At 40.9% G+C, this 144179-nt stretch overlaps 5 protein-coding genes and 4 non-coding genes across 9 annotated transcripts in view; 8 read left to right on the top strand and 1 right to left on the bottom strand.

Moving 5' to 3' along the window:
* The first annotated feature begins 66238 nt into the window (after positions 1-66238).
* LOC133995663 (uncharacterized) lies at positions 66239-80322 on the top strand. The gene is made up of 5 exons (XM_062435140.1): positions 66239-66534; positions 68732-69060; positions 75072-76280; positions 78111-78127; positions 80002-80322. Exons 1-5 carry the CDS (start codon positions 66239-66241, stop codon positions 80320-80322), a joined length of 2172 nt encoding a protein of 723 aa, XP_062291124.1.
* On the top strand, positions 80001-113306 carry mfhas1 (multifunctional ROCO family signaling regulator 1). Its single transcript, XM_062434314.1, has 2 exons — positions 80001-83307; positions 113168-113306. Exons 1-2 carry the CDS (start codon positions 80358-80360, stop codon positions 113296-113298), a joined length of 3081 nt encoding a protein of 1026 aa, XP_062290298.1. The 5' UTR covers positions 80001-80357; the 3' UTR covers positions 113299-113306.
* Positions 113307-117969: 4663 nt separating this feature from the next.
* Positions 117970-122369, top strand: rpl17 (ribosomal protein L17). Its single transcript, XM_062434922.1, has 7 exons — positions 117970-118025; positions 118490-118539; positions 118731-118771; positions 120266-120400; positions 120603-120701; positions 121917-122108; positions 122291-122369. The coding sequence occupies exons 2-7, from the start codon at positions 118500-118502 to the stop codon at positions 122336-122338; spliced, it is 555 nt and encodes a 184-aa protein (XP_062290906.1). The 5' UTR covers positions 117970-118025; positions 118490-118499; the 3' UTR covers positions 122339-122369.
* LOC133995818 (small nucleolar RNA SNORD58) lies at positions 118584-118653 on the top strand. The gene has a single exon (XR_009927173.1). It is a non-coding gene; the product is annotated as a small nucleolar RNA SNORD58 (small nucleolar RNA).
* LOC133995815 (small nucleolar RNA SNORD58) lies at positions 120457-120525 on the top strand. Its single transcript, XR_009927170.1, has one exon. It is a non-coding gene; the product is annotated as a small nucleolar RNA SNORD58 (small nucleolar RNA).
* LOC133995816 (small nucleolar RNA SNORD58) lies at positions 120763-120830 on the top strand. Its single transcript, XR_009927171.1, has one exon. It is a non-coding gene; the product is annotated as a small nucleolar RNA SNORD58 (small nucleolar RNA).
* Positions 122152-122222, top strand: LOC133995817 (small nucleolar RNA SNORD58). The gene has a single exon (XR_009927172.1). It is a non-coding gene; the product is annotated as a small nucleolar RNA SNORD58 (small nucleolar RNA).
* A 6042-nt stretch (positions 122370-128411) lies between the features above and the next one.
* LOC133995410 (uncharacterized) lies at positions 128412-134905 on the bottom strand. Its single transcript, XM_062434799.1, has 9 exons — positions 134515-134905; positions 133016-133205; positions 132670-132835; positions 132046-132127; positions 131883-131945; positions 131582-131709; positions 131173-131314; positions 131012-131082; positions 128412-130285 (listed from the first exon to the last, which is right to left on the bottom strand). The coding sequence occupies exons 1-9, from the start codon at positions 134708-134710 to the stop codon at positions 130064-130066; spliced, it is 1260 nt and encodes a 419-aa protein (XP_062290783.1). The 5' UTR covers positions 134711-134905; the 3' UTR covers positions 128412-130063.
* Positions 134906-142032: 7127 nt separating this feature from the next.
* nkx6.1 (NK6 homeobox 1) overlaps positions 142033-144179 on the top strand; it is a 2600-nt gene continuing 453 nt past the window's right edge. Inside the window, exons 1-2 of the mRNA XM_062435009.1 lie at positions 142033-142597; positions 143540-143712. Of these exons, the coding sequence (XP_062290993.1) occupies positions 142033-142597; positions 143540-143712 (738 nt within the window). The remainder of the gene's footprint in view (positions 142598-143539; positions 143713-144179) is intronic.

Genomic DNA, 144179 nt, shown 5'->3' with positions numbered 1-144179 from the left:
ACCAGTCATGACCGGTGAAACACCACATGCAAACTCAATGTGAGAAGTAGTTACATAAATGCATTTTGTACGTGACATTAACTGTCGTGTTGAGATTCATATTAGTAAAGAGAACTGTGGGAACAGTTTTGAAAAAGTGAAGAGAAAGAAGAGAAAAGAAGAAGTGTAGAGAAATGTGTGATGTTTCTATGGTCTCGTGATTTCAGAGATATGCTGAGACTTTAAAAAATCCTGCAGAAAAGAAACTGAAAACAGTGTGAAGCACATACAGTTGTTTGTTGAGTTCTTGGAATATGTATCTGTGCAGAGAATATTCACACTTTATCATCATTAAACAATATGTCATTCTGTCTGTCACGGAAAGAAAGAAAGAAAAGCCCAAAACATAAATAACATAAAAAGCTGTTCGAAAGAAGCTGAACATGTCATTCCACTGTTCTGAAACAATGTATAAATATAGTTAGATGATGTTATTATTGTTATTTGTACATATATTTTTTATTTAATCTTTATGTATACTAAGATTAATCTTTTCTGTTAAAATCAAATATATGGGGATGTACCTTGAAAAATCTTTCATGTCTGGCCTTGTAGGATGGTGAAAGATGAAATAAGAGTAAGTAATTTTCACAAATCACTTTAGACTTTATTGACCCAAGGAGAAATTCCTTTCCACAGTACTGTACATATCAACAATACAATACAATAACAGCAACATAAAGTAACAGACAGTGCACACTCAGCCCTGTTCAGCGAGCCCTTCTGCGGCTCAATGCTCTGTACTGGTGCCCAGAAGGCATTAGCGAAAGGTAATGCAATGGTCTTATTGTTAAGTTCTGTGAGGTTGGATGTGGGGAGACCAATTATCCTGGTACAATGGCTGTTTTGACCCTTTAAATTTAGCAATAGATGGGTCAGCAAATTGTAAATATTATGATGAGAGTCAGTTTAACTCCTTCTGTGGTGCTCTCCCATTAGGTATAAATGTATTTTCTTCCTTTCATCTCAACATACGCAGCCTTCCTAAGAACTACAATTATTTAAATCATTATTTGTCCAGCTTCGAACATGAATTTTCTGTTATTGGCCTTTCAGAAACTTGGTTGGCTAAAGATGTGGAATCCCTCTATGACTTATCCAATTATAATGCTGTTCATTACCACAGAGAGTTAAGAGCAGGAGGTGGAGTATCCCTCTGTATTGCAATTTGATCCACCAAGTGTTACTGAAGTACAGGAAATAATAGCTGATCTGAATAATTCTGCAGCAGGTCATGATTAAATAAGTGCATCACTGCTTAAGGAGGTTAGTTCTCATATTGTACAACCACTCACATACATCTGTGGAAAGTCTATGGAAAATGGAGTTCAATCAATCAATCAGTCAATCAATCAATCAATCTTTATTTATAAAGCGCCAAATCAAAACAAAGTCATCTCAAGGCTCTTTCCACATAGAGCAGGTCTAAACCGAACTCTTCAGGTTTAATTTAAAGAGACCCAACATTCACACATGAGCAGCACTTAGTGACAGTGGAGAGAAAAAAACTCCCTTTAAACAGGAAGAAACCTCAGAACCAGAACCAGACTCAAAGTGGGAGAACATCTGCCTCGACTGGTTGGAGTAGAGAGGAGAGAGAGGAAGGAGAGGAGAGACAGAGGAAGGAGAGGAGAGAGAGGATGGAGAGGAGAGAGAGGAAGGAGAGGAGAGAGAGATAGAGAGAGAGAGAGGAGAGAGAGAGAGGAAGAGGAGAGACAGAGGAAGGAGAAGAGAGAGGAGAGAGAGGAGAAAGGAAGGATAGGAGAGAGGGAGAAAGAGAGAAGGACATGAAGGCCCAGATTACCTGTGAGACGAGAAAGCACAGACAACTCCGGGGAAGAAGTTTAGCTTATTGATGCATTAATAGTACATGAATGTTATTGGATATAGATGGATAGAGAGAGAGAGAGGAGGAGAGAGGAGCTCAGTGCATCATGGGAGTCCCCCGGCAGTCTAAGCCTATAGCAGCATAAACTAGGAGCTTGCTAACTATAAGCTTTATCACAAAGGAACGTTTGAAGCCTACTCTTAAACATAGAGAGGGTGTCTGCCCCCCCGACCCAATCTGGGAGATGGTTCCACAGGAGAGGAGCCTGATAACTGAAGGCTCTGCCTCCCATTCTACTTTTACAGATACTAGGAACCACAAGTAGGCCTGCATGTTGGGAGCGCAGTGTTCTAGTAGGTTCATAAGGTTCTATGAGCTCTTTAAGATTCACCAGTTGTTCCTAAAAGTATGAAAGTTGCTAAAATTATTCCTCTTTTTAAATCTGGGGATCCTAGTAGCTCCACAAACTACCGTCCAATATCAATTATGCCCTGTTTTTCAAAGGTTTTAGAGAAACTGGTCTATATTAGTACATTTAGATGCACAAAATATCCTCTATGAACACAAATATGGGTTTAGAAAGAAACACTCGGCATACATGGCCCTATTACAACTTGTTGACAAAATATATACAGCTATGAATAATAATGAGTTTGCTCTTGGTATCTTTTTAGATTTGTCTAAGGCCTTTGATACAGTCAATCATGAAATTTTAATCAAAAAACTGAAGCATTATGGTTTTCATGAACACACTTTGAAATGGTTGTACAGCTGTGTATATGATGGAGAACAATATGTATTTGCGAATGGTTCAGTATCAGGTAGGACTAAAATAATATGTGGAGTCCCTCAAGGTTCTATTCTGGGACCGTTGCTGTTCCTCATATATATTAATGATCTTCCTGCTGTATCTTCCATCTTACTTCCCATACTTTTTGCTGATGACACCAATGTTATCTTGACAAATAAAAATCTTAATTTCCTTATCTCCGATGCTAACAATGGCATGGAACAAATTTCAAAATGGTTTCAATCAAATAAATTATCTCTAAATATAAAAAAGTCTTATTATATATATTTTATTATATTTGCTAATAAAAACAAGAAATACTGCAAAGTTGAAACAAAAATTATAATCAATGGAACAGAAATTTCCTAGGTTACTTCCACAAAATTTTTAGGAGTACTGGTAACTCCACTACAAACTCCAAAACACAAACAAAAGTCAAAACAAATACAACTACAAAATCACGCTGCAAATAAAAAACACGCTGCAAGATACAAAAACAAATGCATAAATGTCAAACCCGCTGCAAATTAGGAAACGATGCAAATCAAGAAAACTCCTGCATTAAAAGAAACGCTGCATAAAGAAAAAGCGCTGCATAAACCAGTCACTAAAAATGGAAGTACCCCAAACCTACAGGGGGCGCTCTAGGTTGTCTCAACTAAACGTTATGTTACGTTGCAATGCCGTTACTTTTGACTGAGAGACGCTTTCATTCACAGCAGCATGGGCATTGCGCTTTTTTTTCTTCTTTCAGAACTGCCTCCAGCCTCCATAGTATTTATCTAGTTCAGAAAAGATTTGTTAGAACTGCCACATTTTCAAAACGAACTTTTTTTTAGTATATGTATATTCCAAATTCCATTCCTAAACCTTTCAGTGAATATTTCCAAGTCAACTCACAATTACATAAGTACAATACGAGACAATTGACAAGACTTCACCCTCCTCAGTATCGTTCTTCCCTTGGTAAATTTTAGGTACAATACTCTGGAATGATCAATTTAATAGTTCCATACAGTTGTCCTCTTTTGACACATATAAGAGCAGTTTAGGGGCTGCTCTGATTGCTCAGGTCACTCAGTAGTACACACACTCATACACAGGCGCGTGTGCACACATTTCTACTTCTACATTTCACACTTCTATATTTTACACACTGGAGTGCTCACGTAATACATTCAGATGCGTAGTTGAGGTACAGCAACAGTAACAGAGTACTGAAGGAAGGTTCCAGCTTAATTCACACCCACCAGAACACCCTAAATTCACCCACCCAAAACAGAAAAAAAACCCACAGAAGGACAACACACTCACTCCCAGGCACACGGAGGGACACGCAAACAATAACAGCAAACAAGAGTAAGTAAGCAGGTTAACAATTGAGGTAGGGTAAACACATAAGTACGTACTCAAAAAGGGAGAGGGGAGAATAAAAGAAAAGAAAAAGAATTAAAAATAAAAATAAAAATAAAAATAAAAATAAAAATAAAAATAAAAATAAAAATAGATAAAAAGGAGGGGGAGGGGTGCAGTGCTCAGTTAGACATTTTCAGCATCAATAGTTAGGGAGTCAACGTGGTTTACTAAAGGTTGCCACATCTCATAGAATTTACATGAGGAGCCCTTGAGAGAGAACCTTATCTTCTCCAGTGTGATACATTGTAGCATTTCATGGATCCATTTATTGTGAGTGGGAGGGGAGGCATGAGTCCACTTAAGGAGGATGAGCCTTCGAGCAAGCAAGGAGGAAAATGCAATAATGTGCTGTGAGGATTTAGACAGGCCATGTTTGAGGGAGACGCCGAAGAGAACCACAAGGGGCTCAGGGATTATGGCTCGGCCTATAAATACATATTGCAGACCAGTATTCCGATAGTTGTGGGCAGGTTAGAAACATGTAAACATAATCAGCAGGGGAGCCTTTACATATATTACACTCATCTGTTCTGTCGGGGTAGATTTTGGCCAGCCTAGCATTAGTGAGATGGAACATTTTTATTTTCAATATTATTATAATTTTGCTGTATTTTTATGGTAATTATTAGGGATGTGGCGAGAAGACGATATTTCTCGTCAACGTGAATTTTGTCTTGTGAAGCTATAATTAAGGGGCGCACCAAAAAAAAAAAGAAAAGACGACTATTTGCTATTGATGAACATCAAAGAGGGTATCAAGTGAAGAAATTAAATGCAAACATGACCATGTCCTCCAGATAGCTATAACTGTAACAGCTATTAACGCTTCAGAACCTGAAGTTGAACACAGTGAACACAGCCAAGTGCACCCTGACTTACCTGGCCAAGTCAAGTGAAACAACTGGTTCAGAACCAGGTGCTTTGGAGCATGTACTAAGTATGTTAGAGAGAGTGTTATAGTGTACCAGCCAGCCTGCTCATGCTGCTACCTTCTGGTAGACGCTTCAGGGCCACCAAGTACAAAACTAACAGATACAAGTTCTCTTTTGTACCAAAATCCATTACAATTCTCAACAAAAATAACAGGTTTCCGACCTAAGATTAGTCTCCTCTATTTATATTTTATTAACTTATTTTTAATTGCTTAAATTATTTTAACATCTTTTTATTAAGTTTTCACCTATTTTTAGAGTGTCTGGTGTCTGCAGTTGCAAGTCTCTTTGTTTTTGTTTTTTAAATTTTATCAATGTGAAATTGGGGCAGGTGCACTCTTTTTCATGTTATTGCCTGAGCAATCGATAACAAGGTACAACTACTACTACTTTTGTTACACTATGTGTATGTTGTAGGTATATGTGTGTGAATGTGTTGTGTGTATTCATTGTAATGGTGATATATACAGCTGTAGCAGCACTTGTGCCCAAGACAAAATTTCCTGTCAAGGACAATACAGTTTATCTTATCTTAGACCAGCTCATTTCACCCTGTACCAAATCTGTAGTAACAGCTCAACTAGAAAAAATGAGAGAGAGGAGATGTCTATGCTGCCTAGAGACATAATAGGCAAATTGTTGCCCTTCTGCCTTCCCGAATAAAAGAAGTTAGCACAGAGTTCATGTCAGTCAGAGATTTCCTGGACAGAAGTAAAGATATCAACAGAAATGGGTAAAGCAGATGTGGTAAGATATTCATCTTGATAAAATGAACTCTTCATGATACAAACACCAGCAGACTGACCCTGTGTGTCAGGTCTACTTTAATATGATGGATTAACACGATATAATTCCATCTATACAGGCCAGAGGTGTGATATAAATCCCAAAATAGATGAATCCATTAGAGGCCCAGTGAAAGGGGGAAAAGAAGAGACCAAGACCCCTGAAAGTGAATGGTCATCATTTTGGACTTTCTGTAATTTGTATTTGTGAATGCTTTGAATTTCAGTTCACTTTCCAAACTTTTTCCACATACAGCTCAGCAGTTAATGGCACGTCCAAAATGCACATATGATACCACAACACTTCTCTAATTGTATTACCGTTTGGTGTTTCTCTCTCTTCTCATGTGATTTAATAGATTTGATGAGACTTTAAAACACAACAAAACAGGATTAACCATGTATGGTTGTTTGCATATCAGTGAAGTTTTCACACTGTATCTGTGCAGATTCTTTTCACACCTTATCATCATTCAAAAATACACCAAACTCTCTGTCTGCCACACATAGAAAGAAAAGCCCAAAAAAAACATTATAAAGCAAAAAAGCAACTGAAGTTGTTAACAAATAAACAATGTTTTAAAGAAGCTGAATATGTCATTCCAGTGATGTATAACAATGTAGGAACATAGTTAAGTGGTTAATAAGCAACTTAAATATGACATATTCTTCACATTTCCAGCTCTATATTCATATTCTGGGGCTCTCTTGGAATATCTTTACATGATTTATTGTTAGAAACTCCAGAGACGACAGCAAAATGCTGCTATTGAATCTGGTGTTTTGTCAGCTTTGTGTCTTTTGAAAGTGAGAAATGGTTGTTGAAAGCAAGCCACTGTACTGTTTGCACTGGAACGTGTCCTGTATAAGATTGTGTGAAAGAACACTGGAGGTTTGTGAATAATAGAACAATTAAGAATACCCTACAAAAAATAAAACAGTATGAGAAGGGTTCATGTTTTATTGTGCCTTTTGGAAAATCACAAAAATGTTGAAGCAATAAAAAAGTTGTTGCTGGATGAGTCCAGTTGTCAAACAGGGGAAGTGCATAATAAAACATGCACTGTCCCATAAACTTGAGCAGGGTATGACTGTACATATAATATTTTAATGTCCAGACTCCATCTGTGTCAAGACAGGCAAATTGTTAAGTGCATAACATTAGAAAATAAGGACCACGTTGTACCAGTGATGGTCTTTCTGAGCACACAGACAGTGTCTCTTCATCAATGGCCTCCACCTGACTGGGCTACATAAGATGTGGAAGAAAAGTTTTAATGTATTGTCACTAACCACAGCTGAAATATATGACATCATATGATATTTGATTTTACTGTTATTTTACTGTTTTCTCAGTATTCAACTGTAGAGAAAATGTATGTTAGCCTAGGCTACTGACTCCCACAGTAAATGGTATATTGGATAATTGTGTTTTATAACTGGTCTGATGTCCCCGTCATTTTAATTGGTATTTTAATTGGTAGATTCTTGATGTGTTGATGAAGAAGGAAACCACCGCTGACACGTCTCACCTGTATATTTTAAAGGTTTTATTACAAAAGAGAACAGTGTCAAACTTCCAATCTGAAAGAGTCCCTTGTGCCGATCTGAGTCTCTCTCCCTTCCTCAGCCTTAGTTGCCCCATATATAGTATCTTATCTCTAAAACAAACATCTTCTAAACAACTGATCAGTCAGATAAAGACAGCCCCTGACCTGACTTTTCACCTTTAACCTAAGCACAACATCTGTTTCAAATCTACCAGGACACCAGGAGATGCCCCAGATGTCACATAACAAAGGACAAAGACTGGTTAGATACCACAACTTCGAAGATAAACTCTGCCCTACTCTCTGAGAGAGAAACAGAACTCGCTTTAGAAACAGAACTCGCTTTAGAGTTTGCATGGAGGGTAACAGAGACAGGAATGGCATGATCCACAGACTTCCTGGGGGGAAAAAATCTAAATCTCAAAAGCTGATAACATTTGAAGTTTTGAACTTGTGCATCAGACTAACAACCTGCATCAAAATCCTGCAGGACAGAATCAAGCTTATTGAATTAAAATGGAACAAGATCCAACAGATGACATGAAGTCTTACAGATGATTTATTTTCTCATTTGAATATGTTTGTTATGTGATGTCATGTGATGAAGTATTCAACTGTGTTGGATGTGAATCCAACTTTCTGTTTGTGTTTCTGAGTGGAGTCATGAAACCTCATTTGCTTCTGTTTGATCAGATTTTCTTCACGTGTATTTGAATCATACAGCTTGTAATGATGAGTTTAATATTTCAGATCACACAGGCCATGTGGGAACACTTGTATTCATTCATGTTGTTTATTTTCTAAGCAGTGATATTTGAGTGGTTGCAGTATATTGTGTTATTCTACATGAAATCATTTTTCTGTGAATGATGAATAAAATGTGAGCTTGATGAAATCAGTTTGCTCAGAGTGTCTTCACTGGATCATCAGCTGCTTTCTGAGTCTGTTGAAGCTTCTGCTGAACTTTGTTCATTAAATGTCTGTTTGACTTTATTCTGAGCAGCAAGTCTGACAGAGACTCAAAGAAAACACAGCTCACAGCATCATAATGAACATATCCTGAACAAGGCCGTAGCCAGGATTTTTCAAATACCGAGGTCAAAAGTAAGACCACGACTTGTAGAAGTCTACTGTAATCCATGATGTATTTATACTGCTTTCTTGCTGTGCATTTCTCAGTCATGGTCACTCTTGTGGGCCAGTTCTTTCTCATCACTTCCAATTTTGCAACTTAAATCAACTCCTATTTCAGTATTCTACAACTTCCATGGTTGCATATTTATAAAAATTATAAGTGCAATATTTTCTTTTCTTTGTTTGTTCTTAAAATGTGGAATGGAGCACGGCCTGCTGGGAGAAAAGGGCTCGTCCAATGAATGAACAGTTTGCAAAATCGGGTCAAGTCCAATTCACAAAAGTAGACAACATATTTCTGGTGATTTTCAAGTGGCAGTTCAAAATCTACTGCAGCGAATATTTTTTCTGGAAGTGAGCATTATATAACAGCGACTTAAAAATCTCCAGTAATATGGTGGCTGTATATTTGTGAATTTGTGAAGAATCTGCTGAGGGAAGCGCAACACAGCTGGAGCTGTTCGGTAAGGAAAACAGTTAAATTGGAAACAAGTTGGGACAAAACACCAGTGGATTTCAAGACCTCACTCCACCGCTGGCTATAGCCGACTACTTTCGTTCTGACATGGCAGCGGTATCTGCTAGTACACGTCACGTGACGGTCCGTTGATGCAAGCATAATTGTCTCGTCGGCTATTTTCACTTCACAATGAAACAAAACTTCAAGAAAAAAATACCGAGGACATGACCTCAGTGTCCTCAATGGAAGCTACGGCCATGATCCTGAAGAATATTACATCCACTCTGGATAATGATGTTTTCTGTAGTGACCACTAGATGGAGCCACAGCTGATGTGGACTGAAGGAAACCTGAGCACACTGACCTGATATTACAAGAAGGATTTAAGGATTGGTTAAGATGTGTTTTGTCTAAGAATAGCTGTAAATGACAGCAGGTGCAGACAGTAGTATTTAAATGAGGGTTTTGTGTCTTAATGGAGAGTTTGGATGAGCAAAAAGCCAGGAAGCACAAAATGAAATTTGATCCCATGGAGTTAGACGTTCTAGTGGAAGAGGTTAACAGAGTTACAGCCAAAACAAAATACCAGAAAACACTCTGTATGGGAGAGTCAATGCAGTTAGTCAAACCAAAAATATTACCATGGGTGTCATTGTGCCTGTGTCTCCTCCTCTCCACTGAGACATTAAACTACGTACATTTCAATACAAACTGGAAAAACTGAAGAGTTTGAAAACTTTTCACCTGTAAATCTCAGGTTAATTTTATTGTAAATATACTGTATTTAATTTCTTTGTGTAATTTCTCCTGTTATACTCATTTGTTTGTTTGTTTTTTCTTTCTTCTTTACCCAAATTCTATTTATCTGTTTGTTGTGAGAATCTTCAGAAACACAAATCAATTAAAAAAATATTAATGCACTATGTTTTATTAAATTTTTCTTGTGGAAATAAAGACTCAATTCTGGTTACATTGTGCTCAAACTCAAAATAATATAACAATGAAAAAAAGAAAACAACTTTGTGTACTTTATATACAACCAGGTGAACATTTATGATCTCTCTAATAGTTTCATTTCACTCATTAAAGGGCATTAATAATCATTTACAGGCAAACTGGATGTGACAGCAGTTCTCAGGTTCCAGTTCTGCTTTTTGGTCACTGAAAACAACAAAATGTGATGTGGAGAAAAGTTTCTGTTTGACTCAGTTCAACTTGTGTTACTACTTGTAGTGTACATATGTCCAACTTTTGTATGAGTCGCTTAAAAACAAGTATTTTGAAAATGTCAGAAAGAAATGACCCATTAAGACCTCTGTAAATGCTTGTGTCTGATTGTGTCTACTTGAGACACGTCGACAGGTTTCAGTTCTCAAAAGAGTTCTTCATATGTTCTTCTTTCTCACGATTTTGAACAGTTTTTACAGGAAGAGATAAAACCATTCAGTATTTCACAATGAAAAAGCAAAGTTTACAGAACATTCAGACTGAATAATTTTCTATCTTATTAATGATCTTTTTAGTTTTAGAAAAATCTGATTTGCCCTTTGGCTTGTGATTGACAGGAGGTTGAATTCTTCGAATTATTTATTTTTGACATATTATAAAGAGCCAGAATTAAAGCTCTCCTTCAAACTGGAGCAAGAACAGTTCACTGCAGGTGTTTGGATACACCTCAGCTTAATCTAAACCAAATCACCAAACATTTTCAAGGTATTTTTAAGGAAAGCAGACTTTGAAATACAAAATTTTGTTTTTAAAGCTCAAAATAATATGAAAAATGTAGAAAGATGACTGAAATTGGAGGATATTTAAAAAAAGTTCAACAGGAACAGTTATGATGAGCCACAATTGTTGGAAATTAAAGTTGACATTACAAGCTTTTGTTTGAGAAGACTAGCATTGTGTGTGTATCAAAGCCCTATATATAGTATTCCTTTGCACAGGGTGAAATGTTTCTTCCTGGATCTGGCCCAAACCCGACACTTTCAGCACTTTCATCTGGCTCTAATACTGCTGCACATGATGGTGGTCGGGCAGTCCACTCTTGTTTCCCAGATCTGGGCTACAAGCAATGTCATATGTCAATAAAAAAACCCCAGAAAAAACAGAACTGGCCCTCATCCAGTATACACATACCTGAGAACACTGAATGTTTGCCAAAAGAGACCCACATTTGATGTGGGATATTTGGGCTCTATTTATTGTTTTACATGTGGGACATTTCAGGTTCACATGCAGTTTGTCTGGGTCAGAGAAAGGTAAGCAGTGCTGCCTCATTCTCTGGAGTGTCCCACCTCCGTATGCTGTCTGGGTTATAAGAGCTCTGATAACACTTCCTTATCAGTCACACTTCTGTTTTACACGGCTCCTTCCTGTTCTAACAGCGCTGCAGGACGAGTCTGAACAATAATTCATATTGAAGAATCAGAAGAAATGACTTCACAGTGATCAGGTTGAACAGGTAAGAAGCAGAACAGTGTTGTTGTTGTTTTGTTGGAATAAGATGATCTGACTCTCTCTCTGGTTCACTGTCACTGATGTTAAACAGGTTCACATTATTTCAAGTCTGTCTTTAAACAATATGTCTGGGACAAACAGCTTGCTTATCTAGAGATTCTGGGTCTGGTGTGCAGTTCTTAGCAAAACTCTGTTGATAGTTGTACTCAGGACAGCTGACAGCCTTGTTTGTGTTGAGGATGATCCCTGAAACCTCTCTGTCTGTCCTCCTGTCTGACACTCCTCCTTTTCTCTCCTCCTCCCTAATTAAACTTGCCTGTGGCTTGATCTGTGATGTGAAAGGCCTAACCAATTCTGTGTTGAGGAACATTAAAAATGTTTTAGACCACTATGTCAAAGAAAATTAGGAAGATGAAAAATGAACAAGCTTTTTTACTATTAGTCACTCAATTACTATTCATTTATGAATAGGCCTATTTTAACAAATTATTCCAGCAGGTGATATAACGATTAGAGAGCCCAGTTCTGCTCCCGACATATTTATTCAGTCTGAATGTTCACTAAACTTTTTCATTGTGAAATTCTGAATGATTTTATATCTTCCTTTAAAAACTGTTCAAATGAATCATGAGAAAGAAGAACACGACTTTTGTGAACTGAAACCTGTGAAGATCTGTCTCAAGTAGATGCTGAATCTGCCTGTTCTGAATTGTTAATTAAATAAAAAAATGCATGCTTTGAATTAGAACAACTGTTAAATACATAATAGCAAGCAAAATAAAATCAACTAACATACAACATTTAAAAAGTAGATCAAAACTGAAAATAGACATGAAGACATAGACAAAGCACACTAAGAGCCTGAAAATAGTGCCTCCTTTTTTTATTGTACTGAAACTCGGCTATGAATGGAGATTTAATTCTTGATTGTAATCATGACACTAAAGAAACACTCAAAGATTCACACTTCTTGTAATCTTTGGAGTTAAATATTTCCTCTCATTTTAACAGGTGTCTGAAGGACGATGGCTGTTAAAGGGGAGCTGTTGGAGACACTGGAAGAGCTGGGAGATGAAGAATTCACTAAGTTTAAGTGGTTCCTACAGCAGCCGGACATCCTGGAAGGTTCCTCAGTCATCCCAAAGAGTTATCTGGATAAAGCAGACAGGCCAGACACTGTAGATAAGATAGTACAGAAGTACAACCAACAGTCTGTGGAGGTGGTGAAAAAAAATTTAAAGAAGATGGACAGGAACGATCTAGTGGAGAAATTGTCAAACATCATCACAGGATCACACGGTAAGCTGCAGGACAGAAACATGAAACTGGGACATGAAGTGATCAAACACATCTTGAAAAATGTTTTTTATAGTAAAGCAGTATATACTAAACATTAGGGGTGTGACGATAAACTCAGCTCCTGAGATCGAGACGAGATGAGATTTTAACATTATTTTTTAGGAACCTTCAATGAGGAAATGTATATAACTGTTCTTTTATTTGAATATTCACAAAATGGAAATAATGCAGCTGCATTTTGAAATGTTTTAACTAATCATCTTGTAATGAATCACTTTTTTCTACTTTCTAAATATATAATTATCATATCCAGTATGCAGCACTGTAAAAGGTTTCATATAGATATTTTATAGATGGATCATTTTGGTATTTATGGAAATAACAACCATAAATACAAAAGTTAGATACAATCACAAATACTAAAAAGTAAATTATAAAGTGTAAAAAATAATTCTAGTATATAAATATAAAATAAATCAATAATCAAACTATCACAAATTATAACATATTGCTAATAAAAAAACACAGAAATGAAAGTAAATTACATAAATCCTGTATCACATAAATACACAAGTAGAACAACATATGAATTGTGATATAATTTGGTAGTGTGACTCATTTTACTTTTAAAACTCCAAGGTTTACAAGAAGTGTGAACCTTTGAGTGTCTCTTTAGTGTCATGATGCAATTGCACCAAAAGCCTAGCTTACCCTACTAAAAGTAAACCTCAAATAAATCATTATGTCTATCCTGCCCTCAGTGTATGTCTTTACACAAATTGATAGGTAACAAACAACACTTGAAGAAAACCTACAAACTGGAGTATAGTTTACTATCTTTGCTCTTCAAGTAACTTGTAAAACTGAAATAAACAAGAATATTATGTTACACACATTATGAATACCACTGTATGTTAAAATAACAAAAAAAAAAAATTGACGAATGCCACCTGCTAAATGTACAAATTTGCGCTTTAAATAACATAAATTATCTGTAAAATTCACTTAACCATAATATACATTAGAAATAGCCCCTTAGCTTGATTAAGATTAGCATGACTCAGCAATATGATTAAGCTAACACATGAGTAACAGCAGTGTGCCTACGATTTTTGAAAAAAAACGTTTTTTTTATTGGGTTTTCATACAATTTCAATTATGAGAATTCACCAAAGTAATTATTTATAGATGAGCAGACCTCCCCAACCACCCTGCACATACCCAAGTACAATGTCAATCAGCAAATGAATAACGATAGCACACATTAAAAAAAGTGGAAAAATAAAATAATAATAAAGATAAATTAAAACTGCAAGCAGTGTCGAAGGGCCCTCGCACATCCATGCACGTCGGACTGTGGCGCAGTCGGAGGGCGCGCAGGTAGAGGTCTTCATACGCAGGAACGTCAGTGCTTGTCGCAGTCGCAGGGCATTGACAGCAGCCATGTAAAGGTCTTTGCTCCTGCTGCTTCAATGGAACATTGTGTGATGGGGTTAATGTCTCCACTAGATGGCAAACCAAGACCAGAAATGAAACGGGATAAGTTATTCATATAATGGTTAAACTTTGAAATCTTCCAGGGGGCGCTGTGGAGTCATTTTCTCACTTAAAAATCCCAAACTTTGTCAGTAGGCAATATGTGTGACTGTTGACGTATGTGTACAATTTGGTGATTCTGTGAAGACGGGAAAGTCCTCTAAAGGCAGAGGGAAAAATGGAAAATTGACGCAGGAAATGCACAATAACTCACTTCCTGTAAGAGCGAAAATTTTGAAAAAAATAATTTGGGGGTTTACCCATGAGTGCTATGAGTCCTGTAAATTTCACTAAGATCAGACAAAGTTTGTGGTCACATGACCTGCTGTTAGGGGGCGCTATGGAGACCCCTTGCCACACCCACCCCCAATGATGTTGAAATTGAAACGGCTTCAACAGGTGTGACATTTTACGCAGTGCATGTATTAACATCCGACAATGTATGGAGGAGTTATAAGGAGTTGTTTGTTTATAGAAACAAACGACTGCCACGCCCACCTGGTATAACGTAGGTAAAATCTGTCATCAAGTTTACATAATCAAGGTCTGAGGATGATATAGTTCCAATCTGAAGTCTGTGGAGTCAAAACTGCAGGAGGAGTGCGTTAAAGTACGAGGGCTGAAAAAATGCACCTGTGGCGGCAAAAATGCACCTGTGATCCAAGATGGCCGACTTCCTGTTGGACTTAGGGTATGGGTCCAAGAGGCTTTTTTGTGCGTCTGGTCATGATATATATGAATCCTAAATTTCGTTCATGTACGTGCATGTAGAAGGCGGGGCTTCGACCTTTAATGTTCTAGGGGGCGCTGTAGAGTCATTTTGGCACTTAAAAGGTTGCGGTTATACTAAAAAATAATATTCGTGAGTCTTGATGAGTGTGTCCAATTTGGTGAGTTTTAGAGCTTGTCAGTACATGCTAAGTGGGAAAAGGCATTAGGGGGCGCTACTGAGCTGTTGGGGCAAAATATTGGGCAAATGTGGTATCAGATGAAAGAGCTCATGATTTGAAACCTACGTGGCAGGTTTCATGATTCTGTGAACATCATAAAGTCCTCAAAGCGGTGTTCGAAAAATGAAAATCGGTGCACGCCACGCCGCGTGGGCGACTTCCTGTTTGGTAAAAAAATTCCACAAAATTAATTTCCCAATGATCCGATGAGACCTATGACATATTTGAATTTCATGCCGATCCGAGAGGATTTGTGGTCACATGACCCGACGTGTGGGGGCGCTAGCGAGTCCCCTTACCACGCTTGCGTCCAATCACGTTACATTAAATACATGTTCACCAGCTGTGACGTGTGTGCAGAATTTCATGAGTTTTCATGCATGTTAAGGCCACCAAAAACGCGCGGCATAAGAACGTGAAAAATAATAATAATTAAAACTGCAAGCAGTGTCGAAGGGCCCTCGCGCATCCACGCACGTCGGACTGTGGCGCAGTCGGAGGGCGCGCAGGTAGAGGTCTTCTTACGCAGGAACGTCAGTGCTTGTGGCAGTCGCAGGGCATTGACAGCAGCCATGTAAAGGTCTTTGCTCCTGCTGCTTCAATGGAACATTGTGTGAAGGGGGGTTAATGTCTCCACTAGATGGCAGACCAAGACCAGAAATGAAAGGGGATAAGGTATTCATATAATGGTTAAACTTTGAAATCTTCCAGGGGGCGCTGTGGAGTCATTTTCTCACTTAAAAATCCCAAACTTTGTCAGTAGGCAATATGTGTGACTGTTGACGTATGTGTACAATTTGGTGATTCTGTGAAGACGGGAAAGTCCTCTAAAGGCAGAGGGAAAAATGGAAAATTGACGCAGGAAATGCACAATAACTCACTTCCTGTAAGAGCGAAAATTTTGAAAAAAATAATTTGGGGGTTTACCCATGAGTGCTATGAGTCCTGTAAATTTCACGAAGATCAGACAAAGTTTGTGGTCACATGACCTGCTGTTAGGGGGCGCTATGGAGACCCCTTGCCACACCCACCCCCAATGATGTTGAAATTGAAACGGCGTCACCAAGTGTGACATTTCACGCGCTGCATGTATAAACATCCGACAATGTATGGAGGAGTTATAAGGAGTTGTTTGTTTATACAAACAAACGACTGCCACGCCCACCTGGTATAACGTAGGTAAAATCTGTCATCAAGTTTACATCATCAAGGTCTGAGGATGATACAGTTCGAATCTGAAGTCTCTGGAGTCTAAACTGCAGGAGGAGTGCGTTAAAGTACGAGGGCTGAAAAAATGCACCTGTGGCAGAAAAAATGCACCTGTGATCCAAGATGGCCGACTTCCTGTTGGACTTAGGGTATGGGTCCAAGAGGCTTTTTTGTGCGTCTGGTCATGATATATATGAATCCTAAATTTAGTGCATGTACGTGCATGTAGAAGGCGGGGCTTCAACTTTTAATGTTCTAGGTGGCGCTGTAGAGTCATTTTGGCACTTAAAAAGTTGCGGTCATACCAAAAAATAATATTCGTGAGTCTTGATGAGTGTGTCCAATTTGGTGAGTTTTAGAGCTTGTCAGTACATGCTAAGTGGGAAAAGGCATTAGGGGGCGCTACTGAGCTGTTGGGGCAAAATATTGGGCAAATGTGGTATCAGATGAAAGATCTCATGATTTGAAACCTACGTGGCAGGTTTCATGATTCTGTGAACATCATAAAGTCCTCAAAGCGGTGTTCGAAAAATTAAAATCGGTGCACGCCACGCCGCGTGGTTAACTTCCTGTTTGGTAAAAAAATTCCACAAAATTAATTTCCGCATGATCCGATGAGAGCTGTAACATAATTAAATTTCATGCCGATCCGAGAACATTTGTGGTCACATGACCAGACGTTAGGGGGCGCTAGCGAGTCCCCTTACCAAGCTTGCGTCCAATCACGTTGAATTAAATACATTTACACCAGCTGCGACGTGTGTGCAGAATTTCATGAGTTTTCATTTATGTTCAAGCCGCCAAAAATGCGATTCATTACGCGGCACTTGAATAATAATAATAATAATAATAATTAAAACTGCAAGCAGTGTCGAAGGGCCCTCGCGCATCCACGCACGTCGGACTGTGGCGCAGTCGGAGGGCGCGCAGGTAGAGGTCTTCTTACGCAGGAACGTCAGTGCTTGTCGCAGTCGCAGGGCATTGACAGCAGCCATGTAAAGGTCTTTGCTCCTGCTGCTTCAATGGAACATTGTGTGAAGGGGGGTTAATGTCTCCACTAGATGGCACACCAAGACCAGAAATGAAAGGGGATAAGGTATTCATATAATGGTTAAACTTTGAAATCTTCCAGGGGGCGCTGTGGAGTCATTTTCTCACTTAAAAATCCCAAACTTTGTCAGTAGGCAATATGTGTGACTGTTGACGTATGTGTACAATTTGGTGATTCTGTGAAGACGGGAAAGTTCTCTAAAGGCAGAGGGAAAAATGGAAAATTGACGCAGGAAATGCACAATAACTCACTTCCTGTAAGAGCGAAAATTTTGGAAAAAATAATTTGGGGGTTTACCCAGGAGTGCTATGAGTCCTGTAAATTTCACGAAAATCAGACAAAGTTTGTGGTCACATGACCTGCTGTTAGGGGGCGCTATGGAGACCCCTTGCTACACCCACACCCAATGATGTTGAAATTGAAACGGCGTCACCAAGTGTGACATTTCACGCACTGCATGTATAAACATCCGACAATGTATGGAGGAGTTATAAGGAGTTGTTTGTTTATACAAACAAACGACTGCCACGCCCACCTGGTATAACGTAGGTAAAATCTGTCATCAAGTTTACATCATCAAGGTCTGAGGATGATACAGTTCGAATCTTAAGTCTCTGGAGTCTAAACTGCAGGAGGAGTGCGTTAAAGTACGAGGGCTGAAAAAATGCACCTGTGGCAGAAAAAATGCACCTGTGATCCAAGATGGCCGACTTCCTGTTGGACTTAGGGTATGGGTCCAAGAGGCTTTTTTGTGCGTCTGGTCATGATATATATGAATCCTAAATTTCGTGCATGTACGTGCATGTAGAAGGCGGGGCTTCAACTTTTAATGTTCTAGGGGGCGCTGTAGAGTCATTTTGGCACTTAAAAGGTTGCGGTTATACCAAAAAATAATATTCATGAGTCTTGATGAGTGTGTCTAATTTGGTGAGTTTTAGAGCTTGTCAGTACATGCTAAGTGGGAAAAGGCATTAGGGGGTGCTACTGAGCTGTTGGGGCAAAATATTGGGCAAATGTGGTATCAGATGAAAGAGCTCATGATTTGAAACCTACGTGGCAGGTTTCATGATTCTGTGAACATCATAAAGTCCTCAAAGCGGTGTTCGAAATTGTGAAAATCGGTGCACGCCACGCCGCGTGGTCAACTTCCTGTTTGGTAAAAAAATTCCACAAAATTAATTTCCGCATGATCCGATGAGAGCTGTAACATATTTAAATTTCATGCCGATCAGAGAAGATTTGTGGTCACATGACCCGACGTTAGGGGGCGCTAGCGAGTCCCCTTACCACGCTTGCGTCCAATCACGTTGAATTAAATAAATTTAAACCAGCTGCGACGTATGTGCAGAATTTCATGAGTTTTCATTTATGTTCAAGCCGCCAAAAATGCGATTCATTACGCGGCACTTGAATAATAATAATAATAATAATAATAATTAAAACTGCAAGCAGTGTCGAAGGGCCCTCGCACCCCCCCGTTTACCCCCCCAATTGTAACGCCGTACGTGCACGTCGGTGCGTGCGGCGGTCGCAGGGCTGTCAAAACTGGCATGTAGATGTCTTTGCTCCTGTGCCTTTAATTGAACATTGTGTGCAGCGGTTAATGTCTCCACTAGATGGCAAACTAAGACCACAAATGAGTCTGGGTGACTTCTCAGCATAAAGGAATGTGGGTGAAGGGTAAAAAAAGCATCAAGATTGAGCATTTTGCCTGGATGGCCGACTTCCTGTTGGACTTAGGCTATGGGTCCAAGAGGCTTTTTTGTGCGTCTTTACACGATACATGTGTTTCCCGAATTTGGTTTGTCTACGTCAATCTGAGTGGAGGGGCTTGATTTTTTAAATTTTCTAGGGGGCGCTATTAATCAATTTTTGCGTCGGCCATTTCCCCGCTCCTTAAAATATCAAGGTTTTCTCCGGATCGGACATGATTGCAAGTTTTGGTGAGTTTTGGGGCATGTTTAGGCTGTCAAAAAGGCGTACAACTATAATAATAATAAAACTGATCCAGATTGAAAATTTTAGCCTGGATGGCCGACTTCCTGTTGGACTTAGGGTATGGGTCCAAGAGGCTTTATTGTGCGTCTGGACATAATACATAGGCCTTGTCGATTTCATTTTTCTATGTCAATGTGGAAGGCGGGGCTTAAACTTTGAAATCTTCCAGGGGGCGCTGTGGAGTCATCTTCTCATTTAAAAATCCCAAACTTTGTCAGTAGTCAATCTGTGTGACTGTTGACGTATATGTACAATTTGGTGAGTGTAGGAGTTTGTGAAAATGTACAAAATGGATAAAGGCATTAGGGGGCGCTATTGAGCTGTTGTGCCACGCCCAGAGGCAGTTATGGTCTCAAATTAAAGTGCGCCTGAGTGTGAACCTACGTGGGCAATTTGGTGATTCTGTGAAGACGGGAAAGTCCTCTAAACGCAGAGGGAAAAACGGAAAATTGACGCAGGAAATGCACAATAACTCACTTCCTGTTAGAGCGAAAAATTTGAAAAAAATAATTTGAGGGTTTACCCATGAGTGCTATGAGACCTGTAAATTTCACGAAGATCAGACAAAGTTTGTGGTCACATGACCTGCTGTTAGGGGGCGCTATGGAGACCCCTTGCCACATCCACCCCCAATGATGTTGAAATTGAAACGGCGTCACCAGGTGTGACATTTTACGCAGTGCATGTATAAACATCCGACAATGTATGGAGGAGTTATAAGGAGTTGTTTGTTTATACAAACAAACGACTGCCACGCCCACCTGGTATAACGTAGGAAAAATCTGTCGTCAAGTTTACATCATCAAGGTCTGAGGATGATACAATGCCAATCTGAAGTCTGTGGAGTCAAAACTGCAGGAGGAGTTCGTTAAAGTGCAAGGCCTGGAAATGGGGAAAATGGCGGAAAAAATGCACCTGTGATCCAAGATGGCCGACTTCCTGTTGGACTTAGGGTATGGGTCCAAGAGGCTTTTTTGTGCGTCTGGTCATGATATATATGAATCCTAAATTTCGTTCATGTACGTGCATGTAGAAGGCGGGGCTTCATTTTTTAATGTTCTAGGGGGCGCTGTAGAGTCATTTTGCCACTTAAAAGGTTGCGGTTATACCAAAAAATAATATTCATGAGTCTTGATGAGTGTGTCCAATTTGGTGAGTTTTAGAGCTTGTCAGTACATGCTAAGTGGGAAAAGGCATTAGGGGGCGCTACTGAGCTGTTGGGGCAAAATATTGGGCAAATGTGGTATCAGATGAAAGAGCTCATGATTTGAAACCTACGTGGCAGGTTTCATGATTCTGAGAACATCATAAAGTCCTCAAAGCGGTGTTCGAAAAATGAAAATCGGTGCACGCCACGCCGCGTGGGCGACTTCCTGTTTGGTAAAAAAATTCCACAAAATTAATTTCCCAGTGATCCGATGAGACCTATGACATATATAAATTTCATGTAGATCCGAGAAGATTTGTGGTCACATGACCCGACGTGTGGGGGCGCTAGCGAGTCCCCTTAACACGCTTGCGTCCTATCATGTTAAATTAAATAAATTTTCACCAGCTGCGACGTGTGTGCAGAATTTCATGAGTTTTCATGTATGTTCAGGCCACCAAAAATGCGCTCAAAGTGGCGGACAAAGAGCGTGAAAAATAATAATAAGAATCTTGGCAATAGCAATAGGTCCCTCACTGACTTGTCAGTGCTCGGGCCCTAATAATAATTCCGGCAATTACAATAGGTCCCTCACTGACTTGTCAGTGCTCGGGCCCTAATAATTAAAACTGCAAGCAGTGTCGAAGGGCCCTCGCACCCCCCCGGTTTCCCCCCAACTGTGACGCCGTACATGCACGTCGGTGCGTGCGGCAGTCGCAGGGCTGTCAAAACTGGCATGTAGATGTCTTTGCTCCTGTGCCTTTAAGTGAACATTGTGTGATGGGGTTAATGTCTCCACTAGATGGCAATCTAAGACCACAAATGAGTCTGGGTGACTTCTCAGCACAAAGGAATGTGGGTGAAGGGTCAAAAAAGCATCAAGATTGAGCATTTTGCCTGGATGGCCGACTTCCTGTTGGACTTAGGCTATGGGTCCAAGAGGCTTTTTAGTGCGTCTTTACACGATACATGTGTTTCCCGAATTTGGTTTGTCTACGTCAATCTGAGTGGAGGGGCTTGAATTTTTAAATTTTCTAGGGGGCGCTATTAATCAATTTTTGCGTCGGCCATTTCCCCGCTCCTTAAAATATCAAAGTTTTCTCCGGATCGGACATGATTGCAAGTTTTGATGAGTTTTGGGGCATGTTTAGGCTGTCAAAAAGGCGTACAACTATAATAATAATAAAAATGATCCAGATTGAACATTTTAGCCTGGATGGCCGACTTCCTGTTGGACTTAGGGTATGGGTCCAAGAGGCTTTTTTGTGCGTCTGGACATAATACATAGGCCTTGTCGATTTCATTTTTCTATGTCAATGTGGAAGGCGGGGCTTAAACTTTGAAATCTTCCAGGGGGCGCTGTGGAGTCATCTTCTCACTTAAAAATCCCAAACTTTGTCAGTAGTCAATATGTGTGACTGTTGACGTATGTGTACAATTTGGTGAGTGTAGGAGTTTGGAAAAATGCACAAAATGGATAAAGGCATTAGGGGGCGCTATTGAGCTGTTGTGCCACGCCCAGAGGCAGTTATGGTCTCAAATTAAAGTGCGCCTGAGTGTGAACATATGTGGGCAATTTGGTGATTCTGTGAAGATGGGAAAGTCCTCTAAACGCAGAGGGAAAAACGGAAAATTGACGCAGGAAATGCACAATAACTCACTTCCTGTTAGAGCGAAAAATTTGAAAAAAATAATTTGAGGGTTTACCCATGAGTGCTATGAGACCTGTAAATTTCACGAAGATCAGACAAAGTTTGTGGTCACATGACCTGCTGTTAGGGGGCGCTATGGAGACCCCTTGCCACATCCACCCCCAATGATGTTGAAATTGAAACGGCGTCACCAGGTGTGACATTTTACGCAGTGCATGTATAAACATCCGACAATGTATGGAGGAGTTATAAGGAGTTGTTTGTTTATACAAACAAACGACTGCCACGCCCACCTGGTATAACGTAGGAAAAATCTGTCGTCAAGTTTACATCATCAAGGTCTGAAGATGATATAGTGCCAATCTGAAGTCTGTGGAGTCAAAACTGCAGGAGGAGTTCGTTAAAGTGCAAGGCCTGGAAATGGGGAAAATGGAGGAAAAAATGCACCTGTTATCCAAGATGGCCGACTTCCTGTTGGACTTAGGGTATGGGTCCAAGAGGCTTTTTTGTGCGTCTGGTCATGATATATATGAATCCTAAATTTCGTTCATGTACGTGCATGTAGAAGGCGGGGCTTCAACTTTTAATGTTCTAGGGGGCGCTGTAGAGTCATTTTGCCACTTAAAAGGTTGCGGTTATATCAAAAAATTATATTCGTGAGTCTTGACGAGTGTGTCCAATTTGGTGAGTTTTAGAGCTTGTCAGTACATGCTAAGTGGCAAAAGGCATTAGGGGGCGCTACTGAGCTGTTGGGGCAAAATATTGGGCAAATGTGGTATCAGATGAAAGAGCTCATGATTTGAAACCTACGTGGCAGGTTTCATGATTCTGTGAACATCATAAAGTCCTCAAAGCGTTGTTCGAAAAATGAAAATCGGTGCACGCCACGCCGCGTGGGCGACTTCCTGTTTGGTAAAAAAATTCCACAAAATTAATTTCCCAATGATCCAATGAGAGCTGTAACATATTTAAATTTCATGCCGATCCGAGAGGATTTGTGGTCACATGACCCGACGTTAGGGGGCGCTAGCGAGTCCCCTTACCACGCTTGCGTCCAATCACATTAAATTAAATAAATTTTCACCAGCTGCGACGTTTGTGCAGAATTTCATGAGTTTTCATTTATGTTCAAGCCGCCAAAAATGCGATTCATTACACGGCATAAGAACGTGAATAATAATAATAAGAATCCTGGCAAAAGCAATAGGTCCCTCACTGACTTGTCAGTGCTCGGGCCCTAATTAAAACTGCAAGCAGTGTCGAAGGGCCCTCGCGCATCCACGCACGTCGGACTGTGGCGCAGTCGGAGGGCGCGCAGGTAGAGGTCTTCTTACGCAGGAACGTCAGTGCTTGTCGCAGTCGCAGGGCATTGACAGCAGCCATGTAAAGGTCTTTGCTCCTGCTGCTTCAATGGAACATTGTGTGAAGGGGGGTTAATGTCTCCACTAGATGGCACACCAAGACCAGAAATGAAAGGGGATAAGGTATTCATATAATGGTTAAACTTTGAAATCTTCCAGGGGGCGCTGTGGAGTCATTTTCTCACTTAAAAATCCCAAACTTTGTCAGTAGGCAATATGTGTGACTGTTGACGTATGTGTACAATTTGGTGATTCTGTGAAGACGGGAAAGTCCTCTAAAGGCAGAGGGAAAAATGGAAAATTGACGCAGGAAATGCACAATAACTCACTTCCTGTAAGAGCGAAAATTTTGAAAAAAATAATTTGGGGGTTTACCCATGAGTGCTATGAGTCCTGTAAATTACACAAAGATCAGACAAAGTTTGTGGTCACATGACCTGCTGTTAGGGGGCGCTATGGAGACCCCTTGCCACATCCACCCCCAATGATGTTGAAATTGAAACGGCTTGAACAGGTGTGACATTTTACGCACTGCATGTATAAACATCCGACAAAGTATTGAGGAGTTATAAGGAGTTGTTTGTTTATACAAACAAACGACTGCCACGCCCACCTGGTATAACGTAGGGAAAATCTGTTATCAAGTTTACATCATCAAGGTCTGAGGATGATACAGTTCGAATCTGAAGTCACTGCAGTTAAAACTGCAGGAGGAGTGCGTTATAGTACGAGGGCTGGAAATGGGGAAAATGGCGGCAAAAATGCACCTGTGATCCAAGATGGCCGACTTCCTGTTGGACTTAGGGTATGGGTCCAAGAGGCTTTTTTGTGCGTCTGGTCATGATATATATGAATCCTAAATTTCGTTCATGTACGTGCATGTAGAAGGCGGGGCTTCGACCTTTAATGTTCTAGGGGGCGCTGTAGAGTCATTTTGGCACTTAAAAGGTTGCGGTTATACTAAAAAATAATATTCGTGAGTCTTGATGAGTGTGTCCAATTTGGTGAGTTTTAGAGCTTGTCAGTACATGCTAAGTGGGAAAAGGCATTAGGGGGCGCTACTGAGCTGTTGGGGCAAAATATTGGGCAAATGTGGTATCAGATGAAAGAGCTCATGATTTGAAACCTACGTGGCAGGTTTCATGATTCTGTGAACATCATAAAGTCCTCAAAGCGGTGTTCGAAAAATGAAAATCGGTGCACGCCACGCCGCGTGGGCGACTTCCTGTTTGGTAAAAAAATTCCACAAAATTAATTTCCCAATGATCCGATGAGACCTATGACATATTTGAATTTCATGCCGATCCGAGAGGATTTGTGGTCACATGACCCGACGTGTGGGGGCGCTAGCGAGTCCCCTTACCACGCTTGCGTCCAATCACGTTACATTAAATACATGTTCACCAGCTGTGACGTGTGTGCAGAATTTCATGAGTTTTCATGCATGTTAAGGCCACCAAAAACGCGCGGCATAAGAACGTGAAAAATAATAATAATTAAAACTGCAAGCAGTGTCGAAGGGCCCTCGCGCATCCACGCACGTCGGACTGTGGCGCAGTCGGAGGGCGCGCAGGTAGAGGTCTTCTTACGCAGGAACGTCAGTGCTTGTGGCAGTCGCAGGGCATTGACAGCAGCCATGTAAAGGTCTTTGCTCCTGCTGCTTCAATGGAACATTGTGTGAAGGGGGGTTAATGTCTCCACTAGATGGCAGACCAAGACCAGAAATGAAAGGGGATAAGGTATTCATATAATGGTTAAACTTTGAAATCTTCCAGGGGGCGCTGTGGAGTCATTTTCTCACTTAAAAATCCCAAACTTTGTCAGTAGGCAATATGTGTGACTGTTGACGTATGTGTACAATTTGGTGATTCTGTGAAGACGGGAAAGTCCTCTAAAGGCAGAGGGAAAAATGGAAAATTGACGCAGGAAATGCACAATAACTCACTTCCTGTAAGAGCGAAAATTTTGAAAAAAATAATTTGGGGGTTTACCCATGAGTGCTATGAGTCCTGTAAATTTCACGAAGATCAGACAAAGTTTGTGGTCACATGACCTGCTGTTAGGGGGCGCTATGGAGACCCCTTGCCACACCCACCCCCAATGATGTTGAAATTGAAACGGCGTCACCAAGTGTGACATTTCACGCGCTGCATGTATAAACATCCGACAATGTATGGAGGAGTTATAAGGAGTTGTTTGTTTATACAAACAAACGACTGCCACGCCCACCTGGTATAACGTAGGTAAAATCTGTCATCAAGTTTACATCATCAAGGTCTGAGGATGATACAGTTCGAATCTGAAGTCTCTGGAGTCTAAACTGCAGGAGGAGTGCGTTAAAGTACGAGGGCTGAAAAAATGCACCTGTGGCAGAAAAAATGCACCTGTGATCCAAGATGGCCGACTTCCTGTTGGACTTAGGGTATGGGTCCAAGAGGCTTTTTTGTGCGTCTGGTCATGATATATATGAATCCTAAATTTAGTGCATGTACGTGCATGTAGAAGGCGGGGCTTCAACTTTTAATGTTCTAGGTGGCGCTGTAGAGTCATTTTGGCACTTAAAAAGTTGCGGTCATACCAAAAAATAATATTCGTGAGTCTTGATGAGTGTGTCCAATTTGGTGAGTTTTAGAGCTTGTCAGTACATGCTAAGTGGGAAAAGGCATTAGGGGGCGCTACTGAGCTGTTGGGGCAAAATATTGGGCAAATGTGGTATCAGATGAAAGATCTCATGATTTGAAACCTACGTGGCAGGTTTCATGATTCTGTGAACATCATAAAGTCCTCAAAGCGGTGTTCGAAAAATTAAAATCGGTGCACGCCACGCCGCGTGGTTAACTTCCTGTTTGGTAAAAAAATTCCACAAAATTAATTTCCGCATGATCCGATGAGAGCTGTAACATAATTAAATTTCATGCCGATCCGAGAACATTTGTGGTCACATGACCAGACGTTAGGGGGCGCTAGCGAGTCCCCTTACCAAGCTTGCGTCCAATCACGTTGAATTAAATACATTTACACCAGCTGCGACGTGTGTGCAGAATTTCATGAGTTTTCATTTATGTTCAAGCCGCCAAAAATGCGATTCATTACGCGGCACTTGAATAATAATAATAATAATAATAATTAAAACTGCAAGCAGTGTCGAAGGGCCCTCGCACCCCCCCGTTTTCCCCCCAACTGTAACGCCGTACGTGCACGTCGGTGCGTGCGGCAGTCGCAGGGCTGTCAAAACTGGCATGTAGATGTCTTTGCTCCTGTGCCTTTAATTGAACATTGTGTGCAGCGGTTAATGTCTCCACTAGATGGCAAACTAAGACCAGAAATGAGTCTGGGTGACTTCTCAGCACAAAGGAATGTGGGTGAAGGGCCAAAAAAGCATCAAGATTGAGCATTTTGCCTGGATGGCCGACTTCCTGTTGGACTTAGGCTATGGGTCCAAGAGGCTTTTTAGTGTGTCTGGACATGATACATGTGTTCACCGAATTTCGTTTGTCTACGTCAATCTGAGTGGAGGGGCTTGATTTTTTAAATTTTCTAGGGGGCGCTATTAATCAATTTTTGCGTCGGCCATTTCCCCGCTCCTTAAAATATCAAAGTTTTCTCCGGATCGGACATGATTGCAAGTTTTGGTGAGTTTTGGGGCATGTTTAGGCTGTCAAAAAGGCGTACAACTATAATAATAATAAAAATGATCCAGATTGAACATTTTAGCCTGGATGGCCGACTTCCTGTTGGACTTAGGGTATGGGTCCAAGAGGCTTTTTTGTGCATCTGGACATAATACATAGGCCTTGTCGATTTCATTTTTCTATGTCAATGTGGAAGGCGGGGCTTAAACTTTGAAATCTTCCAGGGGGCGCTGTGGAGTCATCTTCTCACTTAAAAATCCCAAACTTTGTCAGTAGTCAATATGTGTGACTGTTGACGTATGTGTACAATTTGGTGAGTGTAGGAGTTTGTGAAAATGTACAAAATGGATAAAGGCATTAGGGGGCGCTATTGAGCTGTTGTGCCACGCCCAGAGGCAGTTATGGTCTCAAATTAAAGTGCGCCTGAGTGTGAACCTATGTGGGCAATTTGGTGATTCTGTGAAGACGGGAAAGTCCTCTAAACGCAGAGGGAAAAACGGAAAATTGACGCAGGAAATGCACAATAACTCACTTCCTGTTAGAGCGAAAAATTTGAAAAAAATAATTTGAGGGTTTACCCATGAGTGCTATGAGTCCTGTAAATTTCACGAAGATCAGACAAAGTTTGTGGTCACATGACCTGCTGTTAGGGGGCGCTATGGAGACCCCTTGCCACATCCACCCCCAATGATGTTGAAATTGAAACGGCGTCACCAGATGTGACATTTTACGCAGTGCATGTATAAACATCCGACAATGTATGGAGGAGTTATAAGGAGTTGTTTGTTTATACAAACAAACGACTGCCACGCCCACCTGGTATAACGTAGGAAAAATCTGTCGTCAAGTTTACATCATCAAGGTCTGAGGATGATACAATGCCAATCTGAAGTCTGTGGAGTCAAAACTGCAGGAGGAGTGCGTTAAAGTACGAGGGCTGGAAATGGGGAAAATGGCGGCAAAAATGCACCTGTGATCCAAGATGGCCGACTTCCTGTTGGACTTAGGGTATGGGTCCAAGAGGCTTTTTTGTGCGTCTGGTCATGATATATATGATTCCTAAATTTCGTTCATGTACGTGCATGTAGAAGGCGGGGCTTCAACTTTTAATGTTCTAGGGGGCGCTGTAGAGTCATTTTGGCACTTAAAAAGTTGCGGTTATACCAAAAAATAATATTCGTGAGTCTTGACAAGTGTGTCCAATTTGGTGAGTTTTAGAGCTTGTCAGTACATGCTAAGTGGGAAAAGGCATTAGGGGGCGCTACTGAGCTGTTGGGCCAAAATATTGGGCAAATGTGGTATCAGATGAAAGAGCTCATGATTTGAAACCTACGTGGCAGGTTTCATGATTCTGTGAACATCATAAAGTCCTCAAAGCGTTGTTCGAAATTGTGAAAATCGGTGCACGCCACGCCGCGTGGTCAACTTCCTGTTTGGTAAAAAAATTCCACAAAATTAATTTCCCAATAATCCGATGAGAGCTGTAACATATTTAAATTTCATGCCGATCCGAGAGGATTTGTGGTCACATGACCCGACGTTAGGGGGCGCTAGCGAGTCCCCTTACCACGCTTGCGTCCAATCACGTTAAATTAAATAAATTTTCACCAGCTGCGACGTGTGTGCAGAATTTCATGAGTATTCATTTATGTTCAAGCCGTCAAAAATGCGATTCATGACACGGCATAAGAACGTGAATAATAATAATAATAATAATAATAATAATAATTAAAACTGCAAGCAGTGTCGAAGGGCCCTCGCACCCCCCCGTTTACCCCCCCAATTGTAACGCCGTACGTGCACGTCGGTGCGTGCGGCGGTCGCAGGGCTGTCAAAACTGGCATGTAGATGTCTTTGCTCCTGTGCCTTTAATTGAACATTGTGTGCAGCGGTTAATGTCTCCACTAGATGGCAAACTAAGACCACAAATGAGTCTGGGTGACTTCTCAGCACAAAGGAATGTGGGTGAAGGGTAAAAAAAGCATCAAGATTGAGCATTTTGCCTGGATGGCCGACTTCCTGTTGGACTTAGGCTATGGGTCCAAGAGGCTTTTTTGTGCGTCTTTACACGATACATGTGTTTCCCGAATTTGGTTTGTCTACGTCAATCTGAGTGGAGGGGCTTGATTTTTTAAATTTTCTAGGGGGCGCTATTAATCAATTTTTGCGTCGGCCATTTCCCCGCTCCTTAAAATATCAAGGTTTTCTCCGGATCGGACATGATTGCAAGTTTTGGTGAGTTTTGGGGCATGTTTAGGCTGTCAAAAAGGCGTACAACTATAATAATAATAAAACTGATCCAGATTGAAAATTTTAGCCTGGATGGCCGACTTCCTGTTGGACTTAGGGTATGGGTCCAAGAGGCTTTATTGTGCGTCTGGACATAATACATAGGCCTTGTCGATTTCATTTTTCTATGTCAATGTGGAAGGCGGGGCTTAAACTTTGAAATCTTCCAGGGGGCGCTGTGGAGTCATCTTCTCACTTAAAAATCCCAAACTTTGTCAGTAGTCAATCTGTGTGACTGTTGACGTATATGTACAATTTGGTGAGTGTAGGAGTTTGTGAAAATGTACAAAATGGATAAAGGCATTAGGGGGCGCTATTGAGCTGTTGTGCCACGCCCAGAGGCAGTTATGGTCTCAAATTAAAGTGCGCCTGAGTGTGAACCTACGTGGGCAATTTGGTGATTCTGTGAAGACGGGAAAGTCCTCTAAACGCAGAGGGAAAAACGGAAAATTGACGCAGGAAATGCACAATAACTCACTTCCTGTTAGAGCGAAAAATTTGAAAAAAATAATTTGAGGGTTTACCCATGAGTGCTATGAGACCTGTAAATTTCACGAAGATCAGACAAAGTTTGTGGTCACATGACCTGCTGTTAGGGGGCGCTATGGAGACCCCTTGCCACATCCACCCCCAATGATGTTGAAATTGAAACGGCGTCACCAGGTGTGACATTTTACGCAGTGCATGTATAAACATCCGACAATGTATGGAGGAGTTATAAGGAGTTGTTTGTTTATACAAACAAACGACTGCCACGCCCACCTGGTATAACGTAGGAAAAATCTGTCGTCAAGTTTACATCATCAAGGTCTGAGGATGATACAATGCCAATCTGAAGTCTGTGGAGTCAAAACTGCAGGAGGAGTGCGTTAAAGTACGAGGCCTGGAAATGGGGAAAATGGCGGAAAAAATGCACCTGTGATCCAAGATGGCCGACTTCCTGTTGGACTTAGGGTATGGGTCCAAGAGGCTTTTTTGTGCGTCTGGTCATGATATATATGAATCCTAAATTTCGTTCATGTACGTGCATGTAGAAGGCGGGGCTTCATTTTTTAATGTTCTAGGGGGCGCTGTAGAGTCATTTTGCCACTTAAAAGGTTGCGGTTATACCAAAAAATAATATTCATGAGTCTTGATGAGTGTGTCCAATTTGGTGAGTTTTAGAGCTTGTCAGTACATGCTAAGTGGGAAAAGGCATTAGGGGGCGCTACTGAGCTGTTGGGGCAAAATATTGGGCAAATGTGGTATCAGATGAAAGAGCTCATGATTTGAAACCTACGTGGCAGGTTTCATGATTCTGAGAACATCATAAAGTCCTCAAAGTGGTGTTCGAAAAATGAAAATCGGTGCACGCCACGCCGCGTGGGCGACTTCCTGTTTGGTAAAAAAATTCCACAAAATTAATTTCCCAGTGATCCGATGAGACCTATGACATATATAAATTTCATGTAGATCCGAGAAGATTTGTGGTCACATGACCCGACGTGTGGGGGCGCTAGCGAGTCCCCTTAACACGCTTGCGTCCTATCACGTTAAATTAAATAAATTTTCACCAGCTGCGACGTGTGTGCAGAATTTCATGAGTTTTCATGTATGTTCAGGCCACCAAAAATGCGCTCAAAGTGGCGGACAAAGAGCGTGAAAAATAATAATAAGAATCTTGGCAATAGCAATAGGTCCCTCACTGACTTGTCAGTGCTCGGGCCCTAATAAGAATCCTGGCAAAAGCAATAGGTCCCTCACTGACTTGTCAGTGCTCGGGCCCTAATAATTAAAACTGCAAGCAGTGTCGAAGGGCCCTCGCACCCCCCCGGTTTCCCCCCAACTGTGACGCCGTACATGCACGTCGGTGCGTGCGGCAGTCGCAGGGCTGTCAAAACTGGCATGTAGATGTCTTTGCTCCTGTGCCTTTAAGTGAACATTGTGTGATGGGGTTAATGTCTCCACTAGATGGCAATCTAAGACCACAAATGAGTCTGGGTGACTTCTCAGCACAAAGGAATGTGGGTGAAGGGTCAAAAAAGCATCAAGATTGAGCATTTTGCCTGGATGGCCGACTTCCTGTTGGACTTAGGCTATGGGTCCAAGAGGCTTTTTAGTGCGTCTTTACACGATACATGTGTTTCCCGAATTTGGTTTGTCTACGTCAATCTGAGTGGAGGGGCTTGAATTTTTAAATTTTCTAGGGGGCGCTATTAATCAATTTTTGCGTCGGCCATTTCCCCGCTCCTTAAAATATCAAAGTTTTCTCCGGATCGGACATGATTGCAAGTTTTGATGAGTTTTGGGGCATGTTTAGGCTGTCAAAAAGGCGTACAACTATAATAATAATAAAAATGATCCAGATTGAACATTTTAGCCTGGATGGCCGACTTCCTGTTGGACTTAGGGTATGGGTCCAAGAGGCTTTTTTGTGCGTCTGGACATAATACATAGGCCTTGTCGATTTCATTTTTCTATGTCAATGTGGAAGGCGGGGCTTAAACTTTGAAATCTTCCAGGGGGCGCTGTGGAGTCATCTTCTCACTTAAAAATCCCAAACTTTGTCAGTAGTCAATATGTGTGACTGTTGACGTATGTGTACAATTTGGTGAGTGTAGGAGTTTGGAAAAATGCACAAAATGGATAAAGGCATTAGGGGGCGCTATTGAGCTGTTGTGCCACGCCCAGAGGCAGTTATGGTCTCAAATTAAAGTGCGCCTGAGTGTGAACATATGTGGGCAATTTGGTGATTCTGTGAAGATGGGAAAGTCCTCTAAACGCAGAGGGAAAAACGGAAAATTGACGCAGGAAATGCACAATAACTCACTTCCTGTTAGAGCGAAAAATTTGAAAAAAATAATTTGAGGGTTTACCCATGAGTGCTATGAGACCTGTAAATTTCACGAAGATCAGACAAAGTTTGTGGTCACATGACCTGCTGTTAGGGGGCGCTATGGAGACCCCTTGCCACATCCACCCCCAATGATGTTGAAATTGAAACGGCGTCACCAGGTGTGACATTTTACGCAGTGCATGTATAAACATCCGACAATGTATGGAGGAGTTATAAGGAGTTGTTTGTTTATACAAACAAACGACTGCCACGCCCACCTGGTATAACGTAGGAAAAATCTGTCGTCAAGTTTACATCATCAAGGTCTGAAGATGATATAGTGCCAATCTGAAGTCTGTGGAGTCAAAACTGCAGGAGGAGTTCGTTAAAGTGCAAGGCCTGGAAATGGGGAAAATGGAGGAAAAAATGCACCTGTTATCCAAGATGGCCGACTTCCTGTTGGACTTAGGGTATGGGTCCAAGAGGCTTTTTTGTGCGTCTGGTCATGATATATATGAATCCTAAATTTCGTTCATGTACGTGCATGTAGAAGGCGGGGCTTCAACTTTTAATGTTCTAGGGGGCGCTGTAGAGTCATTTTGCCACTTAAAAGGTTGCGGTTATATCAAAAAATTATATTCGTGAGTCTTGACGAGTGTGTCCAATTTGGTGAGTTTTAGAGCTTGTCAGTACATGCTAAGTGGCAAAAGGCATTAGGGGGCGCTACTGAGCTGTTGGGGCAAAATATTGGGCAAATGTGGTATCAGATGAAAGAGCTCATGATTTGAAACCTACGTGGCAGGTTTCATGATTCTGTGAACATCATAAAGTCCTCAAAGCGTTGTTCGAAAAATGAAAATCGGTGCACGCCACGCCGCGTGGGCGACTTCCTGTTTGGTAAAAAAATTCCACAAAATTAATTTCCCAATGATCCAATGAGAGCTGTAACATATTTAAATTTCATGCCGATCCGAGAGGATTTGTGGTCACATGACCCGACGTTAGGGGGCGCTAGCGAGTCCCCTTACCACGCTTGCGTCCAATCACATTAAATTAAATAAATTTTCACCAGCTGCGACGTTTGTGCAGAATTTCATGAGTTTTCATTTATGTTCAAGCCGCCAAAAATGCGATTCATTACACGGCATAAGAACGTGAATAATAATAATAAGAATCCTGGCAAAAGCAATAGGTCCCTCACTGACTTGTCAGTGCTCGGGCCCTAATTAAAACTGCAAGCAGTGTCGAAGGGCCCTCGCGCATCCACGCACGTCGGACTGTGGCGCAGTCGGAGGGCGCGCAGGTAGAGGTCTTCTTACGCAGGAACGTCAGTGCTTGTCGCAGTCGCAGGGCATTGACAGCAGCCATGTAAAGGTCTTTGCTCCTGCTGCTTCAATGGAACATTGTGTGAAGGGGGGTTAATGTCTCCACTAGATGGCACACCAAGACCAGAAATGAAAGGGGATAAGGTATTCATATAATGGTTAAACTTTGAAATCTTCCAGGGGGCGCTGTGGAGTCATTTTCTCACTTAAAAATCCCAAACTTTGTCAGTAGGCAATATGTGTGACTGTTGACGTATGTGTACAATTTGGTGATTCTGTGAAGACGGGAAAGTCCTCTAAAGGCAGAGGGAAAAATGGAAAATTGACGCAGGAAATGCACAATAACTCACTTCCTGTAAGAGCGAAAATTTTGAAAAAAATAATTTGGGGGTTTACCCATGAGTGCTATGAGTCCTGTAAATTACACAAAGATCAGACAAAGTTTGTGGTCACATGACCTGCTGTTAGGGGGCGCTATGGAGACCCCTTGCCACATCCACCCCCAATGATGTTGAAATTGAAACGGCTTGAACAGGTGTGACATTTTACGCACTGCATGTATAAACATCCGACAAAGTATTGAGGAGTTATAAGGAGTTGTTTGTTTATACAAACAAACGACTGCCACGCCCACCTGGTATAACGTAGGGAAAATCTGTTATCAAGTTTACATCATCAAGGTCTGAGGATGATACAGTTCGAATCTGAAGTCACTGCAGTTAAAACTGCAGGAGGAGTGCGTTATAGTACGAGGGCTGGAAATGGGGAAAATGGCGGCAAAAATTCACCTGTGATCCAAGATGGCCGACTTCCTGTTGGACTTAGGGTATGGGTCCAAGAGGCTTTTTTGTGCGTCTGGTCATGATATATATGAATCCTAAATTTCGTGCATGTACGTGCATGTAGAAGGCGGGGCTTCAACTTTTAATGTTCTAGGGGGCGCTGTAGAGTCATTTTGCCACTTAAAAGGTTGCGGTTATATAAAAAAATTATATTCGTGAGTCTTGACAAGTGTGTCCAATTTGGTGAGTTTGAGAGCTTGTCAGTACATCCTAGGTGGGAAAAGGCATTAGGGGGCGCTACTGAGCTGTTGGGGCAAAATATTGGGCAAATGTGGTATCAGATGAAAGAGCTCATGATTTGAAACCTACGTGGTAGGTTTCATGATTCTGTGAACATCATAAAGTCCTCAAAGCGGTATTCGAAAAATGAAAATCGCTGCACGCCACGCCGCGTGCACAACTTCCTGTTTGGTAAAAAACTTCCACAAAATTAATATCTACATGATCCGATGACAGCTGTAACATACTTAAATTTCATGCTGATCCGAGAGTATTTTTGGACACATGACCCGACGTTAGGGGGCGCTAGCGAGTCCCCTTACCACGCTTGCGTCCAATCACGTTGAATTAAATAAATTTACACCAGCTGCGACGTGTGTGCAGAATTTCATGAGTTTTCATGCATGTTCAGGCCACGAAAAATGCAATTCATTATGCGTCTCTTGAATAATAATAATAATTAAAACTGCAAGCAGTGTCGAAGGGCCCTCGCGCATCCACGCACGTCGGACTGTGGCGCAGTCGGAGGGCGCGCAGGTAGAGGTCTTCTTACGCAGGAACGTCAGTGCTTGTCGCAGGCGCAGGGCATTGACAGCAGCCATGTAAAGGTCTTTGCTCCTGCTGCTTCAATGGAACATTGTGTGAAGGGGGGTTAATGTCTCCACTAGATGGCACACCAAGACCAGAAATGAAAGGGGATAAGGTATTCATATAATGGTTAAACTTTGAAATCTTCCGGGGGGCGCTGTGGAGTCATTTTCTCACTTAAAAATCCCAAACTTTGTCAGTAGGCAATATGTGTGACTGTTGACGTATGTGTACAATTTGGTGATTCTGTGAAGACGGGAAAGTCCTCTAAAGGCAGAGGGAAAAATGGAAAATTGACGCAGGAAATGCACAATAACTCACTTCCTGTAAGAGCGAAAATTTTGAAAAAAATAATTTGGGGGTTTACCCATGAGTGCTATGAGTCCTGTAAATTTCACGAAGATCAGACAAAGTTTGTGGTCACATGACCTGCTGTTAGGGGGCGCTATGGAGACCCCTTGCCACACCCACCCCCAATGATGTTGAAATTGAAACGGCGTCACCAAGTGTGACATTTCACGCGCTGCATGTATAAACATCCGACAATGTATGGAGGAGTTATAAGGAGTTGTTTGTTTATACAAACAAACGACTGCCACGCCCACCTGGTATAACGTAGGTAAAATCTGTCATCAAGTTTACATCATCAAGGTCTGAGGATGATACAGTTCGAATCTGAAGTCTCTGGAGTCTAAACTGCAGGAGGAGTGCGTTAAAGTACGAGGGCTGAAAAAATGCACCTGTGGCAGAAAAAATGCACCTGTGATCCAAGATGGCCGACTTCCTGTTGGACTTAGGGTATGGGTCCAAGAGGCTTTTTTGTGCGTCTGGTCATGATATATATGAATCCTAAATTTAGTGCATGTACGTGCATGTAGAAGGCGGGGCTTCAACTTTTAATGTTCTAGGTGGCGCTGTAGAGTCATTTTGGCACTTAAAAAGTTGCGGTCATACCAAAAAATAATATTCGTGAGTCTTGATGAGTGTGTCCAATTTGGTGAGTTTTAGAGCTTGTCAGTACATGCTAAGTGGGAAAAGGCATTAGGGGGCGCTACTGAGCTGTTGGGGCAAAATATTGGGCAAATGTGGTATCAGATGAAAGATCTCATGATTTGAAACCTACGTGGCAGGTTTCATGATTCTGTGAACATCATAAAGTCCTCAAAGCGGTGTTCGAAAAATTAAAATCGGTGCACGCCACGCCGCGTGGTTAACTTCCTGTTTGGTAAAAAAATTCCACAAAATTAATTTCCGCATGATCCGATGAGAGCTGTAACATAATTAAATTTCATGCCGATCCGAGAACATTTGTGGTCACATGACCAGACGTTAGGGGGCGCTAGCGAGTCCCCTTACCAAGCTTGCGTCCAATCACGTTGAATTAAATACATTTACACCAGCTGCGACGTGTGTGCAGAATTTCATGAGTTTTCATTTATGTTCAAGCCGCCAAAAATGCGATTCATTACGCGGCACTTGAATAATAATAATAATAATAATAATTAAAACTGCAAGCAGTGTCGAAGGGCCCTCGCACCCCCCCGTTTTCCCCCCAACTGTAACGCCGTACGTGCACGTCGGTGCGTGCGGCAGTCGCAGGGCTGTCAAAACTGGCATGTAGATGTCTTTGCTCCTGTGCCTTTAATTGAACATTGTGTGCAGCGGTTAATGTCTCCACTAGATGGCAAACTAAGACCAGAAATGAGTCTGGGTGACTTCTCAGCACAAAGGAATGTGGGTGAAGGGCCAAAAAAGCATCAAGATTGAGCATTTTGCCTGGATGGCCGACTTCCTGTTGGACTTAGGCTATGGGTCCAAGAGGCTTTTTAGTGTGTCTGGACATGATACATGTGTTCACCGAATTTCGTTTGTCTACGTCAATCTGAGTGGAGGGGCTTGATTTTTTAAATTTTCTAGGGGGCGCTATTAATCAATTTTTGCGTCGGCCATTTCCCCGCTCCTTAAAATATCAAAGTTTTCTCCGGATCGGACATGATTGCAAGTTTTGGTGAGTTTTGGGGCATGTTTAGGCTGTCAAAAAGGCGTACAACTATAATAATAATAAAAATGATCCAGATTGAACATTTTAGCCTGGATGGCCGACTTCCTGTTGGACTTAGGGTATGGGTCCAAGAGGCTTTTTTGTGCATCTGGACATAATACATAGGCCTTGTCGATTTCATTTTTCTATGTCAATGTGGAAGGCGGGGCTTAAACTTTGAAATCTTCCAGGGGGCGCTGTGGAGTCATCTTCTCACTTAAAAATCCCAAACTTTGTCAGTAGTCAATATGTGTGACTGTTGACGTATGTGTACAATTTGGTGAGTGTAGGAGTTTGTGAAAATGTACAAAATGGATAAAGGCATTAGGGGGCGCTATTGAGCTGTTGTGCCACGCCCAGAGGCAGTTATGGTCTCAAATTAAAGTGCGCCTGAGTGTGAACCTATGTGGGCAATTTGGTGATTCTGTGAAGACGGGAAAGTCCTCTAAACGCAGAGGGAAAAACGGAAAATTGACGCAGGAAATGCACAATAACTCACTTCCTGTTAGAGCGAAAAATTTGAAAAAAATAATTTGAGGGTTTACCCATGAGTGCTATGAGTCCTGTAAATTTCACGAAGATCAGACAAAGTTTGTGGTCACATGACCTGCTGTTAGGGGGCGCTATGGAGACCCCTTGCCACATCCACCCCCAATGATGTTGAAATTGAAACGGCGTCACCAGATGTGACATTTTACGCAGTGCATGTATAAACATCCGACAATGTATGGAGGAGTTATAAGGAGTTGTTTGTTTATACAAACAAACGACTGCCACGCCCACCTGGTATAACGTAGGAAAAATCTGTCGTCAAGTTTACATCATCAAGGTCTGAGGATGATACAATGCCAATCTGAAGTCTGTGGAGTCAAAACTGCAGGAGGAGTGCGTTAAAGTACGAGGGCTGGAAATGGGGAAAATGGCGGCAAAAATGCACCTGTGATCCAAGATGGCCGACTTCCTGTTGGACTTAGGGTATGGGTCCAAGAGGCTTTTTTGTGCGTCTGGTCATGATATATATGATTCCTAAATTTCGTTCATGTACGTGCATGTAGAAGGCGGGGCTTCAACTTTTAATGTTCTAGGGGGCGCTGTAGAGTCATTTTGGCACTTAAAAAGTTGCGGTTATACCAAAAAATAATATTCGTGAGTCTTGACAAGTGTGTCCAATTTGGTGAGTTTTAGAGCTTGTCAGTACATGCTAAGTGGGAAAAGGCATTAGGGGGCGCTACTGAGCTGTTGGGCCAAAATATTGGGCAAATGTGGTATCAGATGAAAGAGCTCATGATTTGAAACCTACGTGGCAGGTTTCATGATTCTGTGAACATCATAAAGTCCTCAAAGCGTTGTTCGAAATTGTGAAAATCGGTGCACGCCACGCCGCGTGGTCAACTTCCTGTTTGGTAAAAAAATTCCACAAAATTAATTTCCCAATAATCCGATGAGAGCTGTAACATATTTAAATTTCATGCCGATCCGAGAGGATTTGTGGTCACATGACCCGACGTTAGGGGGCGCTAGCGAGTCCCCTTACCACGCTTGCGTCCAATCACGTTAAATTAAATAAATTTTCACCAGCTGCGACGTGTGTGCAGAATTTCATGAGTATTCATTTATGTTCAAGCCGTCAAAAATGCGATTCATGACACGGCATAAGAACGTGAATAATAATAATAATAATAATAATAATAATAATTAAAACTGCAAGCAGTGTCGAAGGGCCCTCGCACCCCCCCGTTTACCCCCCCAATTGTAACGCCGTACGTGCACGTCGGTGCGTGCGGCGGTCGCAGGGCTGTCAAAACTGGCATGTAGATGTCTTTGCTCCTGTGCCTTTAATTGAACATTGTGTGCAGCGGTTAATGTCTCCACTAGATGGCAAACTAAGACCACAAATGAGTCTGGGTGACTTCTCAGCACAAAGGAATGTGGGTGAAGGGTAAAAAAAGCATCAAGATTGAGCATTTTGCCTGGATGGCCGACTTCCTGTTGGACTTAGGCTATGGGTCCAAGAGGCTTTTTTGTGCGTCTTTACACGATACATGTGTTTCCCGAATTTGGTTTGTCTACGTCAATCTGAGTGGAGGGGCTTGATTTTTTAAATTTTCTAGGGGGCGCTATTAATCAATTTTTGCGTCGGCCATTTCCCCGCTCCTTAAAATATCAAGGTTTTCTCCGGATCGGACATGATTGCAAGTTTTGGTGAGTTTTGGGGCATGTTTAGGCTGTCAAAAAGGCGTACAACTATAATAATAATAAAACTGATCCAGATTGAAAATTTTAGCCTGGATGGCCGACTTCCTGTTGGACTTAGGGTATGGGTCCAAGAGGCTTTATTGTGCGTCTGGACATAATACATAGGCCTTGTCGATTTCATTTTTCTATGTCAATGTGGAAGGCGGGGCTTAAACTTTGAAATCTTCCAGGGGGCGCTGTGGAGTCATCTTCTCACTTAAAAATCCCAAACTTTGTCAGTAGTCAATCTGTGTGACTGTTGACGTATATGTACAATTTGGTGAGTGTAGGAGTTTGTGAAAATGTACAAAATGGATAAAGGCATTAGGGGGCGCTATTGAGCTGTTGTGCCACGCCCAGAGGCAGTTATGGTCTCAAATTAAAGTGCGCCTGAGTGTGAACCTACGTGGGCAATTTGGTGATTCTGTGAAGACGGGAAAGTCCTCTAAACGCAGAGGGAAAAACGGAAAATTGACGCAGGAAATGCACAATAACTCACTTCCTGTTAGAGCGAAAAATTTGAAAAAAATAATTTGAGGGTTTACCCATGAGTGCTATGAGACCTGTAAATTTCACGAAGATCAGACAAAGTTTGTGGTCACATGACCTGCTGTTAGGGGGCGCTATGGAGACCCCTTGCCACATCCACCCCCAATGATGTTGAAATTGAAACGGCGTCACCAGGTGTGACATTTTACGCAGTGCATGTATAAACATCCGACAATGTATGGAGGAGTTATAAGGAGTTGTTTGTTTATACAAACAAACGACTGCCACGCCCACCTGGTATAACGTAGGAAAAATCTGTCGTCAAGTTTACATCATCAAGGTCTGAGGATGATACAATGCCAATCTGAAGTCTGTGGAGTCAAAACTGCAGGAGGAGTGCGTTAAAGTACGAGGCCTGGAAATGGGGAAAATGGCGGAAAAAATGCACCTGTGATCCAAGATGGCCGACTTCCTGTTGGACTTAGGGTATGGGTCCAAGAGGCTTTTTTGTGCGTCTGGTCATGATATATATGAATCCTAAATTTCGTTCATGTACGTGCATGTAGAAGGCGGGGCTTCATTTTTTAATGTTCTAGGGGGCGCTGTAGAGTCATTTTGCCACTTAAAAGGTTGCGGTTATACCAAAAAATAATATTCATGAGTCTTGATGAGTGTGTCCAATTTGGTGAGTTTTAGAGCTTGTCAGTACATGCTAAGTGGGAAAAGGCATTAGGGGGCGCTACTGAGCTGTTGGGGCAAAATATTGGGCAAATGTGGTATCAGATGAAAGAGCTCATGATTTGAAACCTACGTGGCAGGTTTCATGATTCTGAGAACATCATAAAGTCCTCAAAGTGGTGTTCGAAAAATGAAAATCGGTGCACGCCACGCCGCGTGGGCGACTTCCTGTTTGGTAAAAAAATTCCACAAAATTAATTTCCCAGTGATCCGATGAGACCTATGACATATATAAATTTCATGTAGATCCGAGAAGATTTGTGGTCACATGACCCGACGTGTGGGGGCGCTAGCGAGTCCCCTTAACACGCTTGCGTCCTATCACGTTAAATTAAATAAATTTTCACCAGCTGCGACGTGTGTGCAGAATTTCATGAGTTTTCATGTATGTTCAGGCCACCAAAAATGCGCTCAAAGTGGCGGACAAAGAGCGTGAAAAATAATAATAAGAATCTTGGCAATAGCAATAGGTCCCTCACTGACTTGTCAGTGCTCGGGCCCTAATAAGAATCCTGGCAAAAGCAATAGGTCCCTCACTGACTTGTCAGTGCTCGGGCCCTAATAATTAAAACTGCAAGCAGTGTCGAAGGGCCCTCGCACCCCCCCGGTTTCCCCCCAACTGTGACGCCGTACATGCACGTCGGTGCGTGCGGCAGTCGCAGGGCTGTCAAAACTGGCATGTAGATGTCTTTGCTCCTGTGCCTTTAAGTGAACATTGTGTGATGGGGTTAATGTCTCCACTAGATGGCAATCTAAGACCACAAATGAGTCTGGGTGACTTCTCAGCACAAAGGAATGTGGGTGAAGGGTCAAAAAAGCATCAAGATTGAGCATTTTGCCTGGATGGCCGACTTCCTGTTGGACTTAGGCTATGGGTCCAAGAGGCTTTTTAGTGCGTCTTTACACGATACATGTGTTTCCCGAATTTGGTTTGTCTACGTCAATCTGAGTGGAGGGGCTTGAATTTTTAAATTTTCTAGGGGGCGCTATTAATCAATTTTTGCGTCGGCCATTTCCCCGCTCCTTAAAATATCAAAGTTTTCTCCGGATCGGACATGATTGCAAGTTTTGATGAGTTTTGGGGCATGTTTAGGCTGTCAAAAAGGCGTACAACTATAATAATAATAAAAATGATCCAGATTGAACATTTTAGCCTGGATGGCCGACTTCCTGTTGGACTTAGGGTATGGGTCCAAGAGGCTTTTTTGTGCGTCTGGACATAATACATAGGCCTTGTCGATTTCATTTTTCTATGTCAATGTGGAAGGCGGGGCTTAAACTTTGAAATCTTCCAGGGGGCGCTGTGGAGTCATCTTCTCACTTAAAAATCCCAAACTTTGTCAGTAGTCAATATGTGTGACTGTTGACGTATGTGTACAATTTGGTGAGTGTAGGAGTTTGGAAAAATGCACAAAATGGATAAAGGCATTAGGGGGCGCTATTGAGCTGTTGTGCCACGCCCAGAGGCAGTTATGGTCTCAAATTAAAGTGCGCCTGAGTGTGAACATATGTGGGCAATTTGGTGATTCTGTGAAGATGGGAAAGTCCTCTAAACGCAGAGGGAAAAACGGAAAATTGACGCAGGAAATGCACAATAACTCACTTCCTGTTAGAGCGAAAAATTTGAAAAAAATAATTTGAGGGTTTACCCATGAGTGCTATGAGACCTGTAAATTTCACGAAGATCAGACAAAGTTTGTGGTCACATGACCTGCTGTTAGGGGGCGCTATGGAGACCCCTTGCCACATCCACCCCCAATGATGTTGAAATTGAAACGGCGTCACCAGGTGTGACATTTTACGCAGTGCATGTATAAACATCCGACAATGTATGGAGGAGTTATAAGGAGTTGTTTGTTTATACAAACAAACGACTGCCACGCCCACCTGGTATAACGTAGGAAAAATCTGTCGTCAAGTTTACATCATCAAGGTCTGAAGATGATATAGTGCCAATCTGAAGTCTGTGGAGTCAAAACTGCAGGAGGAGTTCGTTAAAGTGCAAGGCCTGGAAATGGGGAAAATGGAGGAAAAAATGCACCTGTTATCCAAGATGGCCGACTTCCTGTTGGACTTAGGGTATGGGTCCAAGAGGCTTTTTTGTGCGTCTGGTCATGATATATATGAATCCTAAATTTCGTTCATGTACGTGCATGTAGAAGGCGGGGCTTCAACTTTTAATGTTCTAGGGGGCGCTGTAGAGTCATTTTGCCACTTAAAAGGTTGCGGTTATATCAAAAAATTATATTCGTGAGTCTTGACGAGTGTGTCCAATTTGGTGAGTTTTAGAGCTTGTCAGTACATGCTAAGTGGCAAAAGGCATTAGGGGGCGCTACTGAGCTGTTGGGGCAAAATATTGGGCAAATGTGGTATCAGATGAAAGAGCTCATGATTTGAAACCTACGTGGCAGGTTTCATGATTCTGTGAACATCATAAAGTCCTCAAAGCGTTGTTCGAAAAATGAAAATCGGTGCACGCCACGCCGCGTGGGCGACTTCCTGTTTGGTAAAAAAATTCCACAAAATTAATTTCCCAATGATCCAATGAGAGCTGTAACATATTTAAATTTCATGCCGATCCGAGAGGATTTGTGGTCACATGACCCGACGTTAGGGGGCGCTAGCGAGTCCCCTTACCACGCTTGCGTCCAATCACATTAAATTAAATAAATTTTCACCAGCTGCGACGTTTGTGCAGAATTTCATGAGTTTTCATTTATGTTCAAGCCGCCAAAAATGCGATTCATTACACGGCATAAGAACGTGAATAATAATAATAAGAATCCTGGCAAAAGCAATAGGTCCCTCACTGACTTGTCAGTGCTCGGGCCCTAATTAAAACTGCAAGCAGTGTCGAAGGGCCCTCGCGCATCCACGCACGTCGGACTGTGGCGCAGTCGGAGGGCGCGCAGGTAGAGGTCTTCTTACGCAGGAACGTCAGTGCTTGTCGCAGTCGCAGGGCATTGACAGCAGCCATGTAAAGGTCTTTGCTCCTGCTGCTTCAATGGAACATTGTGTGAAGGGGGGTTAATGTCTCCACTAGATGGCACACCAAGACCAGAAATGAAAGGGGATAAGGTATTCATATAATGGTTAAACTTTGAAATCTTCCAGGGGGCGCTGTGGAGTCATTTTCTCACTTAAAAATCCCAAACTTTGTCAGTAGGCAATATGTGTGACTGTTGACGTATGTGTACAATTTGGTGATTCTGTGAAGACGGGAAAGTCCTCTAAAGGCAGAGGGAAAAATGGAAAATTGACGCAGGAAATGCACAATAACTCACTTCCTGTAAGAGCGAAAATTTTGAAAAAAATAATTTGGGGGTTTACCCATGAGTGCTATGAGTCCTGTAAATTACACAAAGATCAGACAAAGTTTGTGGTCACATGACCTGCTGTTAGGGGGCGCTATGGAGACCCCTTGCCACATCCACCCCCAATGATGTTGAAATTGAAACGGCTTGAACAGGTGTGACATTTTACGCACTGCATGTATAAACATCCGACAAAGTATTGAGGAGTTATAAGGAGTTGTTTGTTTATACAAACAAACGACTGCCACGCCCACCTGGTATAACGTAGGGAAAATCTGTTATCAAGTTTACATCATCAAGGTCTGAGGATGATACAGTTCGAATCTGAAGTCACTGCAGTTAAAACTGCAGGAGGAGTGCGTTATAGTACGAGGGCTGGAAATGGGGAAAATGGCGGCAAAAATTCACCTGTGATCCAAGATGGCCGACTTCCTGTTGGACTTAGGGTATGGGTCCAAGAGGCTTTTTTGTGCGTCTGGTCATGATATATATGAATCCTAAATTTCGTGCATGTACGTGCATGTAGAAGGCGGGGCTTCAACTTTTAATGTTCTAGGGGGCGCTGTAGAGTCATTTTGCCACTTAAAAGGTTGCGGTTATATAAAAAAATTATATTCGTGAGTCTTGACAAGTGTGTCCAATTTGGTGAGTTTGAGAGCTTGTCAGTACATCCTAGGTGGGAAAAGGCATTAGGGGGCGCTACTGAGCTGTTGGGGCAAAATATTGGGCAAATGTGGTATCAGATGAAAGAGCTCATGATTTGAAACCTACGTGGTAGGTTTCATGATTCTGTGAACATCATAAAGTCCTCAAAGCGGTATTCGAAAAATGAAAATCGCTGCACGCCACGCCGCGTGCACAACTTCCTGTTTGGTAAAAAACTTCCACAAAATTAATATCTACATGATCCGATGACAGCTGTAACATACTTAAATTTCATGCTGATCCGAGAGTATTTTTGGACACATGACCCGACGTTAGGGGGCGCTAGCGAGTCCCCTTACCACGCTTGCGTCCAATCACGTTGAATTAAATAAATTTACACCAGCTGCGACGTGTGTGCAGAATTTCATGAGTTTTCATGCATGTTCAGGCCACGAAAAATGCAATTCATTATGCGTCTCTTGAATAATAATAATAATTAAAACTGCAAGCAGTGTCGAAGGGCCCTCGCGCATCCACGCACGTCGGACTGTGGCGCAGTCGGAGGGCGCGCAGGTAGAGGTCTTCTTACGCAGGAACGTCAGTGCTTGTCGCAGGCGCAGGGCATTGACAGCAGCCATGTAAAGGTCTTTGCTCCTGCTGCTTCAATGGAACATTGTGTGAAGGGGGGTTAATGTCTCCACTAGATGGCACACCAAGACCAGAAATGAAAGGGGATAAGGTATTCATATAATGGTTAAACTTTGAAATCTTCCGGGGGGCGCTGTGGAGTCATTTTCTCACTTAAAAATCCCAAACTTTGTCAGTAGGCAATATGTGTGACTGTTGACGTATGTGTACAATTTGGTGATTCTGTGAAGACGGGAAAGTCCTCTAAAGGCAGAGGGAAAAATGGAAAATTGACGCAGGAAATGCACAATAACTCACTTCCTGTAAGAGCGAAAATTTTGAAAAAAATAATTTGGGGGTTTACCCATGAGTGCTATGAGTCCTGTAAATTTCACGAAGATCAGACAAAGTTTGTGGTCACATGACCTGCTGTTAGGGGGCGCTATGGAGACCCCTTGCCACACCCACCCCCAATGATGTTGAAATTGAAACGGCGTCACCAAGTGTGACATTTCACGCGCTGCATGTACAAACATCCGACAATGTATGGAGGAGTTATAAGGAGTTGTTTGTTTATACAAACAAACGACTGCCACGCCCACCTGGTATAACGTAGGTAAAATCTGTTGTCAAGTTTACATCATCAAGGTCTGAGGATGATACAGTTCGAATCTGAAGTCTGTGGAGTCAAAACTGCAGGAGGAGTTCGTTAAAGTGCGAGACCTGGAAATGGGGAAAATGGCGGAAAAAATGCACCTGTGATCCAAGATGGCCGACTTCCTGTTGGACTTAGGGTATGGGTCCAGGAGGCTTTTTTGTGCGTCTGGTCATGATATATATGAATCCTAAATTTCGTTCATGTATGTGCATGTAGAAGGCGGGGCTTCAACTTTTAATTTTCTAGGGGGCGCTGTAGAGTCATTTTGGCACTTAAAAGGTTGCGGTTATACCAAAAAATAATATTCGTGAGTCTTGACGAGTGTGTCCAATTTGGTGAGTTTTAGAGCTTGTCAGTACATCCTAAGTGGGAAAAGGCATTAGGGGGCGCTACTGAGCTATTGGGGCAAAATATTGGGCAAATGTGGTATCAGATGAAAGAGCTCATGATTTGAAACCTACGTGGCAGGTTTCATGATTCTGTGAACATCATAAAGTCCTCAAAGCGGTGTTCGAAAAAATGAAAATCGGTGCACGCCACGCCGCGTGGACGACTTCCTGTTTGGTAAAAAAATTCCACAAAATTAATTTCCCAATGATCCGATGTGAGCTGTAACATATTTAAATTTCATGCCGATCCGAGAGGATTTGTGGTCACATGACCCGACGTTAGGGGGCGCTAGCGAGTCCCCTTACCACGCTTGCGTCCAATCACGTTAAATTAAATAAATTTTCACCAGCTGCGACGTGTGTGCAGAATTTCATGAGTTTTCATTTATGTTCAAGCCGCCAAAAATGCGCTCAAAGTGGCGGCATAAGAACGTGAAAAATAATAATAATAGGAATAATTAAAACTGCAAGCAGTGTCGAAGGGCCCTCGCACCCCCCCGTTTACCCCCCCAATTGTAACGCCGTACGTGCACGTCGTTGCGTGCGGCGGTCGCAGGGCTGTCAAAACTGGCATGTAGATGTCTTTGCTCCTGTGCCTTTAATTGAACATTGTGTGCAGCTGTTAATGTCTCCACTAGATGGCAGTCTAAGACCACAAATGAGTCTGAGTGACTTCTAAGAAATAAGGAATTTGGGTGAAGGGTCAAAATATCATTAAGATTGAGCATTTTTGCCTAGATGGCCGACTTCCTGTTGGACTTAGGCTATGGCTCCAAGAGGCTTTTTTGTGCGTCTTTACACGATACATGTGTTTCCCGAATTTGGTTTGTTTACGTCAATCTGAGTGGAGGGGCTTGATTTTTTAAATTTTCTAGGGGGCGCTATTAATCAATTTTTGCGTCGGCCATTTCCGCGCTCCTTAAAATATCAAAGTGTTCTCCGGATCGGACATGATTGCAAGTTTTGGTGAGTTTTGGGGCATGTTTAGGCTGTCAAAAAGGCGTACAACTATAATAATAATAAAAATTATCCAGATTGAAAATTTTAGCCTGGATGGCCGACTTCCTGTTGGACTTAGGGTATGGGTCCAAGAGGCTTTTTTGTGCGTCTGGACATAATACATAGACCTTGTCGATTTCATTTCTCTATGTCAATGTGGAAGGCGGGGCTTAAACTTTGAAATCTTCCAGGGGGCGCTGTAGAGTCATCTTCTCACTTAAAAATCCCAAACTTTGTCAGTAGTCAATCTGTGTCAATTTTGACGTATGTGTTCAATTTGGTGAGTGTAGGAGTTTGTGAAAATGTACAAAATGGATAAAGGCATTAGGGGGCGCTATTGAGCTGTTGTGCCACGCCCAGGGGCACTTATGGTCTCAAATTAAAGTGCTCCTGAGTGTGAACCTATGTGGGCAATTTGGTGATTCTGTGAAGACGGGAAAGTCCTCTAAACGCAGAGGGAAAAACGGAAAATTGACGCAGGAAATGCACAATAACTCACTTCCTGTTAGAGCGAAAAATTTGAAAAAAATAATTTGAGGGTTTACCCATGAGTGCTATGAGTCCTGTAAATTTCACGAAGATCAGACAAAGTTTGTGGTCACATGACCTGCTGTTAGGGGGCGCTATGGAGACCCCTTGCCACATCCACCCCCAATGATGTTGAAATTGAAACGTCGTTACCAGGTGTGACATTTTACGCAGTGCATGTATAAACATCCGACAATGTATGGAGGAGTTATAAGGAGTTGTTTGTTTATACAAACAAACAACAGCCACGCCCACCTGGTATAACGTAGGTAAAATCTGTCATCAAGTTTACATAATCAAGGCCTGAGGATGATATAGTTCCAATCTGAAGTCTGTGGAGTCAAAACTGCAGGAGGAGTTCGTTAAAGTACGAGGCCTGGAAAAATGCACCTGTGGCGGAAAAAATGCACCTGTGATCCAAGATGGCCGACTTCCTGTTGGACTTAGGGTATGGGTCCAAGAGGCTTTTTTGTGCGTCTGGTCATGATATATATGAATCCTAAATTTCGTTCATGTACGTGCATGTAGAAGGCGGGGCTTCAACTTTTAATGTTCTAGGGGGCGCTGTAGAGTCATTTTGGCACTTAAAAGGTTGCGGTTATACCAAAAAATAATATTCATGAGTCTTGATGAGTGTGTCCAATTTGGTGAGTTTTAGAGCTTGTCAGTACATGCTAAGTGGGAAAAGGCATTAGGGGGCGCTACTGAGCTGTTGGGGCAAAATATTGGGCAAATGTGGTATCAGATGAAAGAGCTCATGATTTGAAACCTACGTGGCAGGTTTCATGATTCTGTGAACATCATAAAGTCCTCAAAGCGGTGTTCGAAAAATGAAAATCAGTGCACGCCACGCCGCGTGGTCAACTTCCTGTTTGGTAAAAAAATTCCACAAAATTAATTTCCCAATGATCCGATAAGACCTATGACATATTTAAATTTCATGGCGATCCGAGAGGATTTGTGGTCACATGACCCGACGTTAGGGGGCGCTAGCGAGTCCCCTTACCACGCTTGCGTCCAATCACATTGAATTAAATAAATTTTCACCAGCTGCGACGTGTGTGCAGAATTTCATGAGTTTTCATGTATGTTCAGGCCACCAAAAATGCGATTCATTACACGGCATAAGAGCGTGCTTAATAATAATAATAAGAATCCTGGCAAAAGCAATAGGTCCCTCACTGACTTGTCAGTGCTCGGGCCCTAATAATAATAATTCCGGCAAAAGCAATAGGTCCCTCACTGACTTGTCAGTGCTCGGGCCCTAATTAAAACTGCAAGCAGTGTCGAAGGGCCCTCGCACATCCACGCACGTCGGACTGTGGCGCAGTCGGAGGGCGCGCAGGTAGGTCTTCATACGCAGGAACGTCAGTGCTTGTCGCAGTCGCAGGGCATTGACAGCAGCCATGTAAAGGTCTTTGCTCCTGCTGCTTCAATGGAACATTGTGTGAAGGGGGGTTAATGTCTCCACTAGATGGCAGACCAAGACCAGAAATGAAAGGGGATAAGGTATTCATATAATGGTTAAACTTTGAAATCTTCCAGGGGGCGCTGTGGAGTCATTTTCTCACTTAAAAATCCCAAACTTTGTCAGTAGGCAATATGTGTGACTGTTGACGTATGTGTACAATTTGGTGATTCTGTGAAGACGGGAAAGTCCTTTAAACGCTGTTGGAAAAATGGTAAATTGACGCAGGAAATGCAAAATAACTCACTTCCTGTTTGAGCGAAAAATTTGAAAAAATTAATTTGGGGGTTTACCCATAAGTGCTATGAGTCCTGTAAATTTCACGAAGATCAGACAACGTTTTTGGTCACATGACCTGCTGTTAGGGGGCGCTATGGAGACCCCTTGCCACACCCACCCCCAATGATGTTGAAATTGAAACGGCGTTACCAGGTGTGACATTTTACGCAGTGCATGTATTAACATCCGACAATGTATGGAAGAGTTATAAGGAGTTGTTTGTTTATACAAACAAACAACAGCCACGCCCACCTGGTATAACGTAGGAAAAATCTGTCATCAAGTTTACATAATCAAGGCCTGAGGATGATATAGTTCCAATCTGAAGTCTGTGGAGTCAAAACTGCAGGAGGAGTGCGTTAAAGTACGAGGCCTGGAAAAATGCACCTGTGGCGGAAAAAATGCACCTGTGATCCAAGATGGCCGACTTCCTGTTGGACTTAGGGTATGGGTCCAAGAGGCTTTTTTGTGCGTCTGGTCATGATATATATGAATCCTAAATTTCGTTCATGTACGTGCATGTAGAAGGCGGGGCTTCAACTTTTAATGTTCTAGGGGGCGCTGTAGAGTCATTTTGGCACTTAAAAGGTTGCGGTTATACCAAAAAATAATATTCATGAGTCTTGATGAGTGTGTCCAATTTGGTGAGTTTTAGAGCTTGTCAGTACATGCTAAGTGGGAAAAGGCATTAGGGGGCGCTACTGAGCTGTTGGGGCAAAATATTGGGCAAATGTGGTATCAGATGAAAGAGCTCATGATTTGAAACCTACGTGGCAGGTTTCATGATTCTGTGAACATCATAAAGTCCTCAAAGCGGTGTTCGAAATTGTGAAAATCGGTGCACGCCACGCCGCGTGGTCAACTTCCTGTTTGGTAAAAAAATTCCACAAAATTAATTTCCCAATGATCCGATGAGAGCTGTAACATATTTAAATTTCATGCCGATCCGAGAGGATTTGTGGTCACATGACCCGACGTTAGGGGGCGCTAGCGAGTCCCCTTACCACGCTTGCGTCCAATCACGTTAAATTAAATAAATTTTCACCAGCTGCGACGTGTGTGCAGAATTTCATGAGTTTTCATTTATGTTCAAGCCGCCAAAAATGCGATTCATGACACGGCATAAGAACGTGAATAATAATAATAATAATTAAAACTGCAAGCAGTGTCGAAGGGCCCTCGCACCCCCCCGTTTACCCCCCCAACTGTAACGCCGTACGTGCACGTCGGTGCGTGCGGCGGTCGCAGGGCTGTCAAAACTGGCATGTAGATGTCTTTGCTCCTGTGCCTTTAATTGAACATTGTGTGCAGCTGTTAATGTCTCCACTAGATGGCAGTCTAAGACCACAAATGAGTCTGAGTGACTTCTAAGCAATAAGGAATGTGGGTGAAGGGTCAAAAAATCATTAAGATTGAGCATTTTTGCCTAGATGGCCGACTTCCTGTTGGACTTAGGCTATGGCTCCAAGAGGCTTTTTTGTGCGTCTTTACACGATACATGTGTTTCCCGAATTTGGTTTGTTTACGTCAATCTGAGTGGAGGGGCTTGATTTTTTTAATTTTCTAGGGGGCGCTATTAATCAATTTTTGCGTCGGCCATTTCCGCGCTCCTTAAAATATCAAAGTGTTCTCCGGATCGGACATGATTGCAAGTTTTGGTGAGTTTTGGGGCATGTTTAGGCTGTCAAAAAGGCGTACAACTATAATAATAATAAAAATTATCCAGATTGAAAATTTTAGCCTGGATGGCCGACTTCCTGTTGGACTTAGGGTATGGGTCCAAGAGGCTTTTTTGTGCGTCTGGACATAATACATAGGCCTTGTCGATTTCATTTTTCTATGTCAATGTGGAAGGCGGGGCTTAAACTTTGAAATCTTCAAGGGGGCGCTGTGGAGTCATCTTCTCACTTAAAAATCCCAAACTTTGTCAGTAGTCAATCTGTGTGAATGTTGACGTATGTGTTCAATTTGGTGAGTGTAGGAGTTTGTGAAAATGTACAAAATGGATAAAGGCATTAGGGGGCGCTATTGAGCTGTTGTGCCACGCCCAGGGGCAGTTATGGTCTCAAATTAAAGTGTTCCTGAGTGTGAACCTATGTGGGCAATTTGGTGATTCTGTGAAGACGGGAAAGTCCTTTAAACGCTGTTGGAAAAATGGTAAATTGACGCAGGAAATGCACAATAACCGACTTCCTGTTAGAGCAAAAATTTTGAAAAAATTAATTTGGGGGTTTACCCATAAGTGCTATGAGTCCTGTAAATTTCACGAAGATCAGACAACGTTTTTGGTCACATGACCTGCTGTTAGGGGGCGCTATGGAGACCCCTTGCCACACCCACCCCCAATGATGTTGAAATTGAAACGGCGTTACCAGGTGTGACATTTTACGCAGTGCATGTATTAACATCCGACAATGTATGGAGGAGTTATAAGGAGTTGTTTGTTTATACAAACAAACAACAGCCACGCCCACCTGGTATAACGTAGGAAAAATCTGTTGTCAAGTTTACATCATCAAGGTCTGATGAAGATACAATGCGAATCTTAAGTCTGTGGAGTCAAAACTGCAGGAGGAGTGCGTTAAAGTGCAAGGCCTGGAAATGGGGAAAATGGCGGAAAAAATGCACCTGTGATCCAAGATGGCCGACTTCCTGTTGGACTTAGGGTATGTGTCCAAGAGGCTTTTTTGTGCGTCTGGTCATGATATATATGAATCCTAAATTTCGTTCATGTACGTGCATGTAGAAGGCGGGGCTTCAACTTTTAATGTTCTAGGGGGCGCTGTAGAGTCATTTTGCCACTTAAAAGGTTGCGGTTATACCAAAAAATAATATTTGTGAGTCTTGATGAGTGTGTCCAATTTGGTGAGTTTTAGAGCTTGTCAGTACATGCTAAGTGGGAAAAGGCATTAGGGGGCGCTACTGAGCTGTTGGGGCAAAATATTGGGCAAATGTGGTATCAGATGAAAGAGCTCATGATTTGAAACCTACGTGGCAGGTTTCATGATTCTGTGAACATCATAAAGTCCTCAAAGCGGTGTTCGAAAAATGAAAATCGGTGCACGCCACGCCGCGTGGGCGACTTCCTGTTAGGTAAAAAAATTCCACAAAATTAATTTTCCAATGATCCAATGAGACCTATGACATATGTAAATTTCATGCAGATCCGAGAAGATTTGTGGTCACATGACCCGATGTGTGGGGGCGCTAGCGAGTCCCCTTACCACGCTTGCGTCCAATCACGTTAAATTAAATAAATTTTCACCAGCTGCGACGTGTGTGCAGAATTTCATGAGTTTTCATGCATGTTCAGGCCACCAAAAATGCGCCCAAAGTGGCGGCATAAGAACGTGAAAAATAATAATAAGAATCCTGGCAATAGCAATAGGTCCCTCACTGACTTGTCAGTGCTCGGGCCCTAATAATAATAATAATAATAAGAATCCTGGCAAAAGCAATAGGTCCCTCACTGACTTGTCAGTGCTCGGGCCCTAATAATAATAATTCCGGCAATTACAATAGGTCCCTCACTGACTTGTCAGTGCTCGGGCCCTAATAATAATAATTCCGGCAATTACAATAGGTCCCTCACTGACTTGTCAGTGCTCGGGCCCTAATTAAAACTGCAAGCAGTGTCGAAGGGCCCTCGCACCCCCCCGTTTACCCCCCCAACTGTAACGCCGTACATGCACGTCGGTGCGTGCGGCGGTCGCAGGGCTGTCAAAACTGGCATGTAGATGTCTTTGCTCCTGTGCCTTTAATTGAACATTGTGTGCAGCGGATAATGTCTCCACTAGATGGCAGTCTAAGACCACAAATGAGTCTGAGTGACTTCTAAGCAATAAGGAAAGTGGGTGAAGGGTCAAAAAATCATTAAGATTGAGCATTTTTGCCTGGATTGCAGACTTCCTGTTGGACTTAGGATATGGGTCCAAGAGGCTTTTTTGTGCGTCTGGACATGATACATGTGTTTCCCTAATTTGGTTTGTCTACGTCAATCTGAGTGGAGGGGCTTGATTTTTTAAATTTTCTAGGGGGCGCTATTAATCAATTTTTGCGTCGGCCATTTCCGCGCTCCTTAAAATATCAAAGTGTTCTCCGGATCGGACATGATTGCAAGTTTTGGTGAGTTTTGGGGCATGTTTAGGCTGTCAAAAAGGCGTACAACTATAATAATAATAAAAATGATCCAGATTGAAAATTTTAGCCTGGATGGCCGACTTCCTGTTGGACTTAGGGTATGGGTCCAAGAGGCTTTTTTGTGCGTCTGGACATAATACATAGGCCTTGTCGATTTCATTTTTCTATGTCAATGTGGAAGGCGGGGCTTAAACTTTGAAATCTTCCAGGGGGCGCTGTGGAGTCATCTTCTCACTTAAAAATCCCAAACTTTGTCAGTAGTCAATATGTGTGACTGTTGACGTATGTGTACAATTTGGTGAGTGTAGGAGTTTGGAAAAATGTACAAAATGGATAAAGGCATTAGGGGGCGCTATTGAGCTGTTGTGCCACGCCCAGAGGCAGTTATGGTCTCAAATTAAAGTGCGCCTGAGTGTGAACCTATGTGGGCAATTTGGTGATTCTGTGAAGATGGGAAAGTCCTCTAAACGCAGAGGGAAAAACGGAAAATTGACGCAGGAAATGCACAATAACTCACTTCCTGTTAGAGCGAAAAATTTGAAAAAAATAATTTGAGGGTTTACCCATGAGTGCTATGAGACCTGTAAATTTCACGAAGATCAGACAAAGTTTGTGGTCACATGACCTGCTGTTAGGGGGCGCTATGGAGACCCCTTGCCACATCCACCCCCAATGATGTTGAAATTGAAACGGCGTCACCAGGTGTGACATTTTACGCAGTGCATGTATAAACATCCGACAATGTATGGAGGAGTTATAAGGAGTTGTTTGTTTATACAAACAAACGACTGCCACGCCCACCTGGTATAACGTAGGAAAAATCTGTCGTCAAGTTTACATCATCAAGGTCTGAGGATGATACAGTTCCAATCTGAAGTCTGTGGAGTCAAAACTGCAGGAGGAGTTCGTTAAAGTGCAAGGCCTGGAAATGGGGAAAATGGCGGAAAAAATGCACCTGTGATCCAAGATGGCCGACTTCCTGTTGGACTTAGGGTATGGGTCCAAGAGGCTTTTTTGTGCGTCTGGTCATGATATATATGAATCCTAAATTTCGTTCATGTACGTGCATGTAGAAGGCGGGGCTTCATTTTTTAATGTTCTAGGGGGCGCTGTAGAGTCATTTTGCCACTTAAAAGGTTGCGGTTATACCAAAAAATAATATTTGTGAGTCTTGATGAGTGTGTCCAATTTGGTGAGTTTTAGAGCTTGTCAGTACATGCTAAGTGGGAAAAGGCATTAGGGGGCGCTACTGAGCTGTTGGGGCAAAATATTGGGCAAATGTGATATCAGATGAAAGAGCTCATGATTTGAAACCTACGTGGCAGGTTTCATGATTCTGTGAACATCATAAAATCCTCAAAGCGTTGTTCGAAAAATGAAAATCGGTGCACGCCACGCCGCGTGGGCGACTTCCTGTTTGGTAAAAAAATTCCACAAAATTAATTTCCCAATGATCCGATGAGAGCTGTAACATATTTAAATTTCATGCCGATCCCAGAGGATTTGTGGTCACATGACCCGACGTTAGGGGGCGCTAGCGAGTCCCCTTACCACGCTTGCGTCCAATCACGTTAAATTAAATAAATTTTCACCAGCTGCGACGTGTGTGCAGAATTTCATGAGTTTTCATTTATGTTCAAGCCGCCAAAAATGCGATTCATTACGCGGCATAAGAACGTGAATAATAATTAAAACTGCAAGCAGTGTCGAAGGGCCCTCGCACCCCCCCGTTTACCCCCCCAACTGTAACGCTGTACGTGCACGTCGGTGCGTGCGGTGGTCGCAGGGCTGTCAAAACTGGCATGTAGATGTCTTTGCTCCTGTGCCTTTAATTGAACATTGTGTGCAGCGGTTAATGTCTCCACTAGATGGCAGTCTAAGACCACAAATGAGTCTGAGTGACTTCTAAGCATAAAGGAATGTGGGTGAAGGGCCAAAAAAGCATCAATATTGAGCATTTTTGCCTGGATGGCCGACTTCCTGTTGGACTTAGGATATGGGTCCAAGAGGCTTTTTTGTGCGTCTGGACATGATACATGTGTTTCCCGAATTTTGTTTGTCTACGTCAATCTGAGTCGAGGGGCTTGATTTTTTAAATTTTCTAGGGGGCGCTATTAATCAATTTTTGCGTGGGACATTTCCGCGCTCCTTAAAATATCAAAGTTTTCTCCGAGTCGGACATGATTGCAAGTTTTGGTGAGTTTTGGGGCATGTTTAGGCTGTCAAAAAGGCGTACAACTATAATAATAATAAAAATCATCCAGATTGAACATTTTAGACTGGATGGCCGACTTCCTGTTGGACTTAGGGTATGGGTCCAAGAGGCTTTTTTGTGCGTCTGGACATAATACATAGGCCTTGTCGATTTCATTTTTCTATGTCAATGTGGAAGGCGGGGCTTAAACTTTGAAATCTTCCAGGGGGCGCTGTGGAGTCATCTTCTCACTTAAAAATCCCAAACTTTGTCAGTAGTCAATCTGTGTGAATGTTGACGTATGTGTACAATTTGGTGAGTGTAGTAGTTTGTGAAAATGTACAAAATGGATAAAGGCATTAGGGGGCGCTATTGAGCTGTTGTGCCACGCCCAGGGGCAGTTATGGTCTCAAATTAAAGTACTCCTGAGTGTGAACCTATGTGGGCAATTTGGTGATTCTGTGAAGACGGGAAAGTCCTTTAAACGCTGTTGGAAAAATGGTAAATTGACGCAGGAAATGCAAAATAACTCACTTCCTGTTTGAGTGAAAAATTTGAAAAAATTGATTTGGGGGTTTACCCATAAGTGCTATGAGTCCTGTAAATTTCACGAAGATCAGACAACGTTTTTGGTCACATGACCTGCTGTTAGGGGGCGCTATGGAGACCCCTTGCCACACCCACCCCCAATGATGTTGAAATTGAAACGGCGTTACCAGGTGTGACATTTTACGCAGTGCATGTATTAACATCCGACAATGTATGGAAGAGTTATAAGGAGTTGTTTGTTTATACAAACAAACAACAGCCACGCCCACCTGGTATAACGTAGGAAAAATCTGTCATCAAGTTTACATCATCAAGGTCTGAAGATGATACAGTTCTAATCTGAAGTCTCTGCAGTCAAAACTGCAGGAAGAGTGCGTTAAAGTACGAGGCCTGGAAAAATGCACCTGTGGCGGAAAAAATGCACCTGTGATCCAAGATGGCCGACTTCCTGTTGGACTTAGGGTATGGGTCCAAGAGGCTTTTTTGTGCGTCTGGTCATGATATATATGAATCCTAAATTTCGTTCATGTACGTGCATGTAGAAGGCGGGGCTTCAACTTTTAATGTTCTAGGGGGCGCTGTAGAGTCATTTTGGCACTTAAAAGGTTGCGGTTATACCAAAAAATAATATTCATGAGTCTTGATGAGTGTGTCCAATTTGGTGAGTTTTAGAGCTTGTCAGTACATGCTAAGTGGGAAAAGGCATTAGGGGGCGCTACTGAGCTGTTGGGGCAAAATATTGGGCAAATGTGGTATCAGATGAAAGAGCTCATGATTTGAAACCTACGTGGCAGGTTTCATGATTCTGTGAACATCATAAAGTCCTCAAAGCGTTGTTCGAAATTGTGAAAATTGGTGCACGCCAAAAAAATACAAGACATCCTTAATCGTATTTACAGAGGTGGGTTGAGCAGTGGATTTCCATTTTAACAATCTAGCCAGTAGAGTTGTGAATACAATCATGTCCTTTTTAGCAGATGTAAGATTCAGAGAGGATGGCAGCACACCAAATAAAGTTGTGGCAGAGTTAGGAGTGATGTTCTTCCCTATGACTTTTTTAAAAAACTTGATTTATAAAGCACTTTTCAAAACAGCGTTTCAAAGTGCTTCGGCTCCGCGAAACTGCCGTGACTTCATTTTATACGCGACACAAAACACATAAACAATGGAGGACATGGAGGCAGTGGTGTACTTGCTGCTGTTTGAGGCTTTCTGTCTCACACAAAGCAAGAAAATTGAGCCGTATGGCTGTAACTATGGTAACGCTGCTGCCGGTATTTAAAAATGCCGGGTTTGATTCTTGTGTGGGACGGCTCATGACTCTTCCAGCGACAACTACCAATCAGCGGCCAGCAGTGTGTCGACGTCACATTTTAGTACCGACTTGGAACCTCGGCAGAGCAGGTACTAAAAAAGGACCAGGTACCAGGTACTATCCTTAGTGGAAACGCAAAAAGAACCGAGGCGAGTCGAGGCGAGTCGTGCTGGAACTGTGTAGTGGAAAAGCGCCATATGTGGTGTGCTGCTCAAAAATTGGTATCAAAAAACACACTGAGATTTTTTGCCACTGTCTTGACAGCAGATGGCAGGATTTGTTCTCTCACATGCTGGGACCTGATGACAACGATGTCTGTCTTATCAGAGTTCAGCTGTAGGAAATTGTTCGCCATCCAATCAGGTCCTTAATGCAGAATTAAGATATCCAAGCTCAGTGGGTTTCACAGGCAGATATAATTACATATCATCGGCACACCAATGAAAAGAAACATCATGCTTTTTGATGATCTGTCCAAGAGGGAGCTGTATAATGAAAATAAAATTGGTCCTAAAACTGACCCCTAAAGCACACCATACTTGACACAGGAAAATAAAGAGACATACATGTTAACTGAGACATAGAATCTCAAAGAAATTTTTAAAAATGTTATTATTTTCCAGGACAGAGAGACGTTTCTTTGACACTATTTCTTCTAAAATTTTAGATATAAAAAGTAATTTGGAGATCAGCCTATAGTTTTGAGGAAGAGAGGGATCAAGACCAGGGTTGAACACAGTTTTAAAATAATCAGGGACGCAACCATTAGACAGAGAACTGTTAGAAACAGAGAGTAAAGCGGGTCCAACAGTTCCAATTACTTTCAATAAAAACGTTGTTGGTATCACATCAAGAGGGCTGTATGACACTCTCATATGTGAAACTGTCTCTAAACGCTCAGGTAAAGTAATGGGGTAAAACTGCTTAAATGTCTCTTAATGTGTTTGATGGGCATCGGCGGAAGTGCCACTTTGAGAAATAGATTCTCTGATGGACTCCACTTTGTTAGTAAAATAGGATAAAAACCTTTTGCAGTCCGCATCGCTCTCAACTGGAGCACAAAGAGGAGGTGGATTAACCAGTTGGTTGACAGTGTTAAATAAAAGTCTTGGATTATGTTCATGGTTCAGAATGAGTTGTGAATAGTACTGCCTTCTTGCATCCCTAACCATGTTGTTGTAATGAGATAATAAGTCCTTCATAATACCATATTCGACCTGGAGTCCTGCCTTTTTCCACTTTCGCTTTGTTTGCCTACATGCCCTTTTACCGTTCTGAATGTTATCATTTATCGGCTGCTTTCTGGCTGTGGACCTGGCCTTAACCTTCACAGATGCAGTAAAAAATTGAAAATGCAAGTGCATGAGGTACATGATGGGACAGTATTAAAAGCAGGCAGTTCACAGTTAAAAACAATACATTTGTGATCTGATACAGTCATATCCAGTGTTTCCACGGAGGTTACATTTACACTCAGCATGAAGACAAGGTCCAATGTGTGAACATGGTTATGGGTTTGGCCACACACATACTGTTAAAATTTTAAAAATGTAAATGTGATAATGTTTATAAAAAATCCACTGCCTGAATATTGGTGCAATCATCAACATGTATATTAAAATCGCCACAAAGAACAACACTGTCATAATTTAAAATAAGCATGGATAAAAATTCGGGGAGTTCTGCTAAAAAGCTGCCTGTAGGTTTTGGAGGGCGATATATTGTAACAAATAAAAATAAAATTATAGTAAAAAATAAAATAAACTGTCCAATTTAAAAGAGAGAGCCTCAAAGGAGGGGAATTTGGCACAGGGCACTTGAATACATTTAAAACTTCACAGCTCACTAGGCCACCACCACGACCGCTGACCCTGGGTTGGTTAAAAAAATCATATTGTGGAGGACACGATTCAACACGTTTTTCATGTGGTCATTGATCTGCAACCAAGATTCAGTTAAAAACATCAAATCTAGGTTAGCAGACGAGATAAAATCATTTAAAATTAATGTCTTATTGGACCCGGATCTCCCATTAAGGAGTGCCATGTTAAGTGTGTTTGCGGTGATAAAAACACAGACTATTATTTTGAACTCCTTTTTAGTCAGCTTAGAAACTGAGTGAGCCGAGTCAACGGTCCTGACATGCACCAATACTCTGTTTATGGAGGATGGTAGTGATTGCAGCAGCCCTGGGAGTTTTCCCACTATCACCAAGACTGTGGCTCCAGGGAAACAGTGCGTGACCGCGTTGAAGAAATGGATGTTTCTTGTTAAGGAATCCCCCACTATCAGAGTAGTTGGGGGGGAACAGTGAAGATGAAGATTGAGGCTTCACGGGGCAGGATGGTGTAGACTCAGCATCTGGGAAGAGTGCTGGTGTCAGTGGTAGAGGCGAAGAGTCCGGTGTCCGGCTAGGTAGACGTAGATGTTGAGGGGAGGCTGCAGCTTAAGGAGGAGGAAGAGGAATGTTCGACGGCCCAGGGCCATGGAAACCTCAAGAGTGTCGCAGCATAGCTTCCTTCAGGAACTTACGACGCAATGCAGAAGTCGCTGCTCGGGAGGAGGGACGCTGAACCAGCCCCGCAGAGGTTCGGTTCGGGTACCACCTGCCACCGACAGAGAAGGACCCGGACCGTCCCCCGGTGGCAGAGCACTGGAGCAGGGAGCTGCAGGAACACTTGCAGCCATCAGCAAAGAAGGAAGGGCCAGCATTCCCGGATGTTGAGTCACCATGGCAGGGAGTCGGCGACCACTAGCAGCTGCCAGCAGAGAAGGATCCACGGAGCATCCAGGTGCTGGGTATAAGCCAAGACCATCCGCCATGTTTTCACCAGCCAGGGCCTCGAAGCAGTTGGAGAGGCTTAATGAAGGAGGATAGACGTTATAGACTCTATTACGGTCGCTTACTACCACTTCGGCCCAAGATGACGGGTAGTAGGGGGTTGACCAGGAGGAAGGTTGCAGGCAGGTGGAGGGATTCCATGGGATTGTATCCTGAAGAGTTGTGGTGAGGGAGGCAATCCGAACAGACTGCTCAGGAGCTAAATTCAAGACACTGGTCAACAGAGCCTGTTTGTTCTTCAGTTCATCAGAGAGCCGATGAATATCCTCCCTAAGGTCAGCAATCTTTTTATTAGCTTTGTTGAGCGTGTCTGAGTGTCAACAGAGATCATGGTTAGCTTCGGTTAGTTTCTCCGCGAGGACACGCTTACTCAGCATTACTCTGTGGAACGCATTACCTTTTACTGTGTGGACTGCAAACAGCCTCTCCACTTTTAAACACTGCTTAAAACCCACTTGTTCACTTTGGCCTTTGGCGGAGTATAGCCACTTTATTGGGTCTTTGATCTGTTATATTTCTCTATATTATTTAGTTTTTATTGTTTTTATTGCTTTTATTGTTTGTTTGTTTTTTATTGTTTCTGCGTATTTTACTGTAAAGCACTTTGGTAGGCCATTGGCTGTTTTAAATGTGCTATATAAATAAAGATGACATTGACATTGAAATTGACATTAGCGTTAGCTATGCGATGCTAAAAACAAGCTCTGGCAGTCGGGATGCTTAGTTAAAAATTCTAGCACCCGATGACTAAAAACCTCATACCGGGTAAAATTGTAAAACGCCAAGACATTAAAACGTAGGTTATGTCGGGAAAAAAAAACTTAACATTGAATAAAATGTCACTTTGAGACATAGATTGTCAGACCGACAAACACACTGCAGACCACTTTAGATAGTATGTCAAATATTTCAGTCCAAAATGTTAAAGAAGAGCAATTCCAAAAAATGTGCATATAATTTGCTTGCATTTGCTGACACCAATCACAGGAGTTAGAAACATTTTCAAATACTTTTGCCAACTGAGCTTTGGTGTAGTGGGCTCGGTGCAGGATTTTGCATTGGATAAAGCTGTATTCAGAAATGTACTTTCCTGAAAACATCAAAACAGAGTTATCCAATCAGATGTTTTTGTTTGTTGTCTCTGGGCAGAAAAGAGTTTAGAGCTGCTCGCTCATTGGTTATGACCTCATCACCGGGACAGAAGGCAGCAGTGTATGTTTATGTATGAAGTGACTGGTGAATTAACCAATCAGGTTTTGATTTATAGTGGGTGGGACAAAAAAATTATTGCTAAGTCTTTCTTGCTAAGTCTTTCTTGAAGGCCTAGAGGGATACCTAGCTTCACCACTAGCCGGCGCTGTGATAAAATCACTGAGGCCATGCAGAGGAGACCGGTAGCTAGCTTAATAGTGTTTTTTAATGAGAGACAATTTATAATTTAAAAGGGAAGACCAACTGTATCACTAGAGTTAAAGCTACCCTTATCTTTGTTACATTTTTACACATTTTTTGTTTAGGTTAAAATGCTGTTAATAAGGTAATGGCACTCTAAAATCTTAGAGAGATCCACCAGGCATAGAAACTAATCATTGTTCCATTCTCATAATATTCTGTGAAAACTCTGACCAATCATATCATTCGGTCCGAATGATATGATTGTACTCACGGTTTTCCTGGGTGGTAATGGCACACTACCAACCAGCCGGAGTATTTGTGCCAAAGGGGCAAAGTCTGCTGCACCTGGAGGCTTGTCCTCTCGCAAGTTGTGGCCGTCACTGATGGAAGTATGCAGACTGAGTAATATTATTGATGTAGGATTCAAATGATAATGTGCTGTCCAGGATAACACCCAGGCTCTTTACTTGAGGGGATGGAGGAACAGTGGAATTGTCGATGGACATGGAGAAAGTGTTGAGTGTTGCTAAGGTTGATCTGGTACCGATGAGGAGGACCTCAATTTTGTCACTGTTGAGTTTAAGAAAGTTGAGTGAGAACCATGATTTAATTTCCAGTAAGCAGTCGAATAGAGTTGGATATCGTCTGCGTAACAGTGTAATTGAATATGAAATTTCCTGAGAATATGACCAAGAGGCAGAAGATAAATAATGAACAGGAGGGGGCCAAGGACAGAGCCCTGGGGAACACAACTAGAGACTGGAGAGGAGTCAGATCTCAGGTTCTTGAGTTGAACAAACTGTGTGCGACCAGAGAGATATGATCTGAACCAAGCCAGAGGGATGTCAGTGATTCCAATGGAGGCTAATCTGTCCAGGAGGATGTCATGGGAAACGGTGTCAAAGGTTGCGCTCAGGTTGAGAAGAACCAGAATGGAGAGAAGTCCAGAGTCAGATGCCATCAGGAGGTCATTGGTGATTTTCACTAGGGCTGTCTCAGTGCTGTGGAGGGGACGGAAACCAGACTGAAATTGTTCATAGAGATTGTTGTCAGACGGATGGGTGTGAACCTGGGCCGCAACAGTTATTTCTAATATCGTGGAGAGAAATGGCGTATGTAAGGATTCCACAAGTGAGCAAAGTTCTTGGCTATGTTTGAAACCACATACTACTTCCATCCTACACACTAAACGACCAGATAGTAAGCAGACCGTTAACACTGTAGAAAACTACACGATAACCCACAATGCATTTCGTTCCTACCCGAGCTGAAATCAGCAGGCTGAAGCTGATTTCATTTGAGCTCTAACTCTGTAAATATACCACTTTATCCACATTTCTAACCTTTTTAGGCGGGAAAGTAAAGTTTCCCTTTAGATCCACAATGTGACGCTAATCTGTCCAAATAACACCTGTTTAAAGTTTTCTTCCTGCGAATTCGGAGCCAGAGTTAATACGAGTAGCAGGAAAGTATGCGGTTTCGAACAGACCCCTTTTCTTTCTTTTTTACAATATATGTCAGTCTCTCCAGAGCTAGACAGGCCATCAGTTCCTTTGTCCACATTCCAGTAGAAGGTGTATGCATACGTTTCTATAACAATGCGATTATCCTTCTGGTTTGTAAAAGTCCAAAGTCAATAAGCAGCGACTGCTGCTGAGTCACAACAAAGTCTTCAGGGTATATTCCCAGTATACAGAGTTTGGCTCGCAAAGGCAAGGCAAGGCAAGGCAGTTTTACTTATATAGCGCATTTCATACACAGTGGCAACTCAATGTGCTCAAAGGAACTTCCCTTCCAATTATGAAAGCTATACATTTTATTACACTCTTCCAGAATCATTGTATCTTTGTACACTCCCATAAACAATGAATTAATGTACCTTTTTCCTTTCTGCATTTCACATAAATATCAGGGACATTAGGGAATATGCAATTTAACCTATTAGGTGTAAGATAATTACGCATCAATCATTTATATTGTAATAACATTTTTATATTGTAATACATTTTGTGCAATAGACTTGGCCTGAGCCTTAAAACAAGCCATTTCCCAATCAGCTTTGTGAATATCCTCCTTTATGTCAATTCCCCATGCCTTCAGCTTTTTGGAAGATGACTCTTTTGAATGTTAACACAGAACAATGAGAATTGTCCTCTCCCGTTCATGCGGGATAGAGTCAAATCTTCAATCTTAGACAATAGAGGTAAAGACAGTTGTTTATGCGTGGATAAGATAAAATGTTTCAACTGCAAGTATTTAAAGAAATGTTTTCTCTGAATATCATATTTCTCACATAGCTGATTATAGGACATCAAGTTGCCTTCTGCATATAAGTCTGACATTTTCTCAACACCTTTGTTAAACTATATCTTAAATGCACCATCTGCTCTCCCAGGTAGAAAACAATTATTGCCCCATATAGGGGAAAACTGATGACAGGGCTGATAGTGGAAAAAAATCCTGAGCCTGAACTTTTTTCCATGCTCCGAGAGGTTGGGAGGGGTGGGGGGTGCCATGTATGCGGCACCATTTTAACACATAACATATATAACATTATTTGAAAATAACCCTTTTAACTATCTCACCACTTATCTGCCATATTGTCACATTGCTCTTAGCCCGGGCGTCGAAGTGGGGGGAGAAATTGGAATGGTGTACCAGGGCCCCAAGCACAGGGGGTCCCTGGGCTTTTGTTTAAATATATCAGTTATAAAAAACGACGTCATAAATATTAAGGGGGCGTGTCAGGTGTGGCGTGAGAGTGTGTGAACTGCTTGAAATGCATGAGACTGCTTTGAATGGAGACAACCCATTAACACATCCAAGCTCACCAAAATCAATAGCCCTCTTAGGTGAAAGCTAAATACTTATAAGTTATTATAAAATGCTATTTGCAACTATTGCAGCAGCCTACTCGTTTTAAAACATGCTTAGCAGTTATTATTGATGATATTGATGCTGATAATAATTTAAAAATCTAGTTAATGGCATAAGTAACCTAGCACATATACAGCAAATGTCCATTACCCGTTAGCGAGTCTACATCTTAGCTTTTCTATCAAAAGTCCCTTTCAGAAACAGTGGCAGAAAGTGGATCAGCTACTCCATTCTCCTCTACTGCAGACTTGAGTGGAGCTTATAATGCCTCCATATTGAGTCATGTTTTGTTTTTAGATGTAGAATTTTGTTGCTGTTTATTGTTTATTAAGGATCCAGAGTTTAACATCATCACATCACAGCAATGTTAAGCCATGTGTGGCATTATGGAAACCTGTTTACATTTCTTTTGAAAGTAAAATCTGACTGACTGGTGAGTCTTGTGTGGTTGTATATTATTATAATAGTAGCCTTAGCAATTTTTTGAAGTAACCTAGGAAGTAAATTATAACAGTATTGTGATCTCCAATACTGTGAGCACAAACTGAAAATAACACAATTCACAAACCACAGTAAAACAACTTAAGGGTAGACTACAGTGTGTGTGTTTGGAGGGCGGGTCTAGGGTGGGGTGGGGGGCCCTTCAGGAGGCTTATGTATGGGGGCCCAGAGTTTGGTGCTACACCCCTGGCTCTTAGCATACTCTGACTACAGATTATACCACAGCAATACAAAGAAAGGTCAGTAGGTGGAAATAGTACTCCAAAGTAGAAAAAGGTTTGATTAGTAGCCTAACCATTGACTTAAGGACATGAACAAGGACACTGATTAACCTTTTTAAACATAAGTGCAAAATATGCACCATTTATTTTAAATACAGTTTTGAAACAGTTACAGTGCAACAGTGAACTGTAGATAATACTGTAATCCAAAAGTTGTTTCTTCAAAACAACTAAAAGTTAAGTAAATGACAGGAAATCTACAAATATGTAAAAATAGAAAACTAACAAATATATTTTACTTCAGAAAACAACCATTCAGTTCCATTAATAATAACATCTTTGGTGTCTTTCCCTGGTTTTATAAATTTGTGGTCCATCCTGTGAGTTGCGGTGCGTCACTAGAATGGGGATCACTTTTTTTCCCCAGCATAGACACCTTTATTGACGGTATAGAGACAGGAAATCATGGGAGAGAGGGGGGTTTGACATGCAGCCAAGGTCCGCCGGCCGGGACTCGAACAAGGGTCTGCTGCGGCATGTGCTCTTTACCACTCGATCACCTGCACGCCAAATAGTGGTCACTTTCGATTGTCAAGACCCAAGTCCCGCCAACGCCCTACTTCTGATTAGCTATTGGCCTATTGTTAGTGTGGTTGAGAGTGAAAGATGCGCTTCTCTTGGATCCAGAGAAATGTCTGTTAGATCTGGGCGAACCCCAATTTTTTCCTTCATGTATGCCGGTATGCTGGAGATCCGGCACGGCGCCGGAATACTATCAGCCATGTGATAATGCTGGTGTGTCTCCAACATGCTGATGTGCAGAGTACCACAATGAGATGGAATTTCATAGAGCAGAGCTCCTTTCTCCAGGAACTCCATGTGTGTGTTGTCGCACTTTGACTGTCTAAATCTTGCAGAACTTGGTAATATTGTTGATCAGCTCAGGTCCTCTACCTGCTGCCTGGATCCTCTTCCAACTACATTTTTTAAATCTGTTTTTAACTGCTTAGCAGCTGAGGTTTTAGACGTCATTAACTGGTCACTTCAATCAGGCATATTTCCCACATCACTTAAAACCGTTGTCATCAAACCACTTCTGAAGAAACATAATCTGGATCCATGTGTCATTGCTAATTACAGGCCCATCTCCAATTTACCAGTTCACCTGTTTTTAAATCTTTGCACTGGTTACCCGTCAAAACAAGAATTGATTTCAAAGTCCTCCTCCTGGTTTACAAAGCTCTAAATGGCCTCGCACCTCAGTACATAACAGACATGCTCATCAGTTACACACCAGCAAGAACCCTCAGATCCACAGGCAGCAGAAATCTAGTTAATACTGAGGAAGGGGGAGGCAGCTTTTTGGTTTGGGTATTTTCTAACAGAAGACCAACGTAACCAGTTTTTTTGAGTAAATCCAAAGCCAAATGTTACCTGGATACTAACATGTTTACCAATATGTGACAGAAACAGACAGAAATATTTTTGCATAATTCATTAATAAAATGTACAGTAACATTATATTTTTTCCAACAACTGAAGATGTAAATTAATTTGGGTGATGGCTAGTTTAACTTTACTTGTTCCTAAAAGTCTGAGAGAGCTTGACCTGAGTAACAATGACCGGATGATTTCAGGAGTGAAGCAGCTGCCTGATGCACTGACGAGTCCACACTGTACACTGGAAACTCTCAGGTCAGATCTATACATTTAATTATAATTTTTGTTATTGAAAACAGAAATTAAGGCACCCTGATGTTTCAACCCTATGTAAACATTTTACACCAAAGCATTCTGCAATATAACTTTTGAGTTAAGTTTGTTTATTGAGTGTTTTTGAGCATTCAGCTCTTCTGCCTCTTTACTTTATCAGTTAATCTCATTAGATCACAAAAAAAGTAGGTCCAGCTTACACAGTGATGGTATGATATTGATCTCCTGTAATGAGCTGGAAACCTAAATGGAAATCTGAATGAAGTTATATTAAGGTGGAATGTGTTTGTTCCTCTCTGAATGACCTGTTTCTACTAATTTGAATACAACTGTTCAATGTTACTGACTGGAACATTAGCGCAACCTGCTGTTTGTCTCCTTATATTCACACAGCAGCAGTGGATGGAAACAAGCATTCACATTTTCTACTAAACTTTTTCAGGAGATTTAGTTAAAATGTTTACTACATTTAGATGCTAGCTTGAAGTTAGTGTAATTAGCTCTGCAGAAGTTACTGGACGTTATCGGCCTGTTTATCTGTAATGTTCAGAAAGTTTTGACCCGTAATGACACAAACTAACAGCTGTTCTGATACGCATACAAGAATGAATTATTAATTGACTGAATTATTACTGATGTTTATAGCTTCATCTGAGTACTTAAATACTACTACTACTAATAATAATAATTTCTGTATTCTGGTGATAATAGTATATGTGGCATGGGATTGACTAAGCTAAAAGCATTAGTAATAATTATATTTATCAAGTAGAAAATATATTGAAAATGCTTTTCCACCACAGCCAAAGATTTCAGTTTTTCTTGACAAATGACTTCATATTTCAAAATGTGTTGTTATTAAAAAGAAAGTCAGAACCTGTTGTTTGGGGGTTTGAATGTGTGTTTTAAATGTCGAACTTAAGGCAGTGGTATGTTACACTGCAAAAGGAGATGATGTTTAGTTAAACTTTAATTGACTGTAATCTGAGTCCATCTCTGTCCTCACAGTCAAAACCAGAACTCACATTTAGGCTAAAATCCCCAAATGTGGCTGTTTAGTTTGATTTAACTCATATCTCCACATCATTATATTTATTCATGATGTACAATCACATATAACACATCAGTATTTATACTCCACTGTACTATTTATTAATATATTAAACCAGACACTACTGTAGGCATGTATGTGAAAAATGTATTCAATTTATCAGTGAGGTAGTGATGAGAAAGAAACGTGTTGACTGAATCTCTACTTTTTCTACAGGACTAATAACCCAGTTTATGAAGCAATCATCTCCAAAAGTACTCTGATCTCTTCAGGATCTCCTGCTGTCTACCAGCTGAGACCAAAGGAAGAGAAGTTTGGGACTCTGACAAGAAAAACTGTTGGAGAGAAAAACCTGAACAAGACAAACAGAACCATCTTACTTGTAGGTGAAACAGGAGCAGGAAAATCTACTCTGATCAACGCTCTGGTCAACTACACCATGGGAGTGAAGTTTGAGGACAACATCTGGTTTGAGATCGTAGAGAGAGAGGAGAGAAGTCAGTCAGAGAGTCAGACATCAGATGTGATCGTGTACGAGATCTTTGGTTATGAAGATAAAACTCTGCCCTACTCTCTGACCATCATCGATACTCCTGGATTCGGAGACACCAGAGGGATCAAACATGATGTCATCGTTAGTCAAAGATTATTTGACTTGTTCCGCTCAGACAATGGAGTTCATGAACTTTCTGCAGTGGGTCTGGTGCTGAAGGGGAGTGAGAATCGAGTGTTTGATCGACTGAAGTACATCTTTGATTCAGTGACGTCTCTGTTTGGGAAAGGCATTGAGGAGAACATCATACCTCTCATCACACACTCAGATGGAATAACTCCTGAAAATGTTCTGAAAGCTCTTGAGGCTGCAAACATTAAATGTGCCAAACATAAAAATAATGAAACTGTTCACTTCCTGTTTGATAACCGCCAGAACACACAGAGAACAGAAGAAGATGAGCTTCCTTTAGAGAATGCATGGAGGACAACAGAGAGAGGAATGAAACGATTCACAGACTTCCTGAAAGAATCTAAATTTCAGCAGAAACTGGAAAGGATGAAAAGACGACAGGATGAAAAAACCAGAACAGACCTGCAGTACAAGTTTAGTCAACAACCAGCTGCAGGTTTTACACTGAGGTAGGTGAACAACATCAGACAGCTGAGTAGACAACAAGATCTACACTGTTCATATATATGCTTATACATCACAAATGTTTTAATTTGAATCACATTAAGTGTGATGATGAAAATACTTCCTTTTTTAAAGAAACAATTTTAGATAAGTGATTCTGGGAAAGAGTGTCCTCTGTGTTATGTAACAGTTCTTCATTGATTAATGTTTAATTATGGACGTCTGGTCACTGTTCAGATTACAGAGGAATCATTTGTTGATCCACATCAGTCAAAGCAGAGCCACAATCTGTCTCACAGTAACAGCAGCTGTTGCTTTTCTTCTTATCAATACTCTGTTTTTACATCACTTCCTGTCATAGTTGAGCCTCTTTCCTGCTCTCAGCTTCAGTCATCAGATCAAAACACAGCATCAGTGTGTTCAGCTGCACTTCAGTAACCAGCTTACAGTCAGCTGATTTCTGTCCTGTCATGTAAACCAGAAACCTGGTTTCTGTAATGACAGTAGAGGATCAGAGAAACTTGGAGTGCATCTAAATTATCTTATTTGATCATTCCTCCAGACTGATATGTACACAATATCACAGATGACTGACGCTGATGAACATTTTCTACTGAACTTTTTCAGGATATTTAATTAAAATGTTTACTACATTTGGATGGAAACTTGAAGTTAGAGGAATTTGCTCTGCAGAAGTTACTGGAAGCTATCGGCCTGTTTATCTGTAATGTTCAGAGTTTTGACCAATGCTGACAAAAACTAACAGCTGTTCTGATACACATACAAGACAACCTTTAAACAGAATTATTATATAGTGTTTAGCTGTGTCTGTCTCATGTAATACATACAAACCTATAATCAGTGTACAACATTATTATTTTCACTAACAAGGGCCACACCAACAACAAGATGTGCTTAAACAATTTATTAAGAAAACAATAAATAAGCATGGTTTTTGCGTATGCTGACTGCATTTCAGGGAGGCTCGTAGGAAGTCCGCTGTAGCACCCAGGCAGCAACAATAATACAATATAGATAACAGTACATAGACAGGTACATAGATAGACAGACAACAAGGTTGCACATTTGCACAACAATAAATCATTACAATACTACCTATTGCTCCAATAAATACATCATATAATAAATACACATATTGCACATTCCCACAAATGTCCATACAAGGTTCAATAAGGGGATTAGAACAATCAGAGCAGAGCATCAACATGTCAATAATGCACACTTCAAACTGTTTACCTAATCTTATTTATTAATTTAATGGAGGTAGGGACAAATGAATATTTAAACCTGTTAAGTTTGCATGTGGGGGTTCTGTATCGTTTGCAAGATGGTAGCAGTTGGTATTCTGGATTGAGGAAGTGGGCAGGATCGGATAATGCTCTCTGTGCCAGTCTGAGGACAGACTCTTCATAGATGGACTGCAGAGAGGAGTTTTCAGTCCTCCCTATAACCTTCATTGCTGTCTGGACCAGACGATTAAGTTTAGATTTTACCTGAACAGAGAGATTGCCATACCACACCGACATGCCAAACCTGAGGATACTTTCCAACACAGCCTGATAAAACAAGAACATGAGCTTCTAGTCAACCCCAAAGATCCTGAATCTGCGTAGAATGTACAGTCTTTGCTAAAGCTCCCCTTTAATAGGAAGAAACCTTGAGCAGAACCTGACTATCGTGGGTCGCCATCTGCCTTGACTGGTTGGGTCAAGAGAGTGACAAAGTCATCCTAGGAGTAAGATATATGTGAATCTTGGCTGGCCGTTTGGTGGAGAATGATCATCCACCCCCAAAACTGACTTGCATGGTTCTGTCTACTGTGGCCAATCATATAATTCGGACCAAATGATATCATTGGTCAGGGTTTTCACAGAATATTATGAGAATGGAATAATGATGAGTTTTTTATGCCTGGTGGATCTCTCTAACATTTTAGAGTGCCATTACCTCATTAATAGCATTTTAACCTAAACAAAAACATTTGTAAAAATGTAACAAAGGTAAGGGTAGCTTTAATTCTAGTTATACAGTTGGTCTTCCCTTTTAAATTCTAAATTGTCTCTCTGCAAAAGCTGCATTGAAATAGACAATACTATTAAGCTAGCTACGTCAGTCTCCTCTGCCATAACCGTGGACACAGTGATTTTATCACAGCGCCGCCTGGTGGTGAAGCTAGGAATCCCTGTAGGCCTTCCAGAAGGCAGCAGCAATATTTTTTTGGTCCCGTCCACTATATATCGAAACCTGATTGGTTAATTCACCTGTCACTTTGTACATAAACATAGACTGTCATGTCCTTCTGTCCCGGGGCTGAAGTCCTAACCAATGAGCGAGCAGCTCTAAACTCTATTCTGCCCAGAGACAACAAACAGAAACATCTGATTGGATAACTCTGTTTTGATGTTTTCAGGAAAGTAACCCTTTCATTTCTGAAGTAAATTTGATAGAATATAAGGCCAAATAACAATTAGAAGAGAATAATTATAACGATAAAATGAGAGAAATTAAAGAATGAAAGAAATTACATTTTAACATTTGATATGCTGATATGTTTGGGCCTTCTTATTGTTTGTTTAGTAACAATATAATATTGGTCCGGTCACTATTATCGGTACTTTGCTGAGTTTGTTTCTGAAAGACGGAGATTAACGAGCAACACACAAGCTTTGGCTGCTTGGTTGGGGTCTGCACATAGCCTGGGCATCACTGTGGGTCTGTAAGTGTTTCGCTATTAGCTTTGTGTTAGCATGAGAGGTCAGGCAGTTGTACCGCAAGCCTGCATGAAACGCACCTATGATATTTTATGCGCCCAATTTATACTAAATATTTGTAGAATTGGGGCGCGCAGGTGGTCGAGTGGTTAGAGCGCATTCCATGTACGCAGCCGACCCCGGTTCAAACCCCGGCCGGAGGTCCTTTAGTGATGTGTCGTTCACGAACGAGCCGGCTCTAAGAGCCGATGCTTTGTAGTGAACGAGAAGAGCTGATGCCCGTCGGAGAGAGCCGAATCTTCAGCCTCCTGCTCAGCAGTCCGTTTGGCTGAGGATCCATGCAGGCAGGGGCGGAAGTTTACTTTGATGGGCACACCATTCGGCCAATCACATGCGAGGATAGACTAGGATCATACCATTATGTGAAAGAAGGAAGGGGGGCAGACGCTCCAAAGTGTAGTGAAACAGGCCAGATACACACAGCAGAGGCAGAGACAGAGGAGGCTTTGAGTGCAAGCATGTCAATGTGTTCAGTTGTTCTGTGTTCAGTTCAAGGTTGTTTCAGGTGTTCAAAGGTTTGATTAAAACGTTAAACAAAAGTAACTGTATTTTTTTTGTAATGAAAAAATGCATACAAATAAGGCTTTTATGAAAACACTGAATGAAAACTTGCTTACCAATACACAAACCATTCATAATTGCTAAATCAGACAAAAATAGAACGCTCAGAGTGATACTAAATGAAGAGCTGTTTGGGAGCCGTAAAAGCTGGCTCTTCTAAGGGAGCCGAGCCAAAAGAGCCGAATCTTTGCTGCATGTCACACGCCCCCTCTCTCTCCCATGTTTCCTGTCAGTCTAGTGTTAAATAAAGGCGCTTTTCCAGAAAAAATCTTTAAAAAAAATTTTTTTTGAAGAAATTGTGTAACACAAGTAACGCAATATTTGTTAGTTTAGTAACTGTAATGTGATTACTATTGTAGACACTGTAACACATTACACCCAACAATGGTGATGTTACATTAGCTGCGTGTGAAGGTGGACAATGCTGATATTACTTTAGAATAGTTGTGTGGTAACTTGCAACCGATGCATGTAACATTACACATTACTGAGGTGATGTTAGATTGGTTGTATTCTTAACTAGAAATAGACATTACTAAAGGGACAATGGATTAGGATGGATGGATAACCAAGTGGGTAATAGGTGTCTAGTTGAAAAAGCTGGATTTTTCCAAAGAGTGGAGAATAAGACTTTTCTCCATTAAATTGAAATTGATGGAGAATAAGACATTGGCAATGTCTTATTATCCCCATGAGGGGCAATTTGTTGTACTGCCAACAGTAATCAAACACAGCAATACATACATACTAAAGCGATACATACACATGCAACCACAATATACAACAGATCCAAGTGCCCTAATGTTTCAGGGGGGACTGATCATGACAAGCTGTTGATGAGGCCAATAGTGACAGGCACAAATGAGCATTTTAATCTATTGGTCCTGCACTTTGGTACCATGTACCGGCGACAGTAAGGAATCTGAATCTCCCTGATATGCAGCAACTCTGAATGTTATGTGAGCAGCAGTAAAAAATTTAAAAAAAGAAAACATGAGAAGAAGCAGCATTCATGCAAAACATCTTAGAGAAAGCACCTGAGCAGAGAACAGGGGCGGACTGCACATCGGGAGCACCAGGACAATTCCTGTGGCCTGTCGTTCTGGCCTGACTTGAACAGTCAACTTCAAACCTCAAACCTCTGAATGTGAAACACCTACTGTTCAAAACACAGCATTTTTATGCTGCTTTAGTTGCTTCACTTTAAAAAGTCTTAATGAGAGATCTTCTTTATTTCCATCTGGACAATAAATCAGCTCTGATCCTGATCCACTTCTAAGACATCTGGAAGTCTTTTATTGATCAGCAGACATTAGTTTTGTTATTAGAAGAAACACAATGTAGAAACATTTACTGAAAAATGTCAAAATCTAAAATCTGTTGTATATGTTCCTCATATAGTTGAACTTAGATAGTCACATTTGCTTTATTTGTTTCAGATTTAAAATATGCACATTATTTTTTTTTGATGGTTTACTTGGAACATTTATTAACTGGTAACATTTCTTTCCTGTGCTTTGTGGGTGTGTCATCATCATTCATATCTATACAACCAGCAGTTAAATTACTATAGCACACTTTTTTTTTTAGAATGATGCATTTGACTTAAAGAAATAGAACTATGATGTGAGCATACAAAAAGATGGTTTTCCTGTCCTGAACTTTTGCTAAGCTTCATTTAATTTATCAGTGAGGTAGTGATGAAAACGAACATGTTGACTGAATTTCTACTTTTTCTACAGGACTTATATCCCAGTTTATGAAGCAATCATCTCCAAAAGTATTCGGATCTCTTCAGGATCTCCTGCTGTCTACCAGCTGAGACCAAAGGAAGAGAAGTTTGAAACTCTGACAAGAAAAACGGTTGGAGAGAAAAACCTGAACAAGACAAACAAAACCATCTTACTTGTAGGTGAAACAGGAGCAGGAAAATCTACTCTGATAAACACTCTGGTAAACTACACCATGGGAGTGAAGTTTGAGGACAACATCTGGTTTGAGATCGTAGAAAAAGTGAAAAGACGCCGGTCAGAGAGTCAGACATCAGATGTGTACGAGATCTTTGGTTATGAAGATAAAACTCTGCCCTACTCTCTGACCATCATCGATACTCCTGGATTCGGAGACACCAGAGGGATCGAACATGATGTCATCGTTAGTCAAAGATTATTTGACTTGTTCCGCTCAGACGATGGAGTTCATGAGATCGATGCAGTGGGTCTGGTGCTGAAGGCGAGTGATAATCGACTGAATGACCGTATGAGGTACATCTTTGATTCAGTAATGTCTCTGTTTGGAAAAGACCTGGAGGAGAACATTGTCACTCTCATCACACACTCAAATGGAAGAACACCTCAAAATGTTCTGAAAGCTCTTGAAGCTGCAAACATTAAATGTGCCAAAAATGAGAAGAAACAACCTGTTCACTTCCTGTTTGATAACTGCCAGAATGAAGACCGAAGACATGACATAGAAGACTTGAAACATGCTGATAAAATAACAATGAAAGGAATGAATCAGTTCAGTGTCTTTCTAGAAAAAACTGCACCTCAAAAACTGAGTAAGACCATGGATGTTATGAACTCACGGGTCAGACTGACAGCCTGCATCCAAAACCTGCAAGAAAGAATCCAGCTGATTGAACTGAAACAGAGAGTGATCCAACAGACTGAAGAAGCTCTGAAGAAACATGAAGAAGAGATGAAGAAGAATGAGAAGTTCACTGTAGAAGTTGATGAGGTTGAGGAGATTAAAGAAAAGATTGACGCTTGGTGGGACTATAAAGCTGTCACCTGTAACAAATGTAAAGAGAACTGTCACTATCCTGGATGCACATGGGCTAGGGGTCCTGGAAACTGTGAGGTCATGAAAGATGGTCACTGCACTTCATGTACAGGGAAGTGTCCTGCATCAGATCATGTGAAAGAAAACTGGATCTATGTGAACAAGACCAGGAAAGTTAAGAAGACCAAACAAGATATGAAAAAAAAGTATGAAGAGAATAAGTCAGAAAGTGAGAAGAAGAAGAGCCTGATGGAAAATGTTGACACAGTGATGGAAGAACTGAAAGCAGAGAAGATAAAGTTGCTGGATGAGGTCTACCAACATGTTGAACATCTGGAGCAGATCGCCCTGAATGATAATTCACTGTCCACTCATGTCCACTTGGACTTCCTGATTAAGAAGATGAAGGACACAGGAGACACAGAGAAGGTGAAGAAGCTGGAGGAGATGAAGAGTCGACAGGATGAAGGAATCAGAGGAGGGCTGGGGTACATGATGGGTAAAGCACTTATTAAATAAAATGTTCATACAAATGTTTAAACATCACAAACATTATTTCATTATAATCCTTTTAATTACAATGTTGATGTAAAATCTCCATCAGAAAAGAATTGAATCTTCTCTTAAATTTCAGGTGTGTGATTGTGAGAAACAGGAGCTCTGTTGCTGTTTGTTCTTGTAGTTTAATGTTTAATTATGGACGTCTGGTCACTGTTCAGATTACAGAGGAATCATTAGTTGATCCACATCAGTCAAAGCAGAGCCACAATCTGTCTCACAGTAACAGCAGCTGTTGCTTTTCTTCTTATCAATACTCTGTTTTTACATCACTTCCTGTCATAGTTGAGCCTCTTTCCTGCTCTCAGCTTCAGTCATCAGATCAAAACACAGCATCAGTGTGTTCAGCTGCACTTCAGTAACCAAGAAACAAGAAGCACACACCTGCTTTCAGTAGTTGGAGTAGGGGATTATAGAAACCTGATGGACATTTCTCTGCCATGTTCACACAATCTAATTGTTTCTATTTCTTACTTTTATTTTGACTTTAAGTTTTGATGCATATCTTTTGCTTATATTTTGATGGACTTTAAATAGCACTGAGCAATAGTTTTGTTTTATATGTAATATTTTTGACATGTATAAAAACTGTATTTTTGATATTTTTCAGATTTTTGTTTTAATTTACACACAACTGCACAACGCAGGCGAGTGCTGAACTGAGTTTTACCATGCTTACATTACATTTATAACTGACTTCAAATACCTTTATTAACTGTTTTTGGCACTTCTCTTGTTTTTATAATTTTATTATTTTTACTTAGCTTAAAAGTAAGAATTTCATGACATTGTCTGACCCTGTGTTTTTATTATGCATATGACAATAAACGTCTTGAATCTTATGTTAATCATATTATATCTGTATAATCACTGTGGAATGATGCTAAATGCTAATTGATGAGGACTTGGGTTGATTGGAGGTGTGGGAACACCCAAAGGGAGGATTATATGGTTTTGTATTTGCTTCTGTTTGATCAGATTTTCTTCACGTGTATTTGAGTCATACAGCTTGTAATGATGAGTTTAATATTTCAGATCACACAGGCCATGTGGGAAAACTTATATTCATTCGTGTTGTTTATTTTCTAAGCAGTGATATTTGAGTGGTTGCAGTATATTGTGTTATTCTACATGAAATCATTTTTCTGTGAATGATGAATAAAATGTGAGCTTGATGAAATCAGTTTGCTCAGAGTGTCTTCACTGGATCATCAGCTGCTTTCTGAGTCTGTTGAAGCTTCTGCTGAACTTTGTTCATTAAATGTCTGTTTGACTTTATTCTGAGCAGCAAGTCTGACAGAGACTCAAAGAAAACACAGCTCACAGCATCATAATGAACATATCCTGAAGAATATTACATCCACTCTGGATAATGATGTTTTCTGTAGTGACCACTAGATGGAGCCACAGCTGATGTGGACTGAAGGAAACCTGAGCACACTGACCTGATATTACAAGAAGGATCAAGTGTTTAAACTGTGCACACTTCAAGCAGCACTTCAAGTGTTTTGCACTCAACTACAAACTAGAACTGATATTATAACTGATATATATAACTTACATTACATTTAAAATGTTCATTCTTTTAAACTTCAGTCTACAATCTGAACAAGAACATCCACATGGTAGAAAACATGCAAAAATATGTAAATAAATAAAAATATTTACAACAAAAAATCGAATCAATCATCAAACATCCAGTCAGTAATGTTTTGTATCAATAAAGTTAAATTGAATCTATAAATGAGTAATTCCTCATTTTGTCCACCAGGTGGCGACAGAGTCCATGTTGGTCACTGAGCAGCATCACAGAGAAATCACATTTATAAACTATTAACAGTCATTTGAGTTCATTAGTGTTTTACTTTATCATTTAAATCATTTTCTGTATTTATGAGGAATATTTTATATATATTTCTAAATATTTACAGCTCGTTCAGTCATCAACAATCATAATGTGAAACTGAATATTTGCTGTTTTGTTTTTGTTTTTGCTTTAAATTTTTATTTGATATATTTTTGCATTTTTTTTTACAATTTGAATTTTCTTGTTCATATTGTTAAGTCTTGTGTTTGTCTTGTTTGTGTGTATTTAATATCACAGTTGGACAGTTTTACCCAGATTTCAAATATAAAAAGGAAAACAAAGAATAAAACGATTAAGTGGAAAATAATATTTTGTTATTTTTGAATCAGAATTCACTAGATGTAGTTATTTAAAAACCATAAATGTGTTTAATGAAGGCAGTTTATTAACATTTAAATGAGTTAACTTCATGATTGTGTAAAAGATTCATATCTTGTTATTACATTTGTTTAATTACACATAAAAACTCAACCAGAGAAACTGATCATTTATGTGAAAATGAACATAACTGTATTTCTGTACAACATGAGCTGCATATATCTGAATCTGGTGTTGAGGTTTTAGTCATTTAAAAACCTCGACTGTAAAACATTATATTTAATTTAAGTACATTTACACCTGAAGGATTCATTAACTGCCTGGATCTGCAAGAAAGGTTCAAACTATGAAAACTTCTCATACAACTGCTCCATTACAAATAAAAGTGTTAATTTCCTGTAAAATAATTTGGCAAAAAGACAACAAATAGTTTTGATATATTTAAATTTAAAATATTAGTGAAAAAAAAAGACTCAGTGATGACTGATGGTGATGAAGTCTTCATTTACTGGGATTTGACAGAATTACTGAAAAACATTAATATTAAATAAAACATGAAACTAAAATCAAATAAGTAAAAACACAGTTATAATAATGAGAATCATTACATTAATTAATAAAAGCTTGTCATTAAAATCGTGTTGGGGAGGATAAAAACAAAAACATAAAAACAATCAATGGAGAACAAATAAGTTATAAAAACTGAGTCTGCTGGATGATTTGAAGCAAGTGTTCAAACCTGCTAAATGACTCATTTCACTAGATAACGTAAATTACAACAATAAATATTAATACATAGTAGAGTGGTTTACTATAGAGTATAATAATAATAATGGTTCAGAATAAACAATGAAAGGTTTCTATAGAGAGGTTAGATAGTTAATGAACCCTGAAGGAAAGATTATATATTAATGACAGAAATATCTAAAGTACATTAAAGCTGTTAAAATAAAACCATTGAACCTGCAGCATGAGAGTTTGTCCAGCTCTAACAGACAGGCTGCAAAACAATAAAAACAATAATAATTTATTCATTTTTAGGGGTGCTGAGATCAAATTTAGGGGGACTTGAGCACCCATAAAAGGACAAGGACAACAGGCATTAACTCAAAAATGAAGTATAATAATCATAATGTCCCAAAACATTTGTGTAAATAGGAATGAAGTTAGCTAAAAAGGTTTAACACAGAATTGGGTGATAATGAAGTCTATCTCTAAATGTTGCAGACAACAGGAAGGTGAATGAATAAAAACCTGCAGTGAAAACGTTCTGGGGGATTAAATCATATAAACAGTAAATAGAGAACAAATTAATAACAAAAACAGGGTGTGGAAAGTCTACGTGGATGATTTGAAGCCAGAAATGAGAGTCACTTTCCCTCCCTGCTCCTCCTCCTCCTCCTCCTGCCGAGTGGAGAGGAGGAGGAGGGCTCACAGATCTGACGCAGTGTTTCTCACTTCCACTCCCCGCTGCCAGGAAGCCTCACAGCGGCTCGGAAAGCTCAGAGAAACACTCACATCTACGGGGAGAGAGACCCGGAGGACGGGTTCTGGAGGCAATGAGGACGGCCGGGACACAGAGCAGGCAGCCCCGGCACCGGAGCGCACATATGGGCTTAAACCCGGAGCTGTAACCGCGGAGGTTTGTTCTCATTGTGTGCGGAGTGGCGCAGGAGAAAAGGATGCCTCCGCGGCCAAACACAGCCCTCCTGTTACGATCCAAACGCCAGATTATTCCCCGACAGAAAGTGTCTTCTCTGCCCGATCTGACGGACGCTTTGCTGCCGCTGATTCCTGAAGGACACCGTCCACCATGCGGCCCGCTCAGCACCCATGAAAACTCTCAATGAAAACAAGGAGCAGCAGGAGGAGGAGGGGTCTGGCTGCAGAGCCATGGAGGACAAGGAGAACAATCTGAAAACGGCCAGGTTGTGGAGGGATGCCGCCCTGCGCTCCAGGAAGCTGCGGAGCAACCTGCGCCAGCTCACCCTCTGCTCCAAGAACAACGAGATTATCCTGCCGGAGGATATATCCGAGATAGAGGTGCTCAACCTGGGCAACAACTCCCTGCAGGAGCTGCCAGACGGGCTGGGATCCACCCTCAACAACCTGCGCATCCTGGTCCTCCGCAGGAACAAGTTCTCCTGTGTGCCCTGCGTGGTGTTCGAGCTGGGGCAGCTGGTGGAGCTCGACATGAGCCACAACCTCCTGAGGAGCCTGTCTGAGGGGGTGAGCCAGCTGAAGGGCCTGAAGAAGCTCTGCATCAGTCACAACAAGATCCAGTCCCTGCCAGCTCAGATCGGAGCACTGCAGTTTCTGGAGGAACTGGACATCAGCTTCAACGAGCTGCGAGACTTCCCCAGATCCTTCAGCTGCCTCAACAGGCTGCGGACGCTGGATGCAGATCACAACAAGCTGAACCAGTTCCCCCCCGAGATCCTGGCGCTCAGCGACCTGGAGGAGCTCGACTGCTCCGGGAACAAGTTTGAGGTTTTACCACCAGACATCATGAAGCTGCAGCCCATTAAAATCCTGTGGCTCAGCAGTCTCCACATGTCCTCGCTACCTGATGCTTTCTGTCACCTGCACAACCTGGAGAGTCTGATGCTGGACGGGAACAACCTCACAGCGCTGCCGGCTTCGTTCGGCAGCCTGCAAAGACTGAAAATGATAAATCTGTCCTCAAATGAGTTTGAGAACTTCCCCCAGGTGATTTTAAGCATCACGGGATTAGAGGAACTGTACCTGAGCAGGAATAAACTCATACATATACCAGAGGATATCGGGCATCTGGGGAAGCTGGCGAACCTTTGGCTGGACAACAACAACATCACATATCTGCCGGACTCCATCGTGGAGCTGGAGAAGCTGGAGGAGCTCGTCTTACAGGGTAACCAAATAGCCATACTGCCAGATAACTTTGGAAAGCTGTCCAGAGTGAACATTTGGAAGGTGAAGGATAACCCGCTCATCCAGCCGCCGTACGAGGTGTGCATGAAGGGGATTCCTTACATCGCCGCCTATCAGAAGGAACTTGCACATTCCCAGCTCGCTGTGAAGCCGCGGCTCAAACTGGTCCTGATGGGGATGAAGAACGCTGGGAAGACGCGGCTCAGGCAGAGCGTGGTGAGCCGACAGCAGGATGCTGCAGGGATCCAGGGAAGCAAAGGAATCGAAGTCACTAACTGGGTGGCAGATGCGGATCGCTGTCTCACTTTTCTGGTGTATGATTTGTCAGGGAAGCAAAACTACCACCTCATCAAACCATTCTTCCTGTCCCCCGGTGCTCTCTACGTTCTGGTCGTGAACCTTAAAACATATTCACCCAAAAACTTTTACGCCCACGTCGGGTATTTCCTCCACCTGCTCAGTGCCAAAGTTCCCCACGCTGTCGTGTGCCTGGTGGGCACGCACGCTGACCTGTGTGGGGAAGTGGAGCTAGAGGAGAAGAGTCTGGACATCCACAGGCAGATCGGCCTGCAGGAGAAGAGGGACATTCAGAGTCTGAGGAGCCTGGCTCTGCAGGTGGACCAGGCGCTGGAGCAGGGCTTCAGCGTCCGCACCTCCAGCCCTCACGTCCTCTTCTACGGCGTCTCTGACAGGAACCTGCGGAGGAGGAAAGCCCAGCTGCAGTACATGCTGAACCAGCGGCTGCAGATCCTTTCTCCTGTGCTGAGCGTCAGCTGCACAGAGACACAGAGGAACATTCAGAGGCTGCGGGAGAAGCTCATGTCTGTCGCAGACCACAGGGACATCTTCCCAAACCTCCACCGCGTGCTGCCCAAGTCCTGGCAGATGCTGGAGGAGCTGCACTTTAAGCCCAAAGACTTGTGGCTGTCGTGGTGGGACTCAGCCCGGCTGGGCCTGCAGGCGGGGCTGACGGAGGACCGGCTGCAAAGCGCCCTGTCCTACTTGCACGAGAGCGGGAAGCTGCTCTACTTCGAGGACAGCCTGACGCTGAAGGAGTATGTTTTCCACAATCTTCCACGTTTCATCGCAATCCTCAACGTCTTCTTCCAGAGGGACGAGTCCACGCTGTTGGACCGGCTCCTCTCTGAGGGGGAGAGAGGGGACAAAGGCCGGGTGAGTCTGGTGATAGAGGACGAGAAGGGGGAGAACCTCAGGGTCACCCATCTGCAGCATCATGTGGAGGGATTCCTGCAGCACGGCCTCCTGCCCTCCAACATCATCCGCCTGCTCCTCCGGCCGCTCATCCAGACCCAGCAGGACCTCCATCTCATCATGGAGCTCCTGGAGAAGATGGGCGTCTGCTACTGCATCAACAAACCCCGCAGCAAACCTCTGAACGGGGCCACCGCCTGGTACAAGTTCCCCAGCTACGTCAGCAGCGAGGAGCCCCGGGCGGAGGCCTCGGCCAGCGGTGGCTCCGTCCCCCTTTGTCCGCTCTTCTCTGTGGAGCAGCTGCACATCCAGTACAGATTCCCCTTCCTCTTCCCTCCTGGACTGTTTGCTCGCTTCAGCGTGCAGATAAACAGCCACGTGGTTCAGCGGTCGGACGGCAGGCATCAGATCTTCGCCTATCGGGGTAAAGTCCCGGTGGAGATCAGCCACCAGCCCTCTAAAGGGAAGCTGCAGGCAGAGACTCTGTCCATCACCAGCCACGCCTCGCTGCCCAACATCTGGACTGCGTGGCAGGCCGTCACCCCCCTGGTGGAGGAGCTGAACGTGCTGCTGCAGGAGTGGCCCGGTCTGCATTACTCTGTACATATCCTGTGTTCCAAGTGCCTGAAGAGAGGGTCATCCAGCCCACACGCCTTTCCAGGTAAGACCACTTTAATCCCTCATGTCTTGGGTCTGCTTTGAGAACAGCTGACAAAAACTAATTTCAGGCTTTTAAAACTCAAGAAAAAACTGAAGACTGATGTTTTAAAAAGAAAATACAGCAACAAAAAAAGAGAAATGAGCATCTTTTTCAACACAGATCATTAAGTTCAATCCTGCAGATGTTTCATGGTGACAGTAAAATCAACCACACGTCTGGTTCTACTCAGATAAAACTGTTTGTGTGATGAATCCAAACCTAAAATGTCAAACTGAAAAACTTGAGTCGAGTTTGTTGAATAGTGTCAGTCTCCTTTCATTCAGATGTTTTCAGACTGTTTGTGGTCATGTGATCTATAGGTTATAAATATATAGTAATATTATATATAAATACTTTATATCTAACCTCAGACAGCCAGAAACACAAACCTCAGTTACAGTCATTAAAGATTCTATTAATTATTTTATTGATTGGTTGTTTGGTCCATAAAAAGTCAGAAAATGGTGAAAAATGTTGATCAGTGTTTTTCCAACATGACGTCCTCACATGTCTCAAAGATTCAGTTTACTGTCACAGAGACTAAAGAAACCAGAAACTCTTCACATTTAAGAAGCTGAATCAGAGAATTTTGACTTTATTTCTTAAAAAGAAATGATGAATTGATTATGAAAGTAGTCAGAGATTAATTTATTGCAGCTCTAAATCAGAAACAACACAGCTGAAGGCAGGAAAACACAATTACCAAAGAAGGAGTAAAAACCATTTAAAGAAGCATAAAATCATCAGATAATAAAGTTTTAAAGTCTACAGTGAGAATCAGATTTGAATGAGTTTTAAAGACTAAATGATAAATAGAGAAAATAATCAACAGATTGAGTTTGTAGCTCTGCTGTGAAGTAAATCTGAGAAATAGATGATGATGCAGTTTTGTATTCCTGGTATGTCAGCTGATCACATGACTGATCACATGACTGATCACATGACTGATGGACTGGCTGTAAATAAGGAAGCAGAGATAGCCTCAGACACTCTGATGAAGGACAGGAAGCTGAAACATTAGTTAAATAAAGCGCTTTGCTCTTAAAGCTGTTTAACTCTTTAATAATTAGTTTTCTGTCTTTGCTTTTCAATCAACATTTAGTAACAGTCAGTGTGTCTAATGATTCCTCCTGTTCATACTGACCATTAGAAGATCCCTTCATCATGTTTACTGTAATGATTCCTCCTGTTCATACTGACCATTAGAAGATCCCTTCATCATGTTTACTGTAATGATTCCTCCTGTTCATACTGACCATTAGAAGATCATTCATCATGTTTATAATGGAAGTGATGGAGGACTAAACCCACAGTCCTCCTTCTGTGGAAACATGGATTTAAAAGTTGATCTGAAGCTAATATGAAGCTTCAGTCATCTGAATGAGTCAAATCTTCATCTTCAGTGTTTTTAGTATCAAAGTCTTTGTGTTACTATGGTTACAGCACAGCTCAACAGGGAAACACTAAGAGGGAATTTACTGCTGAAAAGACTGATACTACTACTACTACTACTACTACTACTACTAATATTACTACTACTACTGCAAGAAGTACTACTACTACTACTACTACTATTACTACTACTACTATTACTATTACTACTACTACTACTATTACTACTACTACTGCAAGAAGTACTACTACTACTACTACTACTACTACTACTACTACTATTACTATTACTACTATTACTATTACTACTACTACTACTACTACTACTACTACTATTACTGCAAGAAGTACTACTACTACCACTACCAATACTATGAAAAGTACCACTACTACTACTAATATTACTACTACTAATAATAATATTAATACTACTACTACTACTACAAAAAGTACTACAACTACTACTACACAAAGTACTACTACTACTACATAAAGTACTACTACTACTACATAAAGTACTACTACTACTACATAAAGTACTCCTCCTCCATGTAGTCTCCACTCAGTAAACATGTCAGATATCATTGATATAATAACTCAGACTGCTGAAGCTCAATAGAAGCTGATCATCTACTTTAAATGACTGTTGATGTGCATTTTGAAGCAGATGCAGAAACAGGAGCAATGATCTTTACCTGACTGCTGCTTTACAGTCAGACTGGAAACAGTGAACTGGTCCTTTAAACAGATTCAGGAGATGGGAGTCAGCGGCTGAACAAAGGCTGCAGCTCCTGATGTTAGGCTGGACGAGGGGGGGGGGGGGGGGATAATCCTGACGGGGGGATGGAGGAGGATGTCACGGCAGCTTGACCTGCTTTTATTCCTTGGATTGTAGTTTCAGCCAATGAGAACGCGTCGCCCGCCACACACAGAGGCTGATGGGATGTGAAGTTAAAGTCAGGATGGAGATCAAAGTCTGATCCGAGCGGCTAATATTGATTATCTGCTGGTTGAGTCTGAGCTGATCCTTATATTCACAGCTGCTGAACACATGAAATATGTATCTGACATATTGAAATATCAGCTGCAGCTTTCTGACTCTTTATTTTTTAGGAAGCTTCTTGATTCTGAACAGTTGAGCTGATGAGCTTTAATGATTGATCTGATCTGAATGTTGAGGTGAACATGAATCCTCCAGACTACAGTGAAGACGTCTCACTCTGACGGTTATTAGAACTACAGAAACACTGATTGCACAGTGATGTTACAGAGTGGAGCGTCTTCCTTCATAGAGGATCTTTGGTCGAGTACAGACACTCAGAAAATGACTCTGAATTAATTAGAGCTGATTATTGTCAGTTAATTGATGATTGTTGAATAGTTGATTGACAGAAAATGTGTTAATTGATCATTTGATTCACTTTTCAAACAATCATGATTCTTTAGTTTCAGTTTCTCCAGGTTCAGTTTTTGCAGCTTTTCTCTGTTTTTTATGATTATAAACTAAAAGACGTCACTTATCTTAATTAACTAATCGATTAATTGTAAATATCTTTAGCTATTATTCTCCTATCTGATACTAATTGTAGTAAAAATACACAGTTAATGTTATAATTCTAGTTTAGATAATTTGCTTTATGTTATAATTTCCTCCAAAGTTGGCTGAGGAGAAGTAATAATTAATAATAGTAATAATTTGGCACTAATTATAAAGAAAATAATGATAATAATATTGATTTATTATTGGGAACTTCTTAGGAATCGCTGCTTGTTAATTATAATGAATAAAACTTTCATTCACTGTTCATATTTCCATATAATTAATGCCATGTAACATTCTTCTTTGTATTAAATGATGGAAATAATGGAAAATGAAACATGAAATATTAGCAGAACTGTTCATTTAAAACAAAATCTACATTAAAAGGTTTAATAAAAATCTTTGTGAGTTTTGGGGGAACTCCTCCCTCACTCTGCTGTAAGTTTTTATTAAAATAAAACCTTTTTTTAATGCAGCTTTTATATGAAATATGAACATATTCATGCTGAGGCTCTGCAGGTTATTTTCTGTATTAATTAGCAGAAGGTGACGTCATTATATTATTTTTATAGTTGTTTTGTTGGATAAACGGCCTTAAAACACCTAAAATATCACCAAAGACAAAGAAAAGCAGCAGATTCTCACATTTAAGAAGCTGAAATCTGCTTTAAAAAAATGTTTTGCTTGAAAATCTGTAAAACTGAGCTTCTGACGTCGGTTTGAGTCGAGTCTCCTGATGTTTGCAGCTCTGCTCTGATAGAAAGTGAAGAATGTGTTGTGTGTGTGTGTTGAGGTCCGACTCTGTGATGTGATAAAATAGTTTCCGCGTGTTGTGTGAGAGATTACAGCTGTGATGTTTAATGAATCGTTTTATATCCGGGGGGCAGATAGCGGACGCTCAGACGTCTCTTTCTGCTCGGCCGATCAACCGAACCAGGAAACGCTTTGGAGCTGCAGAAAAGAAAACAGCTCAGATTGTATCGCTGTGTGTTTGCAGCCGCGGAGGAATTTCCTCCCAGAGTCACATGATGAGATGAGATGAGAGGCTTTTTCTGCACTGGAGTCTGAAACGGGATGAAATGTGTCTGCTGTGTTGACAGGTGGCTGCAGGGAAATGTTTCGTGTTAATTCAGTCAGAAATGAAAAAGATGTGATTATATTTTATTAACTGTGTTGGATTTATCTGTAGATTTCTACTCCGTCACATTTCAAACTTATATCAGGATCATTTTCATCATTAAACTGATTTACTGAGTCAGAGAAAGGGTTAATGAGGTGTTTCTTAGTGTCCATGTGGTTTATTTAAATTTAAAGGGTTAAAATGTGAAAATAAACGTATGAATAACTTCACACATTCTTTTTTTGTGGACCCAGCATCAAATTTCTGCTTTTAATCCATTTAGAGAGAATATATTAGAGGATTATGGCAAAAATGTCTAAGTGGTGTAACCATAAAAACTTTGTACCAAATAATTCAACTTGCTTAAAAACAGTAAATTGTCAATAAAACACCATATCAACTAGTTTGGCATGATCTTACATTATAACTTTATATTAAATAAAGGTAATGGAATACAATTGTTATCAATATTACATTTACTCTGGTAACCATGGAGACCAGGAAACATTTACATGTTTTAAATGAAGTCATTATTAGTATAAGTCCACTTAAATACACTGTAGGTGATAAAATATGTAATATTTATCATTCTTTTGTGGTTACACCATTTGACATTTTCAAACTAAACGCGCAATCTATTGCACTGTGCACGCTATTTAGTTCCTTTATTTGGGATCTTAGTAAATCAGGCCCTAAGAATAATAACTATAACTATAATAACGATGTGAGCGTCCACACTAATGAACTATAACGTCATAATGTTTCGGCAGCTAATGAAAATAATCTGTTAATGACCCGTTCTGGTTGTAAGTAGAGAAAGGAAAGGAAAGGTGACCCATGTGTGAGCTGATTCAGTGTGATGATCAGAAGTATTTCAGACACTAGTTGCTTCGATGTTTCAGTGTTTACAAACCAAACTGAGCAGATGTTGAAGCGTGATATGCAAAAAGCTCACAGATGAGCAGCTCTTATTGAACTGTGACAGACGCAGAGTATGAGCACTGATATGAAGACTGATGTTTGTGGTTTTTCCTCTGGATGGATCAGAGGACGATGATGTTTGACTCTGAGTCTGAGGACAGTGAGCTTAGTGAGACTTACAGCACAGAGACGATCTGATCTAAACACACAGCTACACACTGTATTAAATATATAAAGTTACTGTATTAAATATATAAAGTTACTGTGTTAAATATATAAAGTTACTGTATTAAATATATAAAGTTACTGTGTTAAATATATAAAGTTACTGTGTTCTTTTAACCTTTGTGTCGTCCTCCCGGGTCAAATTGACCCCGTCTGTTTTGACTGTTCCTTCTTTCCTTCCTTCCGTCTGTCCTTCCTCCCTCCCTCCTTTCCTTCCTTCTTCCTCCCTTCCTTCCTTCATCCCTCCTTTCCTTCCTTCCTTCCTCCTTTCATTCCTTCCTTCCTTTCTCACCCCTTCCTTTCCTTCCTTCTTCCTCCTTTCCTTCCTTCTTCCTCTCTTCCTTCCTTCCTCACCCCCTCCTTTCCTTCCTTCCTTCCTTCCCTCCTTCCTTCCTCCCTCGTTTCCTTCCTTCTTCCTCCCTCGTTTCCTTCCTTCTTCCTCCCTTCCTTCCTTCCTCACCCCCTCCTTTACTTCCTTCTTCCTCCCTTCCTTCCTTCATCACTTCTTTCCTTCCTTTCTTCCTTCCTTCCTTCCTTCCTTCCATCCTTCCTTCCTTCCTTCCTTGACTCGAGGACATCAGGAGGGTTAAAATGATACTCAGAAAAAAACACAAAAAAACAAACAAATAAGTAACACGAACTACAGGAAATATATAAATAGGAACAGTTTAAATAAGAGGATGATGTCAGAGTGAGATACTGACACCTCTAAACTGAAGTAAATATACTGAACACACACACACACACACACACACACACACACACATACACACACACACACACACACACACACACACACATACACACACACACACACACACACACACACACACACACACACACACACACACACACACACACACACACATACCTTAGCAGACGGACCTCTGGGCAGATTCGGAGTCGTGTTTTTGTCCTTTTATGGATGTTTCAGTGAACGCAGCAGACTAAACACTGCAGAACAAAACTCACAGAAACAACCTTCATGAGTCTGAACCACACACACACACACATACACACACACACACACACACACACTCACACTCACACTCACACTCATACACACACACACACACACTCACACTCACACTCATACACACACACACAGACACACTACCACACACACACACACACACACACACACACACACACTCACACTCATACACACACACACAGACACACTACCACACACACACACACACACACACACACACACACACACACACACACACACACACACACACACACACACACACACAGAGAGACACACATACACACACACACACACACACACACACACACACAGAGAGACACACACACACACACACACACACACACAGAGAGACACACATACACACACACACATACACTACCACACACACACACACACACACACACACACTTCTTTTATTATAACATTTCAGAGGAAAAGCAGCAAAGCTTCACATTTCTGCAGCTGGAAGCAGAAGAACTTTAACTTTAACTCATTAAAACTAATAATCACTCTGCTGGTTAACTGACTGCAGCTCTTCTAGTTTAACTTATATTAATATAATAATCTAAGTCACAGTACTTAAATAACCTGAAACATTGAATGCATCACCTCTGGCTGTATTATGCTGTTCTGTTCTGGTTTGTTTGCTGCAGTACTTTCACTGTTTCTGCTGCTCAGCCAGTTTCTGTTAATCCACTTAAAGGATCCGCTGGGATTAAAAACAACAAGTCACACTTTACTCCAGATGGTCAGTGAACGCAGCGCGGTGGGGGGTGGGGGTGGTGGTGGGGGGGGGGGGGGTGAAGTCCAGCCAGGTTTCACTTTGACTCCTGCAGCAGTTCAGTTATTGTTTTATGAGACATGAAGATGAATCAGATGTTTGAAGTGAAGCTTAAATATTAACATGTTGTTTTATTGAGCCGTCAGACAGGAAGTGAGAATAAAAGGTTATCATTGTGTAACATGTAAGAAACCTTTGTTTATATAATAAACTATGAAACATATAAAATCAGACACTGTGAATGAATGAATGATGTTTGGAGAACAGACACAAAGCTGCAGAGACTCATTAAGAAGAAAGAACATAATGACATTATTGTGTGTGTGTGTGTGTGTGTGTGTTCATGTGTGTGTGTGTGTGTGTTCGTGTGTGTGTGTTCATGTGTGTGTGTGTGTGTTCATGTGTGTGTGTGTGTGTGTTCATGTGTGTGTGTGTGTGTGTTCGTGTGTGTGTGTGTGTGTGTTCATGTGTGTGTGTGTGTGTGTGTGTTCGTGTGTGTGTGTTCATGTGTGTGTGTGTGTGTGTGTGTTCATGTGTGTGTTCGTGTGTATGTGTTCATGTGTGTGTGTTCGTATGTGTGTGTGTTCATGTGTGTGTGTGTGTGTGTTCATGTGTGTGTGTGTGTGTGTGTGTGTGTGTGTGTCTATATGTGTGTGTGTGTGTGTGTGTGTGTGTGTCTATGTGTGTGTGTGTGTGTGTAGTAGTGTGTGTGTGTGTGTGTGTGCGTGTGCGTGCGTGTGTGTGTGTGTGTTTTACTACAGAGATAAACTAATGAATGAATGAAAAGGAGGAAACTGAGTCTCAGTGTTTCATCTCTTTCATTTTCTCTTTTCTCTCTTTTTAAAAATGAGCCGACAGTAAATTCTAACTTTACTTTTAATGTCGTTAAAATTAATAAAATGTCAGAAAACGCACAGATGTACAAAACCTGCAGATCAATCTGACATCTGATTGGATATTTATATCATGTGATCGCTGATAAACCGGCTCTTTCTTTCCATTTTAAATCCTTTAATATAAAACATATAACACCTATATAATCATCCTATCCTCCCCTTCCTCCTCTTCCTCCTCTTCCTCCTCTTCCTCCTCTTCCTCCTCTCCCTCCTCTTCTTCCTCTTCTTCCTCTCCCTCCTCTCCCTCCTCTTCCTCCTCTCCCTCCTCTTCTTCCTCTCCCTCCTCTTCTTCCTCTCCCTCCTCTTCTTCCTCTCCCTCCTCTTCCTCCTCTCCCTCCTCTTCTTCCTCTCCCTCCTCTTCCTCCTCCTTCTCTTCCTCCTCTTCCTCTTCTCCCTCCTCTCCCTCCTCTTCCTCCTCTCTCTCCTCTTCCTCCTCCTCTTCCTCTCCCTCCTCTTCCTCCTCTTCCTTCTCTTCCTTCTCTCCCTCCTCTTCTTCCTCTCCCTCCTCCTCTTCCTCCACTCCCTCCTCTCCCTCCTATTCTTCCTCTCCCTCCTCTTCCTCATCTTCCTCCCCTTCCTCCTCTTCCTTCTCTTCCTCCTCCTCCTCATCTTCCTCCTCTTCTTCCTCCTCCTCCGCCTCACCCTCCTCTTCCTCCTCTCCCTCCTCCTCCTCTCCCTCCTCCTCCTCTTCCTCTTCTCCCTCCTCTCCCTCCTCTTCCTCCTCTCCCTCATCTTCCTCCTCTCCCTCTTCTTCCTCCTCTCCCTCCTCTTCCTCCTCTTCCTCCTCTCCCTCCTCTTCCTCCTCCTCCTCTTCCTCCTCTTCCTTCTCTCCCTCCTCTCCCTCCTCTTCTTCCTCTCCCTCCTCCTCTTCCTCCTCTTCCTCCTCTCCCTCCTCTTCCTCCTCTCTCTCCTCGTACTCCTCTCCCTCCTCTCCCTCCTCTTCCTCCTCTTCCTCCTCTCCCTCATCTTCCTCATCTCCCTCCTCTCCCTCCTCTTCCTCCTCTTCCTCTCCCTCATCTTCCTCCTCTCCCTCTTCTTCCTCCTCTCCCTCCTCTTCCTCCTCTTCCTCCTCTCCCTCCTCTTCCTCCTCCTCCTCTTCCTCCTCTTCCTCCTCCTCCTCCTCTTACTCCTCTTCCTTCTCTCCCTCCTCTTCTTCCTCTCCCTCCTCCTCTCCATCCTCTTCCTCCTCTTCTTCCTCTCCCTCCTCTCCCTCCTCTTCCTCCTCTTCCTCCTCCTCCTCCTCCTCTCCCTCCTCTTCCTCCTCTTCCTCCTCTCTCTCCTCCTCCTCCTCTTCCTCCTCTTCCTCCTGCAGTGACTCAGCTTCATGTCCGTCCGCGTTACAACTCGCAGCTCTGTGGAAATGAAGCTCGGCTTGGACATAAAGGAGCTTCTGTGTGTCGGAGCTCAGAGCGTCTGTGACTCTGCTGTTTGTGACAATGAGACTCTTCACACATCAGCTGCTCTCGGTCTGCTGCTAAACACATAAAAAGAGACACGAAGCTGCTCACACTGAGGCTGAGTCACTTCCAGCATGCAGGGTTTAATGGAGGAGAGATGATGTCATCAGTTTAAAGCAGACAGATTTCTGCTGATGCAGCAGATTAAGATATTACTCATAAAGCTGCAGCTCCTACTTATTATTATTATTATGATAAATATTATTAAACCAGTCTCTGTTTAGAAGCCTTCTGATTCTCTCTCCTCTATTTAAAACAAACACACAGATACTAACTTTTAAGGAATTTATTGACTAATACTACGAGATAAAACACAATGTTATATGATTAGAAGATTACAGTTTAAACTAATATTGAATTAACTCCTGAATTAATTTAATACCCAGTTAAGAGCAAGTACAAATTTCTCTCCAATCAATAATAATCAATCAATGACTGAATGCTCCTGAAAATGTCAAATGGTGTAACCACAAAAGAATGATAAATATTACATATTTTATCCTCCTACAGTGTATTTAAGTGGACTTATACTAATAATAATAATAATAATAATACATTTTATTTTTAAGGCGCCTTTCAGGGCACTCAAGGTCGCCTTACAATACAGATAAAAAACAATTAAAAGAGCCAAAAGGGACACATGTAAGTGCAATAAAAAAAAAAAAAATAAAATAAAAAAAAAACAAATACAATCAGAAAACTGCAGGATGGATGACAAATTAAAGTGAGTATGAAAGTTTGAAAAGGTGGGTTTTTAGACGGGATTTGAAAATGGATAGAGAGGTGATGTTCCTGATGTCGGGGGGAAGGGAGTTCCAGAGGCGGGGGGCAGAGCGGCTGAAGGCTCTGGACCCCATGGTGGACAGACGGGCAGAGGGAACAGCGAGGCTGATGGAGGAGGCTGATCTGAGTGCCCGGGAGGGAGTGTTGATGTGGAGGAGGTCAGAGAGGTATGGGGGGGCGAGGTTGTGGATGGCCTTGAAAGTGTGAAGCAGGATTTTGAAGTCTATGCGAAATTTGACAGGAAGCCAGTGAAGTTGTTGAAGAACAGGAGTGATATGATTGATGGATGGAGTTCTGGAGACAATACGAGCAGCTGAGTTCTGGACCAGTTGGAGCTTACGGAGGGACTTGTGGGGGAGACCGAAGAGGAGGGAGTTGCAATAGTCTAGGCGGGATGTAACTAGAGTGTGGACCAGGATGGCAGCGCTGTTGGAAGTGAGGGACGGACGGAGGCGGTTGATATTGCGAAGATGGAAGTAGGCTGACTGGGTAACCTTATTAATGTGAGTCTGGAATGACAAAGAGCTGTCAAGGACGACACCCAGGCTCTTAACCTGAGTGGAGGGGGAAACAGAGGAGTTGTCAATGGGGATGGTGAAACTGGGAGTGTTAGTGAGAGAGGATTTTGAACCAACTAGGAGGACCTCAGTTTTATCGCTGTTGAGTTTGAGAAAGTTTGAAGAGAACCAGGATTTGATTTCCTGTAAACAGACACAGAGGGAGGGGGACGGGAAGGTGGAGGTGGGTTTAGAGGAGAGGTAGAGCTGGGTGTCGTCCGCGTAACAATGGAAATGGATGTTATATTTTCGGAAAATATGACCAAGAGGAAGGAGATAGATGATAAATAGGATGGGACCGAGGACAGAGCCTTGAGGAACACCAGAGGAGAGGGGAGAAGGTTGGGATGTGAATGTCTTCAGCTGGATGAACTGAGTGCGGCCAGAGAGGTAGGAAATGAACCAGTCCAGAGGTGTGTCAGATAGTCCAATAGATGCTAGCCTGTCGAGGAGGATGGGGTGGGAGATGGTGTCGAAGGCCGCACTCAGATCAAGGAGGATGAGAATGGAAGATAGTCCGGAGTCAGCTGCCATCAGGAGGTCGTCGGTGATTTTAAGGAGAGCAGTCTCTGTGCTATGGCGTGGGCGGAAACCAGACTGGAACTGTTCATATAGGTTATTGTTATGGAGATGAGTATGAACCTGAGATGCCACTGCTTTTTCCAGGATTTTTGAAATAAATGGTAGGTTAGAAATCGGACGAAGGTTATTGAAGTTGTTGGGATCAGAACCAGGTTTCTTCAGAATAGGTGTTACAGCCGCGGATTTGAGAGATGATGGAACAGAGCCAGAGGTTAGGGAGGAGTGAATGATGGCAGTTATCAGGGGCAACAGAGAGGGAAGGCATGCAGTGACTAAAGAGGTCGGCAGTGGGTCGAGCTGGCAGGTGGATGTTTTAGACTTCAGGATGAGGTCAGAAATGACAATGGGAGAGGGGAGTTGGAAGCTTGAGAACGGTTGAAAGAGGGGGGCATGAGAAGCCAGAGGAGACGGATTGCAGGATGAGTGAGGGGTCAGTTGCTGGTGGATCTTGCTTATTTTTTCATTAAAAAATGTCATTAAGGAGGTACAGTGTTCTGTGGAGTAGAAATGAGGGGGAAAAGAGTCCGGGGGGCGTAGTGTTTTGTTCAGTACTGAGAATAGGGCCCTGGAATTCCCATCACCAGCACTGATCAGATCTTTATAATATTGGGATTTGACTGAGGAGAGGGTGTCTTTGTAGTAAGCAATGTGGGAGTGGTACATTTCCTTGTGAACAGAGAGTCCAGTTTTTTTGTAGAGCCGTTCAAGTTGACGTCCTTTGGTTTTGAGTTGTCGTAAAAGAGGTGAAAACCAGGGTGCTGAGTGGGTGAATGATACGGTCTGAGTTTTTTTAGGGGCAAGTGAGTTCAACAGAGTGTGGAGATGATCATTGTAGAGGGTAACCAGTTGATCAGGAGGGGAGGAGTAGATGAAACTGGGGAGGCTGTCAATACCTGAGGAGAGAGCTGCTAGGTCAATGTTTTTGATATTACGGAAAGAGATAAGACGTGACTGTTTAGTTTTGGACAGTTTTAAGCTGGAGTTGAATGTAATTAACAAGTGATCAGAGATGGGAAAATCATCAGCGGAACAGTTAAAAGGAGTGACACCAGAGCAGCAGACCAGATCCAAAATATGTCCTTTAGTGTGGGTAGAGAAGCCAATGTACTGTTTGAGTCCAAAACTGTCCAGGCAAGATGTAAAATCCTTGGTAAGAGGCAGATTGAGGTTGTCCATATGAATATTAAAATCACCAAGCAAAATTACATTGGGAAAGAGAGAGCAGATGTGAGTCAGGAAAGCAGAGAAGTCATTAATAAAATCCTTGTTAGGTTTGGGTGGGCGATAGATATTAAGTAAAATAGTTGGAGTCGGACCATTAAGTTGAAGAGCCAGAGTTTCAAAAGATGAATATAGTGGAACTGTAACAGGTAAAACCTTCCAGGTATCGCGGTAGATTATCGCGAGACCTCCTCCTCTGCCGGTGAGACGGGGCTGGCAGGTGTAAACAAACCCAGGTGGTACCGTTTCATTCAGCTGAGAGAAGTCATTGGGTTGTTGCCACGTCTCAGTTAGACATAAAAAGTCATACTTGCGGTCACGGAGGAGGTCCTGGAGCAGTGGTCCCTTGCCCGTAAGGGAACGGATGTTAAATAATCCAATTTTGACGTCGCTGCGCTCGTTGGTGAAGGTGATGTTAGCCGACCTGGCTAGGCTGGCTAATACACTGCGGTCCACTTTCCTACCGGAGTTTGTCGGAGGATGTCGAGTTGTAGACCAGATGGAGTTGATTGCAGTGGAGTCATCGATGTGGTAACTTCGTCTCGAGCCACGGTGGATGTATTTCCGAGGAGGTGGCCGAGCGATGTCAGGGCAGAGATGCTGAAGCAGTGGAGAATCGTACCGGTGGAGCCGAAACTGGAGGAGCTCAGCAGCCGTGTATTGGAGTAGGGCTGACGATGGATTAAATATGATGGACAGAACAATCCAGGCAAGCACAAACCTTACGGCAAGGTTGTGGATCTTCATGTTAAGCCAGAGAGGAGTAACGTACCCGGAAAGCAGTAGGAGTAGGAAGGCGTGGGAGCCCCACAGGTGAGCAGTCCACAGGTGAGCAGACCAGATCTGACAAAACTGACAAGCAGATGGTTTTGATGGGAGAGCCAATGTATAAATCCAACAGCGCCGTGTTTACCGAAGGTAAAATATCTACTGCAGAGTCCATATATCAATTTAATTCGCAAAGAAAATCACAGATAAGGGCCAGTGAGCAGCGGCAGCAAAATGTTTCCTGATCTCCATGGTTACCAGAGTAAATGTAATATTTAGAACAATTGTATTCCATTACCTTTATTTAATATAAAGTTATAATGTAAGATCATGCCAAACTAGTTGATATGGTGTTTTATTGACAATTTACTGTTTTTAAGCAAGTTGAATTATTTGGTACAAAGTTTTTATGGTTACACCACTTAGACATTTTTGCCATAATCCTCTAATATATTCTCTCTAAATGGATTAAAAGCAGAAATTTGATGCTGGGTCCACAAAAAAAGAATGTGTGCAAGTTATTCATACGTTTATTTTATCATTTTAACCCTTTAAATTTAAAATAAACCACATGGACACTAAATAAACATTATAGTTTATAGCTAATTCCAATGGTTAGATAATGTAAACGATAAATGTCGTCATTTTATGCACTAAAGATTATAATTAAACTATAAAACAACAAACCTCCACTACAATAAAATATGTGTTTATCTATATAATCTGTACATATATTGGGTTTTGTATCAGTATCGGCTCCAACTTTCCAGTTTCAGTCAGGTTGTAGTTTTTTTGTCTCTTTGTGTTTTAACGTTACAAACAGCTTGATGATCCGAGCTGAGCGACGTGTTCGGACTCGTCTGGTTGGGTTTCAGAGTGAAGTGAGCTCAGTGTGTGTTTAGCTTCCTGTTTTAGCCTCAGCGTATTTATCTGAGTGTCGGTGAGTAATCTCGTAGAGAGGATGACGATCCTGTTACATCAGCGTGCTGTAAGCCGCGCTGCTTTATCTCAGACATGTGACTCAGACGGCAGGTTCAGGACACGCGGTGATGTCACAGGATCAATGCTGTCATGTGACCTGTGAATTAACTCTGGTGCTGAGCAGAAATCAGCTGTGTTTTTATTCATATATGAAGTTTTACTACAGTTACTAACACACTATATTTCTTTTAACGCTGAAGTCACATGATGTTGGATAATCACTCACAGATCAGTTTGTTACTTTATTAGATCTGAAATAAGTAAACTGTAAACAATCAGCAGCTTTTTACAGTAAATTCTGCTGTAATCACACTTTTATAATGCATGGTGGGTAATTATACTGAATATTACAGCAGGATGCAGTGAATTCAAATTTAACTGTAATTACAAGTAATTACTGGGATTAGTGTTCAGCACCATACTGTCATTTTGTGGTTTGTGGTGGTTAAAGGTTAATACATAAGGCTCAGTGATAAATAAGTGTTGGTAAGATGATGAATTCATAAATCAGTTAAACTAGATTTAAAAGCAGCATCAGGTTTGTTAAAATTTACATTTAGTATTTTTGTTGGTTTTATAGGAGATAAATTCAGACTAAACTCAGCGGCTCCGTAGCAGCAAGACATCATGGACGTCCGAGTTACGCCCAGTTCAATATAATCAATATATTAAAAAAAGATCAATAAGAGAAAACTGGATCAATGTGTAATTAAGGTTTTATTGTTTTAATAATTGTTTTATAAATGGATGAATACAGAAAAAGACCTTAAACAGATCTTAAAAACTAGTTTTAAACGGCATCTTTTATTAGTCAGTATGAACAAGAGGAACGTGGGTCAGTAACTAATAAGTGTTGGTAAGATGATGAATTCATAAATCAGTTAAACTAGTTTTAAAAGCAGCATCAGGTTTGTTGTCATCGTGCATGCTCATAAACATCGTTGATTACTAAGCTGTTTGCTAAGGTACTTGCTAAGGCGGTTGCTAAGGTGGTTGCTAAGGTGGTTGCTAAGGTGGTTGCTAAGGTGTTTCCACTCTCATATCTCAGATGTGATTCAGCTCCAACATGTACGGATGGATGTGAGAAGTTGAACATTTGGAGTAAAGAAGGAGAAAAAGAAGTGAAATCCTTAAAGAGACGGGAGGTAAAACGGTTTCAGAGGCTGAACTGAGCGGCTGCATAAAGGACCAGTAGAAGATAAATAAGGAGATTTTAACTGGAAATCATGCAAAAATATTCCAGTAGAGACACAGAATATAAATATAGAGCTGCAGATGTAAAGAATATGTGAGTTTCTCATAAATGACTCTATGACGCAGCACCTTTCTGGACTTTTTAAGAGTGTTTTTTTAAGTATTAACACCTCTACTGTGACCCGCTGTCTTCCTTTTTAAATAAATAAATGAGTCCGCGCTCACAGAGCTGACTCTTATTAAACTGAAAAATATGTTTTTTCCAGAACTGCTTTCAAATTTCCCAGAAACTAGTCAGATAACCCTCAAAGTCTCAGAGGAGCAGAGATAACAGCAGACTGTGTGAGTGACGCTGATCGTCTCAACAGAGAGAAAGTTGATAAACGGGAGTTAAAATCTTCTCCAGCAGTAAAAGCAGCTGTTATCAGTGTTCAGAGAGTCTGGCTGGATAATAACAGTGTTTATTGAGCCGTCTGCTGACACGCTGTCGGCTGCTTGTGGTGAGCAGACGTTCATCCAGCAGCAGAAAGCTCCTGACTGTGAAGAATGAAACTGATTCATACGACTGTTTTCCACTGAACTCGCTGCTCCTCCTGTCACTTAAATCCTGTCCAGAGCGACATCTGTGTTTTAAAGTGGATCTTTTTTAGAGGTTTTTTTTCCTTCTGTTGAGTTTTATCAGCTCAAAGTGAAACAGCAACATATCAGAGTTTGATCCAATATGATGACACAGAATCTTTGTCATGTGAGAATAAAACTACGCAGAGTCTGATCGAATGAATCATCAGTTAATCATTAATCACAAAGCTGCTGAGAACCATTATTATTAGAGTTCAACTGATATACTATCTGATATACAGTATCTGTGTTTATAGGTCAGTGAGGTTTCTGTGTCCATGTGGTTTAGTTTAAATTTAAAGGGTTCAAATGTGAAAATAAACGTATGAATAACTTGCACACATTCTTTTTGTGTGGACCCAGCATCAAATTTCTGCTTTTAATCCATTTTGAGAGAATATATTAGAGGATTATGGCAAAAATGTCTAAGTGGTGTAACCATAAAAACTTTGTACCAAATAATTCAACTTGCTTAAAAACAGTAAATAGTCAATAAAACACCATATCAACTAGTTTGGCATGATCTTACATTATAACTTTATATTAAATAAAGGTAATGGAATACAATTGTTCTAAATATTACATTTACTCTGGTTACCATGGAGATCAGGAACCATTTACATGTTTTAAATGAAGTCATTATTAGTATAAGTCCACTTAAACACACTGTAGGTGATAAAATATGTAATATTTATCATTCTTTTGTGGTTACACCATTTGACATTTTCGGGAGCATTCAGTCTTACTTTTGGTAAAAAATGGTTTAATGTCATTTCAAATGATATAAAACCAACAAAAATACTAAATGTACATTTTAACAAACCTGATGCTGCTTTTAAAACTAGTTTAACTGATTTATGAATTCATCATCTTACCAACACTTATTATTACTGAGTCTACTAAAACAGCAACATATATTCTTCTTAAATGACTTCAATCATTAAACAGTGACTGATAGATAAACACAGGCAGCTGAACTTGTCCTGACTCTGAACTGGATCGGCTCTCTCACACTAAAATGTCACCTCCGGGTCACCGTAGGACTCGTTTTACTCTCCTGAATGGAGTCGTCTCTGTCAGCAGAACGAAGGTGCAGCTGCTGTGAAGATCTTCTGTCTGACGTTCAGACTCTGAGCTGTGAAATGAAACAGGAGTCAGGTCTGAGGACAGGAAGCAGAAACCTGATGATGATGGAAATCCTTTCATACCAGAGTTACATAACAGCCTCCAGAGTCTCTGTGGACCGAGCCGAGGCTTTATACTGCTCACAGAGTTTGGAAAAATCTGCACAATACACACACACACACACACACACACACACACACACACACAGACACACACACACACTCACACACTCTCACACACACATACACACACACACACACACAGACACACACACACACACACACACACACTCTCTCTCACTCACACACACACACACTCACAGACACACACACACACACACACACTCACACACTCTCACACACACACACACACACACACACACACACTCACACACTCACACACACACACACACACACACACACACACACACTGCTGCCTGAAAATCAAACCGAGTGATTAAATGAATCATCAGATCAGTGAGTAGTGATGAAGAGGAGACTGAACCTTCCTCACATATTTCACTCTGTTAATGACGTCATCTCGCTGTGTTTCTTCTTCTGCGACGGTTTAACGGCACCGACTGGAGGACTAGTTTATCTGATATTCACACCAACAGGAGGAGAGTCATGTTTAGCTGAAGAAGCTTTAAGATTATAAATAAAGTTAAAAATACAAACACAAAGAAACCAGATTAAAATGATGAAAGTTTCTCAGACTGATCGCTGCTCGGCTGCACCACGACGTTTACCTCATTACACAGCAGATGTTAGCAGCTGGAATACACACACACACATACACACACACACACACACACACACACACACACACAGACACACACACACACACACACACACACACACTCTCTCTCACTCACACACACACACACACACACACACACACACACACACACACACACATACACACACGCACACACACACACACACACACACACACACACACACACACACACACACACACATACACACACACACACACACACACAGACACACACACACACACACACACACACACACACACACACACACACACACACTGAGGGGAATGCCGAGGCTTTAAACTGCAGCAGATGTGAGGAGAGTTTCTGGATTTCTGATGATTTTGTAACATCAGAGGAAAGTTTGATGAGTCACGATGATGATGATGATGATGATGATGATGAGGAAAGTGTCACAGAGGAAAGATGGCTGATTGAAACTAAAGCTCAATTAGTTGATCAATAGAGAATGAATCTGTTACTGTTAAAGGAAAAATAGTTTCAGTCACTTTTTAAACATAAAGATGATTTAAATTTTTTAGATTTTCAGCTGTTGGACAAATGAAGACATGAAAACACAACGATGTTGATCTGAGAAAGGAGGAGGAAAGAAAGAAAGAAAGAAAGAAAGAAAGAAAGAAAGGAGGAGAGTAAATCTTCATCTTCAGTGTTGTTAGTAGCAAAGTCTTTGTGTTACTATGGTTACAGCACAGCTCAACAGGGAAACACTGAGAGGGAATCTGATGCTAAAAGACTGTAAATGTGTCAGATATCATTGATATGACTAACTCACACTGATGAAGCTCAATAGAAGCTGATCAGATACTTTATAAACTGGATAAACTACAGACTGGTCCTTTAACTTCCTGTAACCTCGGTGACGTTCAGCCTCTCGGAGCAGAGCCTCGTCTTCTCTGCAGGTTTCCTCTCCGCCAGGCGAACGCTGACCAACCCAGTTATTTTCGGTGGCGTTTCCTCTGCGGTGGAAGTAGGCCAAACATTCCTGAGGAAGCAGCACTGTGACAGAGCAGCTGCTGATCAGGAGATAATAACAGAGAAGAAGAAGTCAGAGTAGATCCTCCGCTGTGAGGAGAGGAAACAGATAAAGTTACATTAGGAAGCAGGAAACAGTCTTCTTAATGTGTGAAACTCTGCTTATAAGTATAAACTCAGTCCTGGAGCAGAACTGACTCACTTCTTATGTTTAGAAAAGGATGAAAACTTTCCTAAAAACCATCTAATAATGTTCTTTATTATATATTTATGTGTTTAGTGGTGGATATGGATTCTATAAGTGTTTGAGGTTTCGGAGGCGAGCGTCTCGTCTCTGCAGAGGAGACGAAGAGCGAGTTCAGACATGTTTGTTGTTGAAGTCTTTACACAGAAACAGACTGACACTGCTGCAGTTGTAGTTCTTTAAAGGGAAATGTAGTTTTAAGGAGTATTACTGTAATACTGCATACTACATCACTCATAATACTGCAGTACTTTTACTTGTAATGGAGTATTTGTACATTACTGTTTTAGTACTTTTACTGCAGTAAAGTATCAGAGTCGTTATTGTTCATTTAGTTTCATCCTCGTTGTCATGGTGATTAAAGTTGTAAATGAGTTAAATGAACTCTGGTGGCTTCAGAAAGGGATCAGATCTACTGCTGTGTGAAAACAACACACACACACACAGATCAGCTGATCTGTGTGTGTGTGTGTGTGTGTGTGTGTGTGTGTGTGTGTGTGTGTGTGTGTGTGTGTGTGTGTGTGTGTGTGTTGGTCTTTTCTGCTGTGTGACCTCTGTGCTGTGTTTGATCTCGGCTGTTTAAACTCTTGGCGTTAATCCTCCGTCTGTCTTGCAGCAGCTGTTCGTGGACGCTGTCACACGTTCAGCTTCGGCCTTCAGACACATTTAAACTCCTCAAACGGTTTCTGAGCCGCGGCGCTCCTCCTGGAACCTGAACCCAGAGACTATTTGTAGAGCAGCTGGAGGCGACGCAGCTCCTGTTTCTGAGCTCGACTGGATGTTTATGTCACATCTGCTGGTGTGAAGACCGGCGGCTCCAAGCTACTGTAGGAACTAGTCAATATTTACATTAGCGACGCATCTGCTGATTGATTCCTGCAGAAATTCAGCCATAAAATAGTAAAACAATGATGTCTAGTTCCTCCTAGAGTTAAAGATGAAGCCTTTAAATGTACAAAACCCCAAATATTCTGTTAATGATCAAACATCAGAGAAGCTGAAACTAGTCAATGTTTTTTCATTTGTGTTTGAAAAATGACTAAAATGATGAATAGATGATCAGATCTGCTTAAAAAGACATGAGGAGCAGCAGTGAGTGGAATATATTTCATTCATAGATTAGAGCTCGAGGAGACTGTGACAGATATTTTACAGTTTTTTGACATTAAAGACCAAAAGCTTGATTGATTAATCAAGGGAACAATTCTCAGATTAATCAGTAATCAAAAACTGATTGTTAGTTGCAGCCGTAAGTTAATAATTACCATCAGATATCAGTTACAGGACAGACGTCTTTGTCTCAGATGTTCAGTTTACTGTCAGAGTAGATCTGACTGGATGTTTCAGGCTTTGAGTTAAACACAAACAGCAGTGAACTCTTTGTGTTTTATAAGAGAGACAACAGCTGCTGTGAAGTGAACATGAAGCACTACGAACCTCATTACACCTGAGAGGGCGGCCATGGTGTGAACGAGGAGGCGTGTCCGCCCCCCCCCCCCCCAACCCTAAACCTACCCCCCCCCCCCTAACCCTAACCCCCCCATGACCTCATATCCAGGTTCATCTCAGGCAATAACTCGCTGCAGTATTACAGCTTTATTTATCTCTAACAGCTTCACTCATTCAACGACAGTAACAGACGTTGTAGCTTCTGTATTTATAAAGATATGAAATAAGATAAGATGCTTTTATTGTTACTGTACTTCAAATACAGTGACATCGCTAAGTGACATCACAGCGGTGTTTAGACATTCATTCATTCGGCAAAACACACAATCAATCACAACCCTTCATAAAACTATACAACTAAACAAAGACAGGTAAATAAAAACAAAGTGCTGTGAATATTACACTAGTATATAAAGCACAGGTATATAATGGTTGAATGGTCACAGTGTGTTTATTGACCTGTAGATCAAAGTAGTGAGAGGAGTCTTTTATAATGTAAAGACATCTCACAGTGTCACAGGTTATCATACTGCACTGTTCCTCGTTGTCGTTGTTAATGTTCAGCGTCCTTCATTATGAGCCAGGTGTTATAAAAGTTATAAAAGTTTGATTTACTGTCATCAGACAGAGAAAACTTAACCTGTCAATCAAATCGTGTTTAATCTCACTGCATCGTGATCGGAGGATGAATCGTATCGCATCAGTAGTTGCTGCTCATGTATCTTTAACACACCTGAACACACACACACACACACACACACCTGTACACACACACCTGTACACACACACACACACACACCTGAACACACACACACACACACACAAACCTGAACATACACACACACACACACCTGAACACACACACACACATACCTGAACACACACACACCTGAACACACACACACACACACACACACACACACACACACACCTGAACACACACACACACACACACACACACACCTGAACACACACACACACACACACACACACCTGAACACACACACACACACACCTGTACACACACACACACACACACACACACCTGTACACACACACACACACACACACACACACACACACACACACACACCTGTACACACACACACACACACACACACACCTGTACACACACACACACACACACACACACACACACCTGAACACACACACACACACACCTACACACACACACACACACACACACACACCTGAACACACACACACACACACACACACACACACCTGAACACACACACACACACACACACACACACACACCTGTACACACACACACACACACACACACACCTGTACACACACACACACACACACACACACACACACACACCTGTACACACACACACACACACACACACACACACACACACACACACACACCTGTACACACACACACACACACACACACACACACACCTGTACACACACACACACACACACACACACACACACACCTGAACACACACACACACACACACACACACACACCTACACACACACACACACACACACACCTGAACACACACACACACACACACACACACACACACACACACACACACACACACACACCTGAACACCCCCCTAATCCCCGGCAGGCAGCAGTGGGTGAAACGTCGCTCTGAGGTGGATCAGATTTAGTTTTTCTGGTAAATCTCTTCGCTGTGACGTCACTGATCCGAGCTCACACATGATCTTTTGTTCTGAGCTCAGAGTGACCTCGTTATCATCATCATCATCATCACCATGACTCCTCTTCCTCAGCACGGAGGATCAGTCTGTGCTGCGTCATCTCTGCTGTTGCAGCTTCTGGACTGCTGCACTTTTTTATTTTAAATAATTAAACACTAAATGTTAAATGTGACTGCAGCAGAGAGAAAGAGGAAGTCTCTAAAAGTTCAGATATTTATATTAATAATCAGTTTATAAACAGTAATAAATGGTTTATAACTCACTTTAATGCTGTCAGCAGATATAAATGTTTATTAATGTTATAATAAATGTTTGCTGCTGTATAAACTAATAATGAAACAGCTTTAATAATATAATATGTCTTAATAGGAGAAGTTAATAAACACTTAAACATGTCTTACTATCTGATTATAACCACATTATGTGTTATAAACATGTATGAACTGTTAAGATTCTGATTATTAATGATGAGTTAATAGCATCGTTACTATTAGTCAGTTTATTGGTTGATTTATTAAAGGAAACTAACAGCTGATTTATTTCAGTGTTTCATCATCATTATAATCACTGTTACATCAGACCCAAACACAACAAGGAGGTGCTGGTTTTAATGAGAGCTGCAGCGATCAGTGGATTAATAAGATGCTCTAACCTTTATAACCTAATTAATTACTGATCAGAACATCAGCAGCAAGTAAAGAATGAAGAGAAACTTTATTATGAGACGTTAAACAACACGTAAATGTGCTGCTGTTGTTTATACGTGTTGTTACCATAGACTGTATATAAAATAACATCCGTGACGTCACCCATTGGTTTGTGGACTGCTGCTCGGAGGCCAATAGTATCGGATCTGAGCAGCGCCATCTTGAAAATTTCAGGTGCATGCTGGGAAAAATAAAAACAGGGATTCTACTTATATGGGCATCAGGAGGAGCATGAGGCGCCCTCCTGAACCTGTGAACCAATCAACCTGTCAATCACCACGTAGCCACGCCCTAATGCATACCCTGCTTTATCGTCACATATAAAATCAGGGAGGCCAAAATGTCCCAAATGAACATCATACTGCATTGAAGAAGGCTTTAAACTAGCGATTGAGACCATAAACACATTTTGAAAACGTTTACTGAGGTTAGAAATCAAGTGAGAAGTTGGTGAATTCTCCATTGACTTGTATAGAGACGGAAGTCCTTTTGACACCAAAACGGTCGCCCCCTGGTGGCCTTTTGATAGAATGCAGTTTTAAGTTACTTCCTCGTTGGCCTCATTTCAGAGGACCAGAATTAAACACAGAATTCTTTGCTTTTCTTTTGCAGACGTGACTTAAACAGAATATTTAAGTTTTGTGCTGTTTATCGGACAGAATAAGATATTTAAAGGCGTCTTTGGGTCATCTTTCTCTACTTTCTGACATTTTATTGACAAAACATGAATCAGATCTGCTGTGAAAACAAACATCAGTGACGGATCTCATCTTTGTTTTATCTGTTTTTGGACAGAATTATTTTATTGGTCAGATATCTGAGAGTGTTCTCTGATGTCTGTGATGAGTGGATCCGTTTAGGACTCATTAGTCAGAGTTTTAAAGCCTGTAAACTGAGATTATTGGTGTGAAGAGACAGCGAGCAGCACAGAAGTCACTGTAGTACACTTTGTTCTCTGCTGGTCGGCTTGGCTGCGGCTCAGATTCCTCAAACTCCTTCAGTTCCTCCTCCGCCGGTCAGACGGGAAGCTCACAATAGAACAGGAAGTGAAATCTGGATGTTTGGAAACAGTTTGTGAATGAGCGCTCGGCCAGACTCCTGCTACTGCTTTCTCAAGAAAAACAGAGAAAAATGCAAAATCCCGGCGGGAGTTTCCTGGAGAGACGGGAAAGAGAAGTGAGTGGCTGCTTCCTTTTATGGCAGCTGATGATTCGTCTACCTGCTGATGGAGGAGGAGGAGGAGGAGGAGGAGGAGGAGGAGGAGGAGGAGGAGGAGGAGGAAGAGGAGGAGGAGGAGGAGGTGTGTACATTCCTGCTCCTTGATGTCAGCTGTTTCTGTTACTGCTGGACTCTGAGGAGGAGGAGGAGGAGGAGGAGGAGGAGGAGGAGGAGGAGGAGGAGGAGGAGGAGGAGGAGGAGGAGGAGGAAGAGGAGGAGGAGGAGGAGGAGTTATTAGGCTTTGACCTAATTCAGGACACACAGTCGGATGTTTGAGCCGTCAGCTGATTCCAGACCTGAAAAAACACAGAGCTGAGAAACCGATCAATCAATCAATCAATCAATCAATCAATCAAACATAATTCATATAGAAGCTTTCATACAGTTTAATGTTAAAGTGTTTCACAGCTGATAATAAAACAGAAGTGACGACATGAAGAAAAGGAATAAAAACAAAGAACAGATAAAAGACAAATTGAGACCAATGAATGTAAGAGGAAATAAAAAATGTTTAAAAAATGTGAATAAAATAAGTAAAAAATAAATAATTAAATAGATAAAAGAATAATTGAATAAATAAGTAAAATAAGAAAGAATAAAATAAAAGCCTTCATTAAAAATTAGAGTTAAAAAACAAAATAGTATTATATATATATATATATATGTACTATATATTATATAGTACAGTTAAAAACAAATACTATGAAATAATTAAGTTCTTAATTAAAAGCCTCTGATGATGATGAGGAGGAGGAGGAGGAGGAGGAGGAGGATGATGATGATGAGGAGGAGGAGGAAGATGATGATGATGATGTTGAGGAGGAGGATGATGATGATGAGGAGGAGGAGGAAGATGATGACTGCATCCTGCTTCCCTCCAGCAGAACAAACAGCAGCACAGATCAATGAGCTGTAATGGTTGAACTGGTTAAACTGGGCGTGTTTCATTACATCAGCAACAAACCTGAAGCTCCGATTACAGAGTGAGACGAACCCTGAGAGCAGCGTCTGACTTCACTCTGCTTTACATACAGACACTATAATAATAATAATGATAATAATAATAACAATAATAATAATAATAATAATAATAATAATAATAATAATAATAATAATAATAATAATAATAATAATGATAATAATAATAATAATAATAATAATAATAATAATAATAATAATAATAACAATAATAATAATAATAATAATAATAATAATAATGATAATAATAATAATAATAATAATAATAACAATAATAATAATAATAATAATACATATTTATATGAATAGTGGAGCTAAAAACAGAAGAGAACATCACTCTGCTTTATTTAATCATCAGACTCATTATGGACAGTTTTGTGTTTTAAAGGATGAAATTAATTTATTTCTCTGTTATTTTATTTTTTAGTCGCTGAAACGAATAAAATATAAAAACCTGGTAACGAGTCAGATTCATGAGCTCATTAAATGTTTTAATCTGAGAACACGCAGAGATTTAAAGGCTCACCCTAAAACCCTTAATACTGCAGTACTGTTACTGTAATACTGCATACTACATCACTATAATACTGCAGTACTGTTACTGTAATACTACATACTACATCACTATAATACTGCAGTACTTTTACTGTAATACTGCATACTACATCACTATAATACTGCATTACTTTTACTGTAATACTGCATACTACATCACTATAATACTGCAGTACTGTTACTGTAATACTACATACTACATCACTATAATACTGCAGTACTTTTACTGTAATACTGCATACTACATCACTCATAATACTGCAGTACTTTACTGTAATACTGCATACTACATCACTATAATACTGCAGTACTGTTACTGTAATACTGCATACTACATCACTATAATACTGCAGTACTTTTACTGTAATACTGCATACTACATCACTATAATACTGCAGTACTTTTACTGTAATACTACATACTACATCACTATAATACTGCAGTACTTTTACTGTAATACTGCATACTACATCGCTCATAATACTGCAGTACTTTTACTGTAATACTGCATACTACATCACTATAATACTGTAGTACTTTTACTGTAATACTGCATACTACATCACTATAATACTGCAGTACTTTTACTGTAATACTGCATACTACATCACTATAATACTGCAGTACTTTACTGTAATACTGCATACTACATCACTATAATACTGCAGTACTTTTACTGTAATACTGCATACTACATCACTCATAATACTGCAGTACTTTTACTGTAATACTGCATACTACATCACTATAATACTGCAGTACTGTTACTGTAATACTGCATACTACATCACTATAATACTGCAGTACTGTTACTGTAATACTGCATACTACATCACTCATAATACTGCAGTACTTTTACTGTAATACTGCATACTACATCGCTCATAATACTGCAGTACTTTTACTGTAATACTGCATACTACATCACTATAATACTGCAGTACTTTTACTGTAATACTGCATACTACATCACTATAATACTGCAGTACTTTTACTGTAATACTGCATACTACATAACTCATAATACTGCAGTACTTTTACTTGTAATAGAGTATTTTACATAGTTTTTAATGCAGTAAAGGGTTTAAATGAGCTTCTTTGTCTCTGATGCAGCAGCAGCAGCAGCAGCAGCAGGTTAACATGTGGGAAGTGAAAGCAGGTCAGTCTGTCTGCAGCAGATAAACCCAGATCAGAATATTATTGAGCTCCTCATGTCCTGAAAAAGAGGTTTATTTATTAAGTGATGTAATCCAGGAGCCGCTTACAGCAGCTGTCACTAAACTCACTTCCTGTTTGAGACAGAGGCTGAACTGAGGCGCTGCACAAAGGACGAGGAGACGAGAAATCAGGAGGTTTTAACTGGAAATCATGCAGCGATACTCCAGTAGAATATAAATATAAATATAAATCTAGAGCTGGAGTCTTATGAACGTTAACATTCAGACTCTGGAGCGTTTCCAGCTGCTTGAGTCTTCATGTGATTTTAAAACACATGACGCAGTTTATTAGTGAGCTGAGAGAAACAACAGAGATCATGTTGACTCTGCAGTGGTGTGTGTGTGTGTGTGTGTGTGTGTGTGTGTGTGTGTGTGTGTGTGTGATGCATGCGCTGTATCGACGCTGCTGCACTCACACTTCCAGGTGCAGCTTATCGAGGTATTTTTAGGTCACACGGACACATGATCGTTTACCTTTCACTGTTCCTCTGATCCTCAGAGTGTCTGCTGGGTCGACTTTAAGCTTCCTGTCGTCCTCCCGGGTCAAATTCACCCCGTCTGTTTTGACTCTTCCTTCTTTCCTTCTTTCCTTCCTTCCTTCCTTCCTTCCTTCCTTCCTCCCTTCTAGACTATCAGTGGTTAGTAGACGATATCAAACAACATAAAAGACCAAAAACAAGCTTTTATATCTAAAAATGCTCAAAATTCAGAAACTAAAAGTGAGAAATTCAGAAAAACGTTTTTATTTTCCATTCTGATTATTTAGGCTCATTTTGTTGGTTTTACGTCATTAGATCCAGTTATTATATCTTCATTTTGTTTATGTTGAGTTATTATGAATCTGAAACTTAAATAACTTCGTTCTTCTTCGTCTGTAGTATTCTTACATGTGTTTGTACTTCAGTGATTTCTTAACTTCTAACAGCATTAAGTCCATACTTCTTTACTTGATGATGAAAATAGGTCACTGTGTGTGTGTGTGTGTGTGTGTGTGTGTGTGTGTGTGTGTGTGTGTGTGTGTGTGTGTGTGTGTGTCTGTCTGTGTGTGTCTCTGTGTGTGTGTGTGTGTGTGTCTTGGCTCTCTCTGCATTGACTCAGGAAGCATGTTTGAATGTCTGGATGTGAGAAGTTCGTTGACTCGTGAAGGTTGCATGAAGTGTAACAGCTGTGTGTGTGTGTGTGTGTGTGTGTGTGTGTGTGTGTGTGTGTGTGTGTGTGTGTGTGTGTGTGTGTGTCTGTCTGTGTGTGTGTGTCTCTGTGTGTGTGTGTGTGTGTGTGTGTGTGTGTGTGTGTGTCTGTCTGTGTGTGTCTCTGTGTGTGTGTGTGTGTGTGTGTGTGTGTGTGTGTGTGTGTGTGTGTGTGTGTGTGTGTGTGTGTGTGTGTGTGTGTGTGTGTGTCTCTCTGCCCTCAGCGACGACTCTCAGGCTGCTTCACTGTTTATACTCAGAGTTTATGTTCATATGTTAAAATGATCACAAAGAATAATAAGTGGAACAAAACAAGCACAAGAGTTTAATGCTGTAGAGAAACTGTTAAGATCAGATCAGATATTCCTTTATTCCCACATTGGAGAAATTTACATTATAACTGCAGCAAGTAAACAGTAAAAATAAAAAGAATAAAGATAATAATAATATTATAATAATATAATAATCATTTAGCTGTAATCTGGTACAAAGCATCTTATCTGTCTTTTCTTTTTATATTAATGTATTTTCTACATGCTCCCTGATATAAATACATTAAAAAAGTAATAAATAATAATACGTAAGTACAAACGTTATAATATAAAAACAATAGTAGTAAAAAATAACATCATGTACCAGAGTATGTTGAATGATCAGATACATGAATTTATTATTGTTATTGCTCATCTAACTACTGATATTACAGTTATTTACAGTAAAAAGTGCAGTTTGTGAGGTTTACTGGGACAAAAGAAAAAAGAAAAACAAAAGAGCAATAAATCAACTAAAGACAGGAAACAGTGAAAGATAAATAATAATAAATGTGAAATAAAACGTTTAAAACAAACAAACACGCAGATTAAAGTGAGAAACCTGACAGACTGAACTCAGGGTGAAGAAACACTCTGATCTCTGTTTCCAGTCATCCATCATTACTACACACATACACACACACACACACACACACACACACACACACACACACACGCTGTTGACACACAGCCAACCTGTATTACTGGTGTAAAAACAGAGCAGTTTGCGCCCCCTGCAGGTTCTCTGTGGCATTACACTGATCACTGTGCTGCTGGTATTCCCACAACACACACACACACACACACAGGTCACATCCTGACCTCTGACCCTTTAATCTGCTTTTTATTAATAAACTATAGATTCATCCTTCAGTCAGACTGTAAACGGACGTGAGTTTAATAAATATGAAGAATGGTGAAGATGAAGATTATTTTTTAATAAATCTGGGTCAAATTTAAAGGATCATTCTGCTGATTTGTTTTCATGTTTGTGTATAAAAATCTGATATAAGTTTTTAATCCAAAAACTATTTTAAAAAACTGTAGTATCAGTAGAACAATATCAAACTCCAATGTAACTCTACATCATTTTACCCTATTTTATTATTTACTACTATTGTTTTTATTGCTTGTGTATTTACTATTTATTATTCTTTATTCTTTCTATGTTTTACTCTCCACTCTGCTGCTGCTAAAATGTAAATGGACTCATCAATGACTCTGATTGAAGAACTGATCTCTGTGTTTCATTGATTGATGAACTGATGAAGTGATGAAGTGATGAACAGATGAACTGATCTCTGATCTCTGTGTTGCAGGGGAGCTTCTGAGCCAGCCTCGGCCCGACGGTCTGACGGAGATCATCTGTCCAAAGAACGGCTCTGAGCGGGTCAACGTGGCTCTGGTTTACCCGCCCACGCCGACCGTGGTCAGCCCCTGTCTGAAGTGAAGGGGGGGGGGGGGGCAGGACTCCCTCCCACCGGCCGGGCTCACCTCCTCTTCCTCTTCCTCCTCCTCCTCCTCTTCCTCACCCCCCCCCCCCACCTGTGACCCTGCAGCCTGCTGCCTCGGCCGAGCTGCAGCACGGCTCACTGCTCCACATGTACGTTTCTACTACAAACTGAAACTCTACTTTCATTATTAACTTTATTTAAAGAGAACTTAACCCGGACCCAAAATCCAACTTACAAAGCTCTTCTCTCCTCCTGCAGGTAGTCCAGCTCCAGCAGCCGGTTCATCAGTAGCTCTGCATCTCTTCTGACCCGCGACGCTTCACAAGTTCTTCAGAGTGTTTTAAAAATCTCACCGTCAAAGTTTTATTCACTTTTTTTGTTGTTTTTTGAATGAAATCTTAACGTGTTCAGAGTCTTAAAGCTGAAGGATAACAGAGTCGTCTTTAACACTGATGAACTTGTTCCATCGTGGGTCAGATTCCTGCCAAGTTTCACCTGATCAAACAAACTCTCTGAACATCAGGAAGATTTTTTACTGGACTGAAATATTTTGCAAAATGTTTTCTGAGACTCGTTTCTACTGAGTGAGGACAGCGCCACCTGGTGGACACCTGGTGGACTGAAGACTGTTTCTGATTCACACCTGTAAATATTCTCTGTGCCTACTTCACACAGTCCAGTGCAAACTACAGACTACAGACTACAGACTAGACTACAGACTAGACTACAGACTACAGACTGCAGACTGCAGACTACAGACTACAGACTAGACTACAGACTGCAGACTAGACTACAGACTAGACTACAGACTAGACTACAGACTAGACTACAGACTACAGACTACAGACTAGACTACAGACTAGACTGCAGACTAGACTACAGACTGCAGACTAGACTACAGACTAGACTACAGACTGCAGAGCTGCTCATCTTCGGCGCGCTGCGACCGTCAGACCGGCTTCAGTCTGTAGCCAGGAACAGGATGTGGTCATGGTTTGGTCGCCATGGAGACGAATCAGAGCAGCATCCAATGAGAGCGCAGAGGAAAGACGAGGCAGCATATCATTAATTCATTAGATACATTTTAATGCAGAACGGGAAGACGCAGTGACATCACGTCACCATGACAACAGATGTCCCGTCGCAGCCAGCAGGTCCATGTGGGCCCATAAGGGTTAAATCTGGGCTGTAATATGAGTCCCAAGTGGGTTTATCCTCAGTTTCCATGGTGACCCTACGTGTGTTTGCCTTCAAGTGGGTTCTGACTGGTTTCTAGTGGAGCCCAACTGGGTCAGACCCATGTAGACTCCATATGTTTGCCCATATGGGGTCTAAGTGGGATCAGAATGGACCTTAACCTCCTGAGACTCTGCGTCCTCATACAGGGACGTTTATATTATATTTTGGGTTTGCTGGACTTTATGCTTCATTCTGCTTCACTTTGACCTGTTGTCCTCGTTCATTTACAGGCTGTTTGTGCCCCCTAGTGGCAGAAACAGCTCATTACAGTATAAAACTGGATGACATCATCTTGGTGAAGTCATACTATTAAAGATTAAAAAGGCAAACAAAAGCTTTCAGGAGGTTATTAAATGGCCCACATGGCAGGGGTGTCAAACATACGGCCCGCGGCCCAGAACCAACCCACCAAAGGGTCCAATCCGGCCCACTGGATTAGTGATTCCAGTTTTTCTGCTTCAGAGGTTTTTTTCCAACCTGAGCAGAAAACAATGAAAACATGTTGCGATCATATTTAAAACCTTCATATGTAGAACATTGTGCAGAATGTTAATACATTAATACATTTTTTTTTACTGGTACGGCCCACCTGAGATCACATGTGGGACCTGCGAAATCTGCCCAGTTTGAGCCCAGTCAGTACCAACATTAACCCACATGGACCCACATGGACCTGCTGGTTGGGGCAACATGATGGGTTCATCCTCATATCACCATGACAACAGTCTGGGACTAAAGACTAAAGCAGGGACGGGAAGTCTCGTAGTCGGCACTGGATCTGGATCTGAAGCGGTGAAACTCACTTCCTGTTCAGAGTTTCCAGCCGTTTGATAAACGTGTAAAGTTTTAGTTTCTACTCGTAATCCATGAAATCACTCACAGAAACCTCGTTAATCAGCGGGTTGATCGTCGTTATTCAGCTTTCAGACACTTCATTCTTCAGTTTTTACACCTTTTTTTGGTCCAATGTTACACAAAACATGACGATTTCAATTCATTATTAATTCATTAAATGTGAAGAATGCAACTAAAATGTTTAAATGCTGATTTTTTTTTAATGTTTTGGAATAAATATGGATCAAAAACTGCTTAAAAAAAGAAATATTTCCACGTTTGTAAGTTCTGGGTCACACGAGGAGACGTTTAAAGTGTTTTTAATCCTATGAAATGTTAAAATGGGTTAAATGGGTTAAAATAGAGCCTGAGCAGTATGTGAGGGTTGATCTCAGATATTTATCTTCTTAGAAACAGCGACGGCTTCACATCTCACACCTGTGAAGTCGTCACTGCTTCTTGGATTTTAACTGTATATAAAAGAAATAAGGAAAAGCTGTCAGATGTGTGTTTTTTGGTTCTTTCTCCACTTCCTGTGCTCTCGGATCGATTTTTCACCTTTTTTTTTAAAGAAGGAAAAAAAACGTGCTTTTTTTCTTTCTGATGTAAATAATAATAATATCTTTATTTTTGTATGTTGACACGAGGAGGCGTGTCTCTCTCCACTCTTCTTAGCTTTGACTTTATTTACAGTGCAATGTGGTGCATGACTCACCGAGAGTGCACACGGGAGGTGTTTTTATAAATATAAATATAAATATATAAATATGTAGCTGGATCAACATCTCACATGAAAAACAACCAAATACAAATAAACCAATAACTGGCTTTAGTACCAGTCACTGAGTCCTGTGTTCTTTATTTATTCTGGTGTGTGTGTGTGTGTGTGTGTGTGTGTGTGTGTGTGTGTGTGTCTGTGAGTGTGTGTGTGTGTGAGTGTGTGTGTGTGTGTGTGTGAGCGTGAGTGTGTGTGTGTGTGTGTGTGTGTGTGTGTGTGTGTGAGCGTGAGTGTGTGTGTGTGAGTGTGTGTGTGTGAGAGTGTGTGTGAGTGTGTGTGTCTGTGAGTGTGAGTGTGTGTGTGTGTGTCTGTGAGTGTGAGAGTGTGTGTGTGTGTGTGTGTGTGTGAGTGTGTGTGTCTGAGTGTGAGTGTGTGTGTGTGTGTCTGTGAGTGTGAGTGTGTGTGTCTGTGAGTGTGTGTGTGTCTGTGAGTGTGTGTGAGTGTGAGAGTGTGTGTGTGTGAGTGTCTGTGAGTGTGTGTGTGTGTGTCTGTGAGTGTGTGTGAGTGTGTGTGTGTGTGTTCTGCTGGATATGAATAAAGTTCTCTATTGAATATAATTGGTCACTGATCGTCTTTAAACAGAACCAGAACCTCCTCGTCTTGGTCATAAGAAGAAAAAGGAAAACTAAATAAATACCATATAGATGTAATTAAATTGAAAATAAAATAATTGAAATTAAAAATTAAATATGTTACATGCATCCATTTAGTTTTTTAATGATAGAATATGTTACACTAATTAAAAGTAAAACGTTTTTTTTTTTAAATCAAAGAAACAAAAATGATTAAAATAAAACATCTACATTGTTTATATTTATGGTCTGTTACACTAAACAACAGCTCTGCTAAATATATCATATATATACATTTATGAAGTTTATATTATTTTTATATAGTTTTTGTTAACATACAAATAATTCAACTTGCTTAAAAACAGTAAATTTCTCAATAAAACACCATATCAACTAGTTAACACATGATCTTACATTATAACTTTATATTAAATAAAGGTAATGGAATACAATTGTTCTAAATATTACATTTACTCTGGTTACCATGGAGATCAGGAAACATTTACATTTTGATGACCCAGTGTCCAGGTGGTGTAACCAGTATTTCAACATATGATTATATACAGAAAAGTTAATGTGAACTAAACTGTGGAATAAATACAATACAATATGTATATAAATATATAAATGTTTTACTAACTTTTACATCATTTATTAAAATGTATTTTTTTTTGTTTTTTGTTTTTAGGATATGTCATTATACTCAATATTGACAAAACGCTTTGAAATGTAAATATAGAAATACACCAAAAATATTTATTTTCATTTGATGTTTTTAAATGAAGTCATTATTAGTATAAGTCCACTTAAATACACTGTAGGTGATAAAATATGTAATATTTATCATTCTTTTGTGGTTACACCATTTGACATTTTCAGGAGCATTCAGTCTTACTTTTGGTAAAAAATGGTGCAAATGTCATTTCAAATGATATAAAACCAACAAAAATACTAAATGTACATTTTAACAAACCTGATGCTGCTTTTAAAACTAGTTTAACTGATTTATGAATTCATCATCTTACCAACACTTATTATTACTGAGCCATAATCTCTCTATTAATCCTAGAAATGGCGTGTTACATATTATTACATGTGTCCCCTGGTGGTCAAACCGCCTCACTGCACCCCCCCCCCCCTCTCTCTCTCTCTCTACCCCTCCCTCTCCCCCCCTCCTCCCCCCCTCTCCCCGCCCCGCTGCCCTGCCTCCTCCGGGCCAGCAGGGGGCGTCCGTCCTTAAATCAGCGGGAAAAGCAGCGCTGTGTCCCCGGCTCTTCCTCTTCCCTCCGCGGCCTCAGAGGTAGGAGCTCCATCCTCCATCTGAACCTACAATCTGCCTTAAATCTGCTTTAAATCTTCATCATCCTGCGTTTTAAACACTTCAGATTAATAACCTAACATCTAACAAAGCGGCTGGTGTTTAAATGTCTGACTTTGAGTCGATGTTTAAGTTTTTATTTTAATATTTGAGTTAACGCTGGTTTGTCACATCAGCGCTCCGCCATGTTGGCTTCTTCCTCACGTTAGAAACTGAGCTAAAAACAGCTAAAAATGAACTTTAGCGTTTATTTCTGTTTATTATGTTAATGTCAAACTGTTTCTGCTCATTTATAAAGTTAAATTAGTTTACTGTTATTATCTTTAGACTCGTTAAACCCTCCAACGGCTAGCTAGCTAACTGAGCTAAAGCTAAGCAGTCATGAGGAGTCAGTCTGTGTTTTAATGTTTTTATGATTTAATATTAATGTATTAATGTTGTTACAGATATCTGAAGATGGTCCGCTACTCTCTCGACCCCGAGAACCCGACTAAATGTGAGTAAAGTGATGTATTTAGTTATTTTGGGTCATTTTAATGGCGGCTGTGATGACTACTTAGGACACCTTTGGATTAAATCATGAAAATAACATAAATAAAATCTGAGCTTCCTCTAAAGTTACACATTTAAACTGTTTTATATTAGATTGATATTATTATTAAAGCTTATTGTTTAATTATTCTGCAGCATGCAAGTCGAGGGGCTCCAACCTGCGGGTTCACTTCAAGGTAAGTTCAATAAAACCTGATTAAATAGTGTTTATTAATAAATACTGATGTCTAATAAGTGTTAAAATGTGTGTTTGTGATGTTTAGTAACTACTTTAATGTTAAATTGAACTAAGTTGCACATTTTCATTCATTTAAACTCAGAACACTTCAGATTAACATGTTTACAGGTGAAGTTTTTAAGGTTTATAAATATATAGATTTTTACTGTGAATAACTTTAATGAGTCAGACCTGTAATATAATCTGTTATCATATCTGCTGCTTCACGTGTTTGTTCTGACTTAAATTTGCACATTTGTCATTCACATTAACTGTTAACACGTTGGAGAAAAAGGTGAATTTCAAAATAACTGTTTGGCTTTAAAAGCAAAACAGCATTTTCAGACCTTTGTAGGAAATATCAGTAAATGTGTTTTAACCTGTGAGCTCAGAATCACAAACAAGCTTCTTATATATGAAACATTAATGTTATATCTGTTAAACTGGTTTCAGCTGCCAACAGATTCATGTTCACTCAGTTTCAAGAAGAGACTTTAAGACATTTGCTGAAATTGAGCCTTCAGATAATCTCAGAAGCTTTCCATGTTTTACTGAACCTGTTTGAACTGGAGCGGTTCTGGTTCTGGTTTACATGAGCAGCAGCAGAACAGTAAATCAGCAGCTCTTCAGTCTGTAGTTTAACATCTAATGAAGAGATTTAGTACTGTTGAGTCTTACGTCGCTATAAATGATGTGTGAGGTTTAAGGTTTGGATATTTGAAGCCTTAGTATCACTCTGTAGAAACTGCTCATCACATTTAATCTAACAAACAGTTTATTTATTAATCCAGAACCTGGAATGAAAATAATACATTTGACCTTTTCATACCAAATAGTTTTTACTGTAATCTTTTAATCTTGTACCAAACTTTGTCTTCATGACTGTAAACGTGTGATAAACATGTTGGAGCAGTCAGATGGCTGCATGCTCACTCTGGACTGTTATCTGACGTTTTATCTTCACTACTACAGTTTAAAGTCGTTGTTGTTGGAGAGTTAATATACTGACTAAACTTTTCTCTAAAATCTCAGTTCATTTTAAACATGTAGAAACTAAAGTGTAGAAATGACGACTCATATTAAGACATATTTAGTCATGTTGGCAGAAACACTTTATATAAAGTATCTCATTGATTAGTTTAACCTGTAATGACCAGAAAAGCAGGTCCTCTGTTACTGTGATTAATCTGATCAGTTTCTGCTCTAATTTATTTATAAAGCACCAAATCACAAAAGTCTGCAGGTACTTTAAACACACAGCAGGTCAGACTGAACTCTTTAATTTAATTTAATTTAAAGAGACCAAACATTCCCACATGAGCAGCAGGAGAAACTAACAGGAAGTAACCTCAGAGAACAGAGCTCTAAGTGAGAACATCAAGTTAAACATGTTGAGCCTCACCTGTGTTTAAACTCACCTGAGCCTTCATCTCCTCTGTCTCCTCTTCATCAGAACACCCGTGAGACAGCCCAGGCCATCAAAGGCATGCACATCCGCAAGGCCAACAAATACCTGCGTGACGTCATCGTGAAGCATCAGTGCGTCCCGTTCCGTCGCTACAACGGCGGCGTCGGTCGCTGCGCTCAGGTGAGTCCTGATTGGCTGACGGGAGAGGGGGGGTGGGGGGGGGGTTGGATGAGGAGCTGCGATGATGACTATCTTAGGACACCTTTGGATGAATGATGAAACTAAACTCTATAAATCTGAGCAGCTGGTTAACAAAGTAAAATAAAGGTTAATGTGTCAGACGGATCCGCTCATGCTTTTATTTTTTGGTGTTTTTTTTCAGGCCAAACAGTTCGGCTGGACGCAGGGTCGCTGGCCCAAGAAGAGCGCCGAGTTCCTTCTGCACATGCTGAAAAATGCCGAGAGCAACGCTGAGCTGAAGGTGCGTTCACAGCCGCTTCTTCTTCTTCTGTTTTCTAACGTTACAGCTGTGATTGGACAGGAAGCAGTGATGACCATTTAGGACACCTTTGTATTAACCATGAAAATAAAAACATGAGATCTGAGCTACCTGAACTTCACTGTCAATCACAGCTTATATTACACTGTTTAATATATGAGCTGCATTTAGAGGATAATATGAATGTTTCTTAATTCAGTTTTTAGACATTATTTTTTACAGCAGAGCTTCTTAAACAGAACTTGACTCGCTGTCTCTGTTTAGTGACATCTGTTCATGTCTAATAATATAACTTTATTCATCAGGTGTCTTCATTTTTTAAATCCCTGAATTTAATTTGATTATCAATCCCTCAGAAATATTTGTAAGAGCTTCATAGACGAGGCGTGCCATCATTAATGTAACCTGCTGACAGTCCAGCGATCTGTTGGAAGAACACTAAATCAATCTGCATGTTTTCCTTCATCATCATCGTACATGGAGGAAACACCTGAGTGGATTTCATAGCCTGGTTCCAGTTCGCTGGTTAAAAGCTTTAAATGTTCCACCACAGAATAAAGTCTGTGTGATGCTATTTAAACCTCTGTTGCTTTATTGGATCCTCGACTCCAGCTTTGATTTAGGTCGAGATCATGATGTCATTTCAATCTATATCTGACTTAAAATCTAAATTGTGACTATTTGTACAGCACTTTAAAAAGAAAGAAAAAAAGTAATGTGCACACAGAGCAGTAACCAGGCTGACAATCTTAGACCGTTCTCTATAATTTGATTTAAAGAGAACCAACATTCCCACATGAGCAGCAGGAAGAAACCTCAGAGAACCGAGCTCAGAGTGAGAGAACATCAGCTGACTGGTTCGTTTAGAGAGAAACACATTTAAAGTAGGACCAGGACATCCACAACCCTGGTTACCTGTTACCCTGGTTACCTGAGAGAACACAGAAGTTTAACTAGATTAATTTTTGTCTTTCATTAAAAACAAAATTGGTTTCTGATGCTGTTCAGACGATATTAAACAACATTAAACAATTATACTGAGACATCTGCATTAAGGTCTGACAGGTACGGTGGTTTCAGGGTTTGCTTAAGGTGGACTTAAAAAGACCCTGATGTTTCGGGGTCTAGTTAAGGTGGACATTAACAGATCGTAATGTTTCAGGCTGTAGTTAAGGTGGACTTATCTTAATGTTTCAGGGTCTGGACGTGGACTCTCTGGTCATCGAGCACATCCAGGTGAACAAGGCTCCTAAAATGAGGAGGCGTACATACCGTGCTCACGGACGCATCAACCCCTACATGAGCTCCCCCTGCCACATCGAGATGATCCTCACTGAGAAGGAACAGATCGTCCCCAAACCAGAGGAGGAGGTGGCCCAGAAGAAGAAGGTACGTCTACCACCTTCATCATCGTCATCATCGTTGTTTCATGTTGCTGTGATGACCACTTAGGACACCTTTGGATTAAATCATGAAAACAAACCACTGAAATAACTGAGCAACTCTCTGAATGTTGATAAAAGGTTAATAATGTTATTCATTAGTTATTAATGGAGTTTTGTTTCCTGCAGGTTTCACAGAAGAAGCTGAAGAAGCAGAAACTGATGGCACGGGAGTAACATCCAATAAAATGACACCTTGTTATTATCAGTCATGTCTCTGCTTCCTGTTTGTTTTATATTCATATAAACACTAAGTTTACAGCTGATGGTTTGAAGACTCTTTTCTGCTTTCTGAAAGGATTTATGGAGGTTTAGATATCAGATATAATGTAGATGAGATTCTTTTAGTCTTATGGTTTTATGGATATTACTGCAGCAAAGTGAGTTAAAACAGCATCAATACAAAGAATAAACAATAAAAGGGTAAATACATGAGCTTTAATAACAGTAAAAGTAATGTTGTCAATGATATACCTGAAATATGTATAACAACAAGTTTGATCAGTTCATGTTTAAAATGTAATAAAACTGCTGTTATCACTGAAAGGAATTCAGTTAAAATAAATAAACTATTGACACAGATAGTAATGTAAATGTAAACATGTTTACATTACAAAATAATTCAAGTAGTGTAGATATGAGTTTGTTGTTGCCATGAAACAAATCTAAAACTAGAAACTCTTCATGGTTTGTTAGAATAATAAAGTACATTTAATGTAAGACTTTAAATCCTCTCAGTTCTCCAGCAAGTCTGGAAATGTTCATTTAACGTGTTTTCTGGTTCTGTTAAACCTGCTCAGACAAGTTTGAAAGTTTTAGTATTTTGAAATAAAACTGAGCTGCTGGTGGAGAAATAAACTGAATGTTACAAGTTAATAAATCAAGTTCTGTCAACAAGATGAACTTGAAAGCATCAAAAGTACTTAATATGTAATATTGCCTATAAATACATTATGATATTTATGTATATTACCCTCATACCATTTTATATTCGCTTCTGAATCCATGTACATATATATACGTGTGCATATACACATTTATGTGTGTGTATATATATTCTATGTCTTGATAGGCCTTCAGCGAAGGCCCAAACATAACAGCATATCAACATATAAAATGTTAAAAATGTTTTACATTATTTCATTATTCTCTTCTAATTGTAATTTGGCCTCATTTTCTATCACATTTGCTTCAGAAATGAAAGGGTTACTTTCCTGAAAACATCAAAACAGAGTTATCCAATCAGATGTTTCTGTTTGTTGTCTCTGGGCAGAATAGAGTTTAGAGCTGCTCGCTCATTGGTTAGGACTTCAGCCCCGGGACAGAAGGACATGACAGTCTATGTTTATGTACGAAGTGACAGGTGAATTAACCAATCAGGTTTCGATATATAGTGGACGGGACCAAAAAAATATTGCTGCTGCCCTCTGGAAGGCCTACAGGGATTCCTAGCTTCACCACCAGGCGGCGCTGTGATAAAATCACTGAGGCTATGCCTATTTCCGGGTTCAGTGTTTCCGGTTGCCTTGACGGGGTAAATCTGTTTCCGGTCACAACATTCAACGGAAGCAAACAATGGCTCAGTCGAAGAATAAAAGTTTCTGCTGCGTACCTCAGTGTTCAAACTCTAAACAAAAACAGCCTTATTTACATTTTCACGACTTTCCTAAAAAACAAGACGTGATGGCAAAGTGGGTAACGGCCATAAGAAGAGATGAAGGAATATATTTCGTAATCCGTAAGGGTAGCACTCTGGTTTGTAGTCAGCACTTTACTGCCGCGGACTACAACGATGGCAGCGCGCGGCTGAAGGCGGGAGCGGTTCCGAGCCGCTTCAGCTGGAACTATTTCCAGACTTTCAGGAGAAAACCTTCAGTGTATGAGAGAGGGACAGCTGTAAGACAAGATGAGCACAGAGACGCCGGAGAACATGACTACGCGACGTACCCCCCTCCCGGTAAGTACAGATGTATTTCTAATGCAAACTAGACGTTACGTTGGGGGGGGGGGGGGGGGGGGGGGGGTCTTGTCCAAAGTAGGCTATAAGACAGCCACGGTAAACGGTAAACGCAACTAGCCTTGACAATAAAACATTACGCCTAAAATCCCTCCTTACATCCTCCATATATAGGCCGTACCTTGTCCTATTCTTATCCGATTGTATTTTGTCACTTTCCTTCAATTTAAGATATTAATTTTAATATATATTTATATATATATGTTAATATCACCTGTTTAGTTGGAGCCGTTCATATACTCTGAGCCGGTTAGCCTGAAACGTGTTACTATAGTAACGTCACAGTTACCTGTCTGAGGATTAACGTTGTTAATGGTGACGTCACATGGCGCTGTTTGCATTAGTTTTTAGGGCACCCCAGTCTTTTTGTGAGCAGGTTCTGCCTCAGATGATGTAGATTTATGTTCTAACCAGCGGTTTGTGTTTGTTTCCTTTAACTTAATATCACTGTTAGCTTCTCTGTGTTATGCTAGCGGGAGGTACAGAGAGAGCTACAGGTGTGTTCAGGGTCGAAGTCAGACAGTCGGACATAGCGGTTCTGGCCAGTCGTCCTGCAGTAAGCACCGCTGCAGACGTTGGTTGAACATTAATATACATCGCTGTAAATGTGTGCGGGAAATATAAGTGTTGGATTTGCAGGAATCAATTAAAATGTGCGCAATACCCGCAATCAATTTTTTTTTTTTTGAAGACGTTAGTCAAGGGGGCAGGCGTGCGTTGCAATCAAAATCACGATTAATTGAACACTTAACCTCGATTACGATTAATGAACGATTATCTCCTCCCTTGATGAACAATTATGTATTTTCACAGTTTCTTTAGTTTTGTATTTTACACTGCTGCCCTCACACATGAGAATCTTTAGGGAGTGAAAATAATGCTGTTTTAAGGTGTGACGCTGTGATTAATATCTAGTTTACTTGATTAGAACTATGTAAAGATCATGGTTGGGTTAAAATGATCACTGGAGACAAGTTTTCAAATTCCTTAAAGATATGCAACCTTTATTGTCATGGCAACAGGGAACACCACGATTAATTGACATAAGCAAGATTAAGTCGATTAGAGTTTCTAAATGTCGGTTTCGATTAATTGCCTAGCCCTACTTTGTAGTGACTGCACTTACTAACAAGGCTAAGCTCACCTAAACGTCAGAACATGCTAACTAAGTGTCAATTACATTCAATCTGTCTTCTTGTTAGATATAGTGTAAGTTTCTTTTTGTCAGACAGGTAAAGTATGGGAAAAATGTAATCCTGCCTGTTAACAAGTTTCTGTCATCTGGTCAGTGTGACGTGTGTCTTAAAACAGCTGACTGATTTTCAATGTGCTTCTCTCTCCTTTCCTTCCTCTCTCTCCTCTCCTTCCTCTCTCTCCTTTCCTTCCTCTCTCCTCTCCTTCCTCTCTCTCCTCTCCTTCCTCTCTCCTCTCTACTCCAACCGGTTGAGGCAGATGTTCTCCCACTGTGAGTCTGGTTCTGGTTCTGAGGTTTCTTCCTGTTAAAAGGGAGTTTTTTCTCTCCACTGTCACCAAGTGCTGCTCATGTGTGAATGTTGGGTCTCTTTAAATTAAACCTGAAGAGTTCGGTTTAGACCTGCTCTATGTGGAAAGTGCCTTGAGATGACTTTGTTGTGTTTTGGCACTATGCAAATAAAGTTTGAATGATTGATTGCCTGGGCCGGGAAAACTTTTAAAAATAAAGTTCCCAGTCCTTTGCTCAAACGCTGCCTCTGGAGGATGGGGTGTGCGACAGGGTGTAAGCCCCCTCATGGACTGGGACAGGGGAAAAATCATAACATCAGAAGCGAACAAATAGAAAAGATGGATCAAGGAGTCCATTGAGATAAGAAAGCGTGGGAGCGAGGCCATCAACCGGGACGAGGGGGCTTAAACCCTTTCGCACAGCCCATCCTCCAGAGACAGCGTGAGAGCGGAGGATGGGCACGGCTGAAAGCAATGAACCAGTCTTATAAGTAAAGTCTGGCCCTTTTATTTGTAAGTAAATAGTATGTTTAAACTCCCACCCCATGAAAGCTCCTTCATCCCAAGTGTGTCAGAAGGAGCGATATCACAGGTCCTTCCTTCCTGCAGCTGTGAGACTGTACAATCAGCACTGCTCCCCGTAACACACCCACCCCCCTTGGACAATTTAACACACTGCACTTTTAATGTCCAATACTGTTTCATGAATACTACTTAATTATACATTCCACTAGCAATTTCTGTTGTGTGCAATATACATATACTATTCATTTAATATGTGCAATAACAACATCATCTAAGCTATATTACCAATCAATACCAACATTACTTTTGTAAATGTAAATAATGTCACAGTTATTATTTTTTCTATTTTCTATTATTGTTGTATTGTTGTTATTAGTACTTATTATTTATTGTTCATATTCTTCTTTTTTATTTCTACTCTTCTATTTACTGTCCACTTGCTGCTGTAACAATGCGAATTTCCACATTGTGGGACAAATAAAGGAATATCTTATCTTATCTTAACACTTTTCATTGCTTTGTTTTGTAGGTGCACTTGATGAGGCCCTTGATTACATTGCAGAGCTGGAGGCTAGACTGCAGGTAATGTCCGTGGGACTGCAAACCATCCAATCCCGATTTTGTTTTTCGGATCAGACTATGAGGTACTACACAAGGTTTCCATCTCAAGAGGTGTTCAGGGTGTTTTGGGAGTCTATTTGTCCCTCCACACAATACATTGTTTACTGGACCAGAGCACAGAAGATTGGACAAGAGGCATTTCCAACACCAAGTCCTAATAGAAAAATTCATGTCATTGACGAGTTCTTCATGTACTGCTGCCGAGTTGTGGTTGGCCTCAAAGAACAGGTAATTGCCGACATCTTTCAGACCAGCACATCCACAGTAAGCCGTGTCATCATCACCTGGGCAAACTACCTCTTCCTGGTGTTGGGCTCACTACCCATATGGATGTCTAGACAACAAGTGGAATTGTCAATGCCAGCAAAGTACAAGTTGCACAATCCAAAGCTCAGAGTGATCCTTGACTGCACTGAGGTCCGCTGTGAGAGTCCTGCCTCACTGACACTACATTCTGAGACCTTCTCCAACTACAAAAGCACACAAACATTTAAAGGCCTTTTAGGAATTTCTCCATGTGGTGCCGTGACATTCATCTCACCCCTCTACACTGCTTCAATATCGGATAAGGAGCTCACTAAGAGGTCTGGCATCCTAAACCTGCTGGAGTCTGGGGATGAAGTTATGGCGGACAAAGGATTCAACATTGATGAATTGCTCTCCAGTGTTGGTGCTTCCCCATTTAAAAGGAAAGCCCGGTTCAGCGAAGTGGACTGTGACCAAACACAAGACGTTGCACAGCTACGGATTCTCGTGGAGACAGTTCTTCGTAGGGTGAAGGAGAACCATATCTGGGACAGTGTTGTACCACTTAGTCTTTCAGGTAGTATCAACCTAATCTGGCACAACTGTTGCTCTATGGTCAATTACCAGGGGCCAATGATTCTGGAGGAGTGATCTATGTTTTTGTACATTTTTGGGTACAGTCTTAATCTAAAACTCCTTTCTCTTTGTTCTATGAAATAAATACAAGATCTTTGTAAACAGAAAACTGTGATATATTGAACTGAGCCATTGTTTCTTTACATTGTTGCAATATTAAGTCTTGAGCTTACCACTTTAACTTAAATAACTTGAGTGAAATGCACAATGTTAGAATATTACAATTTATTCGTTGAAAATGGGTATCAATTGCTCAGCGCTGGAAGTAGAAAACATTTCAGAGGCTAGTTTCATAGACATTTATTGAAATTAACAGCATTACAGCAGTTTACAAATAGAACAGACATCACTTCAACTTTTGTATACCGGTAGATTTGTAAAGATTCAGGTGCTTTATAACTTCATAAAGTAGATAACACATTACTTCAAGTTTTGTATAGATTTGTGAAGATGAACAACAAAACCTGTCTGAACTGATTGTTAAATGAAAGGTGAAAGTTATCAATGGCCACACATAGAAAGGTACACATTGTAGTAATACAGATCTAATCTGTCTTTCATAGACGCTATGAATTCCTCATCCTGCCAAATTCATTGTATGGTCAGATCTGTTGCTGTATCGGTCACAAAGTCACACCAATGAAGACCGGTCACTGCAAGCTGACCCTGCAAGCTGACCCTGCAAGCTGACCCTGAACTTGCCAATGATATTTGTGACTTTCTTTAAGTTTGGCCGTACCATTTTTTAATTTGATGTATGCCACATTGGTCACATTTTCTGCTGAGGAGCTTTTAACTTCCACCAGGCTGAATGGGTAGGTCTCATTTTCATTGAATACTCTACCATCATGACTGGCTCCTAGATGTGGTGCCTTTGGACGCACAGCAAAGCCGCATGGCAGAACCCTTACATTAGCTACTTTTTCATACTTTCTAATTATGCTTGGCTCTGCGTCCAGCCCTCTTTTTATTACTGTTTGTTTTGTTGCCTTGACCTGCGGACATGTGCCCAATTTAATTTGGGGACAAAGGCCAAATTAGAATCAAAAAAAAATCCAGGAAGGGGGAGTGTAGGAAAGTCAATGGCGAGGTTATCTGGGGTCGGTGGACAGTGATAGGAGAGGGGGCTACCACTACTAGCCACTAATTAGTCAGCGTGTCCTCACCGGAAGAGTCATGAGCCATCTTATACAAGAATCAAACCCGCCATTATTAAATACGGGTGCATAATGGAGCTTACCTCTCTGGGTGTAGCAGTGTCCTCCTCAGAGTCCCCTGCCCTAAGGTCTTTGTTAGCCTCACTCAGAGAAACTCTATCACACCAGAGCCTTTATGTGGTTATGTGGTGTTTATTCAATCAGTAGTACAGGCGGTTATAGGGTCAATACAAATATTTTAAAATGGGTGAACTGGTTTGGTTCAGGGATCACATGCCTTTATATTCGGGCTTATAGGTTATAATATTTGAATTTGTTTAAAAGGACCTCTTACTTTTAGTCCCTCATAATTTTCTATGCCTTATCTATCGTTGAAACTAAATTTGGTAACTTGCTGTTAAAAACTCAGATCTCTGGTGTTCTTATACTCTTATAAGTCAGATGGCAACAGCCAGAGTCTCGCCACTGATAGTAAGGGTTGATCTTAGTGCTCTAAGGCCGTCAGAGGCCTCAGTCCCAGCAGTCAACAGTCAGGGTTGTTCTTAGGTGGATTTTCATACTGACTTTTCTTGTCTTATCTAATTTTATCACCAGCCATCTAAGTTTCCAACTTTCACCAGTTTTCAAAGTGAAAAACTGTGGTCAGAATTACAGGCTATATTTACTTTCGCTCTGTAGTCTCAGTTATTCGGGACGGAGGAAGCACTTCTGGAACAGGAAGCTCCCTCTGAACCACAGGAAGTGAGGTATTTATACCTTCTCCCATGGAACCCATGTATGGTCTGCATGTGTCTAGCTCTCCTGGACAAAACCAGTTGCAGAAGTTCACGAGTTCATATGGAATTCATACCATATGAAGATATGCTAACACAAGAAACAGCATCACATACGTGACTTCAGTACGTAACAAACTGCATGCTGTATGTTTCCTGCTTCACAAGAACTAAAAATACATGACTACATGTTCTTTACATGATTCCTAACAAAGGAGTGTTTTAAACAGACTACTAAATGGTTACAAAGTTATAACATATAGCTAAATTATTAAAAGGATTAAGTGATTATATGTCAAACAAGAAATGAATAAAAGGAAACTAATAATAAAAAAGACAAAGGAATGAATACTTGATCAAGGAACAAAATCTTAATTGAGAGAAATGCTAAAAGAGTAAATACATGAAAAGAATAAATGATTAGGAGGCTACATTATAAATGTAGTTAAGGCTGCATCAGTTTGTTGAGTCCCTGCACAACAAAACACACAAGCTCCAGCAGCATCTCTGGTGGGTAGTCTGGTCTGTCCCACTCAGCTCTCAGCTCTTTCAGGTCCTGATCAGTCAAACGGAGAAGCTCAGCAGCCCAGCGAAGCCCTTCCTCCTGCAGGGAGACAGGCAACGACTCTGGGAGACTGACCTGACCGTCCCTCATTAGACGACTCACCTGGACAACAGAAGACACAGACAGAGAGAGAAATATGTTCCTTAATACTGTTGTGCTGAGATCAGTACAGCAGCATTTAGAGTATGTCAGTCCTTCAAGGAAATAATGAGTTTACAATATCAATAATTAACACAAATTCAAGAAATCTCCACATTATTTTGTAGTTTTGCTAAATTACAACAACTTCTCTGCATGAAATGGCCAAATCAACAAGCGCAAAGTATCTATTTGGTGTTGTGGTAACTAACATCATTGCAGCACATTCAAAAAGTTTTCAGGCACTTTCAGAAGGACGATACACAACTCGCACAAAAATTATGCCACAGATCAAGCAAAACAATTCCTAAATGTTCACAATGAGGTTTGATTCAGTAAGTCTGAAGAATTTGTACGTGAATTGTTGACTGACTTTATTGGTGCTAATATTGAGCTGAACGTTTATTTAATCAGGCATTTAAATGGAACTCAAGTACAGTCTTACTGAAATATAGTTGTATCTGTGATATGCAGTATGCTTTTTATTCAAGGAAGTCGTATGACTCTTTGTTGGTAGGAGGGTTTTTTCCAAATTCCCACAATTTTACTGTAAAAACAGCACATAAAAATTGGAATTCTTTGAGAACAGTTGTTGCAAAATCAAATATTTTTGGCTACAATAATCATAAAACACCCTCAGATATTCTGGAGGGAGTGGCATGTAAATGTTGGTGAAGGAACAAAACAAACCAGTTGCTGGAGAACTGTCAGTGTTTTATTACTGCAGGCAGTCAGACGAGCAGCAGCACCGTCTGGTAGACCTGAGGAGGAAGATAGAGAAATGTATTTATTTAATTCATCATGTGCTGTAGATTCTGTCCAATCAGTGTGTAGTGTGAGTCAGTCCTTACTGTCCATGGCTATGACCAGCCGATGAACAGCATCCCTCTGATCGTCGGCTTCCTTCTGATCTTTAGAGGAGGCTTTACGAAGAAGATCCATGAATTCAGAGACAACCTTAGACTGTGGACACTCAGTCATTTCTTCATCCAACTGAAGAGAGGAAACAGAGGAGGAGGTGTGTCAACTTTGTGTCTGCAGTTAGTGATAAAGTCAGAACTTAAACGACAGGTTCAGGTTGTTTCAAGTCTTCATATGTGCTATTTATTCATTTATAAAGATTAAAAACATACATCATATGTCCAGTTAGGGATAAAAATGAGGACAGACTTTAAATGTTCCCCTCAGACACCTCAGGATCACCACACAGAGCTTCACACAGGTTTTCACCCTGACTCTGGTTGTGGACATGAGTCTTACTGTTTCCTCCAGCAGTGTGAGAGCGTCTTTGTCAGGCACGATCTCCCTGAGCGCTTCCAGCAGATTACGACGGCTCGACCCAGGAAATGTTTTCAGCGAATCCAGATAAACTTGATTCTGTAAGATTCCTGCAAGAAACACACCAGCACCTTCCATTTTAATCCACTGAATAAAGTAGTGAAGAATTAAACACAACATAACGAAGGTCGATGTCATGATGCTAAATGTGCATCTGATTTTACTGCCTGTTAAGGAAAATAAGAAATATTTTTACATGGAATTGTCAGAAACTCAAACCAACCTTCCGCCAGGTCTTCCAGCGTCTTACAGGAGTCGTCTCCGTCGAAGCTGATGTTCCTGAAAACTGAAAACAAACCTTTGCCTGAACAAAAGTAATTTTTTACAGCAGCACTCACATGATTTATGTGAGTGAGTAGAGACACAGAAACAGAGTGATGTCTCACCCGCTGTCTTGATCTTCTCTAGGCCGTAAGCGAGGATTTTATCTTTGGGAACAGTGAATCTCATCTCCCTCTTCGTGTTGCCCTGATGGAACAGTCATAGTTTTACAAACAGTCAAACAGGAAGGCTCATGAACCTACTAGATCACTGCGCTCCCAGCTCATAGAACCTTATGAACCTACTAGAACACTGCGCTCCCAGCTCATAGAACCTTATGAACCTACTAGAACACTGCGCTCCCAGCTCATAGAACCTTGTTTACCTAGTTTATGCTGCTATAGGCTTAGACTGCCGGGGGACTCCCATGATGCACTGAGCTCCTCTCTCCTCTCTCTCTCTCTATCCATCCATCTATATCCATTAACATTCATGTACTATTAATGCATCAATAAGCTAAATTCCTTCCCCGGAGTTGTCTGTGCTTTCTCGTCTCACAGGTAATCTGAGCCTGTAGACTGACAGAACCTACCATGTTTTTCTTCCTGAACATGCGCGGCTTTACAGGCTTGACAGACTTCTGAGTGTGAACATATTCTTATTAGTTTATTGTTCTTACATGAAACTGACTGTGACCCCCATAATCAGCTGGTTAGAAGTTAGAGGAAGAAAAAGACACAAATACTCACCGACAGCGAACAACGGAATATTTCATAGAACAATGCCGACACTGAACCGCCGGTCAGAGCTTTGGAAGACAATGTGACAGGAGAGGAGTTGTAGACTATCTGAGTAACACAAAACAGCATCTCTTTATTTGGTGTCAGCTTGGTCAGCAATTCCTTCTTTATGTTCCTGTAAAGACAGTCAGAGAACACAGAGAGGAGGATGAGGACAGGATGAGGAGGAAGAGGGAGGTTGAGGATATTAAATGAAATGTGAGGATAATGAATGAAACATATTGATGAAACCACACTGACTCCCTCTTTTAAAACATTTCAGCTCACAGGGACTCTGAGACAAACAGAAACATACTTGTCATTCAATTGATTGTAGTCCACTTTCTTTATCATCAGAGTGGTGGAGGACGCTCCGTCCACTGTGTCCATCGCTGCACCCACTTGCAGACGGGTTTGAGCTGCATCAAGTCCTGCTGCTGCAGAACCTTTGCCACTTTTGCCTCTCATGTAATCATAATCCTCCATCAGAACCTTCTCTGTGACATCTGCAGGGACATTTCACCTCAGTATTTCTGAACTTTTTTCCAAGCATTGCATCATTTTCACTGAATGTCTCACAAGTTTGATAACTCCTGACAAAGACTCATATGGCGCTTTTCCACTACACAGTTCCAGCATGACTCGACTCGACTCGACTCGGGTTTTTTTGCTCCTCCATCAGGGATAGTACCTGGTACCTGCTGCTTTTTTAGTATCTGCTCTGCCGAGGTTCCAAGCGAGCCGAGCCGATACTAAATGTGACGTCATCAGACTGCCGGCCGCTGATTGGTCAGAGAGTCACTGGAAGAGTCATGAGCCGTCCCACACAAGAATCAAACCCGGCATTTTTAAATACCAACAACAGCGTTACAGAGATTGGTTTAACCCTAACCCTTCTCTTGCTTTGTGTGAGACAGAAAGCCTCGTACAGCAGCAAGTACACCATCGCCTCCATGTCCTCCATTGTTTATGTGTTTGTGTCGCATAGAAAACAAAGTCACGGCAGTTTCATGGAGCTGTGCTATGACGACACCGCTCACGCTGAGTAGGAACTTTTTTGCACTGGAAAATGTCTGTCCTGGAACCGTGTCGGGTTGAGTCGAGCCGAGTAGTGCTAGAACTGTATAGTGGAAAAGCGCCAATAATGTTCACTGAAGTGCACACACGTTTATGTCATTCACACTAAAGCATATAGTAGGTAGTTTTACTTGAGTATTTACATTTTATGCTATTTAATACCCATATATTACATGATGGCTATATATATATATATACATATATATATAGTTAGGAGGAGTATGTGAGGAATGTTTTGTGTGTGCCTTAACTTCTGAACGCCTAAGCCTCAGGAGATTTTGTTAATTCAGAACCTGCTAGTAGAACTTTGTCTAATCTGTGAGGAGGTCAGCAAAGGTTTGTTGGTTGGTTTATGTACTTTATTACTTAGTTATATTATTTTATTACTGTATAACTTTATTACTTTACTACCCTCTCTTCTTCAAATTTCCACTAGGATTTACAGTATGAATATTGGACCTGTCCGTTCAGGCATAATTAAAGAGATTCATCACAACAGGTCTGTGATTCTTCAGAGAAACATCCAGTTAAATATTCTACTAGGTAAGATTTTATAGAAAAACATAATGATCCTATTAAATACAAATGATGTGTTTGTCCTTTTATTTTTTTAAACTTGAACTACATGAAGCTGATGATGATGATTTCATTTTTAAGTGCAATATTTTGATATGTAATGAAGTAATTTTGTGGTATCTTTACTGCTGTTCACATGTAGTTTTATATCAGAATACACACCTGGTGTAAAGCCCCGTTCCTCCAGCACGTCCAGCAGTGTTCTCGTGGTGAACTTTGGCTTGGTGGAGTATGAGAGGAACCTTCTGACTTTGACTATTGTCAGCATCTTAATATCCAAATTGAGATTTTCATTGGCGATGAGCTTCTTGTCGCCCACTTGGCCCACAGTGGTGTTGGTATAATATCCAAACGACATTGTGGACACAAAAGCACACCGTCCCTGTTACTACTTATCAAATGGAAACTGGCAAGTGGGAAACTGATTAAAAACCAAAGTTTCAGATTTAAACTCTTAGAAAAGAAGATTAAAATCCAGCCAAGCAAAGCAGAAAGATCGCTGCATGAACAGAAGAAAATCTACACTGAGAGTAATTACTGTGTTTCCTGTTAAAGTCGACCTGACACACAGAAAATAGACACACACTCAGGAACACACAGTTATAGTTAATCAGTCATACAGGAAGTGAACTCTGAGCAGATAAGAACAACTGGAAAAGTATTTTACAAAAAGTTTGATTTGAATCAGTAGTTTACTTTAACACAGTCCACATTTCTACAAACAGAAAATAGAGAAGAACTTTCATAACATTCAGTTGTTTTCATATTAAATACTTTGTTTTTTTCATCATGTCTGCATAAACGCCCCTGCACTCATCAGTCCCACTGTGCAGTTTCACTTTCTAGTAGGGGAGACCAGGGAAGGTTGTAACATGAGTTAGTTGTAACTATTTAATTCCTTCAATCTGGAACAAATTACAATTCACCTGGTTCACTCTGCACATGCTAAATCTAGTCCTTGTTAGTCCACATGTGAAGAAGTAGCATCCTGTGGCAGACACAGCAGATTAATTGACTTCACATATTTTTGTGATAACATTGCCTGCTTTGTAGATAAACTCAACAACTAAAAGCGTGTTAATTGTGTGTCTGTGTAGATATATTTAATGCAAGTTGTTATTGTTGATGTTTTGATTGCTAGCTGTAAGGAAAGCTTGTTCATAGGTACAAGAGTCTTTAGTTAGGTGTAACGTGTGAAGAACAGGAGGAACTGGTAAGACTGTTTAGGATAGCAAAAAAGTCCAGCAGAAGAAAAAAAAAGCCAGGCAAAAACTAAACAAAAGAAGAAGAATGACATTAACTTACTGCGGAGGCTTGACCACAGTAGCAGGATCAAACCAAGTTAGTAGAGCGACTGACTGCCAGCAGCTGGAGTGTGAAGGTGACTGTATTTCATTCTCTTTTTTTTTCTTCTTTTTTTGCTTGTTTTTTTCTTTTCTTCTTGTGCCGGAGTTTGTTTGTATTTTGCCTGGGAATGAAATACAGTTGCACCACTTCAGAAAATCAACTCTTTTTTTTTTGCTTGTTTTGTTTCTTCTGCTGGACTTTTTTTTCTTCTTTTTTTTGCCTGGCCCTAATACTCCGTCGTAGATCTTGGGTTCTGCTTCTGACAGTAAAACGTCCACATCAGTCAGTGAGATGTTTGTCCATTTGTCCCTCAGGATATCAATCAATCAATCAATCTTTATTTATAAAGCGCCAAATCTCAACAAAGTTATCTCAAGTCTCTTTCCACATAGAGCAGGTCTAAACCGAACTCTTCAGGTTTAATTTAAAGAGACCCAACATTCACACATGAGCAGCACTTGGTGACAGCGGAGAGAAAAAACTCCCTTTAAACAGGAAGAAACCTCAGAACCAGAACCAGACTCACAGTGGGAGAACATCTGCCTCGACCGGTTGGAGTAGAGAGGAGAGAGAGGAAGGAGAGGAAAGAGAGTAAGGAGAGAGGAGAGAGAGGAAGGAGAGGAAAGAGAGTAAGGAGAGGAGAGAGAGGAGAGAGAGGGAGGATAGGAGAGAGAGGAAGGAGAGGAGAGAGAGGAAGGAGAGGAGAGAGAGTAGAGAGAGAGGAAGGAGAGGAGAGAGAGAGAGAGGGGGGGGGGAGAGAGGGAGAGGAAGGAGAGGAGAGGAGAGAGAGGGAGGAAGGAAAGGAGAGAGAGAGGAGAGGAAGGAGAGGAGAGAGAGGAAGGAGAGGAAAGAGAGGAAGGAGAGGAGAGAGAAGAAGGAGAGAGGAGAGAGAGGAGAGAGAGGAAGGAGAGGAAAGAGAGTAAGGAGAGGAGAGAGAGGAGAGAGAGGGAGGATAGGAGAGAGAGGAAGGAGAGGAGAGAGAGGAAGGAGAGGAGAGAGAGTAGAGAGAGAGGAAGGAGAGGAGAGAGAGAGAGAGAGGGGGGGAGAGAGGGAGAGGAGAGGAGAGAGAGGGAGGAAGGAAAGGAGAGAGAGAGGAGAGGAAGGAGAGGAGAGAGAGGAAGGAGAGGAAAGAGAGGAAGGAGAGGAGAGAGAAGAAGGAGAGAGGAGAGAGAGGAGAGAGAGGAAGGAGAGGAAAGAGAGTAAGGAGAGGAGAGAGAGGAGAGAGAGGGAGGATAGGAGAGAGAGGAAGGAGAGGAGAGAGAGGAAGGAGAGGAGAGAGAGTAGAGAGAGAGGAAGGAGAGGAGAGAGAGAGAGAGAGGGGGGGAGAGAGGGAGAGGAGAGGAGAGAGAGGGAGGAAGGAAAGGAGAGAGAGAGGAGAGGAAGGAGAGGAGAGAGAGGAAGGAGAGGAAAGAGAGGAAGGAGAGGAGAGAGGAAGGAGAGGAGACAGGAAGGAGAGGAGAGAGGAATGAGAAAGAGGAGGAGAGAGAGGAAGGAGAGGAGAGAGAGGAAGGATAGGAGAGAGGAGGAGAGAGAGAGGAAGGAGAGGAGAGAGAGAATTGAAGGTCCAGATTACCTGTGAGACGAGAAAGCACAGACAACTCCAGGGAAGAAGTTTAGCTTATTGATGCATTAATAGTTAATGGATATAGATGGATGGATAGAGAGAGAGAGAGAGAGAGAGAGGAGGAGAGAGGAGCCCAGTGCATCATGGGAGTCCCCCAGCAGTCTAAGCCTATAGCAGCATAAACTAGGAGCTGGCTAACTATAAGCTTTATCACAAAGGAACGTTTGAAGGCTACTCTTAAACGATGTCCTGTAGTAGATCTCTGAGCTTTGACACAGATGCTGTCACATCCTCAAAGTATCTCAGAGGACGGATATTGATGCTGGATGAGTCTGTAGCTTCACTGAGTTCTGGTGTAGAAACTTTGTACTGTATGAACTGATGAATCTGAAAAGTGGATTTTTCCGTTATGAATCGTACTAGTTTATAGTTGATTATAAGATCTGAGGTCCTCATGTAAGAAGTGTTGTTTTTCATGCAGCTGTAGTTGCTGCTGAGCTGCTAGTAATGTTGCATAACTTGCACTGTATGTTACAAAAAACTTAAAGCTCACCAGGAAGGATTTAGAATATGAACCAGTGGTGCACTACTGCCCTCTTGTGGCCGAAATCAAAATCAAATCCAAACCTTTTTTTTCACCTGTTGTTGGCTCATAAACACAGAAGAGAAACCAGGCAGGGAGCTCCGGTCCTCTGAAATGAGGCCAACGCGGAAGTAACTTAAAACTGCATTCTATCAAAAGGCCACCAGGGGGCGACCGTTTTGGTGTCAAAAGGACTTCCGTCTCTATACAAGTCAATGGAGAATTCACCAACTTCTCACTTGATTTCTAACCTCAGTAAACGTTTTCAAAATGTGTTTATGGTCTCAATCGCTAGTTTAAAGCCTTCTTCAATGCAGTATGATGTTCATTTGGGACATTTTGGCCTCCCTGATTTTATATGTGACGATAAAGCAGGGTATGCATTAGGGCGTGGCTACGTGGTGATTGACAGGTTGATTGGTTCACAGGTTCAGGAGGGCGCCTCATGCTCCTCCTGATGCCCATATAAGTAGAATCCCTGTTTTTATTTTTCCCAGCATGCACCTGAAATGTTCAAGATGGCGCTGCTCAGATCCGATACTATTGGCCTCCGAGCAGCAGTCCACAAACCAATGGGTGACGTCACGGATGTTACGTCCATTTCTTATATACAGTCTATGATAGAAACTCATTTAGATCAGAGTTAGAAACTGGATCTCCACAGACTAAAATTCTTCCATAATGTTTTTTTCCCTTGATGCCTCTAATCATTTTGAGTGTCTTAACATTAATTAATAAAGAAAAACATGTTTTATATCATTTACAGTTCACAAGAGTAATAATTATTATGTGCCTTATTATAAGACATGTTTACATTTTGGTCTAATTTTGGTCGTGCTTTACTTTGGAGAGCTCAGATTGTTGACCTACATTAGTCATTTGTAGTTTAAAATAATGATGATGGTTATTAATAATTATAAGATAAGATAAAATCAGATATTCCTTTATTAGTCCCACAATGGGGACATTTGCATTGTCACAGCAGCAAGTGGACAATAATAAAATAAGCACCAAAAAACCTATAAGAACAATAATAGTAAGAAATATGTTGTAAAATAGTCGTGACATTATTTACATTATTTACATTATTAGAGTAATATTAGTATAGAGTGGTAATATAGCAGATATTCTTATTGCACAGATTAAAGTGAAATAAATATAAATGTATATTATATGAATATTGCACACAATTATTAGTGTTGTCCGTATACATGAAATACTTATAATAATAATAATAATAATAATAATAATAATAATAATAATAATAATAATAATAATAATAATAACAATAACTTTATTTGTAAATGCAGCTCAGAGTGTTTAACAATAATATAAATGAGCTTCACATTAAAGGAACATAAAACTAAAGTTAAACAGAAATAAAAACATTAATATAAAACAACATGATATTAGAATAAAAATAACAATAAAAATAGTAAAAGTAGTTTAAAAAACAGAATTAAACAATATATAAGATCATGTAAAATACAACTATTAAAGAAGTGCAGTAGTGATAGAAAGCAAATTAAAAGAGAAGAGAAGAGCTGCAGTTCTGTGTTTGACCACCAGGTGGCGCCTCTGTACCGCTGAGTGATCAGACCTGCTGCTGCTGCTGTGTGTGTGTGTGTGTGTGTGTGTGTGTGTGTGTGTGTGTGTGTGTGTGTGTGTGTGTGTGTGTGTGTGTGTGTGTGTGTGTGTGTGTGTTATTTAATTGATCACTTATATCCGTTTCATTTTAAACACTCAGAGATCGATAATAAAACACTGACATCATGTGACCTCACGTCTGATTGATTATCAGCTCTGATCAGATCCTGAGTCATCATCAATAATAATAATAATAATAATAATAATATAAACACACGTTACTTTCAGATATATTTTATTTATATAATTTTCTCTTTGATAAATAAATAAAAAATAAATGAATCCTGATCAATATAATAAAAATCTGATGAGTTTTGAGCATTTTTATGATCATTTAATAATAAATTAATCTGATCTCATCTGTTTCTTTATGACAGTAAACTGAAGACGTTTAAGACTTTAGGAACATTTTTCATCATTTTATGAATCAAACGATTAATGTGGAAAATAATCTTAAATCTTAATGTGATCCGATCATAAACATCATAAACATCCTGTTAATGATCATCCTGTCTCTGAATCTGAAGCTGTTTAGTTCTGCCTGAAGTTTAATGTTTAATAAACTTAAACACATGATAGAAAATACACGTATGACTCCTTTTAATCAATAATTAAATCAGTTTAGAAACCTGTCAGCAGCACGTGTTCAGCTTCCTGTTTAATATGATTGATTATTTATTGATTGATTATTTATTGATGAATCAGACGAATGATTTTAAACAGTGAGAATCAACTTTAACCCAGTTTTAGTGTCTTTGTCTGTTAACTCAAATATGATGTGAGACTCTACAGCTGATCACATGATCACCTGATCACATGATCACATGATCACCTGATCACATGATCAATCAGCCAATTAACAGTCAAATGTTTTGTTTATTTCAATTTAAGCAAAAAAAAAAAAGCCAAATATTGTGTCTGCAGCTTCACATGTGAATATTAAACTGACACAATAAACACTTTATACACTAATCAATCATTGATACTGATCAATCAATAGATTATTGATACTGATCAGTGGATTATTATCAGCTTTCAGCTTTATAACAAACAGAAACTAAAACTATTAAAATCTTTAAAATGATTTTAACAGTCAGAGTCGCTGCTGGTTTATAACTATATTAATATTAACCCTTTAAATGCTGTTAATCATCATTAATCTCTACATCAGTCATTAATAAAGGTTTCATTAATCCTTCCTCATCACTATTTTATGGTCCAGATAAACATTTTATAGAATATAACATCTTTAAATGCTGATTTTTGGTGACACAACATTAAAAAACATGCATTTTATTTCCATGTTTGTATATTCAACGATGTGTTTTTAGTGTTTTAACGTCTTAAGTATAAAAACGAGTCAAATCAGAAGAGGAGGAGGAAACCTGCAGATCTTTGTTTTCACTTTATCTCCGTTAATAAACATTATCAAACATGTTTAACTGTATAAAACCACCTTGAGTTTAGATTCATAGAAATGTGTTTATAGCAGAGTCACATGATGCTCAATCATTCAGTTTAATGTTCATTTATTAAAAAATACTAAAAGTTACGAGGACTGAATATTACTATCAATATCAGTTCATTTATCAACAAGATGTTTGAAAACTGTGACTTCAGTTATTTTATTCATATTTTATAGAGTCAGCAGAAAGAGAATAAAGTCAGATTATTATGAATTTAATGTTAAAAAGACAGAATTCAACACTGAACATTGATTTTATGACTTTTAATCAAACTACAAAATAAGACGTTTTAAAATAAATCTGCTGATCGTGTTGTTTTTAATCTTAATTTAATGATTTGAGTTCATTTATTCAACTAATTTTAACTCAAAAGCTTCCATTGACCTATAATGTAAAATGATTAAATGTGAATATTTATGACACATGAGATGAATTCACTACATTCCTGTGTGATTTTTTACAGTGTTCTCGGTTAAAGTTTTAACCTGCTGATGTTTTTAAAAGTGTTTAAATATGAAATAATTTCCTCAATAATATAAAAATAAGATAAAATAAGTTTTCTTCTGATAAAATATAAAAATCATTCTTCTCTAAACTCTAAAACATTAAAATAAAAACGGACTTTTTTTTTTATCAGTTTCTTTCTTTTTTCCTCCTCTGATTGTGTCTCAGCCGCTCAGCCAATCAGGAGGCCTCCCGAAATCCAGGCTGCCTACGTCACGGCCAGCTCAGCCAATCGGAGCAGAGGTCCCCGCCCCGGTGGTCGGTGTAGTCGGTAAAGTTTGGGACCGAAAACATCAGAGACAAGATCATGTTTTATTACCTCACAGTGAGACGCTGCCGCGGGACTGTGCGGGACTCTGACTGCGGGACTCTGACTGCGGGACTTTGACTGCGGGACTTTGCGGGACTCTCAACACTTTGGACTTCCAGCAGGATTCTTTATAAAATGGGTTTTAATCTGCGGGTGTGTGCGTGCAGCTGCGGGTTCTAGTCTGCACTGTGTCGGGCTCTACTAAACCCGCAGAAAGCGTGCTCCAGCCCCGCACGCTCCCCCGCACAGAGGGGGGGTTATGTTAGCCGTGGGTCCCATGGACGGGTCCCGCCAGAGCGCCTTCCTCCTCAGCCCCCCCCCACTAGCAGCTCTGCACAGTATGACCGAGATGAAGACTCCTCTGTACCCGGCCTACCCGCTCTGCTCCACCGGGCCGACCTCCTCCACCTCCCCGGCCACCACGTCTCCTAACCCGGGCGGGATGGCCGTCTCCTCCCCGGGGATCAAGTCCTCTGCGGGGCTTTCCTCCGGTCTCGGTTCCCCGCATCTCTGCTCCTCCGCGACCCCGCACGGAATAAACGACATCCTGAACCGGCCGATCCCGACTTGCACCGGAGGCACCGGAGCCGTAGCAGCAGCCGGAGCCGCCTCCTCTTCTTCCGCTGCGGGGCTTCTTGCGGGTTTGCCCCGGTTCAGCAGCCTCAGCCCGCCGCCGCCTCACGGACTGTACTTCAGCCCCGGGGCCGTGGCCGTGGCCCGGTACCCGAAGCCTCTGGCGGATCTACCGGGCAGGACACCGATCTTCTGGCCGGGAGTCATGCAGAGCCCGCACTGGAGGGACGCCAGATTTGCGTGTTCAGCCCGTAAGTGTGCGGGATCACCGGGACTAAACGTCACTTTAAAGGCTTTTTAACCGCCGAGAAGAAGAAAGGAGTTTAACTTTGTTACTGCTGATTAATCACCAGAATAAAACAAACTCAGTTTAATGAATTTAAAGAGAAGAAACTGATCCAAAGTGAATTTTATTTATAAATATTTATTATTTCAACAGAGAGAGAGAATGATGAGTTTATTAGTAGAAATAATTCCGCTTTATTATATTAAAAGGTTCCTTTTATAAAGTCAGCAGGTTCAGTCTGAATGAATAAATGAGTTTCACAGTTTAAAATAAAAACAGAAAGTTTTATTAAAAAGATAATTAATCCTACATGAGATATTTCAGTCTGGGTCAAATTTCATCATTTAAAACCAAAACTTAAATAATCATTTCTTCTCTTTTCCTCTTTGAGGCCATAAACACATAAAACATGGATTATATTTCTCTCATTGAGTCTAAATGTGATGTTTTACAGCCTCATTCACACATTGGTTCTAAACCTTTATTAAAACATGTTAAAGATTCATTCTGTTCGTTACAAGATGAAAACATGAAACTCAGCTTCAGCAGGATCTCTGATGTCAGCAGTGATTTCTGTTATTCTTCATTTATACAATATACACACAACCTGTAACTATAGCAACCATACAACGACCTGTATCTATAGCAACGGGTTCAATTGATTTAGTTTAATATCATTTATTATTATTATTATTATTATTATTATTATTATTATTATTATTATTATTATTATTATTATTATTATTATTAGGTCTATTATAATTTTAAAAAACAGGAATCTTTAAATGTTTTTTCTGTTTCAAAGAATTTAAATTTCTGAGCATTTTAAAGTAAAATCCAAACATCACTGATAATAATAATAATAATAATAATAATAATAGTATATATTTGTGTCTCTCGTCCACAGATCAGAACTCGGTGCTGTTGGATAAAGACGGGAAACGGAAGCACACGCGACCCACGTTTTCAGGACAGCAGATTTTTGCTCTGGAAAAAACTTTTGAACAAACTAAATATCTGGCGGGACCTGAGAGAGCGAGGCTGGCTTATTCCCTGGGAATGACGGAGAGCCAGGTGAAGGTAAGCATCATTAACTCATTTATTCATGTTATAATAAGACAGAAGAGAAGAGGAAACACTAAAATAATAAATTATAGGAATAAAGAATCACACTGAAATAAACTGGATGCATTTCTGTTCATTAATGAATCAATTAATGAGTTTTATGTTAATAATCTGACATTTTCCCGCGTGCATTCAGCTCATTTTAACTTCTTCTTATTAAATTAAAAAGCCATTTAATGCACGAGGCCTTTCTATCATAAAGGTCACGAGCTTCATTCGAGTCCAAATTGCTCCCATAATGCATCAGGTGTATTTATTTATTTTTAATGCTTTTATTTTTAAATTGTATTTTATGTGAACAAACATGCAGGATTTATTTTAATTATAAATGTGATTTTAGGCTAAGTATGAATAATAATTAGGCTGCTGTGGTTTATTTCTTGCATTTATAGAAACATGCATGAAATATTCTGTATATATGA

The sequence above is a fragment of the Scomber scombrus genome, chromosome 15 (genome assembly GCF_963691925.1).
Source record: "Scomber scombrus chromosome 15, fScoSco1.1, whole genome shotgun sequence".
Lineage (NCBI taxonomy): Eukaryota > Metazoa > Chordata > Actinopteri > Scombriformes > Scombridae > Scomber > Scomber scombrus.
Note: the sequence above shows the minus strand (reverse complement) of the source record. Positions and strands in the feature narration are given on the sequence as shown.

Coding starts and splice junctions, on each gene's coding strand:
- LOC133995663 (XM_062435140.1), top strand. CDS start 66,239: ATGCAGCCAAGGTCCGCCGGCCGGGACTCGAACAAGGGTCTGCTGCGG. Junction 66,535..68,731: donor GCCGGAATACTATCAGCCAT/GTGATAATGCTG, acceptor CTTTTTCTACAG/GACTAATAACCCAGTTTATG. Junction 69,061..75,071: donor GATCGTGTACGAGATCTTTG/GTTATGAAGATA, acceptor TTGGTTATGAAG/ATAAAACTCTGCCCTACTCT.
- mfhas1 (XM_062434314.1), top strand. CDS start 80,358: ATGAAAACTCTCAATGAAAACAAGGAGCAGCAGGAGGAGGAGGGGTCT. Junction 83,308..113,167: donor CAGCCCACACGCCTTTCCAG/GTAAGACCACTT, acceptor TCTGTGTTGCAG/GGGAGCTTCTGAGCCAGCCT.
- rpl17 (XM_062434922.1), top strand. CDS start 118,500: ATGGTCCGCTACTCTCTCGACCCCGAGAACCCGACTAAAT. Junction 120,401..120,602: donor GCGTCGGTCGCTGCGCTCAG/GTGAGTCCTGAT, acceptor GTTTTTTTTCAG/GCCAAACAGTTCGGCTGGAC. Junction 120,702..121,916: donor AGAGCAACGCTGAGCTGAAG/GTGCGTTCACAG, acceptor TTAATGTTTCAG/GGTCTGGACGTGGACTCTCT.
- LOC133995410 (XM_062434799.1), bottom strand. CDS start 134,710: ATGTCGTTTGGATATTATACCAACACCACTGTGGGCCAAGTGGGCGAC. Junction 133,206..134,514: donor GGAACGGGGCTTTACACCAG/GTGTGTATTCTG, acceptor ATGTCCCTGCAG/ATGTCACAGAGAAGGTTCTG. Junction 130,286..131,011: donor TGACAGTTCTCCAGCAACTG/GTTTGTTTTGTT, acceptor TCTGTTGTCCAG/GTGAGTCGTCTAATGAGGGA.